This window comes from Rhea pennata, chromosome 1 (genome assembly GCF_028389875.1).
Source record: "Rhea pennata isolate bPtePen1 chromosome 1, bPtePen1.pri, whole genome shotgun sequence".
Lineage (NCBI taxonomy): Eukaryota > Metazoa > Chordata > Aves > Rheiformes > Rheidae > Rhea > Rhea pennata.
In genome coordinates, this window is record NC_084663.1 from 215,434,262 (window position 1) to 215,577,551 (window position 143,290).

Here is a 143,290-nt window from a genome sequence, read left to right on the forward strand (position 1 = left end):
GCCCCAAGCAAGGGCTTTAATCACTGGGTAGTTGTATGAAAAAAAGAAAGCTCTACTGCTTTCTCACACTCCCCAACACTTCTCCCTGCCTGGTTCAAACAGGTCCCAGTGATGTGCCTTCTGTGACCCCACTTTGAGGTACTGGTCTCCATCCCTGCTTGGCGTAACAGAGCCCATAAGGAAGGTTGTCCTCACCATGAGACGGAGCATTGCCATGCAGAGCATGGAAATGCAGCCGTGCCCTTTGTGAGCCTTCGTCCATGCCAAGGAAGACTGTAGGGCATCCAGCTCTCCCTCTCCTGCTGGAGGGACTGAGTTTGTGTGGTGGCCAGGGACACCTGCAGAACTGCTGCGTTAGGCTCTCTCAATTTAATGCAGTCAGCAAGAGCAGTTACTGAATTTGGTGCTCTCATCGTTCACAACCGCTGTTTGTCACTCTTCAGTAATGCGCCAAGCACCCTCGGGCTGGCTGTGAAGCCAGTCACACACACTGCCGGGGAAACTGCTGGCCTCTGGCAAGGGGACGCTGGGGAAGGGCTTTGGATTCTCTCTCTCAGCCTTTCCTTTGGACAGCATACTCTGGGAAAGACGCTGATCATCTGAAGGGCGCCTTGGGGAGAGCAAAAAGCTTGGTTGGGGGAAGACTGATGGAGCTGGATTTGTTTAACTTAGCAAGGGTAAGCTCTCTGCCACATCTCCCAGCCATGGTCCCTCACAGCTGAGCAGTACTTTGGGTGCACAACCCCTGTCCTAGCTACAGATGTGCTCAGGTTCCTTTGGTTCATCAAGGATGAGGCTTTGGGGAAGGAAACTGCCCTCCAGCTCTGTTGACGTTGAGCATCATCACATTTCTGCTCCAGTCACTCCTGGAGAAGTCCCAGCTGTGTCCAGTTGGGTACTACACTTTCAGAGATGTGAAGAAGCCAGAGAGAGGCCTGAGAAGACAGCAGTGGATGGACTTAATAGAGGTTAAGAAAACAAGAGCTAGAGGAACAGGCTGAGGTTGTTGAGTTCGTTTATTCTAGTAAAAGAAAAGGTCAAAGGGGAATGGATAAGTAAAGAAAGTTGCTGTTGAGACAGTCAGGTTTCACCTGTTTCCCCTGAGGAAGGACAGGAGGAACTGCATTTATTTTTCAAGACAGAAGATTTGAGCTGGTTGCTCTGAAGAGCTTCCTGGGGCTCTGGCCATCAGGCAGAGGAGACTAGGTGAAAGGAACAGGCCTGCTCTGAGACAGCTGGTCCACTGGCATGGCATAGTGTGGAGCAGCCTGGGAGGTGTCCTGTAGAGTGGTTTGTCTCTGCTAACCAGCTTGCTGCTTTTGCTGGCACTGCTGCCACCCATGCAGCTTCCCCACACCTTTCACAGCCACACTTGCACCAACAGAGCCTCCTTGAAGTTGGAGAAATAGCTTTCACTCCTGTTCTAGCTCTGCCTCTTGCCCCTGTGCAGTTCTCATGGACCCAAAGGCACTGTTTTATCTTCAGGTGTGGAGTGCTAGCTCCTACAAAATGCTGCCCAGAAACACCTGATGCCTTCAGCTCCTGGCCCTGGATGTCTCTGCTGTATCTGCCTTGCTATAGCTTATCTCCTTTACCCTTCCTGGACCATGAAGGCCCGAGAGTTAAGAAAGTCAATAAGTGATGGCACAGCTGGACTGACTTTGCTATCCTCCTCTAGGCAATTTATGACTCTTATCTAAGATATATCCTTAGATGGCTTGCAAAATCTATTCTAAACTAACTCCAGGGAAATAACTCCCTCCTGGGGAAAACCTGGCATAGAGTAACAGCACAGGGCATGTTTCCCTGACGTTAGGTCTTCCTTTGCCTTGTTTGCTTGCCCCGCTCCTGTCTGCATGCCCCTTGCTTTGAGTTTAGCACTCCTCCTCTTACCTCGGTGCTAACAACCTTTCCACATTTGCTGCTTTTTATCTGCCTGCCCCTCGACAGCGGGAGCGACCCTTTCTAAACAGCCTTTTCTTTATCTTTCCCTGCAAGTCTGTCCCTCTCAATAGATTTCTTAAAGAGCACAGCGGAGAGGAAGGGGAATAAAGCGTTCTGATTTTTGTTTATAGGTGCTCCAGCCCAAATTAATGGAAATCGCTGCAGCCAAAGCGTAACAACAGGCCTATAAATTACCACAGAGCTGGGGCCTGTTTTTTCACATGCTTTACCCACCAGGAGATCTCTTCTGATGGAGAGGTAATGAGGAAAGGAGGAATTCAAGTTGTACCAGTTTGTGCATTGCCCGAGAAAAATCTCTCTGTGATGCGATAGGAGTTTTCCAAGTGGAAATTAGATGCATGGTCCTTAGCCCAGCAGTGAGCACACGCAGTGCTGGGCACGAGGGGGCCAGGCCATTCTGCAGGTGACTTTTGCATCCGTCACCAACCCAGCCAGCTTGGCCATCGTTTCAGCTAAGCAGTCGAGAAATGGTGCAGTCTCTCTGTCTTCTGAAATAGCATCGCAGATTCTGGGGAGGTAATTGAACTCCCTGTTTATTTTTGCATGATGCTGTTTGTGAACAAACTTACATGATAAATTGCTGTGTAAGGGCTTTTTTTTTTCCCTTTTTTCCCTCCTCTTTCTGTAAACAGCACCACTGGCTCCTTTTCAGCAGGCGTTTGGTAATCACGAGGATTAAAGAGCAGCTGCTGCAATCTGGGGACTTTCAGAAAGGCTTTGCACTCTTGAGACTGAGGGTCCCAGCAAGTCCTGTGCTATGTAGCCCACTATACAAGAGCACAGTTGCTCTCTGGATCCATCACCAGCATCCCAGCATGACAGACCCAGGCAGCACAGCAGATGGCCAATGAAGCCGTCTTTGTCTCATCAAAGAGACAGAAGCAATTTTGCATAGATGGCCCAAAATGTAGAAGCCGGGGCTGTGGTCCTGTCTGTTGGCTGCTGCCCAGCTTGGGCTGCTGTGACGCTCTCTCTGCTGGTCTGGGCCACGTTTGAAGTCAGCTGGCCTAATGACACGAAGGGGCAGTCTTTCTGATTTTTACCCCCTCTAACCCAATCCAAGGGTATTCCTGGCAAAGCACTTTGCAGCTCCCAGGTTTTCATGACATTCAGAACAAATTAGGTTGTTATTAGTTTGTTGTGGTTTGGAAAGTACCCTGGAGTGGCTTGAGGTTGTGCTGAAAAATGCAAGAAATCATTTGTAAGCCAAGGACTTGTATGTAGCCAGGAAAGACCCTTCTTCACTGATGGATGCAGATAAGGTGCAAACTAGCTGCTCACAAATTCCTGGGCTGCTGAGAACTGGAGGGGCTGGTGTGACCATCATGGCCAATCTCTTCCTTAGTCCTATCCAAAGACCCTCTTTCCAATTCCACACCTGCTAACATGTCTGCTTTGGAAGTTAGAGTTTACCCTGCCAAGGGCAAAAATGGAGAACAGTGGAAACCCCCCAGATTTGGTTTTCCAATGCTCATCGTTAACATGTGCTACTTGTTCTACCTGAATGAGTCTATCTTCATCTCTCAACCGTGCAGTCTCAAGCCTGTTTCTTCTAACATATTCTTCTTTGCCAGAAATCACTTTGCTGTGTAGGTACCTGTGAACTATACTGAGGACACTATTAACCACCTCTTCAATGAAGAAAAGATGCTGCTCTTTCTTTCTTTCTTTTTTTTTTTTTAATTGCTCTAAGGCATATTAATTGGGACTTTTAAAATGGTTGGACAAACAGTCTGGCAAAGTATCAAGGCCAACCAGTCAACCAAGCCTCCACCACTGTACTGAGGTGCACAGTGGATACCCTGCCCCTTAATATGTAACTAATGGGCAGGGTGCTAGGAGTTAATGTTTTTTCCCTGCTATATATTTCTGCTTTCTTCTGTATATTTGGACTTCTCCATTCTGAAGCCAAAAATGACAAGTTACCCAACGGGTCTGTGGTAGTGCAGTAGTGGCCCAAGCCCAGCGGTACAATTTGCCCTCGGGTGGACAGGAACCCCCAGATGGAGAGAATGCAGGAAATAGGAGTAGCTGCACTGAAATGAAACCAGGCTCGACCTTCAGCCCATAATTACAGCCACATCTGACAAAAGCTCCTTGGAGAAGCACAGCACAGCTGTCTGACGCTGTGGTCAAACGGATTAGCCACAAGCTCTGCCCAGTCTGCAAAGGGCTGGGTTCAACCTCGTTGGTGCTGTAGCCCTGGGAAAAGTTCTGACTTTCTCAAACTGGAAAACAGAAAGGAAGCTTAATGCTCACATGCCTCACTAAACTCCTTTGACAAGTACAGATAATCTGAAAGTGAGAATAATTATTATTACTGCAAAAGGGTGCCATGCTGCCAAAGCACAGTAACTCTGCAGCTATTAGATTTTTCTCCCTGCCTGGATCTGCAGTTCTTTTTGATGTCCACCTTCTCTAATTCTCCTCCCCAGTTCCTTCACTCTTGCCTCTCACCAGCCAGCTTCTGCTCGCCCAAGCAACTTCCTTTTCTTCCCAGCAGCTGAGTGAGATATGCAAGCTGTCCACACAACAGTGTCCAGCATGGAACAAAATTCCTGTCAATGTCATCTGGAGCTAGGTGAAGCCTTCAAGAGTAGAGAGACCGTCTAACACCATGAGAGCAGAAGGAACTAAAAAAAATTGCCATTTGAGCCTGAGGACAGTCTATCATTCTTGGAGACATACGGGTACAGTACAAAATCATTTATTAAAAAGCATTTAATAAAAAAAACAGCTGTATGGTTAATGCTGGCATCACTGAGAGTGTCAGCAGGAACAAATGCTTAGAGGAATATAAATCCAGGAGACTGCAGAGTCCAAAGATTAATGTGTGTGGACTGATCCATGCAAACGTGCAGCTGCGCTGTTCAGATGGAGGCAGGTAATAGAAGAACATACAGGAAGACTCTCAAGGCAGTACAGAAGTAGCACAGCCCACCTAGAAGCAGTCCTATCTTTGGGGCTCCAAGCATCCATCTTTCACAGTTCAAGTGAGGGGTGATTCACATGGCTCTCCCTCCTAGGACACGGACTGCAATTCACTTTTTCTTTTCACACTTTGGATTCTGGATTCTTTATGGAATTTTCTGCCAGTTTTTCCTTTTCTGGGTTTGTCTTTGTCTCTCCTATGTTCCTGGCTTCCCTCTCCTGCCGTCTGAGAATGATATACACAGTCACGAAGCACAGGAAAGCTCCCACTTCAAAGAAAAACTGGAGTCCAAGATACCTGTGGGGTGGAAGCACAAGAAAGCAGGGCAGCAAGGGGCGGTGCAGCATTCCAGGGTGCACAGAGCACCAACTGCCAAAGTCCCTGGGCGCCCATCAAACCCTAAGTGTGAGGATGGGCTCTGTGGGCACAGTGGGTCTCATCCAACAGAATCACATAGAATCACAGAATAGATGAGGTTGGAAGGGCTCTCTGGAGATCATCTAGGCCAACCCCCCTGCTCAAGCAGGGTCACCTAGAGCATGTCAGACAGGGTTGCATCCAGGCGGGCCTTGAAGATCTCCAGAGAAGGAGACTCCACCACCTCTCTGGGCAACCTGGTCCAGTGCTCCGTCACTCTCACAGTGAAGAAATTCCCACTCACGTTCAGGTGGAACTTCCTGTGCTTCAATTTCTGCCCATTGCCTCTTGTCCTGTCACAGAGGCAGAGAGGACTGAAGCATCTGCTCTACAAGGAACGGCTGCGAGAGCTGGGCCTGTTTAGCCTGGAGAAGAGAAGACTGAGGGGGGATCTCACCAATGTCTACAAGTACCTGAAGGGAGAGCGTCAAGAGGATGGGGCCGGACTCTTTGCAGTGGTGCCAAGCAACAGGACGCAAAGCAATGGACACAAATTGAAACACAGGAAGTTTCACCTGAATATGAGGAAAAACTTCTTTCCTGTGAGGGTGACAGCACACTACAACAGGTTGCCCAGAGAGGCTGTGGAGTCTTCATCTTTGGAGATATTCAAAACCTGCCTGGAAGCAATCCTGTCTAACATGCTGTAGGTGACCTGCTTGAGCAGGGTGGGGTTGGACTAGAAGATCTCCAGAGGTCCCTTTCAACCTCAACCATTTTGTGGTTCTGTGATTCTGTCTCGGGGTTCAGGGTGAATAGCACATGGGAGATGGCAGGATGCCTCATTCCTCCAGCACCTCCCTCTGTCCCCATGCCTCACTTCCACTGCTGAGGCAGCCAGCCCTATTGCTCCCAGCATGGAGGCATGAGCCCAAATGGGCAGGTGAGGGGGGCTCACAGAGGTCTCACCTGTGCCTGAAGAGATCATTGTCGTAGTATCTGCAGGCAGCATTCTTGTCACACTTCTTCTCCCAGAGGATGCAGGTTGTGTCGATGGCACTGCCGTACAGGACTGGGCCGGGCATCCATGCTGAAAGCACAGGGGCAGAGGGGCTGTGTTATGGAGCATCTCTGTGGGGACAGACCCAATCTGGAATATTTTTCAGGATGCGCTAGGCAGACAGAGAGTGGCCAAAGTTGTCTTTGATGTGGCTATTGAGCAGATGCTAACCCAGGCAGTGCATGGAAAAGCCTATCCAGCACATGAAGTACTGGCTACAAGTTTGCAGCCCGTTGAGGTCCTGCTGGCAGCATAGGGTTCAGGGGCAACAGATGAGCCCTCATCATGTCCCTGTTGCTGCAGAGCTGCAGCAATGGTCTCAGGGTTCACGTGCACTTTGGAGGATGCACTGGTTGGAGACATGAGAAGGTCCTCATTTCTCACTACTCTTTGATAAGGGACCATTGCTCAGCCCAGGAACAATGCTCTTTTCCTTCCTGAACCATAAAGTATGCTCCTTCCTACAACTGCAGTGGCACATTCAAGTGACATCCAGGTTAAAGTGAATTTCCATCACAAGAAAAATAACTGGTGGTATCATGGGGCCTGATTTGTAACCACTCTGATATGCCAGAGGTAAACAAGGGAATATTCACACCCAGCCCACAGCTGTCCTCCAGAAAGGCCCAGCAGGTGTTGGTGGTGTCTATGATTTTGTCTACACTGTTAAATAAAGTTAGCTCAGAGTCACACTGCTCAAGGTCAGACTAGAGTGGATTTGGCTGAAGAGAAAGTTGGAGGCTACTAGGGAGATAAGAGCAGGCAGTGAGGAGCATCCCGGTTCCTGACCCACTTCCAGGCCCTCTCTTACTTAGCAATGTAGACACATGTCTCCAGAGATGCCTTCTCCCTCCCCAAATCACGCTGCCCACCCCGGGCCCTGCAATGCACCATCTTTGCTTGAGCACAGGCTGTGAATAGACAATGTTCTTCTGCAGCCCTGGGGATCCAGCCCATGTGAATCCCCAACAGCTGCCGTGATCTTCAGGACAGTATTTTGGCATGTTTTAATTTACCTAAAACTCTCAGCAGCATGAACTGTATCCCAACTGCAAACGACTTGTCTTCGGGCTGGACGCTCCTGAAAAACAAAATCAAAAGAGGGCTCAGTGTGTCTCTCTTGCCCTTAAGCAAGGATGGAGGTTTTCCTCCCCGGTACCACACGAGCCCTTGGGGCACCTCACCCACAGAGTCATCCCTCTGCTCAAACACAAAGAACCTGAGACCGTTCCCATTTACGTCAGCAAAAGGGATGTTTCATCCATTAGGGTCAGAAGCTTGCCACAGTCTTTTTTTGGCCTTAAAATCTGACCAAACTCTGTAGGAGACCGGGAGGAGCTCAGCTAAGTTTTTTTTCCCCTGTTTTTTAATTTAAAGAATCCGTATGAGTAAACCACAAGCAGATACCAATATAGCTCCCAGTGCCACAAAGTACAAGCAATACAAAGAATGTTTGTAAATGAGAAAGAAAAGTGATTTACCCATTCACGAAGTAGCTTTCTTTGAGATGTACTGTCCCAGTGTCCGATTTGCTGACCCTCCAGTTTACTGAAGTATTTTAGACTAGCTCCTCTCAAGGTCACACAAATAACCCAAATATACCTATATTCCCATATGGAGATCACAGTGGTACCAAAACGATGATCAATTTGAGATCCTTTCCTACCTCAAAATCGAGACATGCAACAGGACTGGGCAGCAGAGTACCCCCAGGCTCAGCACACCTCAGAGAGCTCAGCTTTCGTTGCCTCTCTGACAGTCTGTCATATGTATAGTTCACTCATAACATGGCATAAACAATCATTTAATAATGCCCAGAAGTCAAGGTAAAAATAGGTCACTGTTTTTACACCACTGCATCAGTTCTGAGTGCTTTGACCAAGGAAGTGTGCTTGGGAATATCACTTATGGACTAGCAGACTTCTTCTCTGCGGGTCTCCCCCCAGGGTGCCTTGCAGGAAGGCAGACGGGTGTCTCAGCCCTGAGAAATGGGTTCGGAGATTATCACAGCTCCAGGTTGGTCACTTAGATGAGCTTCACAATTTGGCCAAGTCCTTAGCAGCTTTTCTGCTTTCTGGCCCTCAGATGCTTAATCCTGTTTAATGCCTTCTTCAGAGGATGGTTAGGGAAAAATATTGGTATATCTCATTGACATGCCAGACTTGGCCGCTATTTCCAAGGAAAATGGAGTATGGCCTAAGGGATACCGTTATCAGCAATGGATGCTGCCCCAGAGGGGCTGCCACAAACTTATTTATTGCCTCAAATCCCTGGCAGGTAGAATCACAGAATTGCATGAAATTTCCCTTGCTCTACCTTGCCCTATCTCAGGCTCCAGTCAGACCAGTTTGGAGCTATGCTGGGCTCACTCCTGTCTGGCTGGTATTAGGGGACCCAGACTGGACCCAGTGCCCAGAGGTGGCTTCACCAAAGCCAAGCAGCAGGGAGAAATCACTGCCCTTGACAGTGGCCAGGAGGGTTTCCTGGGTGATTGTGTGGAGATGTTGGCATCCTGACAAGGTGGCAGAGGTGTCACATCTGTAGACATCGCTCCAGACTGTGGGAAACCAGAGCCCTAATTGCATCTATGCACTGGAAAGTGAGGCTTTGTTCAAGTGAGACCTCTCAGAAGGAAGGCAGGCAATTAAACTTCCTAACTCAACATGGAGCTGCACTAAAAAGCGCCAAAGTATTGCCATGCTATATTAATGCTAAGTTAATAGCATATCTCATTACTGAAGTATCAGCTGTGGGTGGGGAGAAGGAACAGAGCAGCTGCTGGGTTTGAAAGAAGCTTTTTGTGTTAAGTGTGGGAATGAGTGTGCTGGGGGGTAAAGCCTGGGGTTCCTGCAAGTCCCACAACCACATTGGCAGGTGGAGGTGTAGTGGGTGGTGGGCACAGGGGGACAACCACCCTCTGCTCTTTCATTGAACCTGCTGGTGAACATCACACTTCCTACAAGAGCAGTGCTGGTGGCCACATGGTGCTGGCAGCTCCATGACAAAGCATCCAGCAGCTTGAAATCTCTACTTGCTGCTTAACTCTGCAGGGAGTTTAGCAGCAACAGCAAAAGAGATCTTGGAGGAGCCATTGAGGTTTTTAGCTCAGCAGAAGCTCTGTTAATGCAGCGGCTGCAAGAGTGAGTCCTGCTCTGACATGCTCCAAAGGCAGGTGGACGCAGCATGCTCACCTGCCTTCCCAGCCTGGGGGATCTGCTGTAATGCAAGACAGGGACAACAAGACGCAGTGAGGGGGAAAGAGAGACGGAGACAGCTCCACATGAGGCCTAGCCTAGAAGATGGACATGTACAGCTGGATGACATCTGCCTCAGCTGGGGAAAACCCTTCCTCCCCCATTTCAGTGGCACTTTTCTTTTCTAAACTCAGCTTCTCGATGCCATTTCTGGAGTGCACTGTACTTAAAGGAGAGGCTGTATCTGGATAGGATCCTCTCCCCTCTGCTCACCTCAGGATGAGCATGAAGGATGGTGTGTGGGACGTGCTTGCAAGGATCCCTGCCAGGCAGGACAACACCACGAAGGGAAGGAGCAGGTGGGAGCAGCTGGTGCCACAGGTCCCAGGTTTGGCAGAGCCTGTGATCCCATTTTTGGAGATGCAGCTGCAGTTGGTGTAGTTCTGCAAAGAGAAGAAAAAAAACCAGAGGCTGCTCATCTGATCAAGGCACTGGTGATACTAAATATAGCTGCCAGCTGTAAGGAGCGGAGTATTTAGGATTTGTCTGTAAACAATTAGCAGTAATTAGCATGCGATATTTCAGAGAGGAGGAAAAAAAAAAGAAATACATGCAATAAATCTGACTGGGGATAGCAGTCTGAATGGATGAGGACCTATTCTTCCCCATCCCTACTTCAAGCCTCCAACATCCTGTCGTTTATGAAAACAGGTCCTAGTCCCACCACTATCTAATCCCACCTGATCCCACTGGCATCACTCTGGTGGAACATGTACGAGCACAGCTGGTGGGGAAGGGGAACTGGGCCACCATGGTACTTTGGCTGAGCTCTCCGGGCTTTCACCTGGAAGTGCTCCCAACCCAGATGCCTTGTTCATGTGAGCCCCAGCAATGCTCTCCTATGCCTCTGTAGAGATTCTTATGTGCTTGTATTTTCTGCCCTTTGTTTCATGCCTATTGTGCGTTAAAGATGCTTATGCACAGTGCTATTTTAATGTCATCATTTACTAGCTAAATGCTTTGGCATCTCACATAAATCTGAATTCTTGGCATGTCTCCATCTACTCTGGAAAAATCTTTCTCATGGTTGACAAAACATTCAAACCTGATGTGAGCTTGCTGGCCCACATTATACAATTTAGCTGAAATCTCTGGGGGAGCAGGCCAGGGTCTGTTACTCATCTCCAGCTTCCGATTCCTCCAGGGTGGACTGCTGTGAAACCCTTTACCCAGGTTGGCAACCAAGGCTGGGAGAGGACATGGCAGCGTGTCCATGGCCGGGCAGAGCCTTGTGCCTTGGAACACTTTGCAACAGGTCCTCTGGGAGCACGGCTCACTTGGTGGACAGGGCTGAATGTCCCTGGCAGGACGGGGTGGGAAGTGGCCTGCTTCTTCCCAGCAGGCCTGGCTCAGGCCGCGACATCCATCTCCTGCTTTCACAGAGCCCAGACTCAACGGGATATTAAATCAGAAAATACTTCCTGGGGAGAAAATGCAAAACCTCACCTTTGAGAGAAAGTCATAAATAACTGGCACTGTGTTGGCAAAGGAAAGATGCCCTGAGCAAGGGATATAGATTTTTCTTTTGCTCACAATTCTCTCTCTCTCTCTCTCTTTTTTTTTCAAGAAATCTCATTCTCTGGGACAGAACTTTAAATAAAGAGATATTTTTAGAGATCCTGGAGCAGAATAGATTTACAATGAGGTGATAATTGATAGAAGAGACATCCCAGAAGCAGGATCAGCCAAGGGTCTTCCAAGTGCTTGTTCCTACATCGTCACCTGGGAGAAGCGGCTATGAACGGGATGTGTAAGGAACCACTCTCTGATGAGAGCACAGGGGAGATCTGGAATGAAAGGGGACATGTTGCCTCCTTCCAGCTCTAGGAAAGAGGATTTAATATTTTAAATTAAGAATAGGATTTATCTTCCCCAGCCATCTGAAACGAACTAAAGCAAACTCGTTGTCTGGGGTCCTTCTGCAGTCATTGAGAGAGAAGTGGGTCTCCAGGGAGTGATCCATCCTCTCTACAGATAAATGGCTATGATAATTGAGATGAATTTGGGCCAAAGTGGTTAACAAAAATGCAATTAGATAAATCAAAGCTCACTTGATCTGTGTAATCCCCACCAATGCCCTCTTACAGAGATGCAGAGTCATGACATTTAGGTGACTTGTGCAAAGGCAGAGGCCAAACTGGGAAAAAGGACCTGAGATGAACACGATGGAGTCATGAGACCATGCTCAGCCCCTTTCACTCAAAACTCCAGAGGATTTCAGAGCTAGGAGCAACCCCCAGTTGCAAAACCCTCTGGGGATCCAGCCCGCCGCAATGCCAGCAGTGGTCCAACCGCATCCGACAGCCTGTCTGGGCGGCCGTGCCACGATGCTGACGTGGCACCGGGCTGCTCCCCATGCTGGGCAAACCACCCGGGTTCGAAATGGCACAGCCAGAAGAGGCAAATAACCGAGCACAGCCCAGAAACGAGGGCTGTGGTTTCCGGGCAGGATCAGGCTGCCAACTGGAGCACAGCCAGCCCTATATTTTTCAGCTGTCAGGCATCCCTGACAGCAATGCTTGGTAATTGTCCTCTTAAAAGAGAAAGTGGCTCATGTGTATTTGCTTTATTTTCTTTTTCCTTCTTTCTCCACAGCTGAGACTTTCCAGCAACCCAAATTTTGGGGTGCACACTACCTGTGAGCACGGATCGTGGATTACTGGCACGGCTGCCTGCTGGGGGACATGCAGCATTTCCAGGGCATGTCCCTGCTCCTGTCCATCGCCCTTGTGATGAGGGCAGAGCTCTCCCAAAAGAGGAGATGGCATGGGGATTCCCGCAGTCCGAGGGGGAACCCCGATGGCTGCAGTGCTTCCACGGGTCATGCTGGGCCCAGACAGATAGGAAAGCACTGAAAACTTGTCATCGTAAGCTCTTTCTCTTGGGGAAAGTTTGCAGAGTCCTGCTATTGGGCCTCTGGAAATGAGATTTGGGGATGTTAGGCAAAGCAAGGAGCAAATCATGTCCTTTCAGCATACAAGAGCTTTCTAATGACAGTGTAAAAACTGAGACGGAACTAAACAAGTTTCCTCTGAAAAGTGCTGCAGCAAAGCTGAGTACAGAATTGCAGATTTCGCGGTGCTCTGGGAAGGTTCCTAGAAATGCAGGCATTTGGGACACAGAAAGCAGCAGGCAAAGAGTGCCACAACTCCCTGCACTGGCAAAGAGCTCCTGAAAGCAGAGACAAAAGTGTAATAGAGCAGTGAAAACAGGAGCTGGAGGAATAGCGCAAAATGCAGTGATCTCATTTTTCCTCTCCTGCCACAGGTTAGCAGAGAATATGAGGCTAATAACAGAGTTTTACTGCTAGGGTGGGACTGGAATGAAGTTCAGCGCGATCTAGAGAACTCCCATGTTGAACGGTGGCGATGCAGCACGCTGCTAACCAGCAGCAGGGCAGACACCCCCTGTAACACACGCTTCCTCTAGCTACATGATAGCCAGGACATAAACCTTAATCTTCAGAAAGAAGCACCCACGGCACACCCAGAGCAAGGGGAAGCGAAGCTGCTCTGTGGACAGCTCCTGGCAGAGGAGCAGAGCGCAGCATCTATAGCCGAATCGCTGCCTGCAGCGATCCCCCGTCCCAGGGAGATGCAATGCCACGTGCTCCATCTGCGGCATGCTACCGTTGGCCTTGGCTTTTCTAACAACGCAGTGAGATAGGGTGGCAGTCCTCACACAACTGAAATTTGGTCAAAGTACATCAGTAGTTGAAAGGAAGATTTGGCAAATTATCCAGCTGCTAAAGGAAGACCTGTTGCTGGCTTTGCTGAGTAGTATTTGCACAGCACCATAAAGGGAGACCGTATTTTATAGTAGCATGTAGCTACAACCATCAGACAACAAATACACGAGTGGGTTGTATTCAGGAACGGAGGATGCCAAAGGGCTGGAGTTGTCTTAGACAAAGAAGCAGCAGTTAAAAGGCTCTGTTGCACATAAGGCAGGCACAAGCCTTCAGACAAGCGCGCTTGGGAATAAGCTCTGGCAGAAAACAGAATTGTTATTAAAATTAAGTGTTGTTAATTAACAAAATGCTGCTAACAAGAACTGTGCTGAGCCAGCCCCATGCTGCAATTATATCCTGTGCCAAGCACAGGGCGGAAAACTACTTACCCTAAATGAACTGGTAACATTTTTCAGTTAGGTGTTTGACTTGGCAAAGATTTCCTTGTTATTTATTTGTATTGCCTGGAGTCCCAGTAGTCAACTGGCACTAGGAAAACTCAACTCTGCTCATGTTACAGTGGATAGGCAGGGAGTACCAGAGGAAAAGGACAGCTAAATAACCCTGGCCAGGTCTCTGCAAATCAGAGGGAAAGCCAAGATCAGAGCTCATGTCTCTAGCCCTCACATCAGGACACTCTCTGCTAAATTCCATACAGACCCTTGGCTTGATCATTTGTACTTATGGAAAAGATGCAAACCACAACCAGACCATGGCATTTTATCCTGCACATCTGAAAGCCTATGGGTGGAATACCATGGAAGGTGGGATAGAAACCATGCTAACTGCCAGTGCCTTATGAAAGGGGGCAATAGTTCTTCTGGGCTTGGCTTGCTCAGAGCATACAGAATTGCCACCTGAGTTCCCAAAAATGAGACCTACCTCCTCTCCTTTCATTCCTATGCGTTATCTATAGATGCTTGATGTATACAGTGGCAGGCAGCATAACTAAAGCAAGTCACATGATGGAAACATCCATTCGTCCTTCTGTAGCTATCAGTTGTGTGTTTTCAGCTGGTGTTCCCACCTCCTTAGGAGCAGGAGAATACGGGCTCACTGTAGTTTTGCATTTTGCTGTGTAACGCTTGATACTGCGATAGCTCATGTCAGTCTAGGTGTGGTTAATGCTGGTGCTTTGCAGAGGAACGTTCATTGGCAGCATGGGGCAGAAGAATGGAGCCAGCTAGGTTATTTGAAAAATTCATTCTAGGCTTTGAGCAGGATTTTGGGTCAAGTCCAAGAAAATACTATTTGATGAGCACTGTGGGTGGTACTTGCTGCAAAGCATAGGGGTTTCACAGAATTTCACAGAACCTGCTATATTAGGAGCCTGGTTTCCATAGGTCCCTATTCAGGGAATACAGTTAGAAGTTCATAGCAGGAGTCTGGTGTAGGTGGGCATCCCCTGAGTACCATAGAAGTCCACAGAGGCTGGTCTCCTAGTCTGGGTGGATCTCACTCGCTGCTGTAATTAGCCTTTCCTTCCATTACTACATGTAACTCCAACACAGGAAACAGAGCTAAGAAAGGAGACTTTGTAGGTCCTAGTTTAAGGGTGAAGGGAATGCAGAAGGTCCTTGAGTCACCCATGCAAAAAGTCAGCTCAAGCTGCTGGGTAGCAAGGGAAATATTACAGCTAAAGTGTCCTATGCAAAGTCTGACCTGGGGTGAAGTAGCAGATGGGGAAGGATGCACCAATGTCCTGAAGGGTTTCTGCCTGCTGCCTTGGACAAGGACTTACACTGGAAAGGGCTGTGTTATACTGGTGAGTGCTAAGAGACACCTTCTGCAAGGGGTATTCCTGGGACATTCTCAGTCTTCCCCTGCTTATCCCACAGTCCAGCACAGGGTCACTCAGAGCAAGATGCCTGTCCAACACTAACAAATGTCAGAGAACCCAATTGCCAGGCTTAAGCAATGCCTTGGTCATCCCTTATTAGCCATCCCAAGCCAGAACACTAGAGGGGTGGAAATGACTCACCAGGACCGAGTTTTTAACTGCATCAATGTTCACAGTGTCACAGCCAGCGTAACATGGTGAGATGTATTCAATAGAATCAGAGCCACAGATGGGGTTATAGGCTTTCTCGGGGCAGTTACAGTGAAGGTTACACTCCAAAGCATGGTGTCCAAATTCAGAGCTGTGACAGAAAGAAATATATGATTATAGGAGTGCATGTTATATGAGCATCACTAATATATATGTCAGGAGATATGTATATAGACATTAGTAGAGTAGTAGAGAAACACTGTATTGCCTAACACTGAACCTTCCACATATGTAACTTCTAAAGGACCCACAGAAATTGTTATAAATCCTCACGACCTTTTTTTGCCTAGGAAAAGCAGCCTGACTACAAGTGGTCAAGGGAGTCACCCAGTTGCTTCATGTTGTGCATTCAGCTCCCAGTGTGGGGTCATCAGAGTAGTGCAACACCGTGCTCTTGAAGGTGGTGACCTTCCCTCTTAAGGCTTGATCCAACCTCACTGAAACCTCAGGAAGCTGACTGAGGGGATTTACAGAAATTTGGATCAAGCCCTGAGAGAAGCCAAGGTCCTGTGTGCCCTCCAGCTGTGCAGGGAACTAGCCACTGCTTTGCAGGTATTCTCCCAGGGCTGCATTCTTGCCAAATTATTAGCCCATGCATAATATTCTGCACTTTCCAAGATGAAATTTTAATCGTGTGTTTGTGGCAGAAAATGCATTCGCTTCGGGTTTCATGGCCAATGAAGTTAGAATGCAGCAGATTCACTGTTTACTTACAAAATACTAATTTCTAGCCTTGTTCTATCACCATTAACTGTTTCTCATAAGAGAATAACTCAATTTCTGGGTATTCTGTTTAACTTTTAAACTCCTATCTCAACTCTGAATAGTGCAACTGGAGGTAGCAATGCCCACACCCATGAAAATGAGACACCGATACACTGCTGGTCACCCAACTTAGCTTAAGTTCTTGGTACCTCTCACTGTAGGTGATGCCAGCAACCTTCTGTGTTGGGCAGCCGAGGAAGAGCAGGGGAAAAGCCAGGACCACGCAGAGTAACATGCCAAGGATGCATAAGGCACTGCACTGTCTCAGGGACATCTGGAACCTCTTCATAATGGCACCACCCACCACGATCCCGACCATCGCCCCGGGGATGTTCACAGCACCTGGGAGAAGGCACCAAGAGCAAGAGAGATGAAGTCCAGCTGCGATCTCTCCAATGCCTTCCTTGAGGGGCCGTGCCTCCGAACAGACTCGGAGTCAGCTTACTAACCAAAACACAGCTCCCATTAACAGCATCCAGGGCATCACTAGCTCTCAAAGCACCTTGCAAATGAATTATCAACATGACATTTGGAAGATGCAGCAAGTCAAGAGTGCGGAGATGAAGTGCCTTGTTTCACCTAGCAGCCCAGGGCTAAGATTTACAGCTTGAACCTAGATCTTGATTTTTATCATCTGAACCTTGAGTAAGAAAGAGGAAATAACCATTGGCCCATTCATAGTGAAGGCCCAGAGGATCTGTTGTCGTAGTATTCAGCATCAGTGATCTGGAAGGGATCAGAGTTGTTTTAGTAAAACTTATGGCATAATACCAAGATCAGAAACAGTAGTTTTGCAAGGATGGACAGATCCTGCTGCAGACAGGCTCCCTTCTGTGTAGAAAAATGGAAGATCTAGGGACCAAATCATCCAAACATAAGGTCCCAGTGAAAAGTTAGCGTATTCAAGCAAATGCAATCTTTCAGTGTATACAGGAGAAAACATCAAGTAAACCTGGAGAAGATAGATACTTTATTTCTGATAACTCTATTCACATAGTGAAACTGTTGATGGAATAATGTGCCCATTTCTGGTATCATCATTAAAAAAAAAAAAAAAAAAAAAAAAAAAGGATTCCCATGAAAAACTTGTAGTTTTGAAAAACTCACTTTACAGTGGGATACCAAAAAGCACAACCTATTTTATTCAATGAAAGATTATCAGGGAGGTTGCTTTTAGCCCACAGATACCTATGCAAGGAAAGGATTTCCAACCAAAGAAAACTTTTTAATCTAACAGTAAAAGGCAGAGCAAGATTCAATAGCTAGGAGTGAAAGCTAGATAAATTCACACAGGAAATATAGTGCACATCTTTACCACCAAAGGTAAATCAAGCATGAGGACAACTCAGTAGGGCCATACCAGTATAAAATACCATTTCTTCACTACTTCTGACTACATTTAGCCTGCTATGGAGCTTTACCAGTCTGTTCTTTTCTTCCAATCTGTTCACTGTTTTCTGATATATTTGTTAAAGATTTTAGATGCTTGCTCTAGGAATGCATACTACTTGTTTAAAAACATTGAAAATACTTCTGCACCTGTTGTCTAGACCTCTGAACTCTTCAACTAGTTTGACTTAGTGTAAGAGTACGGATTTGTTGTTTATTTTTTTATTATCGTGATAAACTTGCACAGTGAGATCCCAGCCCAGGACAGGACATTATGGATACTACAGCAAAACATATCTAATCTCACAAGAATATACACTGCTTAAAACTTCATCCTTTCCTTTGTTACAATACCAACAGCAAGCAAGTAGCCCAACTGTTATGAGCAATTAGTTTAACTCTAGCAAGATTTTTGAAGAGTTTATAAAAGATTAGTACAATGAATCTCCAGATGATGGAAGGAGACTGGCAGCTCCAGAGGAAAAGGTGTTACTTAGTAGTCTCTAGATTCTAAGAAGATTCTAAGATTCTTAGAACTCCAGGTCTAAGAAGGGCTCAAAAGCTGGCAAGTCCGTGAGCAGGACAGCAACACTTACCGATGATCATGTTGGCAAAGGATGCAGTAAGGGAGAATTGTCTTTCCAGGAACTTCCCCATGAATGTTGCTAAACCAGCAACCATGGCAGAGAGGTTGACCTGAGCCAAGACCACCAGCAGGAACACGGGATGTCGGAGGTTCCTCAACAAGACCAGGGGAAAACCTGAAAGGAAAAGGAAAAATCACAGGAGTGAAAAACAAAACATTACTCCATGGAAAATGGAAAAGCTTCAAATTTCCATAGAATTTTTGTGTAGAATGAGCTATTTTGTATCGCTTCAAGGTAAGTTCTTAACAACATTTGCTACTTATTGGACATAGACCAGAAAATCTGGGCAGAACCTAAAAAAACGAACAGGAATTCCTTAAATAAAAAGCAGGTTTCATCGAAACTGACCCCAGCCACCCGGAGTGAGGTGTCTTGTTTAAGCTGCTTGGGCTTCCCATCAGTAAGTGGAGAAAGGGGTGGGGGGAAGAAGTTGGCAGCTCATCCCATCAGCTCTAGGAACTGGTCAGGGGTCGGTGAATTAATGGCGGAAGTTAGTTGTTGAAAAAGACGAAGCAACACAAAAGGTTTTCAGTGAGAAGTGTATCCAGCCCTAAAGTGAGCATGAACAGAGAATAATTCGTCTCTGGACACATCCCATTCCTCCTGAGCTCTTCTCCGTACCTCTTAATTCTTTCAACTTGCTGCTAAGGTAGGTCACATTTATTTTCTGCTGAAGCACATTAGATCTGGGAGCGGCTCTGAACATGTGTGCGCAGACAGTGTATAAAAGGTCTGAGTCACACATAAAACTCAGAAGCGCGTCAGTGAACTCTGAGTGAAGCCTCGTAAGCCAAGCAAATTGATACAGTACATGCACATACAGTGCATTGCAGCCGGCACCTGAGTGGTGGGTTCAAGAAATACTCAGCATCTTCTGCTAATGCAGAGGACAACTTTACTGCCTTCTGCTGAGATACCTCCTCTGCAAAAAGTTTGCTCTGAAAATGCTCCATACCCACCAGGACCCTGGAGGAGACTCACATCCTCAGACGGCCACGTGAGAGAAATCTGTGGGTCAACCTCAGCGCTGCAGCTCTGTGAGGGTTCATTCTCCTACGCTTGTGCTCTCACCATGAGACCGTACCCCAGAGCATATGGATTTAGGGCTGCCAGGGACTTGCTAAGCCTTAGGAGAAAGGTAAGTGGCCACAAGAGATTTTTTTTTGGCCTCAGCTGAACCTCTGTAAATACTATCCATCATCTCCTGCCTTCGACAGGCAAACTGTACCAGAATGGCTGAGAGCAGCATGGAAAACAGCACCTTTATCCCCCACTGCTCACTGGCAAAACCTGAGGGCTTGCACTATGTTTGTATGCTAGTGTTGCACATGCAGACTCACCCGACAGGGACTAGGCATTTCCCTCGGTAGGACAGAGCAGAGACTGGCACCACATCTCAGATGTGGTCTTGTGTGGTATGTGTGTATTACTTTAACCAGCACTGACTGAGTGCAAAAGCTGCTACAAATACACACCACCCGAGTAAAATCAGCTTCTCATTTCCTCACCCTAAAGCTTTCTTCAAGCATTCTGCTAAAACATGAAGTGTAGCTCAGAAGCAATTAAAGGTTAATTTCCTTGTTTGCTGCATTTGCAATTCCAGTATCCTTTTCATTTCAATAACATAAATGCATTTTTTGATTACAAGTGAAAAACACTGAAAAATTCCCCAATGGCTGAACCCTCACTGCTTGATAAAAGACATCTTCAATCTGCTCAGCAAAGACAGCTCCCACTGCCCCCACTGCCTTGGGAATCGAGACGCCTGGCACTGACACCCACCAGCTGGAACGATGCTGTTCCCCAGCTCTGAGCAATTTCCTCTTCATGCAAAGCCTGAACCCGCTTTCTGCCTATGCCTTTGCTCCCCCGAAATGCTGTCTTCCTCTTTGCTCTTCATCCAGCTTTGCAGCCCACAAGGAAAGGACACAGCTAAGGGCAACTTCCAGACAAACAGCTGATGAGTTTCCCAGATGAGAACACGGCAAACCAATATGCTGGAGCAGAGATAAGGAATTAACAGGAAGGATTAATGCAAGGGCCTGCTGTAAATTAATGGTGCTAATTCTCAGTAACCCACAAACAATTGGGACAATCTTTGTATCTGTGCCAGCATATATACATTGATGGAATGCATGTGGGACAACCATCAGGTGCTTGCCTGGAAGTCGCCTGAGCTTGGCATTTGATTTAGTTACCCCCAAGAGCAAAGGTGCCCCTGTGGCTCCAAAGAGTCTTGAACACTCTCATTAGGTTCCCTGCCCGCCCTTCTCTTAGGGTTATGCAAACAGCTAAGTACATGGACACTGGGAAGCATCAAACTTAGAGCACTAGAAATGGTCCACAAATGCAAGACATGGAGTTCAAGTAACCCAAAATGCGAACACGATGGAGAGCTGGGAGTACAGCAGTTAACGAATAAGAGAATGAGGTGTCACGACAACTCTGCGGTAGAAAATGGCCCACCTGCCACAGTGACATGATCTAGATGAGACCAAGGTCGGCTCCAGAGAGGGGAGGTGATTTTGCTCTCAAGTATCAACAGAGCTGTTGCTTTTTGAAGGATATTTCTGCCTAGTTTTTATCTTAGATATATGAGAAATATGAAACCTCAGCATGCTTGCTGAAAGATCTCCTGAGAATTAATCCAGGGTTTTACACAAGGCACAGTAAATCTTTTACAGAGAGAGATTTCTTTTCCCTCGATATTTTTGGTCTTTTCAATCAAACTACTCCCTGACTCCCACCCCAAATCAGAACTCTAAAGCTGTGGTAGCAAGTGGGTCTAGCCTTCACAGTGGGAGGTAGCAAGACTGCTGTCCTTTGCAATCACCATCTCATTAGAAATTCAGTCCTTCTTATAGTACCAGCCCGACTTCCCCCTCTGAACTAAAAGCAAGTGGGGAAAAAATCTTAAAACTTTAAAATAATAATAAAAACATCCTTGAGACCATCTCTAAGCACCATAGAGAAACAAACGAGTCACAAACCCAATATACTAATTGCTTTGAAGATCACTTTTAATGGATTAGTTCCTAGGATGTGCAGCAGAAGCTAACAGTCCTCCCAGGTGTTTTCAGCAGACACCTGGAAATTAGCAATGGAAATGACTTAGAGCTAGCTAAATCCTCTTTCTTGATTACTGTGAGCAGCTCTAGTGACTGCAGAAGGAGCCTGTGTGAATATGAGGAGCAGGGTGCAACCCAATGTCATCCAGCGCATCTGTGCAAGAGCCAAGATCATTCCCCACAGTGCTCTGACTTTCCCAGTTTTGAATAACTCCAGTGACTGGAGTCTGCTCACTTCTCGGGTGATTGACCTCATTGTTTGCAAAGGTCCCCAAAGATTTTCTTGAGTATTTATCCTGTGCACAGCTCCATCCTGTTATTGCTGGTTGTTAAGAACGGAAAAACTTCCTGTCCTTGAGGCATACTTCCCACAGCCTTGTAAACTGCTCTGGATGCTCATCACACCTTGTCCCAGAAAGATTCAAAGCTCGGTGGCTTTCAGAAACATTGAGAACACGAAGCAGCTCAGGGGATGGACTCTAAACCATCCTCGTTTTGTTCCCAGTAAAGTCAACAGCAAAAATTCCTTGAAGCCTTATTTTGCTCTCAGTTATCTACATGTGCACTGAAGCAACAGAGTAAGTTACACAATGCATTTCCTCCTCCATAACCATATTTCATGTTGCATCATTTAAGCTGAAATATCATTTAAGCTGAAATATGTGACTAAATAGTGTTTCTGAGCATCTCTTTCTCCTCCAGGTCAACTTAGTAATTTTAAGGCTCGCTTCAGCCAAGCCCTTAAGAAAATGAACTTATAATAGTATTCTTCACTGTTATTCTGCTCGGGGAGATGCCTCAAATACTTTGCTGAATCACAGCCTAAACAGCATCTTTCTCACCATCTGGAATTTCCCCTGTGCTTCAGCCAGGTCCAGAGAGGTGATTGCATTTCCACCACACATCAACACCGGAAGGAAAGCTGTCCTGCTCTCTCCAGCTTGACCGACAAAAGGATGCTTTTAGACAAGAAAAGCTGCCTTCCTCCCAGGTGGATTGTTTCTCATTCTTGTTCAGGTTTATGGCCATCTTACAGCCCTGCCACCCTAGATGGCCCACATGAAAGTATTAGGCCGGTTTTCAAAATGTAGAAGTGAGTCAACTCGGAGCACATTGCTTAGGCAAATGCAACACTAGTGCTAGTATCATCTAACTGAAAGTGGGTGAAGATGTCCAGATGAGCCATAAACAGACACAATCCTAATCTCCAGGGCCCCTTTACAACCTACATACTTGCAGTGTTCAAACTCCAAGAAGAGAAAGAGCATGTTACTAGAGATGCAGGAGGAACAGGATTAAAATATCACAGGGAAATCTCAGATGTATGTCAGAAAAATGTTGTGCAGTCTCTGCTTGCATCCTAATGTCTTTCTTCAACCCCATCTCACAACCCACAGCCATGGCACAGCCAGCTGCATTTATGGTCCAGAGTTCTCCATCCCAGGGGTGACACCAACATACTGGGTAGCCCTGGGTATAGGGCTGTCCGTGAAGGCTTCCCTCCAAATGCAGATGGACCAGCAAGCAGATGAGATCCAAACCACTTCTCCTTCTGGCCAATAGCCATCTCCAGCCCTGGGCTCAGCCACTTGCCCACAAAACTAATGTGTTTTTCACAAGACAGAGAAGAGCAAGAGGTATAACACCAAACTAATTAAACTGATTGCTTCTTCTCTTGTAAGAGATTATGGGAAACTGCTTTGTATGATTTCTGCTGGCGGGCTAGCACTGCCAGTCTCCTAAACACTCCTGCCTGTTTGCGGAAAGGGTTCTCCTCACACTGCGTGGAGGTGCTGCTGGCAGTCAGCAACACCAAGGAGACAAGTTTCAAAGGCTTCACAGCACCACCTGCTCAATCCCAGCCTGTGCAGGTGAGCAAAGCTGCACCCATTTCCTTCAGAAGTAGTAAGATGTGGTGCAAAACACTGAATATGAATATGGCACAGGAATCAGATTGTTCTCCAGCATTTCTCCAGTACATTTTGTTCTATCTCTCTCTCCTCTTTCTTTTTTAAAGCAACAAAAAGTATAAAATTTCAAGGTGATTCAGGTTGGAAACTCTCCAAATGCTGTTTTCATAAACCATTGCATGGAGAAGAACAGCAAAAACAAAGAGGTAAGAATACTGAGTGAGAAAAGCAGGGGAATCACAAACTGGTGGGTAAAATTCTCTTTCAAGTGACCCCTAGGCGAGCTAGGACTAAAGCCTTTTGACTTCACCCACATTATCCCAGTTTGCACCATAACACATGAGCTATCATCCACGTTCTGACCCCAGGGAGGGTTTTGTCAGGAACAGGTGACAGCATAAGTGTATTTGCCAAGCATTTCAGGGAGTCCCTGCCCTGAGCAGGGGCTCTGGCATTGCTCCTACCACTCGTCGATATTTGAAAGCCCCAGCAATTTCAGGGGGATCATTCTGTTGGTAAAAGTTACAGATGCTTAGTCATTTGCAGGGCTTTAGGGCATAAATTCTCAAAATCAGGGGGCTTATTAGCACAGCTCCAGCAGCCTTGACAGCAGCACCCTGATACAAACCTTGAGTCAAACTCACAGCTCTGCCAAAGGCAAGATATTTCCCTCTTGTCTTCACCCAGGAGCAGGTAGCTCATTTTTATTCATTTTTCCAAGACAAAGAACAAAGTGTTGGTGTGAAATCCTATCCAAGTGCTACAAATCCATTCCCATGTTATAGCTTCCCTCACCAATGTGCTGAGCACACAGCACAGCACGCAGGTTTTCTAAACCACAGCACAAGAAGGTCAACAGGGGAACAACCCCCGACTCATCCCTTTAATTTGGGATTAGGCTAGCAAGCAAGTGGTGCAACCAGCAGAATAAAAACCTGCCCACACTCATCTGACTGTGCCTGCCCTGCACTGACCTTAATAAAAAGAGAGAGTTTCCAATAAATTAAACAGATAAGATTCAGGAAATACGGAAGGAGCCAAAACGGGTTAACTTCAGAGGACCACTTTTCTTAAGTAATTACCAAAGCGCCAAGTATTTCCTTGAAAAATTCCTTAGTAGTGGCCTCTGCAGATTAAAGCCCAGCTGATTTCCTTCAGCATGAGAGCCTTCCTGAGGCCACTCATTCCTAAACAAGCCAGCTGAACCAGATTAAGTTCACCCTGCACAAATCAGCACCCTGCTGATTTGAATTGCTCAGACACTGGCTGCAAGGGGCACCAGCCATTTGCAGCGGGATGGGGGCAGCAGCCACGTTTGCTACCATCACCAGCTTTAAAAGAGGGGGATTTCAAAGGAAAATAAGGGCTGCCAGCACTGCTGGGGGTGTAATTTCTGCTATGATCTGAGAAAAAGTTGAGCAATAGCAACTGGCTGGCGTGTCCCAAGGTGCAAACCCCTCTGCTAGCTGGGGGGCTCTTCCCAGTCCCCTGGCTCTGCTTGGTGCTCGCCATCCTCCTTGCTGGTTGGCTTTGGGCTCCTGCAAGATTTCACCCTCACAGTAGCAAGTGTTTTCTTGCTGGAAAAGATCTTTCTTTTTGTTTCCTTTTATTGGGAAGAGATGGGCAGATCAAATTTAACCTGGCACCATGCCTAGGCAGCATCTCAAGGGCTTCTCTAGGAGCACAGGGAGGAACGTTGCTTTTCCTCACTCTTGTTGCAGCCTGAGCATTGCCAGGCAGCTGCGAGGTGTTCATGCAAGCAGAGAAATCACCCCCCCAACTCAAGGGTGGGAAATAGGGTGATGCATCGACTTACATTTGATGAACTCGGTTAGAGACATGTTTTGCATTTGTTCAGATCTTGACCGAAGCTGGCTGAACATGTCTTCGCTCTCCTTGCTGTGGCTCTTCTCCCTGCTTGCCACCTGGGGACAGACGAGAGAGGCTGTCACTCAACGGCCTGCCTGCCAGCGTTTCTCCTGAGCTGCCTTGCTTTTCCCACAGCTGCATCATCGAAAGAAAGAAAAATCTCCCTCCTGGCCTAGCCCGCTGCTAACGGGCAAGGACAGGCAGCAGCCGGTGTTTGCACGGAGCTGGAAACGCTTCCCAGGCTTGCCCATGCTGAAAGCACCGATCTCCGCCCCGGTGCCGTGTCTGGAGCTTGCCCCGATGTCTGTGCAGATGGGGAAGGAGCTGGCTCCCTCCTTTCCCCAAAGTTATGGCTCGCAATTCATAAAGACGAAGTCAAGCTGTTACCTAGGTGCAGCACGCTACATGCACAGCTTCTACTAATACGGAAATTCAGGAAACAGTATTTTCTGCATCAAAAAGGACAGGAGATGCTTTTCTTCCCTAGAGGGTCTGTTTGGTCCCTGTGAGCGGAGGGGGCAGGTAACCCCCTGGAAACCCCAGGAGCAACATGCTGAGACCTCAGGGCAGAATTCACCTCAAAGGAGGTTAAATGTGCCCCGGATTGGGGTGTAGGATGCATGTTTCCCCCGAGTCTTGGTGCATTGAGCAACAAGCTGCAATGCCTTTGCCCCTGTCACCAGGGATTCCTGCTCATGTTTGGCATTTTAGCCATGTCTCCCACACCCTGAATAACAGCAGTAGGGACGGGATAGGAGGTCCCATCCCTGGCTTTGCTGCATGGATGAGGCCAAGTCTTGCAGCTGCCCTTTCCTCCTCCTCCGTTCATGGGAACTCAGCTTTGCAGCCGGAGGTCACACAGCTCTGGCAGCCTCTGATTACTCCTCTAATTGAGTTGCAGTTGGTGCTAACGGCTCTGCACCTATGCTAATCAAGGAGTGTGCAGGACCCTGGTGTCACTCTTCCACCTCCAGCCAGATGCGCCCTGGGCATGATTTCAGCTCAAAAACCGAGAGGGGCTGATGGAAGAGGAGAGGCAGAGGATGGAGGGGGGAAGGCTCAGGCTGCCTGAGATCATCCCTGCTTCCATCAGGAGCTGGGATCCATGTGTCTCAGGCAAGCATCCAACCGCTCTGGTGTTTAGTTCTTGCATCAGCAAGAGGGAGGCCAAGTGAGAGGAGGGTTTCTTGGATGTTCATTGGATCTCCTGCCCTCCAGGCTTTTCAGGGAGTCACTAGATGGAGTGCCTGAATTAGATTAGATTTGCTACTATACATGTATAATAGCAGGAAGTGTCCAGATGGGAATGTGTTTCTTCATGGAAAACCGCAGCACGTGCTTAGCTAGTCAACCAGAGCCAGCAGACAGGTTTCTGACACGTTTACCCTCAGCTCAGCAACGGCACTGACGAGACTTCTGACACAAAGTTAATGTGAGTCAGACATATGAATGCATTCAATACAAATTAGATGTGCTTAATTCACAGAAAGAACTGGACAGCTTGTTGGCTAAAATCATCTCTTTTCCTTTAAAAACAAGACTCATTGAATAGTAGAGAGGTCAAACTGTCCTGCACTGCGGATGCCACATTCCCTTTTTAAAGAGCCTCGACAAAACAAAAGTGAAATTTGTGAAACTTCCTTCACAGTTTTGATTGGTAGAATTTAGAGATTAATACATTTTTCAAATGCAAAAATAAAATCCAACTTCCTCTCACTTTTCAATTAGGGCTACAGGGTCTCTGTCTCTTGCAGAAGCAGAACCAGCTTCTTGCAGAAACAGGCCCGAAAGCTGCACTATTTTCCAAAAATACATTCAAGCTGTTACCGCCTGTGGTTTTCTGAGACAGTTACTGTTGTTTTTATTTACGAGAGATAACAGTGTGCTGGGCATCGTCTGCACATCGAGGAAAGAACCCAAATCCCCGATCTTCAAAAATCCCCAATCCTGGATTTCTTTACGTGAGCTGCAATCCATTACTCCGAGTGGGCGATTTGGCAAGCCGGAGGTTGTTGCTGCAATGCTCCGGGCCGGCCTTTTGACGCTTCCCCGCCGTCTCCCACTGCATCTTGCCAAACCAACCCGAACAGGCAATTAATAATGGGGGAAACTTCTTGCAAAACTCCCTGCTCTTGGATTTTTCAGAATTAGTCCTTGCAACAGAGCGAGGCTGAGAACCTGGAGAGGACCAGGACTTGCTTTTGCAGGAAAAGCGAATGAAGGTGGCTTGCCAGCAAGTCTCACTTACACCTGCGCAGCGTTGCACCTGGGAGAAGGGCAGCCACAGGCTGCGGCAGGCTGGGTTTATTCAGATAAACCACACACACACAGAGAAAAGGATGAATAATCCTGCTAGTGGCAGAGAGGTTTTCCTTGCTTGATTTGGGGCTTCTGCAGCGTTTCCCTCTGGCTGAGCAGAACCTGGCCCTCTGGGCTTAGTGAAAAATAAGGTCAGGGATACTATTTTCATATTAAACAAACAAAATGTAAAACCTCACAGCTCCAAACCCCCAACAAGTCAGAATTAATTTCTTTTCCGGCAAGGTCATGCTCCCTGCAAACACCTCATTATGCTTCCTCCAGCAAACGTGGGTCCCACCAGGGACTCTGTTTCCTACCAAGTTAAAATAACCAGTTTTCAGGCACCTTGTCCACATGAAAGGCAATGATTATATTTAGCCATGGTTTGTGTCTGTCTGTAAAGCTCCCTGGGGAAAATCTGAACAGAGAGACTAACCCGTTCCAGTAACGCAGGCACTTACACGCTGTTGCCACCAACACACCCACATACTTGGTCACCAGGTGCTCCTCAAATATTGCTCTCTCTAGATCACCTTTGCCAGTGCTGTAAGAGCTGTACTGAAGAAGCCACAGAGCACCACAGGCTCGTGGAGGGCTGATGTCTCCACGTGGGAGGTGGGAAGCCAAGGAGCTGCTCCGGTTAGGAGAGCCCGAGGGAAAGGTTTCCTAACAGAGACTTAGATTTCCCATCCTGGCTCTTTAACCTTTCTCCATTCACTGATAACCTATATATGAGCAGAGTTCTATGAGACTTTTTTGGTCAGTTATTTTCATTTCAGCTTTTCACGTCCATTGGAAGCATCCCAGGTCACTGCTGAATACATGCAAGAGGATTTGTATCCGATGGACAGTCTGCCTTGAGACAGAAAATGGAGAAGTTTTTTCCACTTCCTTTCTCTAATGCAATTGCATAAAGACTCTGCCTGCCCTGAAGATCAGCCATATCCCTGCCCCAGCATACTCCCACCACGCTGGACTCAAAAAGTTCACTGGGACCTCTGGGAGCCAAGGGGCCACCTCCATGCACAGTTGTTAGCTACTCAGATTCTGAAAATACTCTCTGCAGGATCCCGCTGATGGCAGTGGGTGCTGGGTGGTGTCAGGGCAGAGCAGGAGGTTCTCACCGCTTTGCAAGTTTGGGCACGCTTGTGCAATCCTGTGACATGCCTGGGAGCAGCCTGCTCTGCTCTAACAGCACCAGCGTCCACAGAGCGTTGCAAGGGCAAGGCAGGAACACTGCTGCAGCGTTTCATGTGCCAGAGTTTCTCTTTGCTACTAACCTGCTGCTTCAAGAGGTGAAGGACAGGCATTGCCTAGATCTTGTCAAGTGATATCATCCCTAGCAGGAACAGGGCTGCTCAAACATTTGAGCTAGCAAGGGCATGAATAAACATTTTTCAAGGTTACTCCATATCTGCAGCCACTCTCCTGTTTCCATGAGCCAGGCGCTTTCGGGGGTGGAATGGGTCAATCTGCTCTGCAGACCTTTCTCTTAAGTTTTCTAGGACCCTGCCCCATGGCTCGAGGTGTTGCCTAGATGGTCAGGTTTTGCCCTGGCAGCTCAGATTAGGATGACTTCCTAACCCTCTGCTCTGCTGCATTGGTCTCCTCCGAGCTGAAGGCTGCAGGTCCAGCTTGGTGTCCCTCTTCTGACCCTGGGCATCTGCTCAGACTGCCCAGGCCAATTTAAAGGAAAATCTGGAGAGACTGGTAATGGCAGACACATCTGCCATGGGGCCGGAGCAGAAATCCCAGCAATTCACTCCTGCTTGGCCACCACAGAGACACCACACTGCAGTGCTGACTGATCACTCCTGCCCTGGGTTGGGTTGCATTTCACATTCTTCCAGCCCCCACTGTGAAATACCCGCAGAAATCCACGTTTCCCCCCTTAGCCGATAGCAAAGGATTTCAGGTACTGGCTTTTTCCATCCTGTCTCAGAGGAGATGAATCTGCCCCCTCTGTCTCCCCCATTAGTAACACTGAGGAATGAGCTCTTAGCTCCATCCATCTCCCGCAGGATGACGTGAGCTGTAAGTATTGAACATGAGGAACAGAGTCTGCCGCGAGGGCACCTATCTGAGCACAATGAAGCTGTCTGCAGAGCTGGGTGGTTTATAAACAAAAATGTACTGGATATGCCAAGCTAGATGGGGCTTGTTCTCTGGGGTATATTGCGTGGTCTTCAGCTGTAACGCTAGGCTGCTTTGCTGTGACACAGTGAAGTATCTTTTAAGAATAAGACATTAATTATATTCTTAGTTCCTTTCAATCCTGTTTTTGCACTTCTCTAAATCCAAGTACATGTCACATATGAAGCTTTGAGATGAAAACGGATCCTACACAAAAGGGGCGTCCCCCTGTTCATCTCCTCTGGTTTGCACTCACAGGCCTCCCAGAAGCTTTCTGCTCAAGCAAAGAGATACTAGGTGGGAGTGGGTGGAAAAATAGTCGGACTTTCAGCAGCATCCTCACCTTATGGTACTTTAAAGTCACAGTGGAACCACATTCTTATAATCTCAGTGTGTGCTTCAAACACAAAGCCTTAACACAACTTAACAGTGTGAAGGCCACAGCCATATGGTTAGTGCTTAATAGCAAACTTTAGTTTCATATCTGAATTTCAGCAGTTGGAAATGAGAGGAGAATGGCAAGTATGTCCCAGTCTCTCCACCCATAAGCATATGATGCAGCCACAGAATAAGTAAATGGGGTATGAGGAAATACCAAGGATGATGTTCCCAGGAGAGCTGGGGAAGTGCTGACCCCGCTGCAGAGCCTGTAGAGACCAGGCCCAGACTGGAGCATTGCGCGGCAGTGAATCACGTCAGGAAAACTGGATTCTGACCAGGACAGGTGAAGTGCAGGGCTTTGGGGATGGAGGACATCTCTGACAGTGGAGGACACATCGAGCTGCCTTGCTAGTCTCCCTAGCCCAGCAAAATGAAGGCTGGGAGGAGATTCAGTTACTTTTTATAACCATGCCAACATGGCAATGAGCGGGAAGAGGTTTAATTAGGATTGAGGACAGCATGAGAACAATAAACCAAAGGCATAAAATATAAATTGGAGGATCAGGCAAAGCTTTGTAAGGGGGTAAGTTTGGAGGCAAACACTAACGAGAGAGTGATAATCTGAAGAGGATTGCCTAACAGGGAGCCTGGAAAGGACCAGGACTTGTAGGCCTGCTTCCCATAAAAACCATCTGAGTTTTCTCATGAAGTGTCTGTTTACTTACCTTTCTCAAAGCTAAGAGGAAGTGTCATTCACCTCCCTTTTATAGCTTTGGGAAGATGGTTTCTACAGGACTTTGAAGAGTCACAAAATGAAACCTGAACCAGGAGATGATCAGGTGTGCAAGACAGGTCTTGAACATGAGACACAATGAACAAGGATAATTTTCCTGCTTTCACTTAAGGCACGAACTGAACTTTGGCTATTCAGCAACTGGGAAATGCTCAAACGCTGTAGTTCCCCACAATCCAGGACATAACCTTGTGCCAGATAAGACAAATGATCTGGGCTCCTGGGAGGCAGCATCAAACTGGCATTATTAGAAGAACCTGGTCCTGATTTTAAAGTTTGTCAAATAAAAGTCTTTTCCCTTCATTCCCCACCTGACATCATGACAATTTTATAGCTTTGTTGCGACTGTCCCTTGAATAGGATTTTTCTGAGCACTTCAGGGCTAGAAAGTTACTGACAAATTAGAGCAGCTGCGAAGCAATGAAAATGTTCAGGGTCTGATGTGACTGATTTACGAAAAAGGATTGAAAGAGCAAACTCCCATTATCATTAACACTGTTAACATTAAGTGCACCAGTCATCCCAGAAACTTCAAAGGAAGAAGCTATAAAATAAAGGTAAAGTTGAAATGTGGTTGTAGAGTAACCTAGATCTGTCTTGGCTGGTTGGAGGAGGCAAATAAATCTCCAAAAAGACAGAGCGATGCATTACTATACAAAGTCTGTTGGATAACACTAAGGATGCTTCTTGGTCTGGAGAAACCACCAAGGGCTGAAATGAGTTATACAGACCGAGCCAGGAGAAAGGAAGCAAAATATGAAGGAAGGATGAAAATCAGAGAAAAGAAACAGTGCTTCTGGCAGTAGGAAGAACTAAGCCATGAGCTGACCTCTGCTACTTTGATGGCATTTGGTAGACCCTGCAATGGAGAAACACATCTACTGCTTTGTGTGGACACATTATTCCCAGGTAGTCTCATGACTTGCTGACACATATGTAGTCCCAGAGGTTTGCAAACAGCAAATGGCATGAGGACTGACTGTCCTGGGATGCCTGAAATTCCTTTTTGGCCTCCGAGAAATGAAGGCTAAGAAATGAGGCCTTCAGCCGGTGCTGCAGAAACATCTGGGCTTTTTCCGTGGCTACAGAATGCCTGTGGTTTTCCCATGCATTATCATGGCTGGAGCACCTCAGTGTAGTGGTTATGGGTCAAGATATTGTGCCAGGGCTTTATAATCAGGGAGAAAAGCCCAATTCCTGCCTCAGAGTGCTTGTAGCTTGCAGTTGCTCTGCTGCTAGCTTTCACTGTGATTGTTTTATTCCCATTTTGGAGAGACAGATGGCCCAAAACTGAAGGCAGCAGGCGAAATGCCAACCATCTTTAACACAACAGCTGTATTTACACAGGGTTGACCCAAAGGTTAACACAAAGTCTGATCTTCCTGACTGCTTCCATAAAGCCCTATGCTGGCCCTAGGCCTCCTAAGTTATATGGTAAACAACAGGTAATCCCATCACTGCTCTTGTCCTCACTGTTGCCAGTGCAGCATGTCTGGGACAGAGCTTTGTGCTGCAGAACTCTGATACGGAGCTGCTGCAGGGATCTGCACTTCTTTGCTGCAGTGCCACTTCACCCCCTTTTTTCCCCTGCTACATCCCAAATTAGAGGCAAGCATAGGAAAAAACAGCACGTTTCCTCCATGCAGTGGAAAGAAACTTGGAAGTAATCCTAATGCCACAAAAGTCCTGCGTGAGCCTTTGCGAGGCGGCTGGGTCCAACGCTAACAAGGAAGGGCAGCCGCTAGCACTGTGGCAGCGGAAGGCGAGCTTGAGGTCAGCCCTTCACAAGTGCAGACTCACCCCGAATTGCTTCAGAAGAAAAAGCAAACAAAGTGAAAGCTCTGCTCTGGCTCAGGGTCAGCTGGCCTCCAAAGACCTTGTCCAGACGGTTCCCCTCTGCCTCCAGCATCAGGATTGGCATGTTCCAGAGCGAGAGGTCAGGACCAGCTTCTGCCAGCATAGGATATGGCACTGAACTTTGTGCCTGGATATCCACATTTCCTTCCCGCGTGGCATTTCTTTCAACTCTAAATATCCTTTCTGCAGGGTTTGGCAATAAACCCTTGGCTAATGCTCCTTTGGAGGGGAACCGTTTCTCCAGCAAGCTCAACGGCCAGTGCAGTGATTTAGTGGCCTTAGAAACAAGGCTGCATCCAGTTCAGTGGAGAGGAAAAGCAACTGCCCTTCGTGACAGAAAAGTGATCAGGTTTATATCCTTAGCTCAACACTAATTTGCTGCAAGAGCGAGCAAGCAAAAATGACTTTTTTTCCATAACACCTACAGAAAATGACCTGCTCTAATGCAGATTTCCTACAGAGCTTTGAGTACCCCCACAGAAGCCAGTGGTTTTACCCAGAACAGATTCTGGTAGAGTTCCTAAAAAGGCTTTCCCCCCCCCCCCCCTCCTTTTTTTTTAGCAGGGTCTTTCCCTGCTGCTGGTGGTGCTGATATCCCAGTGAGATGGGCACCACCAGCAGCAGGGCTCAGATGGCCCTGGCATCTCCAGTCCTGCAAGGGGTAGGCAGAATTTTGCCATCCATTTAATTATTTTTTAATTATTATTTGTTTACCATAACAGTTTCCCAAGAGCTTTTTGGAGCAGATACTACAGTGGGGAGAAATCAAAGTAAAATCTGGGCTGCAAAGAAATAAATGAGTGCTCAGCTGTCTGAGAGCATTCCTTACAAATATCAGCCAGTAGAGGAGAAAGAACTCCTCCTGTTGTTTCTTCAAATCAATGTCCAACTCTTCCTTTACATGCCACATAACTCTCAGACTGATCTGAGTGAGGAACTTGCAGAAGTACAATTGTTTCAGTTAGAGGCATATTATTTTCTCTCAAAAGCCGTTAACAAAATTGATATTCGCAGCAGTCCTAATAAAGAACCTTTATCCTAAGATGTAGCGTGTTACCCTTACACACTGAGCAGATTCTGCTAATATAGATCATTCAGCCATGAACCAAGCTTTACAAGTATAAATCAGGCCCATTGTGTTCACTATCCCCCTCATCGTGTAAAGTGCTGAGGAGTTTCTGCTCCACTACCTTGCAGAACTGCAGCACTTTGGGGACTCTAGCAGTGAATGTAGTACATCATTATAACTCCCCAGAAGCTTACAATAGGTAACATTTTTCAGAGCAGGTGTACCCTAAATCACAGTAAGATTAGCTCATCCTTTAGGGAAGTCAGGTACTGGCAGAAGAAGTGAAGAACTATTCTCCACCAGACTGCACATGTACTTGTTCAGACAAGAAAGTTTTGATGCTGTCCCAAGGTAAACTATATGTGAAAGGCAATTACACAGGCTGGAATATGGCCAAGACATCCAGATGAATGCAAATTCACCTACTAAGCGCGTCCCAGGAGCTTTGATAACTAAGAGCATTCAGAGCCATAGTATCATGCCTTCTCTGAAAGAACAATTCGTTTTAAATTATTCCGCATGACACGCTGCTTGCCAGAGACCAGGACGTGCAGCCAGCAAAGTGCTTGGGAAGCTTGCAGACTGTTTTGGATGTTGGCACAAACTCTAATGCATTTATGAGGGCTTTGGAGAAGTCAAAACCCTGGTAGTAAACAAAAGCAAAGCTTCCCCCAGCCCGTGGACTCCAACAAGGGACGGACACTAGCTTCCTCCAAGCAAACAACAGTCAGATGTCAGTTTGGCTTGCAGCAACAGCTTTTAGCTGCTAAAGACTTTTCTTTGCCAGACAGCTCTGATCACTTTACAGAGCCGGGAGAAGTATTTTGATGCCCCTTTGACAGATGGGGAATCTTTCAGGGAGATGATTGCCTCCAAATTGCACCCTAAGGGATATCAGGCATGGTTGGGGGATAAGGGTTTGGAGGTTCTCCAAAGTCCTCTTGGCCAGCAAACAGGTCGTAGATAAGTCACTGAGAGGAGGTGATGATGAAAGCTGGACACTGGTAGTACCTAACCCCCAAGCTCCACAGAAAGTGAACAGTTAAAGGGGGCTATTGGTGGGAACGAGAAAGACCCACCAGTCTGAGCATTTCAAACACTGCCAAGATAAAACTCTCATCACCTATTTCTAATGGAAAGGCTCCTCAAGTGTTATTCACATTTCCTAAGAACCCAAATAAATTTTCTTGTCAGGCACATGTGGCCTTTCTGAGAGGAAAGCAAGTGCCATCTGCATAGCAACTCCCACCAAGTCCCAAACAAGACCAGGCAGAAGAAGTAAGACTACAGCTGCTGGAGTGAAAGCAAGAGATCACTTCTCTAGATGAAACAGGAGGATGGCTACAAGAAGGCACGGCTTCAACCCACATGGGGTTTGCCCAGTTCTGTATACTGCTAGGAAGAGGGCCTTAAGTCATGTAGGCAGGGTTATCAACACACACACAAAGCTGCTTTGGAGTGCCACCAAGGAATTACAATACCCACTAAACTAAACTGTTTGTACTACTCTGGATTTCACTAGCAAAACTGGGCTCTGTTTAGCATAGAGGATCTGAGAAGGAAGATCATAGAATCGTAAAATCATAGAATCAGTAAAGTTGGAAGGGACCCCTGGAGATCATCTAGGCCAACCTCCCTGCTCAAGCAGGGTCACCTACAGCATGTTAGACTGGGTTGCATCCAGGCGGGCCTTGAAGATCTCCAGACAAGGAGACCCCACAACTTCCCCAGGCAACCAGGTCCAGTGCTCTGTCACTCTCACAGTGAAGAAATTTCCCCTCACATTCAGGCGGAACAAGATCTTCTGGTGCTGGAGATGAGATTGAACCACAGAACACTTCGGGAGGTATATATAAACTGCACAATCTGAGACCACTGCCACGGTCATGTTTCCCACGGATGCAATAGAAAAGGTTGGTCGTGAGGAAGGAACAGCCTATTTGTGTGCAATGCAAAAAAAGCACTTGTGTTTTATGCTTTAATTTCATGCTCACAGGGCTCTGTAAAGCCCCATGAAGTGCAAGAGCTTGAACTGAGTTCAGCAACTGCAAGGAACTGTTGCAGTCATGGTTTAAACTACAGGAGCAATCTGCAGCACATCTTGCTTTCTCCCATCCTACCTCTTTTGGCATTTCCCGTGGGAAGAAGAAATAAGGCACTGCAGACACGGCCACAAGACTGGCTGCAACCAAATAACCAAGCCACCAGGCACCAACCCATCGTGGGTCTTTGTTCGTGAGCTGGATTTCCTCTGCAACACAAAGAGGTAAAACAGCATTTAAGCAAAGGTGATCAGAGGGAGCCGATTGCGCCTTTGCTGCCCTCCCATGTGCCAAGCAAGGGGACAGTGCTGGGTGGCACCAGTAAGCTGGAGACTTTGGTGTTCCCAACCAGGGGACCATCAAGTTGGAGGTGGTCTGAGCAGCATTTGCACTTGGTTCATCCCATGGTGCTCAATCTCATTTCATTTTTCATTAATGGGACAGGGACATCCTAGCACTGCAAAGGCAAAGGAAGGTGCTCCCATCACCACATGTTCACAGAAGGGGTATCCACATCATGAAAAAGCTCAGAAAATGCTCACCAAGGGTCAAGATGTCTGTCAATACACATGGAAAAATCCTTTCTGAAGATCAAAATGTAGGTAAGAATTAACTCTAGTCCCTAACATTAGGCACCCCAGAGCCCTGGTTTGATTTTTAGAGTCTGGTTATCCGCATAGAAACCCATTGGCCATGTCAGGATTTGGAGCTCTGCCCACCACCCTCATCCATCATTAGCTAGTGCTGACTTTGCAGCTCCACCAACACAAGATAGTTTTTAAAAAAGGATTATATTCCTTTCACTGACTTTAATTTTTATCTCTTTTTCCTGATCACCTTCCTTCTGTCAGCCCAATATCCTTTCCCATCACGGAGCACCCTGCCAAAGATAGCATGTTCTTTGGGGAAGGTACTTGGCATAAATAAAACATGATATGCAGAAGCCAGAATGCAAATTCACAACCGAAAGAAGAAATGTTTCTACAGAGCATGAGATTCCTGAGGTTCGGTAGCATCCATGAGCAAGCTGAGGGAACGAGTCCTTCCGGAAACCTCTTTCTTAACCATGAGGCTTAACACAAGTGAGCTGTAGTGAAGGGGAGGGAGTGCAGTTAAAACTGCTCTCCGTTCACTGTAGTGCAGTACGGCAGGTAGTGCAGCACCTACTCTCCCGTCTCTGGAAGTAACAAATGACGACGGATTGGAGGAATTTGATAATTGCTCTGCATGATGCATTTAGTAAATTGGAATTTAAAACCCTTCCTGAATAAACAGTGGGAATCTTCTTTCCAGGAAAACAGGAGGTTAAATTGGATTTACCAGTAGGCAGCCACAGCTCACTAGTTTTCCCCAGTAATCAGTTAGTGTGAAGATAGCTTTAAAACAGGATATTCTCCAGTTTTGGCTACCCAAACTCATTTCTTATTTGCCTTTAGTCTGCTGGAGAGGCCTTAGAAGATTTAAGCATCAGGGTGTGCAGACATACTGCAGATCCTAATCCCATTTTTTACCTCCTTCAGAGGCAGACAAGCTAAGCACCATGCAATTGGGGGACCCTCTGGGGCTGGCAGCAGAAGTGGTGGTGTTTGTTCTGAGAAGACATTGACAAACCACGGCCAGCGCTCATCTCCGAGAGTGTGGGGCTTGGACGGGAAGTGTGTGTATGTATGTGCAACCAGAAAGATATCCAGAGTGTTTTTAGCAAAGACAATAAATAGAGGCTTTGGGGTAACGTGTTGTTTCACTGCAGAGAACGAAGACCAGAGTAATAAACCAGCCATCTGGGACTGCCCATGGGAGGACCTGCTGCAGTGCTTAGAAGACAAGATCTGCTCACAGCATTTTCATAGAGGTTTTGCTCAATGTCTTTGGCCAATGTTTCTTTCACCATGCAAAGGGGCCATCTGGCTCCTTGGCCCACAGCTGCGGTATTTCCCTGAGGTGAGCCTGCAGCACTAGAAAGCATTTGTGAGTTGGTATATAACAGTAAGCATTTTAATTCTGAACTGATATTTCAAGCAGAAAAAATTCCATCTGATTTTAAGATCAGAGGAACTGGGCCTGAGAAAAATGATCATGGTCAAATAGAGCTATCAACCCTTCCCTTCAGAAAGGGCTCATTGAATTATATCCTTGGGAATTCCTAGGAAAAGGATCTGGTTAAAGCAGTCAAGATATGTATGAATGTGAACAAGGTAAGGTCCCATGGCTTTATTATGCGCACCATAATAAATTGCACACAATTTCTTCACATAGAAATTGTATGCAAACTTGCAAACTTGAATAAGCTTAGAAATATACAACTCCTGTTCACCTTTACTAATTGCTCGACTTTGTCAAATCTTGGCCTGCTCTTCCAGCTTGGGAAAATCCTCAGGTTTAGTTTTTGCCTCCTTTTCTAACACTTAGTGAGAGGTTTCCCACAGCCAGTGGTGCCTGTTTGGCCATGCTCCTAGAGAAGAAGACAGCCTCCTTCTTCCAGCCATTCCTGCTGCATCCTCCTTCCCTTTGCACAAGAAAGGCTTCCTGCCTTATGGTGCTGCTGTCTGGGATGTGAGGGCACCAAACACAGGTCACACCAGCCCAAACAAAGGGTTGCAGGCTGCAAGTTTCAAAGACACTGCAACTCAGGAGTGCTTCAATGTGTAAATAAGACCTTCAGCAAAGTGGAGCCTCTGGGGAAATGGATTTGGCAGAGGCACATGGTGGACTGCCACTGATCAGTGCTGGGGACACATAGCGTGTAGGGGCAAGGCCACCAGACTCTGCCCAGGCTACAGCAACTTTGGGAGTTCCTGCATGTGTGTGTTGTCTCCAACAACTTCTGTTTAAGTTTAACATGGCAAAGGGGGTGACAAGTTAATGACAACACCACCAGTGTAACCAAAAGCTGTTCTGTTCTGCTCCTGGGGCTTCAAGCAGGCTCCCTCACCTCTGTGCCAGTGCTCTGCTTTGGGGCAGAGATTCTTAGCCTCTGCATCATGGGACAGTCATGCATGCAAGCCCTCTGACCCCTCCTGATCTTGTTCATTCCAGCACATAGTCTATGCCATCAGGTCACTGCTCCCCTCCTTTCTGCATTGTGCACACAAATCCACCACACCACCACACATCCACCTGCCCATGAAATGCCTGTGGTGCACAACGGCCTGTATCACTCCCAAACGGCACTGCACCCAGGGCATCGCAAGAACCCCACTAGCTAAACAACCCCAAATGCCAGGATGGAGCTTGAGCAAAGGGCAGGACACAGGTCCCAGGCTCCTTGTAAGGAAGCAGACTTTGTTAAAGGATTTATGAGAGATCGTAACTTAGGGCATTTTTTCCTTTGCCTAGACCAGATGTGCTTAGTACAGGAGCAGTTAATCGCCAGTGGGCTTCAACTGTCTGTACTCAAGACACTTCACTAAGGCTCACTCACCTGTGTGGAGGATTAATGCTGCTATAAACTTGGAGGCTGCCTGCTAAGAGGAAGCAGTGGGAAGATTAAGATCTGTTCCTCTGTTGTAAATACCGTAAACATATAAAGTGATAAAGGCCAGATGAAAAAATGCCTAGTGAAGTCAATGAGCAGGAATGAGCCAGAAGCCCCAAGAAGGGGCCAAAGGTATTGCCTTTATAGCATCAAACACCCAATAGTCATCCAGTTCCAATATTCATGCTGTCTGGTCACCACCCAAAGGAGCTTGTCCGATCTTCTTTTCCTTGAATGGGGATGTGCTGAGCTGCATAACGTGTGTCTACCACTGATAATAACCTGGAAACCCTTTTTACTTTCCAGGCCAGGATTCGAGAACAGCCAAAAAAAGAGATGGCCCCCCGAGAAGCTCTTTCCCCTTTCCAGGTGGGGGAAGTCCCATTGGTGTCCGGGAGAGGGTGCTGGGAGAGTTGTGACAGCTCAGCTGGGCTGGGCAGCCCTTCTTGGGGCTTGTCCTTCCCTGCCTCTTGGCTCAGGGTCCCCCAGGTGTGCATCCCTGCTCAGCTTCTCCATGGTGCCCCTGCCCAGCAGGTCTCTGGCAAGCTGACAAGCAGGGCCATATCTGTCACTAGCAGTTTTCATCATCCCTCCCACATCAGTTACACGTTTGGCCTCTGCCAACACGCTGCTGCAGCTGTAGGGGCAGAGATCATCCATCTGCTCAGGGACTTCTACAAGTGCTTGGACAGCACAACTCAGCTACAGACATTTGGAAAGCTATTAAGGGAAATCCCCTTCATGTTCTTCTCTTGCCTTGTCCTACATTTCTCTTCTACCTGTTTTTACCTTCCTCTCATCCTACCCCTCCTCTGCTTCTTCACCTCTCTTGGAGTCCTGTTATCTATTCTTTGTTCCTTCTCTCTTACTTCTCATTCATCTCTCTCTTTCATCTCTGAGTTTTGCTTGTCCTCCCCATCCCCCTCTTCCCCTGAGATGGCTGGCAGTGAAATGCTCTGCCTAGTGTTTCTGGTATATGGCAGAAAAGTTTTAGAGGAATGAACATTAAGTCTGCTCCAAAAGACACAGTCCTTGTAAACACGATGCAGATGAGCATCCCTTCGAGACCTGGCAGCAGCCCAGGTGTGAGAGACCCAAGTCTGAAGGAGGAAAAAGTGATGATGGAAATATGGGATTCTAGAAACCACTAGGCTAGGTTTAACCCTGTGGACTTGTCTATGTGACATTAAATCAGATGGGAGGCTGTGGGCTCTGTAAATGGGAATTCCTACACCCATGGGTGCACACACGCTCCTGTCCCTCTCCCAAGCTCACCCCAGCACTTCCATCCCCACATGCCCACAGCCAACAATGGCAATGTTGGAGCATGGAGGATGGGTCCCTGAGGATGCACCAACTCACCTCCGCTGACTTTGTCAATGTCGACGTAAAAACGCAGCATGGCAGAACCCAGCATGAAGGCCACACCAGGCCCAATGACAGTCAGAGAGAACAAGATCCCTGTGGAGGAAAGAGAGCAAAGTAGGGCTCAGCCATAAGCAGAGGGACCCCGGGGAACAAGAGATGCATCAAGGCAGGATGAGCCAGAATGGGCTGGACCAGGATCTGTCCACACTGCATCCTGCCACCAACTCTAGCTTTCTCCCTTACAGTTTGCTCCTCTAAAACGGCCACTCTTTTCCCTGCTTTTGTTATTGCTCTCTCATTTCTTTCCTCTCAAAGGTTGACCACCCATGCTTTCCAGGCTCTCTTCAAAGGAAACCTTTTGCAGAACTCAGATCTTGCTTTGGACTCATACAAAAGCTGGAATAGCCCTGTGACCAAGATGTGCCCCTTAGTATAAGAAAATCAGCAAATGCAAAGTTAGTCAAGGAATTGCTGACATAATCTAGACTGACATTTGTACTGTGCTTTCTGATTTAATCAGTTCTTTATATAACACAGTTTACTGCCACTCATTTACCTTTTATCAGCAAACACTGCTATATGAATTACTGATAAAAAGATCAAACACATGTAAGATCAAACTCCTATCTTACAGGCGATTTTTTAAAATGTGTTCCATGAGGTTGGAGCACCCACTGGAGAAAAGTCAATGCAGACAAAATAAAAGTACTTGCAGTTTCTTGACAGCTGATGTGATCCTCACTCCCTAGTGTACTCAACAGACTGTCACAGGTAACAGCTACAAAGAGTGAGAAGGACTTGCAAGGCCCATGTTCTCCATCCCACCACCCTGTGACATCCTTCAAGCCAAGCTGTTCTCCAGCACCTCCTCCACTGAAGGATACTTGCCTGCCTCCCAGGCAATTGCCTCTGGTGTTTAAGCTCCCTATAATTCTTTCCCACAGCTAAACAAAATCTTTTTTTTTTTGCAGCTTAAGTCCATAGCTGCCTCCTGTGAACATGAAGATGAGATTATTCTGTTTCTGCCTGTTGAAGCTTTTTTTGTAGGAGGAGATGGTTATCATGTCCCTCTCAGGCTTTTCACTGTCAGGCTGAAAATAACAGTATTTCCAGCCTCTCTCCTAAATCATGCTTTCCAGATCTCCTCGTTTCTTTATGGTCTGTCTCCAGTTTGTCCAAGCTTGAAGCAGACACACTGTTTTCCCAAATAGTTCATGACAGAGCAGAAAGGTTAAGGCAAGCTCCTCTGCTCTCATTCATGCAGACTAGTATGACGTCTGCCTTTTTTGTAGACAGCTAATTCTGGAGTCTCCTCTTTTCCATAACAGGGCTCATTCCCCATCTTACCTAAATAGAGGGGAGAGTTCCTTTCACTGGCAAAGTCATCAATATAGGAGATCCCAAAGGGCTGGATGGGGACACCGCCGATGCCTCGCAGCGCCTGGGCCACAAACATGACAAGGAGGACCTCGTGGTTCTCCTTCACAGTGTGGGGGGTGCAGCTGGCATCACTGAAGTTCCCGTTGGCTCCCTGGCCATCAGGCTGGCAGAGGTCGGTAGCGTTGCTGAAAATGCCTGTGGAGACAGGGGGAGCAGGTTCAAGGGGGGCAGCCAAAGGGCAAAGCTTGGTATCAAGAAAGAACGAGCTACCTAACGTCTGCTCTTCCTGGAGATAACAGCAAGCCCTTAGGTATGCATGCAACAGATGTCATGCCAAGATCACTTCCATGACCTTTGATGGATCTTGCAATGAATCCGAGTGAGTAAAAATTGCAGATTTCATAAACAGTGACTCAGGAAATGAAAACTTATTTTACTCAAAAATGGATTTCACAGATGCCTAAGTGAAAATGCTGATCAGGGATCATGTAGCAGCATCCTGATCACCCCTTAAAATACCAGGGGCTGGTTATAACCAGGTTTTCATGATTATGTCTCAAGTCATGCAACTCCAAGTACTGGACACATGGCCACCTGCAACAGCTGCTCTGAAACACCTGGTTAATTGGTTTCCAAATTGTCATTAGCACCTGACCCCAGTCTGCATCTACGAATTATTCACCTATTAAATATTTATTTGGTGGTTGGAGCTGAGCAAATCAGGTGCACTCTCTCTGTTGAGGTGGAGAAAAGCCTTTTACTGGAGGCTTCTAATGGATTTGTTGGAGGTTCATGGCAGGAGTGGGAAGGTAAGAAAGATTTTCTCTCTTTCCTTCTTATATCTTCACCTTCTTTCAGGAAAAGATCCTGTGCCTAAAACTCCTCCCTGGCTTGGTTCTCCATGAGTGATTTTGACCTGCAAGTTTGTCACAAAAGGTTGATTTTCTGGTGGGGTCTAAAACCTCAAAGCATCCCCTCAAAGATAGCACAGTAAAACAAAGAAACACAGGTGAAATACCCCAAAAGCAGGAGGGTTTAGTTGTGACACCACTGCTCTCCCACTGCAGATAACTGCATTTCAGCTCCCTCTGCTATCTTCCCGGGTCAAGTCAGGGCTCCCTCCTGCATCCTTTCTGTTATTTTCCTGCAAAGGGCTTTGTGTGACAGGGTTCACCAGGCCTTCCCTTATCTAAGTTATAAAACTGAGAACGAGAGTAGTTCACGTGAGTGCAGACAAGCTGGCTCCCCTCGTGGAAAATCAGATCCTGATGGCTGGGAAGAGACCTTCATATTGTCTGCAGTTTATCTGCTGCATACACATGTGGAAGACAAGGGTAATCAGGAGCACAGCCTACATTTTACCAGTCTTAATGTCCTTTTCTCTGGTTCAAGCCCATAAGCTATTTTTACTTCTGCACAGCCAGCTGTTGCTTCTCAGAGCTGAGACAATTTCACTGTCAGAAAGTTAAAATTCAGTATTCAATTCCTTGAGGTCAAACCTGCAGCTTGCAGCTCCTAAGGCCATGAGAAAAAGTTTTTTTTTTTTTCCTTTATCTTTCCTAAAAGGCATAAAATATGCACGCAGAGTACCTACTGGCAATAGACTGGTCATATTCATAGGGTCCTGTTATGAAGTGAGGGAGAGACATCAGAAATCCAGCCAAGGAGACAAGAATTGCACCACAACCAATGAAACGAGGCCTGTGCACTCGGCTCCCGAAGAAACTTATGAGGACGATCAGCAGCGTGTTTCCAACCTGCAGCAGGACACAGACCAAGAGGCCTCGTAAATGCCAGGCAAGGGAACGACAGGAGCATTGGAAAAGCTTTTGCCTGGTAGACTAAGAGAAGAAAGGAGATGTCACCTCATTGAAGGAAGTAAGTAACCCTGATGTCTGGCTGGACAGGCCATATCGTCTCTCGATGGTTGAGATGGTGCTCTTCAGATAGCCGGAGATCAAGAGCTGGGAGAGTTGCAGGAGCCCATGGCAAAAAACAAAGAACTGCCAACACAAAAAAGATAGTCCAGCATTGTAACTGCAAGCTGCAACATAACAACGAACTCTTTTCCATTAAAAACAAATACTTTTCATATACAAAGGTTGGGGTTTTGAATGTAAATAGTCACCTTTGAAAAATTACCCTACTCCTGTTGTTGATTGTGTTCTGAAATTAGGTCAAGGCCAATAAACATTTCTCTGCCAAAAATGTCAACAGGGTTATTATTTGCAAGGAGAGTAGTTTCTTCAGTAGAAAATAGCTTTGGACAAATCATTTCACTTGGGCTGATCATAGTTTGTGTTGGCCTTGACCCTGAGATCCAGCAGCAGAGGAAGATGGTTGCACAACCTTCCTGCTCCAGCTGAGCCCAAGCTGGGCAGTTATCCCCAATGCTGGCATGAGCTCTTCTATGATGGGAAGAAGTCTTACCACCAAATTCAGCACAAGCAGTATCTTTAGAGCAGGACAGAGAAGATAATTCAGTTCTTCTGCTTCCTTTTTTTTTCCCCCCTGGTTCAAAGCTCTGGATGAAAAGGATGTTTCTCCTTTTGGAAAATGTGATGATTCTTCTCCAATTCCTGAAAGAAACCTTGTCAAAGATGTTTAGCTCCCAGAAAATCCTCTGACTTCATCTCCTCCAGAGTTTGGGACCTAGTAGTGCACAGCAACCTGAAAGAACGCCTAGTTCAAGCTGCCCAGCAAACTGCCCCAGGACAGCCTCTGGGTGGATGGAGAGCACTTCCCCTTCATCTAGAGCTCTGTAAAATGCTCAGCAAATGAAGACAGATGACAACTAAGACCCTTCCCTGTTGTCACATGGCTTCACATAGATATCTTTCCCCTGACCGCAAATGAGTTAAAATGAACTAAACAACCCAAACCATCACATGCCCTACTGAGATAGACCACTCCATCTCATTGCAAGAGAGACTGAATATCCCTGTGTTCCTGCAGAGATGCTGCTCTCAGCCTTGGGCACTGCAGAAAGCCACAGGGCGCTGCTTCTGGGAGATGTTTTCCAAGCCACTGGCCAGAGCTGGGTATTGCTGTGGCTCTCTGCACTTCACAGCCGGCTCCCATCAGGCAACAACCTCATGCCAAGGAGCCACTCACCCCAGGCTTGGTTTTAGCTATGTCTCATTCTGTTCCTGAGATGAAGTGGGGCCGCTGCCAGATTGGAGTGCTCTGTAAGCAGAGGGAATATTTACACTGTGAGAAAGGAAAAAGGGTATTTTTGAGCCCAGCTGACTCCTGAGAACTGGAATACCAGGGTACGGGTACCACTGCCTGCAGTGACTTGTGTCTTCGAGAGGCAAAGCAGAGATGTGAGCCAGGCCTTCCAGGCTCATGCCACTATTGAGGTGTCCATCTTGTTTGGACGTAGAAATATCCCCCAGCCAAGGGAAAGCTTTTCCTGAGGTAGCTTCACCTAAACTTCTACATTCCTGCAAGACATGCCAGGCACTGTTTTCTGCATACACGAATTCAGATGAAAACATTGAAACCAGCTTAATTTTTTTTCCTGGCGCCTATAGCATACAGCCAAATAGAAATCCAAATCCAGCATTTTCATGGCATGTTCGTTTGCATCAGCAACTGCCTGCTCAACAGCCCCTCAGCTCTCCCTCACACCCTCTTCAATGCAGGAGGCCAAAATAGCTTGGGAGGCTGGAATGGCAAAGATGGGCAAACTGAAGCACAGAACAGGGAAACGACCCTGCAAAGGATTCACGGTTGCTTGGTGACAGACCTGGGTAAGGACTCCAGTTCTTCCTACTCCAGGGGCTGTATGCAGGCCCCCAGACCACAGCACAGCTGGTTGTTTACCAGAAAAAAGAAAGACCAGACTCCTTGACTTGAGCCCTGCTGGAGAGACGTACGTCCCTGTTTGTCTTGACTGCACGACATGGTGCCACGTTCTGTCCTGCACCAGCGACAACTTGTTTACATTCCTGTATTTGATCAGGCCATCTGGCACTTTGACTTGTATGGTCTGGAAAGACATTCTTCACTCTTGCAGTGGGACATCAGTGTTTATACCTAGATGACCCTTGCAACAGAGGAAGAGATTTCCCCGAGAACCGGCCGCTGCAGTGCTTATGACTCAGCTGTGTTTGAGAACTACATAGCTTAAATGTCTAAAGCATCTCTGGGCAAGAAGTCATTTTCCCTCATGGCAGAGTGCTACAGAAGAGAGGCTGCATCTTGGTAACTGATGTGAATCTGGTTCTCAGAAGAATTAGTGGCACACGGCAGGGCTTCAGATACGGGTAAATCAGGGCGATGATGCGTCTGGCTCCCAGCATGCTGCCTTCCTCTCCTTATTGCATTAGTCCTTCTGCGGCAGGAGATCACAAAGCTTCAGAGAGCAACGTCCGCTAGGAATGAGACAGCATCACTAAAACCAAATTACTTCTGGCTCTCTCCCTCCCTAGGCCATCCCTTTGCACCTTCTCAGAGCACAGAAAGCAAATCTTGCCTGCTTTGCTAGCCTAATGACAGGCTTGGAAGGGAGTAGAGGCAGCAGAAAAGCTGGTTCATGTCTCCTACATCCAAATTTGTGGCTGCAAGACTAGTTTTGGTTTAGTCTGAAAGGCTAAGTCTATGCTTGTGCACGCAATGTGCCCAAGGCTGCTCTCTGGTACCAAAGCTGGTGGGAACAGCATAGCATGGATCCACACTACCAAACTCTCTGAGCCTCCAAAAAAAGCCTCAAAGAAAAGCCTCACCTTTTCTGCAAGGGAAAAGCAATACTCCAGGTTCTGGGGGACACTGAGAGGTAAATCCTGGGTCTGTGCAAGGGTCTGAACATGTCCCAGCTGCAGGGCTGCAGGACAACCTTAGGGGATGGCACTAGGTTGAGGAAACCTGAGACCATCTAAAAAGTCCCAGCATCCCACTGCGAGGACCCTGGGATGGTAGGATGCGGGCTTAGCCAGGGTGGAAAGCAGCCACCTCTTCTCCCTTTACAGATGAGCTTTGCCGATTCTCGGAGAACAGAGAGCCGAGTGAGGCACAGAGCTGCAGGGTGGTTAAAGAAAGCACAGCAAGAGCCTTCAGGCATGCAACATGTCCCACAAAGGGAGTGGGCTCATTTGAAGAGATACAAAAGCATCAAACCCAAGCGAAAAACAACAGGATGAAATGAACGGAAGGAAAACCCCACTGACTGCCTGGCAGAAATTCCTAAGATCAAGCTATAAACAGCAGAAGAGCTTCCTTGGCTTTTAATTAAGTCTTTCAATGCATTTTCCTGCACACATGCCCTTTTAGAAAAGACTTTTAACTGAACACATCCTAGTTGCCAACACCTAGCATTTCTGCACTATTTTTGTGCGTAGAAAAAGAGATTTACAAAAATCTGGATTCATGGATAGCAACTGCGCCAGTCCCAGCACAAACGTTTTTAGACACAAGTCAGAAACAAGCAGGAAACCAGCTAGGAAGTCAGGATGACAATGATTGAGAGGGAAGAAACAAACAGGAATGTAAAGATTATTGACTGTGTTTTCTCCAACTTTTGCAGCAATTTTAAGTCAACTAGTTCTAGAAAAATGTCACAGAAAGCCTCAACGTTTTGCAGGATCTGCCACCCATTTAGTGCTCCCCTTTTCTCCACAATGGCAATTTACTCTTCTGAGGTGGCAAAACTGAAGGCCCAAGTTCCCCTCTTGCTCCTCGGAGAGTGATTGCAAGCCTCCACTTTAACTGTGGAGCATCTTTAGGTTGAAGCACATTTTATTCAGTGAGAACTACTCAGGTGCCCAAGGCAGCTGCTATAATATGGTATCATGCACTGACCCATTGCCAGGAGCAGGCTGATAATTGCCAATGTTTGATTCCCATTTTGCCATATTGCAGCTGTCGTAGCTCTTGGCAGGCTGCTAGGACTACATGCATTGGATGCGAGGCTCCATCAGGGCTGAATGTAGCACTGGTAGACCTGGGTGCTACCTGTGCCTTTGTCAGTTCTGTCTGGGAGATCTATATCATCTTTCCTTGCCAGAAAAGGAACTTTCTCCAAGGAACTTTTTTTCCAAGTTACTTTTTCCAATGAACTCTTTGAGGCTGGGATCCCTCCGCAATTGGACTTGGGACTGGTGGGACTGCCAGGCTGAGTCAGACGGACTAAACAGGCAGCAGGAATATGATTTCTCTAGATTCATCACTTCAGGAGATCAGGAAGCTCCATCATTTTGATTCATCTGCAATTCAACTGAGAGAAAATGGTCCTGATACTTAAAAGCCATCCTTGGAACTGGCCCTGTCAACCTAAGAAATCACAGCTCCTCTTACAATTAGCATCTCCGCCAGCCACGGCAGTCATCAAGTGCACAAGATGATGATCTGGAGGTGACTTGGCTTGGCAGAAGCCAGCCTTTATCCAGACTCTGGGCCCAGAGGGCAGGACACATCTCTGGAAAGAGAGGAGCAGTCCCAGAGCTCAGGGATCCCAGAAACATCCCTAAACCCAGCCGTATGTCACATTTTTCCCATTATGGACTAAGCCATGTTCACATTCTCTCCCTTCTAATCTGCTGGCATTAAAACAACACTGAGAATCCAAACCAGCATTCGTGTAGGCTGAGGAGGAAGGAAGGGAGTGGTTTACGGTGATATTTCTTCTATAAACATCTCTGAAGTGTTGTTACAAGGAAAGCTTGCTCAAGTAATGCACTGAACACCATACTGGACCTGGAGAGGGCCAAGGGACAGAGGAGACAGACGGATGCTCTGTGCTGACATCCTCCTGCAGAGGACAAGCCCCTCTGCTGCCCACACTGTGCTGGGTTACAGAGCAAACTTCCCTTCTCCAGAGCTGGACCACCGCTTGGCTGGAGACGTGAGACCAAGAGAAGAGACAAAAGGGCCCTGACCTAACACACGAGGGAGGTACATTGCTGGAAGCAATGGAGCCATCACTCTGCTCCGCTAGATGCACACGCACTTTGCATTAAGACGTATTTGGCTAAAAAGCATGAAGAGCACTGGAGCGGGGCTTGACCCCGGATGACTCTTCTGCAGGAAATGCCTTGCACAAGGCAGGGCACATAGCCCAAAGGCGAGTGCACCTCTGCCAGCTCAGGGAGAGGCAGCACAAGGTGGGGTCCACTGGTGAAACGTGGCTGTAGCTGTCCTACCAAGGCTTCTGGCAAATGTCTGCAGCTGAGGGACTGAAAGTCACCCCAGACCGCACTCGACAGACTGCACTCCACAGTGCCCCAGAAGGAAAGAACATGTCTCTGCCAGGTCTCTGGTGATGTCCCCTCTGGTGATGTCCCCTCACTCAAAGGTGGCATCGTGACTATGCATTTACAACCAGTAAATAGTAGCCAGCAGTGGGGTGAAAGTGCCTTCTGCAACAAGAAACAAAACTCCTGAATAGGCTTCTATGCAATAAGGCTTTTTAAAATGAGTACTACTTTCACACATTTTTTCCTGATTTTTGAAGGTTTCTCTCCACTAAGCCTTGCATTATGTCAGCATTATGTCAGCTACTCCCACTCTACACAGAGACACGCTTAAGAGGAAAGAGAAATTTAGTCAACTCTAAGCAGGCATTAAATTGCAAAACCGGAGATAAAAGACCAATATCTTATCTTTCTTTGGTCTACAAAGCTTTTTACAAAGCTTCATTGTGTTTTTAGGGCTGTTCATGCAGTTTGGCAATGAATCCTCCATTTAAAGCCTCTGAAAGACACAGGCCGACTCCCACCCTAGGGTGTCGCAGGGAAGTCCCTGTCCCGCTCCTGCCATGTGTTTGGGTGATATTTGCTGCTATATTAAGTGCCAAATTTGTGCCTCAGCATGTGATAAGATCCCATGCACTGGGCTGTTCTTATAGACAGGAGGGAAAGGGCCGCAGAGGAATCGGTATGTTCCAATTTAATCAAAAGCAACTGCATGTAACTGGGCCCAAGGCTCCACCACTGCGCAGAACAACTTGTAATAAAGGCATAGGTAGAAACGTCTAGTTTCTTTTTCAGTGAAGGCGTAGAGCAGAAAACATTCTCAGGTCAGAAAATACAAGGTCAGATGCGTCACTGAAGGACAAGGAGTCCTGCAACACAACTAGGTCCCTGATGTAAGGCTGTCCAGTGCACAGCAGGTTTCCACCAATACAGGGAACAAGGCACATGAGCTGGTGGTGGCTGAGATGGACTTGTTGCCACAGAGGGCGAATGACCTCAACCAGCTCCTCAATAACATTAGAAAGTGGCCACAGGGCTACGTACACACTGTCACTTGAGGAGAGGTGTGGGACCTACAAGTGTGTCCGCAAATGAGCCTAGAGGCCACCCTCTGGACTGTGAAGGTCCCCCTGCACCTGGACATATCCTCAAAGCTTAGGAAGTCAACATGCAGCCATGGGGATGGGCCAGAGTCTGGCATGGATGGGAAATGTGGGTGTGGGACCACATCATGCCTTGGGTTCCTCAAAAAAATCACTCACCTTCCTATATGCGCCTCTATGAGGACGGGCTTCACAGCCCTCACTGAGGACACATTGGGGATTGACCTAGTGTGACGGGGAGAGGAGATCTGGTGATGATGCCTGGAAACATGCACTCCTCCAGCCACAACATACTGCACAGGGTAAAACAGCTGAGCAGTGACCACGTTGTTAATCACAGTATTAAAATGTTTAAGTGGCCTTTCAGGTCTAGTCTTTCTTGGGCAAAAACTCTTTATATTGATTAGAGTGGAACATGCCATAGAAAATGTTTTTGTTGTCGATCAAATCATGTCACCTCTCAGCCTACTTCCTTCTCATCTGCAGGTGAACTACTGCTGTTACACAGACAGTCCTTCAAAAAGTTTCTCCCTCTGTAGCAATCTCAATTGGAGCATCTCTCACAACCTACTTCTCTGCATCCTTGTGCTACCCTGTGGTGGTGGGAGGGAGCTCTTCAGCAGAACCGCTCTTACCTAACTCATGTACCCAGCATTAGGTGCAAAATGCTCCTCAAACCTAAGACAATATGTTGGACTTCAATGGAAGCAGCATCAGATCTTATTTTATCTGTTCTGACATACTGCAAGAATTAGTGTCAGATATCATTATAGGCTTAGGACCCGTCAGACTGCAGAACATTCCCCAGAAGGACTGTTTAGAGTCATATCTCTGAGTTGCACTTTGACATGTGGCAATTACTCTTCAAGCCTCTCTACACAAATATCTAAATTGCAATGCTATAATTATCAGTCCTTCAGCCACTTCAAACACACAAGCTACACTGAGTAATTATTTTTGTGTTTCTACAAGAGCTATTCAAGTCCTGCTCTTTTTATGTTTTCTGAGAACATCATCTATTTATTTAGAAAACAGATAGGATGACCTAACTTCTTGAAAGCAAAAAAAAAAAGAAAAAGCAATCCGGGGGAAACATCCTGTGCTGAATTTAATTGTGTGTTTGGTGATATGCATGGCCAGGTCTGCTCTACTTGGACACAGATTAGCAGGCAGCTATACAAGCCTCAGAGGTGAAAACAAGGCCTACAGCAGACAGCTAACTGTGAGATGTAAAACTGGAGAAGGGGATTTGCTCTCCTTGTCCATGTGCTGTGGTTAGGGTAGTGCCCAGCAATCCTTGAAGGATCCTCACCAGCTACTGGCTTCTCTGCAGACCTGCCCAGGTTTGGCCTACACTATTGCTAGCCAAGATTTTGCTATACTTCTGGCTTCAAAGCTATCTTCTCCCAGCAAAATAAAATATCTGCTCATAGATCCAAGCTGATTTTGCACCTGAGTGACTTTTATCTTTGAAGTTACAAACCACTTCAGAGTATTATCGCAAGGAAAAGTCAATAGGATTTTGTTTTTAAAGACGTTCCTGCTGGCATGCAAAAAAAAAAAAAAAAAAGAAAGAAAGAAAAAAGAAAAAAAAGAGCTGAAATGACTGAGAAGAGGACAGGAGGAGAAACCCCAGGACCACCTACCACAGAACAAGTTATGCTCCCAGCTCTCCCTATGCCTCCATCCTGTGCAGATCTGTGTAACCCTCGACTTCAGTTCCTCCCCTCTGCCGCAAGGGATTCATAGAATTAAATTCATCAGCATTTGTAAAACAAAACAAAACCAAAACCCTTCCCAGAAAGATGATAGAGAAATCTTAAATCTTATTATTAGAGGGAATATTCACTTTCTCAGTCCAATTAGTCACCCTAGTTGTATTTTGCTCTAGAGCCTAGTGAGATTCTGCAATGCGTCCAACTGCACTGATGTAGCATTAAGGGTAAATTAATGTGAATGCTGGTATTATTCATAATGTGCAATTATTCAGCCAAATATATATGAATCAGATGCTGCAGTACAGAGGGAGTCACCCCCAGGAGCAGAGGAGCTAGGTGCACCCGTGGCTCTGCCAAAATTTCCTCATACCTTCACCCTGCAGGGACCTCGGAGACTGCACCCAGTCCAGCAGGACATTGCATTTCCCTAAGACTTTGAAGAAACAAGGTTTAAATGAGTTGTCCTGGTTTACATTAAAATTCAATTAGGAGATAAAAGGGAGAATGGAAATCTGGACTCCCGGCTTACCAAATTGCTATAGATTCTTCTAACCAAGTGAAAACATCTTTTCATGTGCACACTTGTAATGACATGCTAAGAAAAGCTCATATTAAATCACACGCTTTCACAGCATGCTTGCTGGGCAACTTAATGCAGCAAATCATTGATGTTTTTCACTACAGAAAGCTTTTGAGCTGTGGTAATAGCATGATGCTGAGGATTTTACAGTGACATGTCAAACTTACTGCATGTGTACAAACAAAATCCCCAAATCTGTGGCCACGTAGTATCAGGGAAAGCATTTTCCATCTTGTTCTCAGTTTATTCATCCAGCAGACAGATTTTCAGCTGTTTCCACATTATATTACCTGGAGCCTTGCTTCTCATAGATCTCTGCTATTCCAAGCACCTACTTCACTGCAGTATATTCCCAGAGCAAAAAAGTCCATTCCTGTCAACTTCCTTTGTTCAAACAAGAGCAGCTTGAAAGCTGATATTCACAAACCAAATTATATGCTCCATTGAACATAGGAATTGTCATCTGATAAGACCAACAGTTAGTATAGTCTAGCTTCCTGTCTCCTTGTGATGCATGAGAAAAGAGCACAGAACTTCCAAAATGTCCTGTTTATAGAAAACAAGGTGGAAATACGAGTTTGATTCTGATGCAAGGTGAGCATTAGCTTATTCCTAAATCACCATGGTCAATGTGATTATTACTACCACTTGACAAATGCTTTTCTTATTTAAATGTTTACCTATTTTCAGCATTTTGAATGTTGCTACACTGCGTTTTCCAATAGTATGTTGTAGCAGACCACCAGTTCCACAGGTGGTTTTGTCATACCATCATTAATGCCAAGGATTCTCTTTTTAAAATGCCACTAGCTCTATACAGAGAGAAAAGGATTCACCACCAGCTCCCCAGGAGCCAAGGATCACGGAAACAACCTGGAAACAACCGAGAGTACAAAGAACTTTGCAAATGCCCCTCTGGCACTGACACAACCACGTGCAAGAGCCAAGAAGCTGCGAACATCTGCCGGCAAGCTCAGGATCAATGTTAATTGCACATAGGCAGTTCCGACCCCACTGCCATGAGATGAGCACTGAGTACTTTTGAAATAGTGGTAGAGAAGAAGAGGAACTCAGTGCAGCAAATTTTGATTTGAACTTAGACACTATCTCTCCAAGATTCAGAGATCAGATCCTAAACAAGTGAGCTGGAGGAGATTTAGGGTTCTGCTTTTGCTCAAGGAATTGTTCCAGGACCATCTCTGGATGGATCCCCCCTAAAAAACAGACATGTCCTGGGGAGCAGGGTCTGGCCGTGCTTCACCATGGTGGTGAGCATGCAAACCCTCAGGCTAGAGCTTGCCTACCTCTTGCCTCCTGTCTCTTTGCAGCTTTGCAGCCTAATGGCCCACCTTTGAGGAGGCGGGGGAGAGAGGGACCTTGTTCCAGGCTTCCCCATGGCTTGGGTGCCCCAGGACATAGGGAACTTGGCTGCATTCCTATGCTGGTGAGTAGAGCCGGTCCTCTGCCTTCCTCCCCTTTCCTGGGGGATGCTTTAACCATCTCACTGCTGTGTAAAAGTGATTGCCACATCCTGTGGTCCCAAGCTCATCTAACTTTGGGGACTTCTCCAAAGGGCTTAATGAAGTCCACACATCTGTCAGCCTAAACCAGATCCCAACAGAGCTCTTGGATGAAGACGTAGAAGCACTGTCTCCCTGCACGCCCAGAAATAATGTCTAGCAGTGAGCGGAAGGGCGGGTGGACTGAGTCATCATTTAGTACATATGTCTTCAGCGTGTAAATCCGCACAATAGCAGGATTCAAGCCAACTAGATCCCATTTCTTGCCTTTCTGTCAATACCTAAATAGGCGCTCATAGGCACAGCTTTGCAGGTGGCTGTGTGCCTACCACCACCCTGAGTGAGCACCAGTTCCCACTTTCCTCAATTTCTGCTCCTTCTGCTACATGCATGCATTTACCTGGCCATGCCAGTGAAGTGGTGGACAGAGCATGCAGGAAACAGACTACAAAAAAGTAATTTCCATAAGGGTTAAGTGTAATAAGTGTTTACATATATATATATATATATATAATATAAATATATCTGTTTCTCTTGGAGATTTGGCTTGAGTGCTGCGAGATGCACTGATGGAAGCTGAATACTGCAGAACTTGAAAGTTAAATCATTTTACAACATTGTTGTTCCACTGCTTGATTTTAGATTAAATAGTCACTTATCCAATTGCACTTCTGTGATAGGGAGCACCCTCTAGCACTTCTCAAATACATTTGCTAGACAGAAATCAAGTCAACGCTTTCTGCAGAAAGCTAAACTCTTCTTTTCTAAGCTAGTAATCCAAGGGGGATTATAGAAAGCAGGAGGCATTTACCTTGATACTGAGAAATGGGTTCTTGCAGAACGTTTTCCGGGATTGATCCAGGTAGCTGCTCTTTGTGGTGGTCGTTGTCATTCTGTCAGGTCTGTTTTATCCGCCTGCCAAAATAAAATCATTCAGCGCAATGCTAAGTGTTCCATCTGAATTCGCTTTGCTCAGCACAGTAAAACCCAGTCATGCTTTGCAAACACCCACACAGCAGGCACACAGTCATCATAACCAATTATTTATGCTTCTCATTTATTTTAGCACTTCACTTCTGCAAAACAACATGCAAAACACTAGTGACCTAATCACTAGGCCATGGGAGAAGTTAAGATGTTAAGAATTATCGATCATTTTACTTCACAATCGTTTTAGCCCACAAACAGCTTGAGTAATGAGTGTAGGGACAGAATCCTGGTATCCTCAAATTCCAGCCCCACTGAAGGGCCAATACTGTTTAACATCTTCATCAACGACCTGGATGATGGGACAGAGTGCACCACCAGCAAGTTCACAGGTGACACAAAATGGGGCAGAGGACTGTGCTGCCATTCAGAGGGACCTGGACAGGCTGGAGAGTTGGGCAGAGAGGAACCTCCTGAGGTTCAACAAGGGCAAGTGCAGAGTCCTGCACCTAGGGAGGAATAACCTCATCCACGAGGACAGGCTAGGGGCTGACCTGCTGGAAAGCAGCTCTGCAGAGAAGGACCTGGGAGTGCTGGGGGATGACAAGTTGACGATGAGCCAGCAATGTGCCCTTATGGCCAAGAAGGCCAATGGTCTCCTGGGATGCATTAGGCAGAGTGTTGCCAGCAGGTGGAGGGAGGTGATCCTGCCCCTCTACTCAGCCCTGGGGAGGCCTCATCTCGAGTACTGCGTCCAGTTCTGGGCTCCCCAGTCCAAGAGAGACATGGAGCTACTGGAGAGAGTCCAGTAGGGCTATGAGGATGATCAAAGGACTGGAGCATCTCTCCTACACGGAGAGGCTAAGAGACCTGGGGCTGTTAAGCCTGGAGAAGAGAAGGCTCAGGGAAGATGAGATGGTGTAAAGAGGACAGAGACAAACTCTTCTCAGTGGTGCCCAGTGACAGGAGGAGGGACAAAGAGCAAAAATTGAAATACAAGAAACTTCATTTTGAAGTAAAAAGGAACTTTTCTACTATGAGGGTGGTTGAACAGTGGAATAGGTTACTCAGAGACGTTGTGGCATCTCCATCTTTGGAGATATTCAGACTTGACATGATCCTGGGCCACCTGCTCCAGGTGACCCTGCTTTAGCAGGGGGGTTGGACTAGGCAATCTGCAGAGATCCCTGCCAGCCTCTGCAATTCTGTGATTCTCAGATAATCATTTCAATACCTGCAGGAGGAAGGAGGGCAATTTTTACTGTCCCAAGTGATGGGACTCTCCAATTGCTCTGATTGCTTCCTTCATATCTTTGAACCACGCAGAACCTCTCGGCTTATTTTTGTCTAGTATCAGCCCCATGCCTGGAAAGACCATCCAGTTAGTACTGAGCTCCCCGGACTCCCTGAACCCTCACCAAAAGGGAGCATCCTATGGTCTTTATAGAGTGCCTGGGGCAGAGTCTCATCACGACCATGCTGGCAGAAATCTCCTTGGGCTTTATTCTCCTTCCCATGGTAGGGCAGCTCTACAGACTCCAGAGCAGCTCCTCAGATTTACCTAGATACAGCCAAGACTAGGATTCAGACTCCTTATTATATATTGCATTATATCACACTGATGTCTCAGCTTTCTAGATATGTTTGCAATATGCATTACACACTGACACTGTATTTAAAGGTCAGTGCTATAAAATGACAGAAATATCCACAGCATTGATGAGATGGAAAAAGAGGTTAAGAGAAAAACCCAGCTGAGCTCTTAAACCGTGCCAGAGCAGTCCTTGGGCCAAGGGATCTGCCCAGACATGAAGAGCTCAGCAATGTTAGTCCTGCTTCACAAGTTGTGACCAAGTGCAGGTTTGCTGCCAAGTGTCCTCATGGGATTTAACTGATTTCAGCTCCCTGACAAACCGGGCTGAAGTCTATACCAGAGCAAGCCGCGCAGAAGGGGATGCATCAGGTGTCTTCCCATGGATCAGGCAGCTTTGGAGATGCTGACTTGCCAGAGTGCCTTCCCAAGAGCTGCTGCTAGATGAGGATGGATCTGGGGACTCTCCCATGGGCATGGACGCAGTAGGCAAGGGCAGGTTCTGCCTGTAGAAGAGGGTTCAGCAAGCCCTTCTCCATCCCTCCAAATGGATGGTCTTGGATGGTTTAAACTCCCCCTTTGCTGTCTGTTACTCTTACCTAGAGTGTTTTTACATTTCACCTGGAAGCAATCTCCCACGTTAAGTTTCTTGATCCACAACCAACGCCTAAGTTTAACTGCATGAAGAAACATTAACCTGTGGGAACCCAGCACCTCCCTCCCAGTACCGCTGACCTCCTTCCCTTCTCATACTCCGTGCTCCATCCTCCGTTCACACTAGTTGCCTCTGTGAATCAAACAACTTGTAGGAGGCCAATTGCCTTTTTCTCGTTTTAGTGTCCAGACTTCCTACCCAGGAAGCAGCATTGTTTGGCAGCACGTTAAACTCGTCAGGCTTTAGTTCGCTGTTCAGGGCACTCCAATAGATGTTTCCATCTGGATGAGTGCAGCATCTATGAGCTCTACAGCAAACGGGGTGAAAAGCTGTACATTATTGTTTACTTTGTATAATTCTATTTTTCCCACAACGAGCAGCAAAGGAGGAAGTACTGTAACCTGGAACAAATTAACAAATTACCGGGCGATGTCAATTCTAGCAATAAAGACTGTCTTAACTGTGGTGTTTATACAGCCCTTGAAAGCTCAGCACAGGAGAGGCAAGCACAAGAGCGGGGCCTGCATACCACCGAGCTACAAGCTCCACAGCATCCTTTGCAAAAAGCAATTGCTGCTCTCAGTCCCATTTCAAGAGATGAGATAGTGCTACAAAGAAATACAAGATGGGATCAATAAAGTAAATTCAATCGTAAATTAAAGTATCCATGAAAAGCTTCCCAGAACCTCTGGAGAGTTAAGCAGTGCAGCAGCCAAAGTACCTGCCTGTTCCAGACCACAGTGTCCAATATTGCTTGTCTCTGGGAGCAGCGCTGTGATGAATTATTTACAGCTGCTGAGTTTGCTGGCAGAGCTGAGGCCTCTCGAAGGCTCAGAGGTGACACAGAGAAAATAAACAGCAGTGCCAAGGTAGTAAGGGAGGAACCCCAAAGGAGCCCCAGCCCGGATTTCCAGGAATGGGCTTGTCGGTGGAGGCTCCATGTCCTTCTTTCCCCAGTTACCTGTTTTAACATATCTGCTAGCCCTCATCACCAAAGAAGAGGCAGTAAATTGCACCTGCAAACAGTGAATACTGTAGTCTGCAAGGGCATTTTACTCACCCTGCCCACCTCTTCCAGGCCCAGGGTTTACATACATGCATCTTCCAACCCTTCAGCGAGCTGGGGAAGCTGCCACGCCTGGAATATATTTAACTTTTTTCTTCAACATTTCTATATGGTCCTCTTGGTGGTTGTATTTTCACCAAATGGTATTAAAAACAAACAAACAAACAAACAAAAAGCACGGGTGGAAATTTTCCCACCAATCCCTGCCCAAATGGTGGGTAAAAGCCCCTTGCTGTGCACCACCGACATCCTGAATCTCTCGTGCCACTGCCACCGGAGCTCAGTTCCTCTTTCTCCAGGGGATCCCTTGAGTTCAAGGAGAACCTGCGTTAGCTGTTAGCTGCCAACAGCCAAGGATGCACAGCCGATTCTGCCCTCATCCCACCATGCGTGCTCTGATCTCCTGTTTGGCTGGGTTTCCTGCTTGCATTTCAGTATCACCTTAACGTGCGCACTGCCTATCAGACACAGCGCCATAGAGACACCTGAGAGGAAACATTCAGTAGAGATCTGAAAAGCTGCGGAATTAAAAACAAGAGTAAACTTTGGACTTAGAAACTATTTACTTACAATATCTCCTTAAGAATAAAATGAAACCGAAAAGTACTTTGATTTAGCACAAAGGATAACGACTCATTCAGAGAACAAGGCAGGTAAGACTTAACCAGCAAACCAGAATTGCACAAAAGAGCATGTGAAGCTCAGATTGGTGACAGTTTCCTTCCCCCAGGTTGAGCCAGCTTTGCTCAGCCCAACTACGGCAGCTCTCTGCTCTCCCGTAACATACTATAACACCCTGAGGGTGGCAAGATCCACGTTCCTCTGAAGGAATGGACATCTCCAGGTGGAAAGGAAGATCCTTTCCAATTAATCAGCAAACAACCAGGGACAGGTAAGGACATGCATTGCGACGGTGGGGGCCGATTTAGTGCAACGAGTGCCATTCCCAGGCCCTGCCGTTGCAGGAGAGGAAAGGGTGCTGCAGAGCGACTTGTTTACTGTTCTCCTTAACTTCTGCAAGCTGAAGTCAGCTGTGGCTATAAAAGAACTTTGTTATGAACAATAACGCAAGAGCCGAGCTGCTACCACATCAGCCTGCCCTCCCTAATTGCTTACGCAGCCTCGCCGCAGCTGAACGCTCCCAATTCACCGAGGAGCAATTCACTCCGTACCAAACTTCTTCCTCCAATTTAAAACTGCATTGCAAGGGGCAGAGCCACGAATCCGGCTTCCTACATTGGACCAAGGTTATGCTGCAGACAGCAGGGGTGTTAAGCCAAACGGAGAAGCGTTTTATTTGGTTTCCAGGGTGCTGCAAAGGGAGCAGTGAAGGCTTCAGCGCCTCTCGCAGCTACAGTAGCTGCGTAAGCTCTTCCCAAGCAGAACATTTTGCAAGGCTTTTTTATGAGCAATGATATCATGTTTACAGGATTGCAGCAGGGAAAACAACCCTGGGTCTGTTAGAAGAGGCTCTTGTGGTTACCGTGTAAATGCAGTTAAGTTGCATGTTTGTGCCTGTGCCAAATTTCAAAGTTTGCATTTTAAGTGTGATCGCTTTGGGATCATGGCTGCAAACGGCTGGGCTCATAGGAGCGCATCAGCATTGCTTCCAAACACCAGTCTCATGTGGCCGTCCCACCTATTTCAATTAGTTAAACGGGAGCAATTAGGCTGTGTTTGCACAACACGCCATGTTTATACAATCAGCTTAATGAAAGTCACTGATTGCTGTTTGCAAGCCTTGGAGGCAGCTGGGAATCTTGCCTTGAGACCCATTAAAGGGCTGGGCTGTGGTCACGCATAAGGATGGCTGTGGGTGATTAAGTGCCTGAAGAACTTCTTTACATCACTTTCACACATGTGGAAAGATGAGTGGGATCTGGTCTCAGATCCTCCTCCTCTAGCTAGCCCTCAGTGAGCCATTTCCACATGTTAGTCCTCAGCTAAGCTCCTGGTGCCATCAGTGGGCTGCAGCGCTGGGGTAGATGATACAAGAGAGGTAGCAGCCTGCAGGACTCCTGTCCTTGTTCCTGGCAAGACACTGATCAGGACAACATGCAGCTTAAGTCCCGCTTTCTGAACTGCTGATCTCTTGCTGACCAAAAGGATGACCTTGTTTGGTGTGGAGATAGGAAGGGGCCTCTGAGAAACCCAGCAGTGCAGTGGTGAGTGTTTGGGTGATGGCAAAGGTGCTGCGTTTCTCCCCAAATAGCTTCCCTCTGTCTGCCCCAATGGAAATGTCCCTTTGCAGATGGACTCTCCTTCTCCTGAAAAGAAGCTCATGGTTTTCATCACAGACAGCAATGAGGGACAAAACAGTGCTCGTATGGATCTAGTCCACTGGCAGCTTTGGGCTTCACCAGCCTGCAGGGTAGCCGAGCATTGCAGTTCTGCCTCAAGAAATCCCTCCATGCAGTTTCATCCAAGCAGGCTTCAGTACTTGTCTTCACTTCCCCTCCTTGACCCCAAGGAGTGAATCTGCACTGCTATGTGGCTGTTGCCACTGGCCCTGAGTACCCGCATTTCTGTGGCCTCTTGAGATGTTCTTCTGCGTGCAATTGCTTTCCTGGGTGACGTAGCACTGGAACAGATTGCCCAGAGAGGTTGATGGCTCCATCCCTGGAGCCGCATGGTCCTGGGCAACCTGCTGTAGGACAGTGCTTGAGCAGGGGTGTTGGATTAGATGGCTCCTGCCATCCTCAACTCTTCCATGATTCTGTGTGTACAGCTGTATATCAGCTCGTATGCAACCATATGTACGAGTATATTCCTTTACATCCATCAGCAGACGGGAGAGGCGTTGTCTCAGCCCTGCAGATAGCCTAGTGTATTCCTTACCCCAAATGCTGGTTTCCTGGAGCTTTCGGTGGTGTACTCACCTCTTTTTCTCAAATCTAAGTAGCACCAAACTTGCTCACGAGGCAGCTGCAATCACTGCAAGACTGGTGTCGGACAGGATCCTGGGTGACTGGCTGAGGTGACAGGGTCTGTGATCACACACGGTGCCAGTGACCCTGGCACAATGCTCTTTAGAGCCTGCACTGCACCCTGATGAAGCAGAAAATTGCTTCCTTATATGCCTGCAAGTAACCTCTCAAGTAAAATTGCTTCTCCCATTGAGCTCACAGGGACTTTCCACTCTCAACAGCTGTGTTTAGGAGTCTATCTAGGCACAACGACGGCCAAATTTCACTGTGCGTAACCCCTAGGAGCTGATGTGCAGGGGCATATGCAGCAGGACCCAACTATGAGACACCAAGCATGGGACAAATGCCCAAGGGATTTGTTTCCTAGTAGTATGTCCTTCAGGGGCAGTGATGGATGGCTGTTCAGAGAGCAAGGATTTCAGATGCTGTGGATTCATCAGCTGACATTATTCCAGCAGCTACGGATAAGGGATTTTTCTCTGGAGTCCTGTTTGCTCCACACTTTTGGCTGTGACCCTGGGAACCTGAGTCACAGCATCCTTTCCTCCAGCTGTGAAGGCAAGACACTGTGGGCCCAAGGAGGCATGAGCTTGGACAAGCCAGGAGGCCAGTCCCATGCAGGCTGACACGTTCAGGCTATGATAATATATTACCACTGGTTACAGCCTTGCTTGGCTGATGTCTTATCAGCTTATTCAGCACTCCTGCAAGCCAGAGGCATATAAGACCTAGAGAGGGGCCAAACAAGGGACTATGCTCTAGGGTGCAACTCCTGTTTGTCCAGAGCTTGGCCAATTAATCTCAAGTCTTTTTACCAGCGATTAAGACGCACCACTTGCCCCCGAGCAGCCCTCACTTTGGCACTGGGGTGGCTGAGGGCCAGCAGAAGCACCCTGAGCTCTCCTGCATGCGGCGGGTTGCTCCGAGACCTGTGCAATGATCTTGGCTCTGGCAGCAGAGGACCGGACTTGGCGACACTAGAGTCCCTTCCTGTTTCCGAGGACATAAATCTATAGTAACACGTTTATTAATAGCGGCACAGTGCTTGTTAGCTCAACAAGGAAAAGCACGCACTGGGCTCAGCAGAGCTTGAGTAAATAACAGAGAATGTAACACAGCAAATTAAATCCCGGCAGGGGAGACAAAATGCCAACAAATATCCCATTATCTGTCGTCCTTCTGCTGAATTTCTAGATAATTTATATTCACTGTTGTAAAATTGGGATAGTGTCAGCGTTCCTATGTGCAAGTGTGCCTGTGTTAAATAGGAAGGTGATCTGGAAATTATGAGTGAAAAAATGCTTTATAATACCGCAGAAAGGGAAAGATGTCATGCACGCATCATTTCCTCCTTGGGAAAAGATTGAGAGATAAAATGGATGTGTGGATCTGCACAAAAGCTATTTCTATCTCACGCCAACAGACAAAAAGAAAGTGAAAATGGGATCAGACTAACACGGTGATTCTCTGTAATGGGAAATGTGATGGAGATGACACGTTGCAGAAATCCTGCAAGAAGCAAAATATGAGGAAAACTGTTACAGAGAAGAAAAAGTTTAGAAAAAAGAAAGAGAAAAGCTGTGATTTCAGTCTGTGAAACACAACTGTGGGCAGTGAGGTGAGGCACCCAAGCTTCATCTTGGGTCTCGACCAGGTGACTTCCATAGGCCCCTGCCACTCCAAACCATTTTCCAGTCTGGGAATGCTGAAGCTCTCCTTCCCATTTCTGTGGGGACAAGTCAGGACAGAGCCAGAGCTGTGTGTCCTGTGGAGCAGAGATGAACTCCAGCCTGTGGAGACCTTCTGCCCAAGTGCTTCATCCTGCAGTAGAAGTCCTGCAAAAAGTGCCGGAGCCCTGCCAGCTGTCCCCCTTCATGTCACCCCAAAAGCCCCAGGGGTTCACCCAACCCTACATTGGCAATGTAGACATCTGCCTCTGCCATGGCCAATTGCACCCTCAAGGCAGATTTGCTGATGCAAAGGCAGCAACGCATCCAGCCTGGGGCATTGCAAAGTCCGGTGGTCTGACGTGAGATGAGATTGGCCACAATCCCAACAGTTTGGGAAGAAAACACAGGAGTGAGAGGGTCTCTCTGCTGCAGGGAAAAAAAAGGGGGATTGCTTTTGGTGTTGGTGGTTATTTCCAAGCAGAGCATGCAGACACTCTTGAACTTCTGCATGCCCTGGCGTGGTGTCACTCGTGCAACCTCAACCGCCACCCAGGGCTCCGGGAGTTAAACACAGCGACAACTCAGAGATTAAAAAAAAAAAATCGTTCAAAGCACAGAAAGAAGGAAACAGAGAGGCTACAGGAAAAGGAGACGGGAGATCTTTCAGACGCACGCGTTACATAAGCAACGTGGTTGGCAATTGCATAACAGCAGGACTCATTCGCACAGCTTCATTTTTGGAAGACGCGAAGGGCGCGGGAGCCGCCCCAGCAAGTCGGGTCGGCTCGGACGAGCCAGGGACATGGGTTTCCACCTCCTCCCCCCCCCTACAGAAGCAGCATGTCCTCAAACCCAGCCACAACTCCTGCCCTTGTTTTCCCTTACTGTTTCCAGCTGTAGGAGCTACGGATTTGTTTGTGCTGGCAGTTTTACTGTAGGCAAATGCAATCCAGTCCAAGGGCATCTAAGACATTTGCCATACAAAACTCACCCGGATATGTGAGCTTTACTTGTTCTCAGTAAGATTTTATGAATAAATGGTTAGGCCTCCCCTCTGGATAGTGCCAGACACCTACTCATACCCTGCAGTTTATAACTGGGAGCAAACCAGTTGGGTACATATCACAGAAAGGTGAGCGTGTGCTTGGCCGAGAAATACTCCCTGCTCCAAGCAGCTCAAAAGCCAAGAGTAGGATGAACAAAAGTACAAAATGAAGTATATAAACCCTTCCCTCAGGGCAGACTTTCCTTTCCATAGGCTACAGGCACAGCGCTGGAGTCGGAGAGAGACGTCTGCCAACACGTGTCTGGAGGAAGGTAACCCCAAGGTAGTATTTTACACACCCTAAATAATATTCTGAATGTTTCCCCCCCAACCCTGTGTACTTTACTGATGCTAAAACAAGAGTAAAACATGAGACGAAGACTGAAGATTTCTAAAAAGCGTTAAGACTTTGCAGTGGCATTTGCAAGGAACAGCTGGAGGAAATGTATGAAAGCAGGAAAAAAAGAAAAAGCAAAATCCCAGGAGCCAGGAGAGCCCCAGCGCGTGGCGGGTGCCGACATCCACGCGGAAACCGCCTTCCCGAAGGAGAAGCTCCTGCTATAGGGACAGCAGGAGACGCTGCTGCGGGAACGGCGCAGGTGGAGCGGGAGGCCTCGCGCCTTGCGCGCGCGGCCGCCGGAAAGCCCGGGTGGGCACGGCTTTCTCCCTGGAGCAACCCGGAGGTGGCTTCTAACTTCTAAAAAGCCCCAGGAGTGCACATCTGCAGATGGCCTAGGAGAGCGGCCCGATTCCCCGCGCTGCGGCTGGCCGGCACCTACCCGGGCGAGAAGCACCTAGGCACAAACTCGTTTGCTTTCCACCCATCTACTTATCCAGCATGTTCAAGGGTGGGATTTTTTTTCCCCCCTCCGGATCCTTGCAGATTTGTTATCTGCAAATCAGCAAAAAAAGCGTCAGCAGCTTTTTTTTTTTGGAAGATCACAGTAAATTTGTGCTGATCCTCATGGCGCGACCTCCCCAGGAGCGGGGAGCGATCCCGGCCACCGCGTCCCGCAGGAGCGATGAGTGCCGCGGTGGCCGGGGCGCCGAGAGCAAACCGTAGGAGAGGAAGTTCAGAATTTTCCCTAGGCCAGCAAAAAAAGCGGGGCTGAAAGGTTATAAATAGGCAGCCGAGGAGCCACTGCATTTTGTGCATGTCAAAGCTGGTGCGCAGGAAGTTTCCTGCAGCCGGGAGATTTCTGCAGGCACCTGATAAAAAAGCCCTTTGGGGCAGATCGATGCAGCCTGCATCGCCTCTGAGAAATCGAGCGCTGATGGTAGCGTGGATAGAGGACGGTCGTGGCCTGCTGGGGCTGCACCAGCTCCGTTTGCAGAGCTGGGGTGTCTGAGGCGCGCACAGACAGCCCTGATCGTCTCCCTTTTTTGTCCGATTTGTCCCCGTTCTTTGCTTTACTCCAGCGTCCTCGATGAGCATTTTCCTTTTTGCTCCGCACCTGGGGCGTTAAGAGCAGTAGCCACCGGCGAGGCGCCCGCCCAGGTGAGCGGCGCAAAGTCCCTTGGCCGTGGCTCATCCTTCCCCGAAAGCCCGGAGGTGCATCTCTGCGGCGCAGGTGGGTTTTACCTGCCCAGACCTACGCACTTGGCTGGAGCACGGTAACGGCATTGCAAACCGGCACGCACCACGACGGGCACCCAGCGAGGTGGCCCTGGCGGGGGACGTGCCTGTAGGATACCGGCAAGCGGCCAGAGCACCACGGTGCATCGTGCACGTGCCTTGCAGGGACCCTGGGGTGTAACGTGCCTCGTAAGGTAAGAAAAACCTCAATAACTGGAGCAGTAACAGGTTTCTTGGCCTCTGCTCTGGAGTGCAGGCATGAATCTCTCATGCTCCCCCAGAGGCAGCGCCTCCGAAACGGAGGTGGAGAGGAAGACGGGACACGCTGGAGTTTGCAAGACCCAGGAGTTACCAAAGAGAAGTTGGCTTCACCCTGGGATCAATTCAGCCAAGGCCAAACTCGGCGGGAGCAGGCAGAGAGGAGCAGGCACGGACAAACTGCACCCGCCCGAGCGACGGACGCCGGCCGAGCCCGCGCGCAGACGCCTGCTGCGAGCAGCAGCGCCGAAAGGCAGCACCTGCGTCTGCACCGAAACGCGCTCGTGGCGCCCGATTTGCAAAAAACCCCGGGCTGCCTCTGCACCGAAACCTGCAGAGCTGCAGCAGCGCAGGGTGTCCCTGCACCGCACCCGAGCAAACGCTTTCGCTCCGACTTCAACCCTTCCGCGCGCCCGGTCGCCGCGCGCCCGCACAGGTGAAGGTTCACGGCCGCCTGGCACCCCTCCCCGAGGGCCGAGCCAGGAACCAGCGGAGCGGGGGGGAAAGCCGCTTTCCCGTACGGGCGGGAGTGAATCTGTAAGACAAGCAGCCTCTGGGCTGCGAGGCTGCGGAATGAAAAAAAAAATAATAATAAGTGGAGCTGCTTTATTGGAAAAAAGAGAATCAAATAAATAACCAGGAGCAGCGGGGGAGCAGCAGAATACATGTGCAGAGAGTCCTCCAGAACGGGCAGTACGGAACATTTGCACCACTTTTTTTTTTTTTTTTTTCGGTTTGTTCTTGAACTACTAGAAATATCCAGCTCCCAAAACTGGATCGGTCCAAGGAGCCTTTGCAAAACAAGCGCGGGGAAAGCGGCACGAGAAACCCTAGCGATGCAACCTGCCCCGGCGCTCGGGGCGCAGACCCGAGCGGGCTCCGTGCCGACGGCTCGGCAGCGTTTTCCCGAGCGGGACCGACGCCGGGATACTCACGGTTTCAGGTCTCGCCCTCTCACGGTCCTGCCGCTCGGATAGCAAAAGTTTTCCTGCTGCCTGCGAGTGCTCTGGCCATTTGGTACTTTTACTTCCCAGCCCGGAGGTGGGGATGGGTGTGCGGAGGTGGGGCTTAGCCTATAATTTCGGAAGCCGGAGTGTGTTTATAATGGCAAGTTTTGCAATGGCTTTCAACAGGACTTTTTTTTTTCCCCTTGGTCTTGCAAGCTGCAATTAAAAAAAAAGTTACAAGGCTGCTGACACTGCTGGCTCACCCAGAGCTTTGCAAACTGCTTACACAGTCCAAGCACAAACCGGCCTTTGCTTTGCTCCATCCCCTGGCTCGGTTCCCCTCTCCCCCCGCCCCCCCCACAAGGGTCCTGTCCCTTGTGGGCTTCTCTGTCACGTTCATTTTCTCATTCCTGTTTATCTGCTTTCGAAGCTGGTTTGGGAGGCTGGAAAAAAGTCATCTGTGGGGATTTGGAGACTGACTTGCCTGCAGGGGTGCTGGAGCCGAGCACACCAAGCGGGTTAATTCGGGCTTCCTCAGGTGCGTGGGTTTCCGATGGCAGCTCCGACGCCAGCACGTGTGATTTTTGTGTTGTACCTCGGAGCCTCGAGGGTGGGAAAACCGCATGCTGGAGAGCAGAGACTGAGGATTCGTGCTAGAAAATGAAAAGGGAAGAGCAAGGGCAGGGTGCAGGAGCCGCGCGAAGCAGAAAGGAAACCCCTCCGACCGTAGCAGACTCCTCAGAAGTCAGCAGTGGTGCAAGCTCAGCTGTTGGCACTGATGGCAGCCCGGAGCAGGGATCTCCTGTCCGGTGAGCAAGGAAAAGCCCAGCGGACGGAGGTTTTGCAACTTTGGGCTATTCCAGCCTGGGGGGGAAAGGGGGCGAAGCGCCAGCCAAGGCAGCTGGGAATGGGACCAACCTATGTGATGTCCCTGGTCACCCACCTGACTCCGTAAAACCCTCCTGCTCTTCCTCTGCATCATTTTAGGGGAAGGTTATCTGCTGCCCATGCACAAGCTCTCCAAACAATAATTAAAACACTTTATTAGCTTTAGCAAGGGAGAGGCGTTTTGCTAAGCAGGCGACAGCTGAATCAGTGTGTTAGAAAATATTCCTTGTCCAGGTGACCCTGAACTGTCCTCCCAAGCAGGGCTGCATCAGACAGATATTGCGCTGCAGAGAAAATAAACTTTATCTGCTCTTGTAGGCTCCGTGGTATCTCAGGAAGGAATTACCAGATCTAAAATGTGTTATTAATATTTTACAGTTACAACACTGCTTGCTTTCTTTCTGGAAAAGCTTTCCAGAGAGGCTGTCGACACCCAAAGGGGACCTGCAAAGCGGGGTGCCGCCCCCCTCGCCTGCAGAGCGGCTGGGACGGGTGGGCAGCCGCGGGCTCTGCGCAGCCTCCCGCCTTCCCGTCGCCTCCGGCGTTGCACGAAGGGAGAGCCCCATCTATCGACTCCTTGTCCGCGGCGGGCCCCGCGGGCTGTGCAGCCGTGCAGGCGCTTCCTCACCTTGGGAAGAAGATACTGAAGGTCCCCACCAGCAGCCCCCAGCGCCACGCTGCGTGCCACGCACCTCGGCGCTGCCTGCTTTAATACTTCGCTGCCTTCCGACACCTTTGCCTCTCGGGGCCAGCAGGGCAAGGCCGTCTTTAGGGCCGAGTGCTGCCTGGTGATGCCACCCGTTACCTGCCAGCAGGAGCCCTGTCACTGGAGAAAAGGGGAGAAAAGCAGCTTTGCTTCCCGGGGCCACGGCAGGGCGCACGCAGCTGCACACCTGCAGCACGAGCTCGAGTTTTGCTGCAGACGAGCCGCGTCTCCAGCCTGCGAGCAGCTCTGAGGGATGTTCAGACTTGTTCTGCTTTGCAGAGCAAAGAGAGCAAAGAGGATGGGGAAGGGGATGCAGGTGAAAAGCCCCTGCATCATCCTGAGACCAAGCACTTTCCTCCGGTGAGCGGAGCCCTGCGACCTCCCTGCTTGGCGCTGGCTCCTGCCCACTGCTGCCACGCTCTGACCAAGAGTCTTTCTGCAGCTATTTTAGTGTTTGCCTTCCTAGGTCACACACAGCCTTTGACCTTCAAATATTTAGGTATGTTTGCTTTACGGACCATGACTGCACCCCATTCAAAAAAGAGCCAGATAGTGCCTATGAAAAATCCAGCACTGAGAAAGCCAATAAAAACTGAATTGGCTCCATGAGACTGCTTTCATAGGAAGAAATTATATCAAGCTCATCACAGTAAATTCAGTGCTATTAAATTCTTCTGAGGGAGCAATGAAAGGATTATTTCTTGGAGCAATTAAAATCAGTTTGCACTAAACGATGGCAGTATTTATTCTCTGTTCTGGAAATCTTGGTGGAAAACAAATTAACCACGAGCCACCAACGTGTCCCTGTGGCCAAGAAGGCCAATGGTCTCCTGGGGTGCATTAGGAAAATGTTGCGAGCACGTGGAGGGAGGTGAGCCTGCCCCTCTACTCAGCCCTGCTGAGGCCTCATCTCGAGTCCTGTGTCCAGTTCTGGGCTCCCCAGTCCAAGAGAGACATGGAGCTACTGGAGAGAGTCCAGCACAGGGCTACAAAGATGATGAGAGGGCTGGAGCACCTGCCCTGTGAGGAACGGCTGCGAGAGCTGGGCCTGTTCAGCCTGGGGAAGAGCAGACTGAGGGGGGATCTGATCAGTGTGTACAAGTACCTGAAGGGAGGGTGTCAAGGGGATGGGGACAAACTCTTTTCAGTTGTCCCATGTGACAGGACAAGAGGCAATGGGCACAAATGGAAGCACAGGAAGTTCTGCCTGCACGTGAGAGGGAATTTCTTCCCTGTGAGAGTGACGGAGCACTGGACCAGGTTGCCCAGAGAGGTGGTGGAGTCTCCTTCTCTGGAGATCTTCAAGGCCCACCTGGATGCAACCCTGTCTAACTTGCTGTAGGTGACCCTGCTGAGCGGGGAGGTTGGACTATATGATCTCCAGGGTTCCCTTTCAACCTCAACCGTTCTGTGATTCTGTGTGTGTCTGAGAGTATAGGAGGAGCCCATGCTGCAAACGGGGCTCATTTCTACTTGTGGAGATGAGTCCGATCCTTTCCTGCACATGGGACTAGGGAAAATACCTGCATTGGGGTTGTTATTTTGCTCTTAGGCTCTGCTGACATCTTACCAAATTTATTAGATTAGCCCAAATCTAGGACACGAATGTTTCAAATGTTGCAAAACCTGTTTGCAGATGTGGCATCTAAATTTTGTGGCTCAAGTCCATCGGTGGCAGTTAACGTGTTTGCCTCTGTACACTTTAGGACTGCGGTCTCAATCACTGCCCTGCCTTTCACTGCATGTAGGGGGGTGTTGTTGATATCTCTCAGCATCTGTAGCACAGATGTCATTTCAGACTGAGTTCATAAAAGGAAAACTTAAGACTCAAGGCAAAAGCACAGCCTAAACTCGTGGTTCCCTTTCCTGTCCCTTGACCATGGGGCTTTCCTTCCTGTCCTGAAGAAAGAGGAATCTCGCAGGCTGTGCAAATATAATGAGAAGGGCTCTCATTATGTGGCTTATGAACCTTATCATGAAATGCTTTTATAGCAACAGAAGGAAATTTTGAGGCATTTATTCAACTGAAATTTGAATTCTTATGAATGGTCAGTGCTATGGAGACATACGGGAGGTTGAATTGTGACAGAGCAATTTCAACATCTGTAGCAACAGCTGGGAAGGAGCCAAGAGAAAATCCTACCTTGGGTAAAAGGAAGCACCAGAAGGGGAAAAAGTGCAACTTTCCCCCATTCTGTTCTTGAGAAACTGCCACTACGTTCCCTTGGGCATAAACTTAATTTGTGTCTATTTTGAGATGGTATTTGACTGCTCTGTGTGAGATGCCTTCGGTCTCGGAAAATCTTTCATAGTATGAGAACGTTTTTATGAATAACACAGAAGCAGTAATGTTTTCTGAAGGATGTGCTTTTACTTGAACATCATCCAGCAGGGGATTAATGCTGCAATCTGAGACTGTCTGGGCTCAGATCGTGTATGCTGCTGCATAATTGCACAAGATGCACTTCTCAAAGGGTTTCTAGTCTATTAGACTGTTTGCTCCATGGGGACTTTGTGTCAGAGAGACTGGGATTTATAGACTGAGGCTGTAATGCTGAGGATGCTTGTAATTCAGTTTAAAAAGCAGGCTGCAGAAGGCAGAAGAAGACTTCAGCTGGGTCCAGATTTTCACCCCTCACTACCTTGCGGTGCTGCAAGTTAGTTAGGAGACTGAAGGCAACGTACAACGGCAAGACTCTAAAACATGACTATGCAGATAGCAAGAATGCAGTGAGGGAAACAGCTGTTTTTCCACTTTATTGCCTTTTTTACAAAAGCAAATCACACAAGTCTGGGCATCTTGGAGAACACGATCTTTCCCGAACGGAGGATGTGCAGCTGGGTGAGCCCTTCTGCACGCCATCCTTTCAACACAGCTTTAAAACGCCAGCCGTCCCTGGCAATGCCCACAGATCTGTTCTCGTTGCCCGTACGGGCTCTGCTCTTTCCACAGAGCCTGCAAACAGGTACTAATTAATGGCAGGCCTGACGGCAGATGATTTGTTGAGGCTTAATCTATGGGAAATAGCTGCCTGATGGTGCCCAGTGCGGACCCCGGCAGCGTGATCCAAGCTCTAATGGGGAGCTGCAACATCTTGCAATTTTGCACCGTTCCCAAAGGCCTTTTCCATCCTTGCAGGCTTCGAGTTGGTCTTAATTGCTTCTAATGACCTGAATGCCAATAGCAGGGCTATGAGGAGGGGAAGAGTTGCTCCTAAGAAGGATCTTACTGGAAAGTAATTAGTCACTTAGCTAGACTGCGCAGTGGAGTTCAAAGCAGGCACTGCTGGATGCTTAATAATTGAGAGACTTCCTGCTTCTTGGAAGCATTTATAATTTGCAGTTGTTACTGAAGTGAAACTTTACATGAAATTATACACAGAAATCCTTAGAAAAAAGCATTTTTTAATCAGCCCTCAAGCCTCTCTGACAGTTTCTCCCAGCCCTTCTCCGTTTTCAGTATGAATAAAAGGCACCGATGGCAAAACGTCTTCTGCAGAGCTGGATGGTGAGCTATCGTGGTCCTCATTCTGGCCTGCAAGCCATGTGGCTGCTGAGGAATAGGATAGAAAAACTAAAATTTAAATATAGTATACTTTCTCTATGCTAATACAGACTAAATAAAATAATAAAATAAAACGTAATAAAATAATATGTAAGCAAATGTTAGTATAGCTCTGATAAACCACTGTATTTTTCCCTTGTTCAGCAGTAGCTTCGTTTTTCTCTCAGGGGGAATTTTCTGAAGATGTTTACCATCAGCTATCAGTTGAAATATAATCCTACCAAGCCTAGACCCTGTCAAAACTAAAGGGATGAGAAAGCATTTTAGCTAGTTTCTGTAATAGAAAAATCATGAGGAAAGAAATCCAGATGCTGTGGCACAGTAAGGAGAGAGATCTTTGTTTGTGCCAAAGCAATTTAAAAAACAATTTTGATATTACGAAAGAAAAGTCCATCTGAGGGAGTTTCTGTTAAAGATCTGTGGGGCAGAGAAATAACTCCCTTCGAGAAAAGCAGCCCTTGAAATAAATGAGATACGAACACCCTCCGGCACAGAAAAAAAACTTAGGGATTTTGTTCCCTGCAATGCCACCAGCTGGATATCTCAGAAATTGGAGAGCGTCGCTGCAGCTGCAGGGGTGCGGGAAGGACAGACTTTCCCAGCCTTCCTAAAACCCACGCGAGGCCCTGAGTCAACTGGAAGCGGCTGAGACTCGTGCCGTGGTGCCGGGCTGCAGGAGAGGCAGGGATGAGACCTTTCGGAGCTGCAACTTGAGCACCTCCTGGAATAACCTTGAATGCTCCTAATCCATGAGTGGCTTCACCGGAGCAAAAGGGTTCTGTGCCCCCCTCCCTCACCAGCACTGTCCTCGCATTTTCATGCATTTATTATTTACTTAGTGGCAGAGACTGACCTCAGGTCTGAGCACTGGATTTTTCAGCAGTATGTGAAGGAAGCCAGAGGAGGAGAGTCCATCCTACCCTTCCACCTGCCAAGCTTGCTGAGTGGTACCAAAGCCAAATGCTGCAGGGAAAGACTTATTTTTTCCAGGTCTCCATCAGAACAACCCAGTAATAACGAAAACCATCATGCAGTTGCTCTGGCTTAGCACAGATGTAGGCAGGGAGGAGGAGGCTGGTGGGGTTGCAAGAGGGTTGCACGCTGGACAGACCTCCACAAATGCCTTGTGAACGAGTTGCCCAGGCAGCAAGCTGGGAAGCAGCACAGGCCGCATAAGGATCTAACCCCACACAGGCATAGCATTGGTACTCATAGGGGCAGGGAAGAGGAAGGAAGAGGGTGACAGGTCTGTGCATCAAGCATCCTAGATGCCTGTACATTAATGCAAGAAGTGTGGGGAGCAAATCGAAAGAGCTTCAAGTCTAATCTCAGTTCCATTGCTTGTTACAGAGACTTAATGAAATGATTTCCATAGCTGGAATATTAAAATAAAATGGAAAACTTTTTCAGAAGGGCAGAACAGAGAAGCAGAGGTCTACTATGCTTGATCCATTGCAGAGGTACAGATTTGTTCTGAGGTTCAGCCCACAGCAGGCGTTTAGACCTATGAAAGTCTGCATGAAATGGGAGAAGAAAATGAATGCTGTTGTGTAGGTCTGCTATAGGGCCATGAAGATCAGGTGGATGAAGCTTTTGTAGGCAGCTAACAAGGTCATCAAAGCTGGAGTTTGCAGAAATGCAGGATTTTATCTGACCGGGGAAGTATTAAGAAAGTGCTGCCTGTGTCAGGACATGGCGGTGCGGATTAATCTGACCACAGTAGATGTCAACAGTGTACACTGCTGCTGCTGAACTAGTTGCCCTAGGCTTGAGCTAGCCAGGGGAGGAATAGGAGAAAAAATAGGTGCTTCCAGGTCATGACTGACCTCATCCTAAAGTGAATGCATAGCCCAGGGCAGGAGAACTGTGCCCTGAACGTAGCTGTCTCTCTCTGCTAGAGATGGAAGCTGTTACCAGCCTTGAAGCAGATGTTGGCACTGTAAATGGACAGAAAGGGGCATAAGAGAGTAATGTGACTCCCAGTGATCTCAAGAAGGAAGCACAGGAGACTGCTAGGGACACTGCTGAAGAGTAGCACGAGCAAGCGAGGAGAGATGCAGCCCCAGGGATGGTCACTGGAGCAAGTCTGTGAAAATGAGGAGGGCCCAGGGAAGAGCTGTCTGCCACTCCATGGTAGTATTGCCAGTATATGAAGGCTGAGATATTTAATGACTTTTTCACATCAACATTCATTAAAAGGTTGACTGCAACTGCAAGCAAAATAAGCATTGGCAATGAAGAGGAAAGCAAAACTTAGTATTTTAAAACTGGCTGGGCCTTATTTTAGAGGGCATAGGGACAGGGTCATTTTCAGTACTGGCTTTGGAAAGTCATGGGGAAAAGTGAGATATTGGAAATCTGGATGAGTAACAGAAAAATAGCAAAAGCAGCTCAGAAAACAGCCAGGAGCCATGCTAAGCCGCCGTCAGTGCCGGCTGGCAGTTTGCCTTGCCGTGGCTGTGCTGTCTGCGTGCGGAGATAAGCCGAATTCACAGCCAGCTATTGCTGACTACCATGTGGGCAGCGCCAATGTGACATTCAGCAAACTCAGATGTCTTCTCCTTCAGAGCTTCTGCCTGGCCAGCAGGATACAGAATAGCCTCAGAGTTTTAAGACTTTACTTTTTGGAAGCGATCTTCAGTTCTTACACCAAAGCCAAGCCACAGCACAGAGCTATTAACTTGAACATGTCACTCTAGCATTTTACATCTTCTAGGGCAGCCCAAAAAATGACTAATTAAGCTAAAGTGACAAGCTTGTGGACTGACATGCTCTGTCACTGATCACCCTTTTGCACAGACCTAGCCTCCCACTAACAGGCCACGTGGCCACCTCTTGGGGTGAGTTTAGCCGTGGCTGCATCAGGAAAATATCTTCCAGGCACAATGGTGCCTTCTCATTAAGACAGAATAATTGGATTTTCTAAATGGGAAAGAAAAATGTCCATGTCTGTGTAATCATGCCTGTTGTGAAGTACTCAGAAATGTTGCAGGAGCAATTAAGAACAGAAGGACATCCATAATGCGTTAGTCCAGCCAGCCAGCAGCCCACCTTGCCCCACGGGATGTCTCCAACTGTTGTCCCAAAAATGAAAGCCTGGGAAAAAAAGGTGCACATGCTTACTCTTTCAGCTTCCATCTGATTGCAATTTGATGATTCCTGAGTGAGAATGGTCTTTAGGTATTTAGTACTTAAGTGTTTAGGTATTTCTCTTGCGTGGATAGGCCAAGTCTTTGCTTGAACTCATGTTAGCTTTTAGCATTCACAGTATCCCACAGGCCAGAGCCTCAAGCCTGAATTCTGAAGCACTCAACTCGTGATTGCGTTGGATGTCCCCAGAGCTAGGTCAAGATGCCCAAGTCTCACTGCAGTAATTCAGGCATCAAACATGGGATTGGCAGGGCCCAGCCAGCCCACATCTCACAGAAGGGCTGGGCTTCACCCACCCAAGTGGAGATTTCTGCATCCGAGTAGCTCTTCTGGGCTTGGTGGAAAAATATGAGCAGCCTGAGGATGTGATGTCATGACCTGAACCAGTGCTGGCAATAGCCCCAGCCTCCAGCCAGGGAGGCTGGAGTAGAGGCCACTGAGGCTCTTCCAGCCTTGTTGTGGACCATGGGCATAGGGCAGACACCACAAATCCAGGTGGACCATGCTGCACCAGCACCCAGCACTTTCTGGGAAGGAGCCTGGCATGGCTCGCTCAGGTAGGGCATCCACCATGCAGTAACAAGTTGGGAGACATGAACCCTACCGCTGTGACTTGCAATTTCACAGCAAAATGTCAGTTATCTGCACTTAATGAGGGATCCACAAACCAGCTTGTCTCTCCTCAAAGCCCCCACAAGCTCTGAGCTTGGCATCAACCACAGCAGATGGCCAGAGAGCTGTTAATGGGGTGCTACTCACCACTCCAATAATTGCACCGGGACGGTACAGCTTCGACAGGAAAGAGAAGGAATGGCCCTAACCCAGAGCGCTCAACTCTGAGCTGGACAGAGGTGGGATTTGGAGTATGGTCCCTTCTCCAGCACTGCTCATTGGCCTTGCTCCATGCACTACCACTGCAACCCCCTTGTTGAGGTGCCGCAATTCCCACTCCTTGGAGAGTGATTCTGGTCATTGGAGATGGATGGATGCCGGGCAGCTCGCTCATCCCCAAGCGCCAGGGCCAGGCTTCAGTGAAGGCACTGCACGTTGCATCACCCAGGACCCATCCCTGGGCTGGGCGGAGCTGTGATGACCGTATTCCCAAAATCCTTTCCTGTCACACCGTGCTGATCACACAGTGCTCTAGGGAGTACAGGGCTTAAGTGGGGTCACAGCCCACAGGTAACACTTCCACACCTACGGGTGAAAATCTGAATGTAGTACACAGACAGCAGGCTTGATACGGGTTGAATTACACAGCTAAGGTAAGACAAGGTAAGAGGCAAGACAAGAAGCACCCTTACTCAAATGCGACTTACTTGGGCTCTGCACCCCACAGAAATAAGTAGCTGGGGGCTATTTGCCTGCCTAAAAGCTGGTGGAAGTTGTGCAGAGCTCTGGCTAGGCAGTCAGCTCTGGCTCACCAGCGCAGCTTGGAAGAGGGGACAGACAGATGGACCATTTCAGGTCCAGTGAGTGCTGGGGAGCCCGAAGGCTGAGGGAGCTGTGTGCAGGCTGTGCAATGAGGGCTCAGCCGGGGGGTGGCACTGTGAGAGCAGAGAAGAAGGAAACTCCTTCAAACAGTGAGCCTGAAGTTTGCAGACTCGGCATCAGAGAGGATTGAGCCCATCACACCAGCAATCTCGGTTCTCTGGAGAACCACTTGGCTTGGGATGAAGTTCATTTTTTGGGAGTATCCCTGGACAAAGCAGGAAATGTAAAATACTGAGCTTAACTGAAAATTAACTCTCTATTGCTGCTACACGACAGATATTTTGTGTGAGCGAGCAATTTATCCAACTGCCTGTTGGGTGGTGGGTCTCCATGAGTCTCACTCCTTGCAGCATCCGTGCCCCCCATTTCACAAGCTGCTATCAGCTGCATGGATCTGCAGACAGCAAAGCCACGCGATGCTTGCATCTGCTCTGGTTTTTGAGGTTGCAGAGATGTTTACAGATAGCTAAAGGCTGTTCTTCATCCAGACTGACTGTGCTGTGCCCTCCAGCACAGCAACCAGAGAGCATAGCACCAGGGAAAATACAGCTCAGAGCATCTTGCATATCATCCTCCCTTTTTAATGGCATGATCTCATTTCTTGTGCAGAAGTTATTGAGTAGTTTCTGCTGATTTAAGTTCTTTTAAACCCTTGTCTTGTCTTACAATGCAGCATGGCCTGGTTGATATTGCTGGTGGAAGACTCCAGGAGCCTCAGTTCCACCCTTGCTGTGGGATAGACCTGCTGGCTGCTCCCAGGGAAATCCCATCTTTTTGTGGACCCCAATTTCTCCATTGCAAAGTCAGGACAGTGGCTGAGACCATGCTGCCACAGGTGAAGCATGTGGCTAGTGGTGTTTAGAGGAGGTGGATATCAGGATGCTTGGAGCAGCATGGCCGTACCTGAGGGTGAGAGCAAAGCATGGGGGTTTCTCTTGCAGTTGCAAGATTTGTCACTGACAAACCTTTGTCATGAGCTGCAGACATTGTTCCTGAGAGTTGATGACTCTCATGCTACTCTCTCATGGGTAAAGTTTTCTACTTTTTGGTGGCACAATTTCAAAAAAAAGCTTTCCCAAACCTTTGGATGGATAAACAACTAAACATTAAAACATCCCCGATGTGGGACTGGGTTGCCAACACATGGTCATCAGACCATTCAAGCACTGGAATAGCTTGCCCAGAGAGGTCCTGGAGTCTCCTTCCTTGGAGATATTCAAAAGCCATCTAGACAGGATCCTGGGCAACATGCTCTAGGTGACCTGGCTGAACAGGGGGTTTGGACTAGATGATCTCCAGAGGTTCCTTCTAACTTTGACTGTGACTCTGTGATCTGAGCCTCTGAGCCACCCACAGAGGCCTGGCAGAAGTGGGGAGACCCATGCCATTTCGTGTGGGCAGCTGGAGGCCCATAGGTGCCCTGGGCATCTCCAGCAGCACCAGACCACCACTGCTGAGTAGCTGCATCTCATTATGAGAGCTCAGTACTGCCACGCAGGAGCCAACAGCAAACACTTCAGTTGCAAAAGTTTCTCCAAAGCCTTCTTCAGAGCCTCCAATGAATCAAATTTCCCCAGGGACCAGGTGGCTTCCACCCTCCTCTTGACCAAGCTCTGCACCCCAGCTCCACCTAGACTTGGGTAGCCCACTTGAAGGCGAAGATGTTACAGGGTAAGAGCTGCACGAAACTGGCTGTGGTTTGGGCAGTCAGTGAGTCTCACCCACTTTTACCTGGATAGCTTATGGCCAACACAAGGCTTAGAAGAAACACAAGTGCACTGGGAGGAGGAAGGCTGCATCCCTCTCGTGCCGGTACTCCTATCCCCCTCGACCCTAATTTCAGGAAATGTGCACAGTTTATGCAGAGTTCAAGCGTTCAAGGGAAATGCATTGGTATGGCATCCAAGTACTGCTTAGATACTGCAGTTTATTAGCTGCGTCACTCACCGTGTTCACAACGTAGCCGTTTATTAATCTTCTCTTGTTTAACTAGTTTATAAGGAATCGATCGCGCAGGCTTGGCGGAAATTGGATAACTGAGCAGTGACACCCAGCGTTTTATGTGCACAAAGAGAAATGAGCCATTTTTCTACCCAGGAATTCAGAAATTCTAAATTAATGCCGTGGTGAGTCATCTTTCTCGCTGGTGCAAGCTAGATTCATTATTCTAAAGACATTGTTTTGTTCCCAGCTTAAATCCCTCGCATCTTGACGAGAGGAAGTGCTGCGTTACGCATCTCCGGAGCTTGCTGCCAGGCGAGGCCGAAGGGGCAAGCCAGACCAGCAGGTCAAAGGGGAATCTGCAAATCTCTGGACAACAGGTCCATCAACAGGCCTGATTAGGTCTGCTGCAGGGATTAATTTATTTTTATATAGACAATCTCTCGGTTATTTTTATTTTCCTTAGGAAAACAAGTAATAATGAAATAAAGAGAGGCAGAAAAGGCTATTTCAGCTAGAAATTTAAGAAAATTCAACAGAAATAAACTATTTGCTGGGTTGTTTTCTCTTTAAGTGTAGCATATTTGTGAAAATGAAAGCAGTATTTTCCAGCCAGTCAGATCCAGAAGAACTAATGTACCCCTTTTCATTTGTTATTCTACTGTCCTGGGACATCCACAGGCTGCAGCAGTGTCCATGACTTCCTTTACTTATACGAGAGCAAAATGAGGCACCAAGATAACTCCCCACATCTCAGAAGTGGGTTTCTTTGCCCCATCTGAAGCAGACAGTGAGCCAGAAGGAAAGGCTTTCCGAGCACGTGGTCACTTCACTTATGCACAAATGTGTCACACATAATGTCATCCATCAAACATTATCTGTAGAGGTTGTTTTGCATGTGAAATTCAGCCATGTGCAAAAACACGCATAATAGTTTATGGCAAAGCCTGTGACTGTGTGACAAAGGAGTACCCAGAGCTCCTTGGGAGCTTGGAGAAGATTAAATGGAAGACGAGGATCTCTAAAACAGGCTGCTGTATCAAAGGTAGCATCACTCCAACCAGGATTCAAACTTAATGCCAAACTTAACCTCAGCAGTGGCTGGAGCAGTCCCTGTACCCAGTGCTGCAGGGCAGCGGCAGCGTGTCAGGCACACAAGTTTTCCCACCAAAAGCTTTGGCTCTCTGAGGCTTCTGCATACTCCAGCATGCAAACTCTGATTATGTTGTCCCTGGATATTAATTATTAAGAAAAACATTTTCATAATGTTTTTCAAAGACCTGCAACCACCGAGAGACCAATTTGTGCTGTCTTCATTGTCATTGCCACCCAAGTGTAAAAATTAGTGTTCCAAAACAAACATGCTTGGAAAGAAAACTTTTACAGAGTGTTTACGGGGAGTATTTTTAATGTGAAAACCCAGGAGCTCTGCTATCGCATATATCACATCCATTCAAACATAATCATTAATTCAAGTGGGAAACTGCTCCAGATGTAATTTAGAAAACACACGTAAATCAGCAGAGTTATGACCTGTCTTGTTTGCACTGAGCTTGATAATGGTTTATCACTGCCGTTGTGTGTCTTGCGCTGTGTGTTCCTTCCTCCTGCCATGCAGGGCCAGATCCTGCCTGGATCTTCAGATCTTCGCAGAATCACAGAATAGTTGAGGCTGGAAGGGATCTCTACACATCATCTGGTCCAGCCCCTGCTCAGTCAGGGTCACTGAGAGCATATTGTCTAGGACCCGGTCCAGATAGCTTTCCAGTGCACCAAAAGTGCTCCGAGAATTGTCCACCAAAAAGTGCTCTGAGAAGTGACAACAAAATCAAAATAACCAGGGATGAGCATGCAGTGAGGACAGGACAGGAATCAAATGCAAAGCAAGGCATGATAGCAGTGTTGAGAACAGTAGCTGGAAAGGAATTGGGTGGAGGGGGTTTCTGGATAGCAGGAGAGAAACCTTAGGAAGCACCAGTGAGACTCAGGCCGTGGTGCACATGCCAGCGCAGAAACAACTCATGAGCTGGAGGAGCAGTCTGGCAGTGGGACAAGGTAGCCTGGACATGTCTGAGGGCAAAGGCAAGGAAGGAGAAGAGAACTTGTAAAGCAATATCTTATCAGTAGTAGGTAGTGAACTGAACAGACCTAGCATGGGGGTTGGTTGTTCTGCCAGACCACAGGAATAATCCTGGCCAGGCAGTGCAGGAGTTCTTGAATAAAATCACATGGCCTTTGAGAGGCATCATGGTCTCCTTTGGCAAGGTTTGGTCATCTCCCATCTGTGAAATGTGGCCCAGTTGCTCTGCTGCCCTGGCAAGGATTGTGTCTAGTCCCACCGCTGGCCAGCTGTGCTCAGGGACCGTGTAGGGCAGCTTCTGCTCTCCGTTGTAGCTCTACGGAGTAGATTTGTCCCTCATCCGAAAAGCAGGGTTCATCTTTTGGCATTTTCATGGCCTTTCCTCCTCCTTGTGATTCTGGTATTCACACTTGAGTGAGTTCCCTTGGTTTCATGTCCAGACAACACATGGAAATTGGCATTTTTTTATTGTGTAGTTTCTCCAGCCTATGTCAGATATCTACTTCAGAAAGAGATGAATTTCCCCAAAAGAGCTTCTCACCTGCCTTGACCTAGAGTGAAAATGGGGGCAACAAACTCTGCTGAGGGCAACCTCTCCATGCACCCACTGTGACCACACCACTTGGGACAACCACAGACCCCATGGTGGCACTGACAGCACCAGGATCCTTCCAGGATCCTGCAGAGCAGTATCCTTGGGAGGAGACTTCTCAGATGCCAGCAGGCGTCCATGTGCTCATGGTCATGCCACTTGTGAGTCTAGCAGGCTGTTGTGAACCATTTCACACCTTGAGGCCATCTGTCCTGTTCCCAGAGAAGCCAGTGATGACACTTACAGCATTTTAAGCCACAGCAGCTCTGAGTCCACCATGTGTAGTGTTTCCCAGAATTGCAGAGTTTAAGAAAATTTTCCCACCTAGAGTGATAAGGAGAGATAGCCAGGCCCACTCTCATGCAGATCATCTTCTGTGATTGCCTGCTGGTCACATACCAGAAGATCCAAGTACCATGCTCGACCTGAGAAATCCTGGACAAAGGAGGAGCAGCTAGAAGAGAAGGTTGGATCTGAATTTGGGCTATATCCATGTTCAGGAGAACTGTGCTGGCCCCTACCAGAAGGCTGCTCCTTTGCTGTAAACTGCTGGCCTTGCACTAGATCTTCAGCTCATGCTGTGGGTCATGTGAGTGGGGTAGTTGGGAATCTCCTGTTTCCGTGTCCTCCAGAGTGTGACCTCAGGCATTTAAAAGGAAATGCCCATGATAAGGCCAATATTGAACCACGGGAACCACCTCCAGGGCTGGGAAGAAAAGAGTGGCTTTCCTCCACCAAACCTTCTCCAAGTCCCAGGTACAACAGCGCAGTTTCATCACATTACAAACTTCGCATGGCAGAAACTCTTGCTTTGTTTCTCTCGATTATGCAAATGCAGTGCATGATTTACATCTGTTACGAACTGTGGTGTACGACAGGGGGATTCAAAACTGTTGAGGTTATCTATCATGAAAATAAATGTGTGTGGATCTCCTAGCTCAAGGCAAGAAAACACTGAGATCATCTCTAGGGACAGGGTTGGGGAGCGGGGCAGTTTGTTCAAAAGAGGTTCAATAACGTTATTTGCCAGATGATTTATTGCAGGAGTTCTGCACTTACTTACCACTAAGGATAACACTAGGGAAGGAGAAGACCTTGTTATCACTTTAAAGTGCAAGTGAGTTATTGTTTATGTTATTTGTCTAATATGCTAATATTTTTCAGCCTAATTAAGTGTTTCATTTTGATTTACTTTTTTCTTGTGGAGTCAAGGATGGAAAAAAAATCAGTGTAATATATGTCAACAGGCTCCAAGAATGAGAATTTGATCTACTATGTCTAAAAACAACTTCAAATCAATGCTAATTTTAAGAACATTACATGTTGGAAATTTTAATTCAATACCATACATTATGTTGTTTTTATAGTACAGCATTGTTTATACAAATTACATCTTTAAAGCCTTCCAGTTTTGAAAAAAAAAATAACAAGAAAGAGAAATGTAGAATGAAATGTAGATGAAAAGGAGAGAGTATACAAAATGTCTGTGGTATGGAAATCTCAGCGGGGCTCAAAATCTATTTATTTTTAGTATTAAACGGAGATCTTCTATATGCAGATGACTTTCTGGATGAAAGGTGAATTTATCTGAAAATCACCAGAGATTTAATGATGTTAGGAAATTGCATGAGACCAACAATTACTCTCAACTACTTGAGGCCAAGCACAAAACATTTCCAAGAGAGTTGTTTCCCTTCTCTTAAATAAGAGATAAGGAAACCAAGAAAAGGCAATAAATCTAATTAAGTTTCATTTCTCTTTTTTTTTTCTCGGTGTAAGCCTAACAAAAACAAGGGGGTTTTTTCTGAACATAAATTTAGGTTTGATTTTTCTGATGTTGGAAAAAATGGGGAGATTCCAAAGGAATTTATGCCAAAGGAATTTTGTGTGTGGTGTCGCAGTCTGGAGCCTAGAATAGAAGAGCCTGGAAGTTCCCAAAATGCCGCTTTATTTTGCCGTGGTGAGCGTGCATATTCTGTAGATTTGGGCAGAATACATTAAATCATTATGTGCAACAGAGGAAATATTTCTTTTGAGAGGAAAGAGAGTCTTTGTAACACAGAAATCTTAAGAACCTATAATGGAGGTATGTAAAATAAATGGAAAACTCTGGCACACTTTTTTTCACCTTTCCTGCTGCAGAAGAATGAGTGCAAAGCCACCACAGTTGAGGAAAACATTTGTAATTTATAAAAGAAAATAGTTATTTCTACAAAAGAAAGAGGATAAACTGCTTAATTATAGAAGACAACGGGAAAGAAACTGAAATGATCGCAAGTTGTATGAACCATGTAATTGTAGAGATACATTATACGGAATGAAGCCACGGATGGGCTGTAAGCCGTCGCATATCATGTCACGTATCGTGGCCCAGTCCATCTGAGATGAAATCACTGGCTGCTCCTTTTTCTGTATTTTTTATTACGGAGTCTTTGAACTTCCTGACTTTGTGAAAGATTTCTTACTGACTATCATTAAAGACATTATGGCTGTATTAGCCAAAATATTTATTACAGAAATTCTTTTGCTTTTATGTATTAGGAAACAAACCATAGGACAAATATATATACATACATACATACATACATACATACATATATATATATATATATACACATTTTGCATCTGAATTTCAGCTATCCCAGCAGAAATCAATCACATGCTGCAACAGCTATGAGAAACACAGTGAGCTGCGAGAAGCCAACCGGAGGTAACACGAAAAACCGCTGATGAGAATGACATTCGGTAGCAAAGCTTGTAAAAGCTGGCAAAAGGGAGATAAATGAGTACACAGACCCCAGGTCTGAGCTAACCCCCTGGACCCCCTTGGGGAGAGGAACGGAGGTGGCCGGCAGGCAGCTGCTCGGGTGCAGAAGGGATCCGAGGAGCTGCACCCTGAAAACGCCCCTTTTCCCCGTTGCCCGGAGGGGGAATCCAGGGGAGCGGTGAAGCCAGAGGGCTCTGCTTGGAGAGCACCCGAAGTTAGGGGAGGCGAATCCTGCCTGACCCATCAGAGCCGAGGCGCTCGTCCGACCTCCGAAGCAAGCCAACGGCACGCGCGCCTTGTTCGCGGGATCGGAGCGCCTCTCCTCCCGCGGAGCACCGAGGCTTGTCCTCACAACCGCTGCCATTCCTGCAAAAAAAATCAGGCGAGTTTTATGTGACTCCAGAGAGCGTCGGTGATATCTCACCTAACACCTGCCTCCTTTTGTAAGAACCAAAGCTGGAAAACATGCCGCCCAGAGCCTTCAGACATAAGCCACGTTATCAGCAGAGAATTCAAAGCACCTTAACGGGCGCGGGTTAGAGACTTCACACGCGTGTGCCCCAGCGCGGTGGACTTCAGTGTGTTGCAGCACTCCCAGCTCTGTGCGATTCCCTGTTTCCTTTGCACAACCTCCGTAAGCTCCTTAGAGAAGCCTCCTGCGTTCCCGACCCCACAGGCTTCCTGTGTACGGGCCAGCGCTGTCTCCTCACTCCATGTTTTTTCCCCTGCAGGTGTTTCCACCAGCCATGGACAGCTGCAGCAGCAACGCTTCCACTAAACACTTTTTCCTGGTTGGATTTCCAGGTCTTCAGGATTTCCAGACAGCCCTTTTTGTTGTGTTCTTGTTACTCTATCTGCTGATCCTGGTTGGTAATGTCATTATCATCACTGTAGTTGTGGTTGACCGTAAGCTCCACAAACCCATGTACTTTTTCCTGATTAACCTCTCTGTGCTAGATGTACTTTTTACAACCACCACCATTCCCAAAATGCTAGCCATGTTCCTGGCCAATGCTAAAACCATCTCATTTCGCGGCTGTTTTCTGCAGATGTACAGTTTTCACGGGCTAACAGTAACCGAGGCGCTGCTTCTCGTTGTCATGGCTTACGATCGCTACGAAGCAATCTGCAACCCCCTGCATTACCCAGCCAAGATGACAAGGAGAGTCAACGTCCAGCTGGCCGCGAGCGCTTGGGTGACGGCGCTGCTAATACCCGTACCCGTCACGGTGCAAACCTCTCGGTTGTCTTACGGTGAAACAACCAGAGTTTATCACTGCTTTTGTGACCACCTGGCAGTGGTGCAAGCGGCATGCTCCAATTTCAACGCCGACTTCCAGACCTTCTTGGGGTTCTCCATCGCTATGACTGTATCGATCGTTCCTCTCTTGCTCGTCACCCTCTCATACACCTGCATCATTACCTCCGTACAGAAGATCAATTCCAAAGAAGGACGTGCTAAAGCTTTTTCAACTTGTACTTCCCACTTGAGTGTGGTTGGCACCTACTACTCCTCCATTGCCGTGGCATATGTTTCCTACAGAGCAGACATTCCTGTTGATGTCCATGTAATGAGCAATGTTGTCTTCTCTATTCTAACTCCCTTGTTAAATCCGATCATTTACACTTTGCGAAATAAGGAAGTGAAATCTGCAATTAAAAAGCTTATTCTTCTGAGAATTTCTCCTCTTCCTAAAAAAATTAACTTATTTGGGTAAAAATTACAGCACTACAGAAGACTGATGAAAAATTACTCCTGTGGTTAATTAAAACACTATTGCCTTTGGAGTCTGTTTTGGGTCCTGTGAACTGTGGTATACCCTATATTAATGTAATTTTATTTCTATGATGTTTTAGCATACTTGCATTAAAATATTTATAATTTTCTACTTTGGTTTATGTTCTTCTGTGACTAAATCCCTGATACACTAAATAAAGTGTGAATGCACTGTACAAAAATAAACAAGAATGATAACACATTTCATTATACTTTCCCCTCCACGTTGCAACACAGAGGATTTATTATTTTACTCCCTCCATTTAAAACATCAGACATGGTGACAGTTATTTTCCTGTGAAATAAGAGGTCAAACTGAATTGTTATTTCTGGGTGAGAAAACTCTCTACAACATTACTTTATAGGACTTCAGAATTGAGGAAAAAGTAAAAGAGAAAATTTAATATGCACAGCTTGATGAAATGGTATCTTTATGCAATATACCACTACCAATTTCCTCTTTTATCATATAGTCTGATGCACAGATTCCTGTATAATGAGGGCTAACGGGAAGCAATAGTCAATAAAACAATGAACTTAAGGAGTTAGAGATTCTATCAAGCATTAAAAAGTGTGAATGTTTATCTGGAGCTTGCTTAATTCACAGCAGGCAGATAATCCACTATAAATGAGCATCTCTGACCATTTCCAACAGCTCTGTTTTTTTAACATACTGAACAGACATCTCTCCTACGATGTCTGTCTTTAATGGACCTTTCCAAAGTGCATTAAAGGTGCTTGGGTTAGCTGTAACTGAGATTTGGGGGAAGGCTGGGCTATCTCTCTTCTTGCATGAGCTCATTCTTCTGTTAACACTTTCCATAAATCACTCCGTCTTCCACTCCCCATCTGCCCCTGACATGAAGCCAGATGCAGATGGCGAAGGAGGAAGGTCCAAGGCAAAGCTTGGGCAAGCTCCTGTGCAGGATGGAGCTGCAGAAGAGACGTGTTTAACTCAAGAAGACAGATTTAACCTGGAGCATGACCATTGCTTTGAGAATCTGAGCAAGTCTAGAAGGTTCTCTATTTCCAATATAAAAGAAAGCTTCTTGGGCTGCATCTGAGCTGGGTGGGCTGCCACCTGGAGAGGAGGAGACCCTGCCAAGTTGGTAGAGGCGACATGCCTGCTGTACTCAGTGAGCACAGAGCTTAGCCCCCAGCGCTGCTGTTCTGCGCTATCTGTCACCAAAAATGTACACAAAAACTGGAGATTAAGTCAAAAATCTCTACTCCTTCTCAGAGAATTAAGAAAGGGTTAATCAAAAAATTGAGCGCTTTTGGAGGAAGAAGAGAGGTTATTTTTAAAGTGTTCAAAATTGAGACCCTAAGGTGCAGAGCAGTTTGTCTATTATGAGCATGTGAGTGGGAGCATGAATAAGAGCTGCTGAAGGCATTGGCATGTCAGCTCCTGGATTCCCGACCTCCTCCTTCTATGGGGCAGGTGGCAGCCATGCTCAGGTACAGCACCTCCCTCCAAACAAGAAGGTGTTGTAGGATTCAGGCAGGGAACAGCAGACTCCCAGGTGTTCATTAACACGTGGTGCACACATACACACACCACATCTTCAGTAATAAAATGAATCCTGGAAACAAACAGCAGTAGCTCCTCCTCTCCAAAGGGAGTTTCCTTCCAACGTCCTTTCCTTCAGCACGACGTTATTTGCACAGATCCTGCTGACATAGAAAGATTTTGAGATGAAATACAGAAATTCTGCAGAGTGAAACAGCAGGGTGCCCTGCAAACTGAGAGTTGATCACCAGTTCCTAAGACAAGAGGGTTGCATAGATTTTAAGGAAAAGACAGGAAAGGCTTTGTCTCCACCAGAGATCATCAAGACCTACTTAAGAACTTAAGTTCAGGTGCTTCAAGAGCTTCCATAGGACAAAGTAGTAGCTAATAAGTTTTAGGGACTTCCAGGATTAGACTGTGTTAGAGAATGAGCTCTATGGAGCTCTGAAAATCAATTTTCCCTTGGTCTCAGATTATGTAAGACGTGGCCTTTCTGGGTCTCCCTTAATTTCCCAGAGAAATGCATTGTGTACGCCTGGTGTGGTGGTAAGGTGGAGGCAAGAGTGGGTCAGGTTCCAGGCTCTGCTGTGGGCTGAGGATGGGTGACTACTGTTGAGCTGGGGGGAGAGTCTTGCTCTTCCAGGCCCAGTGGACAAGTGCAGAGCACAAGGGCTTGGGCTGCGTGGCTGGGAAAGAAGGGAGACAGGAGACAGCGGCTCAGACTGGGAGACTGGGTGGATGGCATGGTCCAGCAGTGCCAATGTGAGAAGGTGCTGGCCAAAGTGGGTGCAGAGGTTGTGCCCTGGGTAGTAGAGCTGGGACCAAGTTGAGGCTGGGGGAGGCTGAAGAGAGGAGGAAGAGGACAGCAAGGCTGAAGGTGGTGGATGAGAAGATGCTGCTTGTCAACATGAAGCCAAACAGGGGGTTGAGGGTGGTGCTGGTGGGACACCTGGCCCTGTAGCAGGGAGGGTAAAGAAAAGGCAAGAGATTGAAGTGAGTCTCAGGAACGGAAAAGATCCTGGAGTTGGTCATGGAAGGGAAAGGACCCTGGAGTGAGTCCTGGGAAGGGATTTCTGGGATTGTCTCTTCTGAGCTCCACAACACAAACCATCAAATTCATCCAAATGTATTTCTGCCTCCTCTCCATCACTTGTACTAGAAATAGAACAGCCTTTTAGGCTGACATCTCCTATTAATTAAAAGCATACAGTGGTAAAGAGCCCTTCATAACCCCCAGTAACATGTTCTTATTTTTTATTATTCTCACTGGTAAAAACCTAAGTCTCATTTCCACTTTGATTTTATACATATCCAATTTCTAGTCATAAGATCTTGTTCTATTTTTTGTCCGAAACCAGATCTCTGTTCTTCATGTAAATCCTCATACAAGATGATCAAACTCTTCCTTAGTCGTCTTTAATAAGCTGAATGAAAGGGGTGCCCAGAGACTTTCACTATACTACATCTTTTCCAAACTTTTAACCACTCCCACGGCTGTTCTCTAAACCTCTTTATGTTCTAACATTCTTCTTGAAGGACAATCATAAAAACTTGAAATAATAATCCTATATTGGTTGTACCATCATCAAATATAAAGATATCGTTGCCTAATGCGTTAAATATTCCCTTCCTAATATGTGTAGAAGGATGTTTTTAGTCTGCTCATCATTTGTCAGTGACAGTGTTTCCTAGAAAAGAGCCCTCAACAGATGAATTTTAGTTACTGTTAAAACTGATGTATTTGTTTGCACAGCTTTTTCCAGGTGCCACAGGGAAGCAGTAGCACCCAGACCTGCAAGGAGCCAGGCACAACAGCAGTGCTTAACCCAGAGGGTATCCCCCAGCCCATTAGGGCTTGGATACCTTTTTCTCCTGAGAGGTACAGCTTGGAAATCCCTTCCGAAGGCTTGTCCTTACAACCTCCCAGTCAGAAGGGACGCAGAGTCATGGATAATAACTCAAAGCAGTCGTTCACCCTCATAGGACCTGGCTGACCCAGACCCAGCTCCCTCCTCTGTCTACCAAAAGCCCATTCCACATCTCCCGTTGCTTTGCAGCACCCCAGCCACTGCATTATGTGCTGCTTTGGCCCAGGGAACTAGAAAGTCATTCAAAATTCATTGCAATTGAGAGGAAGAGTGAGCATGACCTCATTAGTACGCCTACGAGAAAATGGGGAGGGCAGCACTTTGCTTCGAGGACTATCTTGGAGAAGGGACCAGTGTTCAGGTTTTCCCCATCACCAGGGGATAGGAGGTCACCAGCTGCCACAATAATGCGGTGGGAGTCACGGGAAATGGCACAGAGCCATGAATCACAGCAGGAAACAAGCATCGCTCTGGCACACACACCTTCATCTCAGGACATTATATTAAGATAAAGCTGGCATTTGGACTTCCATCCTCTCTTGCACGTTACGTCACTCCTGGGACTCATCCTCACAAGGTTTGTCACTGAGCAGATGGGGCTTTCTGGGACCTCCTGAGGCAGGAGCTGAGCCTGCCAGGAGAGAAAAGCCCTGGTTCTGCACCTAGTCATGTCGTCGTGAGCATGACTGTGTGTAAAGCAAAGTGTGAAACACACTCAGAGGATTTTAGGTAGTTTTTAAAGGAAATTTTTACCTTCTACAACGTGAGCAGCTCATTTGCTTTGCATAGCTGTAAACGTGTTCTGAGTAAAACCTGATGCTGATGGCTGCTGAAGAGGGAAGCAATGAATTCGGTTGGCTCTGGCTGTTCCTTGCAGTCACCTTAACATCTGTGTTCAAGAAGTGATCGGAAGGGAAAGATCATAGCAGGCAGTCGGGATAGAGGGGCTTGCAAGCAGCATTGAGAATAGCATTACAGAAAACAACTACAAAACTAGGATGGCAAAGCCTTCTGCACTTCCCTCATCCATTGCCTTTGACAGCACAGTTATTCTCGCTAACACTGAGAAACCATTTCCAGTTAATATTATTTATTATCTGCAGCAATAGCATTGTAACAGTATCTAAAGGAATCATGCCGCTTCCTTTTACAAGACATTGCATTTGCATAATACATGATTCTGCTCCGAATCTTCATCTAAGTTTAAGATGAAATAAAAAATAAATAAGAATCATGTCTAGCGTAAGAAACCCTGCAGACTCTGAGCATCAGTTTTCCAGACACAGCTTAGCATTGCTGAGCATGAGCCTGTTTCTGAACATGAACCCCCAAAACCTTCCCAGCTCAAACACTCAGTTTGTATTTCAGGCTGAACACAGCACTGTGAAACGCTTTGGAGAACCTGCTTCTACTTTTCATCCAGATGGCAAAGTTTCTAACCTAACACCCCTCGTCGCCCTTAAATTACCCCCGCGCTCTCCACCTGTCGTTGGGAGACGACAGTCGCCCTTCTCCAGTCCTCCACATCCCAGTGATTCAGACCACTCTTTCTCAAGAGAAGTCTTGCAGGAATACCATGACTTTGATTTTTTTCACGTCCGTATGGGGGAAAAACAGGAAATGGAAGGGAAGTGGGGTCAAATCAAGCAAAAGATCTCAACATCAGTATTTTCACTACATAAAAGTATACGCACCCCAAGTCACTTATGAGCACCATTTTTATTTCTCGGTCTCCCCCTCGTCACGAGGACCCTCTCCCCTTTGACTTGCTGCTGCTTCTTCGTGCCCAAGATGTCCTTCCCAAGTCAGTCATGAGCCTGTGCATTATGAAGGTTACGTACACATGGATGCAACGCAAAGGCTAGATTATTTGAAACGCCATTATAATAATAACTTAAAAGGAGGAAAATTTGTGTGATCTGATTTTAAGATCAAAATTCTTCTACATAAAATTCTTGTAAAACTTTAGACATTCCTTTCCCATGGTACCTACCAAGATGTCATTTTGTTTAGACTCAGTGTTCAGCACAAGTTCTTCAAAATGAATTTGTTTTCATTTTTCTTTTTTTTTTTTTTTTTCTAAAAATGGCCTGAAGTGAAAACTTGCTCACCCACCACAGAGCTCTATGGAGGAAGCACCAAAGGATACGCACACGCACCTTCTCTTGCCCCATGAAGGAGCAGGACTTAGAGGGGACACTCAACACCAGCAAGGAAGCCCTGGGTGCTGCAAGCAACACCACATCTCCCCCAGCTTTTCTTTTTTTTCCCTCCCTTCGCATCCATCAGGGTCAAGGTCCCAGCAGAGAAGTCTTTGAATGTGGAGCTCTGAACTCATCGTTTCCTTCGTGGCTTACCATCATTTTTCTTACAGCAGTGTAGCACTCGGTGACATTGATCTGTGGTCTTTCCCTTTGTTTTTTGTCTAGCTTTTTCTACTTTTGTTTGCCTGCATTTCTTCACTTCCAGAAAGCTACATGACATTGGCCGTGCTTTCGTCATGCTGAGAGAGTCTGAAAATAATTGAGGGAAAAGAGGCTTTTTCTTGCACACAAAAGAAGAAAAACCTTATGGCACAAACTCCAGGGAGTCCAGGGAGCAGCTGGGAAGCCACTTCGAAGTCACACCTTATTGCAGCTTTCCTATTTAATGGCTTTCTTCAGCATTTCTTCTGAGGAAATCTGCACAGCTGCAAACCACCTCAGGAGCAGGGTGTCCTTCAGATCGTGCTGGAGGTCATTAAACCCCATCTCCCTTCCCGTGTGACAGCTTGCTTTGTGATCTGCTACATCAGAGCAGTGAGGTTTGATGTGCCCAAATCCATGGGCGTTTGCTATTAGAAAGGACAGGGGACTGGGAGAGCCCCACAAGAACTCTGTTTGGCTTCACACATCTTTATATTAGTCTTCAAGGCAAGAAAAATTAGTAGCATCTACTGGCATGGATTGGGAGCCAATTGGTGTGGCTGCTGTCTTGCTCCACTTCAGTGTCCATGCCAGGGAATTACTGCTCTATATAATTACTTGAATCACAATTCACTGAGGTTTTCTAGTTTTGAGAGTTCAGGATGTACTTTCTGTCACTTTGTGTGTCTTTCAGTCCTCAGATTTACTGTGCATAACAGTAATTTTATCTGGTTACCTCCACAAAGATTTTGGTCTTCCCAATGTCTGTGTACTTAGTGGATTTATAGAAGTAGGGTTTCCTGGTCAAACTTGAATCTGGTAAGCATCCATGGTAATCTGAAGGTATTTAAAATATCTTGGTGATGTTCTTCATCTACCTGATAGATGTCTTTCTGCTGATTTGACTTTGTAATCTGCTTTTTGATTAAAATGCAAATTATTCTCTTTGGTTATAGGCTAGAGACATTTTCTTTGGTGAAACATATGTTTTTTATTCATAACATCATCTATGGCTTTAGGATTAGCTGTCTGACTTACATGAAAGTTATACTAGCTAACACTTAGTAACTCCATTGCTAAGAAAGGAGAACGAAGATGAACTTGAAGCAACCTCTAGGAAAGACCACTCAAGTCCTTCGTATGCAAATCATTGGCTTTGCTGACTGTGGATCATCTGAATAAGCTGGAAACTACTGTTTTGCTGCGTCTCACGGTGCAGAGGACAGCAAGGCAACCTCCACCAGGGCACCAGGACACGGCCAGGCTTGTCCCCTCTGCATTCATGAAAGATGCTGGAGGAGCAACGTGTGAACGAGACCCTCCTTCCTCCACTCCACAGCTGGAAAAAGGGAGGTGCCATACCTGAGCAGAAATTTTTCTGAATTATTGGCCAGTTTATAACTTACAAGATTTTAAGAAATACTCAAAGATAACTAACCCTTACACAAGTTTTCATTCTGTGGAGAAGTTGGGGGCTTCTACCTGCACCTGGGAATTTCAGCATGAGCTCAGTGCCCTGGGACAGAGCCTAATTTATAATCTAATCATGTCTATAAAGCTGCATAATTATGACTGTGGATATACCCAATTCATCACCCTTTTTCTGGTGGGTGAGAGCTAACTTCTACTCTGCTTTTATAAAGACTCTCTGGCTACCAAACCACTGTGATCTAGCCCTGGAAAGAGTCACTGCTGATACAGCTTCTCACTGTAGTCATTTTTTTTAATTTTTCCCTTGACATCTCTGTTTAGCTTAATTTAAGTGTACCTAATTTTGGCTGTTATGTTTTATAAATTAGCTATCCCTTCTATTTTGGAGGCCTACAGAAGTCCATTAGCATCACTACATCCCTCCAGCAGTCTCTGTGCATAGTTCCTCCTTCTTTATATTTGAATGAGTATTCATTTACCCTTGCAACAAAATCCGAAAAAGGAACAAAGCCACCATGGATTTAAAAAAATGAAAGGTTTCCATAAGCTAATAATTGATGAATAGAGACTGTTCACAAGGGCAGAGAAGACAGACAGCGGTTGGCCTTGGGTCCCATGTAGTTTGTCATACTTTTACAGGATATAGAAATGAGTAAGCAGAGAAGTGACATCTTCCTATGACCCAATTTATTAAGGATAGCAAAAATGAATTGTGAAGAGCAGCAGAAGGCTCCCATGATACTGAATTACTGTGTAATACAGATGCATCTGAATGTCAGCATAGATGAATGAAGAGTAATGCACATGAGAAAAGACAACCCAATCACATGCAATAATGAGTTCCAAATTAGATATTATCAGTCTGGAAAGGGCATGAAGACAACTATGGTAGTTCTAAAACATCAATTCAGTGCTATCAGCTGCCCCTCAAATCTTACAGAACGCTGACAATTGCCAGGAAATAAATAGAAAATGAAAGGAAAAGCATCGTTATCCTGCTCTGTCAATCCATAGTCACTAACAGGACACTGATAAACCCTTGGGCTGAGCCCATGTAGTCATTTGTCCTTTCTTACTTGTCCCAGGACTTTGTATCCTTTCCTCCGCAACTTGGCTGGATGCCTTAGTGTGTTGGTCTCTCTGATTTTCGCACCGAAAATCTCATGCCATGTTTGCACCCTCTTAATTTTACCTCGTTTCTCAAGTCACCTTTGCTGGGGATCACTGAAGGCCTTACAAAGGACTGGTCTCCCCCTGAGTTTTTGTCTTCCCACTCCACTTCCTCTGCTTCCTCCATGGTTTCAATAGCATTTCTTTAAGGACCTGTCTACCCTCCTGAGCCCCTTTTCTTCCGACTGTTTTGCAGGGGCTCTTACATACTCATGCTGTGAGTTTATTGACAAATCCATTAGCTTTCTGTGACTGTCCTCCTTCCCCATCTCAGAGCTATCGATTCCACCATTTCATGGTCGCTCCTGCCACTTCCTCTTCCATCACTGCAGTCCCAACAGCCCCTCACTGTTGGGTAGAAATCACACCTGGAAGACACTCCCTGAAGGCTCCTTTCTCCCCCTTCCTTGTCTAAAAATTGCTGTCATCACCATTCAGTTTAAGAGATGGTCCTGCGCAGGGAACTTTCCTTTGCCATTGTCCTTGACATTTGCTGATGGAGAGGTGGCCCTCAGACAGCAGGTCATGATGCTTCCAACCGTTTTAGCTGAGAAATGATGCTGTGCTTGCAGGACTGATGGCTGCTTTTGGAGGACAACAAGTCATCCTGGTCATCATCTCTGCCTGCCTCTCGCCTTGGTGGCTTACCTATTTCACCATGGCCATGATGGTGTAAGTGAGGATCACTTACAGCAGCGAGGTCTATGTGTAATGACCTTGTGCCTGTTTGGCAGTTATCTAGGGTATGTCTAGGCTCCATCCATGGTCACCAGATAGAACTGGTACCTCGGTGGGAGCATCAGCTCTCCTGTGGCACCTTCATCTTTAAACAACCCCCCAAAGTGAGGTTTATTTGAATAAAATTACTTTTATTCAAGGTATTCATAGGTTCCATTTTCTGTTTTGTGAGTCTGGAAATGTCTTAGTGGTGTCTTCTGACTTCCTGCAGCTTCTGACCCGCCCATGTCCATCCGGCCTGGCAATATTCATAACAGAGTATGAAAAAACATGTTCAGAATGGGTATTTCCCAAAAGCACATCCTCTGTTTGCAGGATCCATAAGCATCCGTAAGATGCCATCAGCATGTAAATTCACTATCCCACACTGGCGATGCCTTCACCAACCCATCTCTCCAGCGAGGTCCACAAACTTGTCTAAGACTGCCAAAAATTTCCCTCTCTTCTGACAATGGTTTCTGCAGATCAACGTCATTCCACAAATACAGTGCCAGCTTGGGGTGATGGAGAAGCTGGCACCAAAAGATTTGCCTTGTTTGCTCATGTGCCAGTGCTGCTGCAGGGCCTGGTGCTCCTTGGATGAAGGCAAGGTGTTCTCAGGTGAATTCAGACCTGGTTCCCTACTACCAGCAAATCTTTCTGAGATCATCATAGTGTTTGCAAACATTTCTGTATAGTTCAGTATTCGGCATATAGGCGCAGCTGCTTCCATTGGTTGCGTGATATATGCATATTTATATGCCTCTTTTTCTAGACGCATTTAAACCAGACATGTTCCGGCACAGAAACTCTGAACGAGGACTGCCATCATGCAAAATGCATGCTTAGAGCCCAGCCAAAACCCACGCAGTGGATGAGGAGTAAGCAGAAGCAGCCTGAATAACTCTGAACGTTCAGATATCTTAGTAGTAACTCCAAGTCTGCTTCTCAAAAGCAGCATTATGCTGGGAGAGAAATGTTGGCTTATTACACGACTGTCCGGGTGGGGTGAGATCAGCTTTGGCAGCTGTTGTCTGCACAGACTCTGGCATGTGATTTTTGAAGCGTGTTGTTTAGCACTGACTGTCCTCTCACCTCTTACAGAAGAGATGATAAAAAAGGGGGAAGTTTGCTAAAATCCATCCTTTCTTCCTTTTTGCCTCTCCCACAACTATGAGACAGAATCCTAGTGTACCTCAGCTGATGGAAGAAGTAATTAATCTGTTTTTTTTCAGAGATATAAAAGTTGTTTAAAATGTCGGCAGGGTTTCTGCTGGGTTTTGTCCCTTTTTTCCCCTCTTTGGTAAGCGTAGCCACTGTTTCTTCTCTAGAGTGCCTGCCCCAGCACAGACCTCCGCCGTGCCTCGGACCACACGTGCAATATTGTGCTCATTTATAACGCTTCAGCTCTCTCTTCGAAGCTGAGAGCGCGGGATGGGATTTAACACCTCCTCGTGCAAAATTCAATGCTTCTTTCTGTCTCTTCATCCTTCTCTTTAGCTTATCTAGATCTCCTAAATGCCTTTTTGGGCAGGCACCATTTTGTCCTCAAGCTGGTGTAGCTATGTGAAAGATTTACACAAAATCATTATGATGTCTTCTTTTTTTAAAAAAAAATCCATTCCAAACAATTCACAAAAATATATTTGACTTCTAGACAGCTACTCAGCATTGAGCGGGGGCTGTTGGGGCCTGACCATGAAGAGGGGCCACGTTTTGGTGGACGAGGAGGCCGGGTTGTTCCTCTGCCTGCATCAAGCGCCGAATTTCATCTGCCGTCGCATGCTCCAGGCACCGGTGGCAGCAGATCCCCTTGCTGCTCTTGGAGCCAATTTTTGGTTCTTTCCTGCAAAAATGTTGCACTTTTAGGAAAGCAGGACATCTTGGTAGGGTTTATTTTTGCAGGCAGCCCCCCAGGTGGGGTGGGTGGGGCCAGGGAGGGCGGGACCAAGTGAGGTGGGCGGGGCTGGTGGCAGGTGTGGGGGTGTGGCTAGGTGCATGGGCTGGGCCAAGTGAGGGTGCTGGGAGTGAGGGCTGGGTGGCACCAGGAGCTGGGCTGTGGCTGGAGACAGAGCAGCGGCCCCAGGAGGTAGGTGGAGGTGGGATGGGACAGGGTGGGTAGCAGATGGAGGTGGGATCAGGGTGGTGGGTGGTGGCAGAACTGACTTAGGCGGCAGTTGGAGGAGGGAGGGGATGGGATGGAATGGGGTGGGTGGCGGGTAGAGAAGGGGTGGGATGCAATGGGACAGGATAGGATGGGACGGGATGGGATGGGATGGGTGACAGGTGGAGGAGGGATGGGATGAGGTGGGTGGCAGGCAGGGCTGTGACTGGGCTGGTAGGAGGTGGCAGAACACGCCCAGGTGGCAGTTGGAGGAGGGATGGAGTGGGATAGGATGAGACAGGGTGGTGTAGGATAGGATGGGATGAATGGCAGGTGGAGAAGAGGTGGGATGGGACAGGATGGGACAGGTGGCAGGAGGAGGAGGTGCCAGGATGGTGGGAGGTGGCAGACGAGCCCAGGCGGCAGTTGGAGCCTGGAGGGGCAGGAACGGAGGAGACCCTGTGGCGGTTGGGGTGGAGGAAGGGGCTGGAGGCAGCTCGGGGCTGGGGGAGGTGGGGCTGGGGGTGGCAACGGAAGGGCAGAGCACATGGCCATGGGAGATGGGGAGCGGGGCTGAGGGGCGCTGGAGGTCTAAAGAGGGGCCAGAGGATGGCAGCAGGGTGGCTGCATCCTGGGGCGCCCCTGGCATGGGGCACGGGTTGGGACAGGGCTGAAGGTGAGGGACGAGGCCAGGACCGGGCGCAGGCAGCGAAGGGGCTGGGGCAGCTGGAGGTGGACCGGGGCAGCTGCCGAGGGTGGCGTGGAGCTGGGGGCAGCGGGTGCAGGGTCAGGGCGGCTGGGCTGAGGGCTGTGTCCTGGCAGGGCTGGCCAGGGCGGTGAGCAGCGCGGACATGGGGCCAGGGCTCTGCCTGCCCCGCCGGGGCACAAGGATCGTGGCACTGATCCTGCTCCTCTGCCCAGGTGAGGGGCAGCGATTGGGAGCCCGGGCTGGTGGCGGGGGGGGGGGGCACAGGATGAGGAACGTGGAATGGAAGGTAGGGACATGGGCTTGGAGATGTGGGTGGAGGGATGTGGGTGGAAGGATGCAGGCTTGGGGATATGGGTCAGGGACGTGGGCTGAGGGACATGGGGTGGGGGTGTGAGCTGGGGTATGTAAACTGGGAGATGTGGGCTGGAGCACTTGGGCTGGAGACATGGCCTGAGGGACATGGGCTGGGGGACATCGGTAGGTGATGCAAGCAGGGGGAGATGGGATGAGAGATGTAAGACGGGGGACATGGGCTGGGGATACTGGTGGGGACTCAGGCTGGAGATACGGGTTTAGGGACATGGGCTGGGGGACATAGGCTGGGGACATTGATGAGGGACATGGGCTGGGAGACACAGGCTGGAGCCTTGGGGCTGGGGAACATGGGTTTAGGGCCAGGGGCCAGGGCACACTGGGGGGGAATGCAGGATGGGGGACACAGACTGGGGGCAAGCACAGGGGAACAAGGTCAGAGGGACGTGGGCTGGGAATGTGAGCTAAGGACACAGGCTGGGGATGCAGACGAGGGGACATGAGCCTGGGGACATTGGTGGGGGGGATGCAGGCTGAGGGGCATGAGCTGGGACATGGGCTGGGAGGACTTTGGGGGGGGGTGCAGGCTGGGGACACCAGCTGGGAAATGTGAGCTTGGGGACGTTGCTGGGGGACACTGGCAGAGGCATGGGTAGGAAAACATGGGCTGGGGACACGGGCAGGGACGTGGGCTCCGGCCCAGCTGGTGGTGGGGGACAGGCTGGGGGGTGTCTGGGCCGGGCACGTGGCTCATGGGACAGCCTCCTCCTTCCTTGGCCAGCTCGTTGGCTCTCACAAAACGCGGTTAATTAAATCTCGACGTTCTATTTCCTGTGATCCCGTATCAGGTTTGATTCTGGGTTTTTGCTTGAGATCAAAGCGAGCTCATCATCATCTTGTAATTACAGAAATCGTCTCATCTTCTCCCTTTGAAAAACGCTCGCTGGAATTTCTTGCACCCGAAGCTTCATTAGAAATCAGTATTAACAGTGAAAAGAGCTCTTCAACCAGCTCTCTTATACCTCAAATTTAAGATAGATGGACTTGCAAAATTAAATATGCCAAATTAAAAAAAAAAAAAAAAAAAAAAAAAAAAAAAAAAGCTTTCTATTTAAAATCCTCCTTCTGCATTGCAGGAACGGGAAATACTTCATTATCTGGTGTGAAAAACACTGCTTTTCCCCTAAAATATGGAACAAAATCATTTCCTGATGGCTCAGCTGATGGGAGACTACCGCAGCTCAGTCATACTCCAATATCTGTATCAACATCAGCAGTTTATTTCTTCCAGGTTTTTTCGAAACGTCAAGAATCCTCTACTCCGAAGTAACGGTGCCGAGGAAGCTGGAGCCAAGGGACGGGGCACTTGCAAAGGTCATTTGCTTTTCAGAAAATTGCTGCTGGTCCCAGCCAGGGCCTGGCTGGGGAGGTGGAAGCGTTTGTCACTTCAGGCTTACTGCTTTTGACTTGCCAAACATTTTTAAAAGAGCTTTTTAATTCTTTTTTTCCCCTTTTAATGCTATCTCAACAATGCTAAATGCTACAAAGGGGATTCTTAGAAAGAAACAGGCTCTGGAGAAGAAGCCTTTGGCAAAGGGTAAAACGGGAACCGTGCTCTGAGCAATCAATGCGGCGTTGCATGAGATAAAAGGGATTGGGGCAGAGTTTTGGAGCCTTTCTCTGCTGACAGAGGGCTTTTAATATTTTTTTGGAAAAAATTTCTGCCCTGGTAGTCCAGATATCGAGCCCTCTTCAGCCTAGAGTTGGTTTTACTTAGGAACAGACTGAAATGGCAGAATTAAAGCGGCTTTTCTGAGGAAGGGGGCTGCGCTCTCCGACACTCCCGAAGTCACTTTCCTTGAGATGGGAGGCTGCAAAACCAGGGACGTGAGGCCAGACCGTGTCCACCCGTCCCTGGCAGTCGCCGTTAGCGGGGAACGAAGGAAGGGCACTGCACAGGCTCAGCAAGCAAGGGAACCTCTTGAGAAGATGCTCCCTTGGGGACACGCTTGAGGAGAGGTGCTAAATGGCCTTCATGAGGGAAGGCTGGAACAGCTGAGTTTAATCTTGGAAACATTAATATACTGTGTCTCAAACGGTTTAGGAGGACGTGTCGTATTTAATAACAGCAGAAGGGAACCACCATATCATCCATCTCGTGCAAGCAAAGTAAGTGTCTGCTGCTTCCCGAGCTTTTCTTCCTCTCCGACTCTCTGCTCCTGCAGCCACCCCATGGGCCCCTGTGTGAGGTCTCTGGTCCCACCTGCTGCTCAAAGCAGGGTCAGACCAGGTGCTTTATCCAGGCAGGTGCCTTTCACATCTTCTCCGGGGTGCACCACATTCCTGGTGTGCCGCAAGCACCCACGTGCGGCACTGAGGCTGTGGCCACCCCATGTGAGCCCTCTCCCAGCTCGGCAGCTCCTAGTGGGACCCAGCCAGCCCACGGGATCCCAGGGAAGACCTGGTGCCCTGAGGAAGCACCTGGGGCTGTCCATCATCTTTCCTGAGGACCTCGAAGCCCAGCTTTGGACCAGTCAGAACTTTTATCATAAAACTGGTATTCTAGGAACATTTGCTGTGTGGGTTGACAGGGCTTCTCTCCACCTCTAGGGCTTAAAATGCTGCCACATGCATGAGGAGCAGATCTGATGCACACGCCCAATGATCGTGGCCATTCCTATGTCTGCGCAAACAGCATTTTGAAAGTACATAAATGCATATTTCTTAAGCAATCCCCTTTTTGTCCATCTGTCACGGCCTCGCCATAGTCCAAAGCCAGGGATCTGGCTCCATCTGTCATTGCGTAGCTTCAGTCGCTCCTGCTGCCAGGATTTCTCCTACCCAGATTCTAGCACCAGTCTGGGACTTGTGGACAACAAGTGAATTACCAGGCGTCTCTTGCAGCCTGCAGGAGAAAAACGAAACAGCTGCGCTTAACGGGGAGAACTTGGTATGTCTAATTTTAAGGATTTTTCTGTTTTGACTTTCAGAAACTTGATAGCCAAGGATCTCCCTGTTTTTATGTACAGTCAAGAGGGAGACTTGATAACTGAATATCCGTACATCCAGGTAAGTCTAGATGTATGTCAAAGACACAACATTGAGTAGAGCTAAATTATCATCCTCCTTTTAGGGTCATCTGATTATACCTATGAATCTAAGCAAGAAATAGCTTTCTGTTTTTCAGGCAATTTTCTAAAAATTCACCATTTTTACATTTTAAAAAAAAGAAAGAAGGAAATTGCATAAAGATCTAGAAAACAAAACAATTTCAGATTGATCAGAACAACACTTGATTTCAAACTTCTAAAGTTTCTTAAATAAACATAATTTTGTGTCATCAAAAAAAAAGAAATACCAAATAGGTATTTCTATATAACTATATTTCTATATAACTAGAAGTACCAAAAAGGACTATTTCATCATTATCAAAATACTTTATTTTCTATTACTAAAGAAGGCAGTATTGATCCTCAAAGTATTTTTGCTCGTGCACATGAAATACCCTGCCCAAATGGATCAAGGATTTTGCTTGTGGTTTTTTCACATGCCCCTTCATTGATGCAGTATTTTTCTTTTTAATCTGCGCACGGGAGCTTTTTGCACGGCAGCGGGTGCTGGAGCAGCTGCCCAGCCCAGCAATGAGCTGGGGATGCAGGTGCTGCTAGCGGAGGAGTAACGGGTGTCTGCACCTTGCAGGAGGACTGCTACTACGAGGGGTTCGTGGAAGACACCCCAGGATCCCTCGTCTCCCTCAGCACATGCTTTGGCATCAGGTAACTAAAACACAAATTGTCAGGCACAGGTGAAAAAAAATACATTACAGCTCTTACAGTATTATAGATTTAAAATGCAGCCACTTCACAGAAAAGTAGATTTTAATAAAATTCTTGTCCCACAAACAAGCTTTGTATTCTTAGAGTGCAAGCAGGCAGAAGTTTTTACATGCCGAAGATTTGCTTTACAAAGCAGCCAACTAAATAAGCACCGCTCGGCTGCTTTCCTTTGAGGAACTTTCCTCTTTGCGAGAGCTCTGAGTCCCTGAATATATTTATTTCTGACACAGCAAGCTCCAAATGTGCAACAGAAAATGGTGCGTGTAGGGGCGTGACTGTCTCTTGTAAATCAGAGCTCCCAGGGCCACGGCATTAAACCAGCGGTCGCCCCTGAATATTGTGGCCATTTCTCTCATGGTCTTTCCTATAGAGTTCATTTACTTTATAGTAATAGTCAAGCAAAAAGAAATACCAGTATAGCCTTTCCCATGAAGATTAAGAGAACTTTAAGATGAACCATCCCCAGCTGAGCAGTATAACTGAACTGAATAATGTAAGTATCGTACTTACATTATCCCACTACAACATTATCGATCTAAAGCTGTTAATTCTTCTCCAAAAATATCCACCTTAGGGACCTCTCTAAAAGCTCATGGAAAGGATGGATTTTTGCAAAGTGCATCAAAGAACAAATAAACAATGTAAAATACTTCTCGCAATTGTGTGCTGTCCCTAGTGAATGCCCACTATAAACCCGCTCCTCTGGAAGCCAAGCTTTTACTGCTTCCTCACATACGCAGTGTATTTGCAGTCAGCATCTCCAGGAGACCATCCCAAGCTACTAAGTGTCTAGATCAAAATCTAGCCCTTGTGCTTCAGGCACGTTTCTCCATGCACAGTCTCACTATCCCTGAACTCATCAGCAACAACTGGGAAATGCCTGGTCTTTGACTCCTCCTTTGCTTTTTTCCTTACCTGTCTGCCCCTCATTCACTCAACATCATCCAAGAGAGATAGATGCTTTGGGTTATACTCCACACTCAGTCCTGGCCCTGTTTAAAATAGGGTTCAGTTGGTATAGGAAAAAAATATATAAATCCTGATTCTTCCACACTTCTCCCAACTCTGGAGCCGCTTCACGGCCAGGACACCTCAGCAAGATCAACTGCCTTTTCGGGCACCCACAGCTTGGACCTAGACTTGCAGGACCACCGGATAATTCAGGTTGGAAGCGACCTTGGGAAGTCTCTAGTCTTACCTCCAGCTCAAAGCTGGGCAGCTGTGGGGCTACACCAGGTTACCCACGACTTTATCCAGTCAGGTCTTGAAAACCTCCAAGGACAGAGATGCCTGGGTCTCTGGGCCCTATTGTGCTGCTTAACTGTCATCATGGGGAAAAAGTTATCCACCCTACCAAAAGACATGCAGTTCCTGCTGGAAGACCTTTCTTCTGAAGGCAAGAACTTACTCTCTTCATATACAGATGAAGTGACCCAGTGGTTACCCAAGCCACATGAAAACCTCTAGGGAACCTCCAACAAATTCTAGAAGTAACTCATTTTATCAGCTAGTAACGTTCCAGTCATGGCCGCATGGGATCTGAGTTCTTTGTGTCATGGTGGCAAGATGCTTTTAAAAATACACTAGAGAGCTGCGCTCCATATCTGTTTGTTCAGTCCACCACAAGATAGATAGCATCTTTCTAGGCTCAGGAAGCACTGTAGGTTCTTGGTTTGAGCACTAAGGAGCTTTACAAAAGTATTGGTCTTGCTGTATATGTGAGATACTAACATATAAAGGTTTTTCTTTGTCTCAAGGACTAGATAATAAAGGAATGACAACCTTGATCAAAGCCACCTTAGAATTTTTAGCTTCTTAAACCTGATTCTTACTCAATGCCTAAGGAACATGAGGAGCCATTAGACTCCTTAGCTGTCATGGCATTTCCTCTGCAGGAAGAGATTTCACCATGAACATAGAGTTTCACCGTTCAGCATCATTCAAAACCATCCTGGGATAATGGCAGTCTGCATCTTTACTAATCTTGTGCCAGACTCCATACCAAATGCATTCAGAGCTGGCGTTAGCCCACTTTCGGGGTGTTCAGATGATGCAGACACCAGTGCTGATCCCAAATTGTGCCTGTAGGTCCTCCTGCCGGTGAGCAACATTTGCTGAGAGATTCACAACAATATTTTGACAGCAGTTTCCAAGACTGGGATTACACAGAGATCAGTATCGTTGCCTCGGACATCAAACAGAAATGCCCACAGTTCTGCTCCAGAATACGACCCTCCACAGTAATTCTCAGCTGCATTCCCAATTCTTTGTGGATTTTTTCCAATTCTGCTCCTGCTCAGGTAGTACAAAAGAGCAGGCAGACCAAAGTACCAGCCTGATCCAGGCAGTTTGGGTTTCAGCACCCAAACTCAGTTCCATGATCAAAAGCCCTTCTGCCATTAAAGGATCTTCTGTCAACACTGGTGGAGACAGCTTCGCACTTACATCTTAGCTCTCCTCACAGCCTGGATATTCTCAGGGTGAGAAAAAGGTCATTTTCTCCAATTTGAGATCTTTTTGATAAATGCCACCAACCATGTACTAAGAAAACTGACGTTGCAAAGTCCTCTAGGTTTCTAGCTCAGTGTTTGGTGAGGCCATACTTTCCTATTTTGACATATTAGACAGTAATACCAGACATTTCAGAACTAAATAATTTGAACTCTAGCAGAATTAAGACCTATTTAGCCTCTCTGATGAGATCAAGGCATAGGACTAAGATCTGGGTAGACCCACCTGCACCTTCATCTTGAAACAAGCCCCTCAAAGGTCTTTGAATTGCTTAAGTGAGATTTTTGAGGATGCAGACTAAAATGAGGCAACTTTCTAAGTAGGGGAAGCTCAGAACCTCATAAAATCAAATAAAATTTAAATCTATGGAAGCCAGTCTTCATCTGCCTACCTTTAACAGAGGTCTTTCCTCCAGGCATGCTTGGTCCAGCAATCTCTAAGGACTTCTTGGGCTGCTGCAGGCTTCGTCCTAGGGAAAATCGTGCTTTCCATTCAGACATCTGCTCCCTGCTTCCAGAGGTCTACCTGTCTAGCCATAACCTTAACAGAACATAATATACATTAACTGTCCATCACAGCTCCTACTTTGTCCCTTCATTCCCAGATTGAGGTATTGTCTCTTCTTTTTTAACCCTACTACTACAGGGCTTTTTAAGGAATTAATTATTCCTTCTCTCAGTCCCTCATGGGATCTCACATGCAGATTGCTCTCGGTAAAGATTGCCTTTTGTGCCAGTGTGACACGTTCCTATAGTTATTAATGGACAAAACCTATTTAGTCACAGTGTCTTCCTGGAGATAAACAGATCTTACTTATCTTTCAAGATAAGTAGCCCATTCAGAGTTTTTACCGCCTTCTCAGTTTTGTTTAATACATGAAATTCATCTGTAGCTTCTTTACTTTTTCCCAAAGTCGCATGATTGCTCTTTCATGCCATCTTATGTATCCTAAACATTGGACATGGTGTTTTTTTCCATAGGAAATCTTTTCAATGAGTTCCTTTTCAGTTCCCACTGGATCCCTGACTGTAGAAGTAGCATTATGAGAGAGCTAAAAGGAATATTTCCTTATCTTCCTCTCTAAAATATAAAATAACAGGCTTGTCCAAAGCCTCAGAAGTGTCTCCCGCATTTCCACCCGCTGGTGATATCCATGTGGCTGCTCCAGCATCTCCAGCAGCACTTGCTCCAGCACTTGCTACTGCTGCCATGCCCCAGCCCACCGATGCCAGTGGGAGGGTGGACTTTTAATCTCTCTTTCTTTAAGGATTTTGAGCCTCTTCTCCTTGTCATTGGTTTGCTGGGCAGTGCCTGGAATCACCCATGATATGCAAACACATGTTGGGTGAAGAGGATGAGTTGCTTGCTCACCGCTGTCTTTCTAGGGAGCTTTTGCTTGCTTGAGTGCTCTCAGTGCACCATCCTATCCCTCCTCTCAGGTCCCCATCGCACTGGGAATCCCAGGCTGGAGAGGATGGGGCATTCCTCACCCTTTTATCGCCACACAAGGTGTGCACAGGGAGGGAAGGGCCTTGGACGTACTCCTATGTGTGTGTAGGGCAGCAAATTCTCTGGTTAACAACGTTCGCAAATGGGGGACCAAAGCACGATACCACAATGTAGCTGAAAAATACAGACAGGTAAGTAACTTGTCCTTCTTACCATCACGCTGTCCGCTGTCATATTTGATAGAAGAAAAGTTTGATGAAACTGCTGGTGGTGCCTCATTTGTTTAGACTCTCTTTTAAGGGTTCATACACCTTGTTTCTTTCTATATTTATAAAATAATTTAGAAAGCCATTTAGTTTCATCAAATCGTTTAATTGTTTTTCTGTTTGAAAATTCACAGTGGAGTTTTGGAAATTGGAGACCTGAGGTATGAAATCGAACCCGTTGAAAACTCCTCTACATTTCAACATCTTATTTATCGGAAGGCACTGGAAAGTGACCCACCTCATCTGTGCCAAGTGCCAGAAAAGAATGAAGACCAACTGCCTGAAGAGGAAGACCTTTCAAATGGGAGTCGTAAAATATTTTTTATTGAAGTAAGAATTCCTGCTAGAGCAGTATTGCATATTAGTGCATATTATGAGAACGATCCAACTGTTTTGGAAATTCCTGTCATATTCAGAGGAATGTTATAGGGTTTCAAGCTATGATGTATTGGCAGGTCTGAAAGCTAACAGGATTTCTGTCTCATCCTGTGTGATTATCAGGAGCAAAGCACTGTCTCATCCTAAGGAAACCATACTTTGAGCTATGCCTAAGCTTAATAGTGAGAACAAAAGACACATTTCTGTTACTCTGGATGTTTCCTTCCAAACTTAGAGTAGTTCAGCACTTCAAAACTCATCTGTCACCAGCTTACATCAGTCCTGGAAGAGACCTAGGAGCTGAAAGGCAATGCACCTCTTCCGCTTACTCACTGTTCACATTGCTTTAGTGGTGCGAAGAGCTTTCTGGGCTGAGAGGTGTGATTGCAGGTGCAATGACTGCAGAGTAAATAAAAGCCACATTCAAATGGCTTATTAATGATTAACTGGTAAACTAGGCATGAATCACCTGAGGAACCTTAATCCTCTGAGGACTTGTGAAAGTGTTAAATAATACTTCATCAGGGACTGGTTGGGTGAAGTTCATCCTGCCTTGAGTTTGATTCTCCCTTGAGATCCCTTCCTGCACAGTTAATCTCAGAAAACATGGAAAAAATATCCAATTTTAAAAAGTCCTGGCTGAAATGAAAGTGGTAGTAGCAATCAAGATTTTTTTTTTAATTAGCAATAAAGAGTGGAGTTGACACCTCTGCCAGTTTATATGGAAACAGGAGATAGAGGCAGTTAAAGATTTCAGTTAAAATTTTAAATGATTAATTATTTTTAGACAGTAAGGATGTGTTACTAGTTTTTCTGTGATCAGAAGCTACACAAGGAGCAATCTAAATCGATTATTGACATTCCCCTTACAGACGGAAAATCTATTGACAATCTATTATTTTACTGCATGACTCCAGAATGGAAAATGCAGGCTTCATCCTGGGATCAGGGGTCTGAATCTAGGACTCTTCTCTCTAGAGTTTCTTCTTCCAGGGCTGCATAGTCAAAGAGATGAAGGGGAAGGACGAAGCTTGGTATGTGGGCTACGCTCCTGGGAAGTGGGTGCTATTGACCTCTCAGACTGACAACAGTCTTGATCTCCGTCCTGCAGGATCATAGGGTGATTCAGGTTGGAAGGGATTTTGGGAGGACTCAGGTCCAATCTCCTGCTCCAAGCAGGGTCAGCTATGAAGTCAAACCACGTTGTGCAGGGCTTTTCCAGACTGATCTTGAAAAGGTCCAAGGATACAGACAGCACAGCCTCTCTGGGAAACCTTTTCTAACGCTTGAATTTTCTCTGTTAGTGCATCAGTAACTGTGAAAATGTGCAATAAGCATCACCATCTCACCACGAGGAGGCTGCTCCAGCAGAAGAGGTCTATAGACAATATCTGCTGCTTTGATTGTGTCTGTTACGATAAATAAAAGAGGGCCAAGGGGTTGACTCCAGGGCTTAGCTCACATCCAGCCTGCTCTGGTTGATCCCTTCCGCAACAGACTTGTCCTGGAGAGATCTAGTTGAAACAGTGCAAAATGGAGACAAGGAGCAAGTGAGCAGGGAGTAGAGGAGAAGCTGAGTACCCCAAACTATTCCCTGGCCATCTTATTTAGCAGTACAGCTGGTGAGTGCTCTAGTTACTGGGCTAACACACTAGAGATGCGATTACTGGCTGCTTCTCATGAACGTGTCACTGCCTGGCACCTCTCTGCTGAGCTGTAAACTGTCCCATGAATACCTGTATCTTTGCAAATTACCAAAATTCCCTTCATTGCCAATGGAGACAAATAGGTGCTTTGAGGATGTGAGAAACCTTTTCTGGAGAAACCTCCGAAATGTTTGAATAGTTCTGTTTGCACTGTGAAAGTGCCTCTGCCCTTCTCTTCACTCCAAAGGGGCCCTAAGGTGCAGCTCCCCGTACCCACACATGGGTGCCCTGTTCTCAGCAGTGTTTCTGCCAATGTCCCGTGAGCACCGAGGAAGGGAAGCTACCTCACCTGCCTTACTGATGCTGCTCTGGCTCCTGCTCCTTCTTTTTTTGCCTTTCTTTTCCCTCACGGAACAGCAGAATAATTTTGAGTTTCATCCCGCCTTTCATCGCACGTCTCTGATGGAGCTGTCTGCAAATCTACCAGCACTCTCTCTTAGCCTCAGGCTCCTGGGATAGAGGTGATGTTGAACAGTTCCCAGCCCACACCTGACCCTCATGGGACTTCAGTTAACGCATCTTTACCTCCAGGGGCAACAAGTGCTCTAGCTCACTTCCCAATGTTGTTAGTATACACCTTATTGCAAGCAAACCTGAACTACACTGCCATGGTTTGCTTAAATTGGGTGGAAAAAAGCTTTAATGATGTCAAATGCATGCATCTCTTGCTTGTCCTCTATTCAGAAACCATATTTCCATATTATTGAAGGCAATTAATTTGTTCTGGCATCATTTGTTTGATATTGGCTATTACTGATGTTGCTTTCACAAGTGCGTTGGTTATAAAAAGTTTATCTGCTTTGATTTATGAATGCTTTTGAGAGCTTGGGAGGACTTTTGTCATTGCTGTTTCTGCTTTCAAAAGTGCTGAGATAAAGCATTATTTTCGTAACTGGAAGCATGGATTATTTATAGCAGCAGTCTGTCCTATGTCAGCATGTTGTAACTGCAGTCAGTGAAAGAAACAGTGATATTCAAAGATGCTGCCTTCTGATAATAGTATGAAACAGTTAGAGGAAAGAATTACTTATCAGCTCCCGTGGTGAAAATATAGTTTTATAAATTACTATAATTTCATTGAATTTACTGAGAAGCTGCCAGAGAAAGAGAATAATTTATAATATTAATAAAGTAGTATTTGTTCAACTGAGAAGAGAGATGAGTCCCCTTGTTTAAAATGACTCTTAAGCAATATCATTTTTTTAGCAATGCATACTTCTGCAACAGCCAAATGATAGAAAGTCATATTTCTGTTCTGAGATGGGACATTGCAGCTACGGAGCAACCTTGTGCTGCAAAGAGCAGCATGATCCTCCAGATTACACGTTAACGCGTTAGGTGCTACCAGCCATTAATTCGCTGGATGTACAAAATGCACCAGCCAACAATCTTCACCCATTTCTTCACAGTTCAAGACTGAGAGTGTTGCACCTAGGATAGATTTTTTTTGAACTATGGAGCTGCCCATCCGCAAATGAATGTGCAAAGGACACCAACAAAATAGATACTAAATGCTTATCTCCAAAGGTTACTGGAATCCAGGTTCAGTAAATGGCGCCTTTCTGGTTAAGTGGTTGGATCTACCAATGTGCATATTCCCATTAGCTGTATTACTGAGATGTCCTGGGTAAAATTAAACAACGCTAAGAATTTTTGTAGAGGCTTTCACGTGGCTTGAACAATTTCAGGACAGTTCAGGACAACTCTGACTCAGCAATTATCTGTTTCTCTCTCTGACTGCTGCTTCTTGAAGCAGGACAGAACATGTTGTTGACCCCACTCTACTCTCCCTCCCGATCTAATGATCAAAAAAAAATTCTTAGCAGTAGAAGTGGTGCAAAAATTTTGCAATTCACAGTGAGCTGGTATAACGTGAGTGATGCCAGTTATTACCCTTGATACCAACAGCTGACTTGTTACTGTATCCCACCTCTGAATATTTCAGGTTTCTCCCTGATCAGCCTTGGCACCGTTAATCCTTTTCATTCTCCAACATATAACTCCACTCTGTTCTTGTACTTTGTCATATGGGTATCAGGGAAATTCTGAATTTGCTTGAATAATACCACGTGGTTTTTGATCCGCATTTTGGCATACACTTAAAAATTCCTGAACTTACCATAATAACTGTGGTGTGATTTGTTCACTTCCAGGAAGTTTCCAATCTTCACGAGTTGCAGGTGTCCACCAGATATTTAGAATTAGCTCTTGTAACAAACAAAGAGTTGGTAAGTGTCAGCAAGTTGTAACCACGGTACTTGGTTGTGACTATATGGCTATAATGGAATTAGTCTCTCATATTTAACCCTACTTGTGTGAATGTATTACACCAATGCCTGTTTTTAGAGAATAAGGGGGCTCATTTGTCACTGATTCTCAAAGACTAAGGAAATAAAAGCACTTCTTTGGGCAGCATGCTTCTTCACTGTGAAGAGCAACTGCTTGTACTCAGCCCCCGTGTGCATAGATGAGCAAGATACTTCCAGGAGCTCGATCACGGCACAAAGCTTTCCTCCCCAAACCACTGCGGTCGGTCCACTGACCCGCAGCAGTGCAGAAACCCCACGGCACGGACATGCCTGATGTGGCTAAAAGGGATTTAGGCTGGGAAATAGCTGATACAGAAACAGAAGAGATGAGCAATCAGCGCTCACCATAAAACTGGATTTCTGAGTTCTGAGATTTTAATGTCTCTCTTCTCCCCTTTCAGTTTAAAGTTAATCACTACAACGAAACTCTGATGTTACATCTACTCATCTCCATAAACAACATCCTGAACACGGTGAGTTTAATGAGCCAACGGCTGTGATTGCTGTTTTGCTCGATTTGTTGTCTGTCAAATGTGGTGCTCTGTCTGGGGAAGAGATGAATAATCTGTGTTTGACTAGAGCTATTCTGCAAGAAAACGATGCGTTCTTGAACGGTACAAAACCCGCTCCAACCGCTGGAAAATTGTTTCAAGTGCGAGTGAAGCTACTTTTAAAATATTCTGAAATTATCCCTTTAAAATGCTTGATTGGGAATACACATTATTGTTACTAAATGCTTTCTGGTAGCTTGTTGGCTTTTCCCTTCATCCTCTCCTTGCTCTGAGACCTCAGCAGCAGCAGTTTTCCTCTTCTGCTTTTTCTGCGCAGATATTCTGACTAAATGCTGCTGCATCAGCCAGGAACTCAGCCACGAGGCAGCTAAAATGAGTTACACAGAAAGCCCTAATAAAGAAATACAAGGCACTAAAATAAAGAATACGACCAGATGGTCCATCTCGAGCCAGGGCAAACTGTGGGAACTGTGGGAGAGGGCTTGGGGCCGGCAGCTTTCCGGTGGCGAGGGGTGTTTTTTGTCGCGAGCGCCCACGTCACGCGGCGACCTGCTTCCAGGTGTACCGGCCCATGAAGCTGCAGATCGTGATTAGCGCGGTGGAGATGTGGAAGAACATGGACCACGTGACGATCGCCCGCGACCTGGCCCAGACGCTGCAATTTTTTACCATGTGGTGCCAGAGGGACCTCGTAGGCCGCATTAACTACGACCACATAGAGCTACTTCTGTAAGGCGCCTTCGACTTAAACTCTCAGCTCATGTACTGGTTGCGGAGAGAAAAGTAGGGAGACGTAATATTTCCATCCCTCTATTTTTCTGATTTTTACTAATTCTTTTTTTTAAAAAAAATTTACCTCGTTTTTTTAACCTTTTTTTTAACCTAATTCTTTTTGTCCATACATTAATTAGTACGCATTTCTCATGCAAATTGATACAAGGGAGATTTTAAGTAGGTAGGCTATTAGTCTATAGTCTATTACAAGAAGGATTTTAGTAGGGATTTTAGCTCACCATCTTTTATAAGAGGAATTTTAAGTAGGTAGTCTATTAGTCTATTTTTCCAGTCTTCCTTCTCTTTAAATCAAAATAACCAAATTCTTTGAAGCCACTCACTTTTCAGACATGCTAGCTACTCATTTATTAGATATCCTAATTCAGTGTTACATGATTTACAACTCACTATTTAAACTAAACCTTTTTCCTAAGGTGATGGAGTTAGATCTCAAACAACAATGACATTTAATCACCTATTTAATTTGCTTGCTTTTTAAGACCTAGCAATTTGATGCTGTTCTGCCATTCCCATATCTTTCCTTTTGGGGAAAAGAAATCTTCCGCATGCTAAACTACATACCTCAAGTTTACTGAATATTTTTGTTTCAAATTCAACATATCATATTGTCAAATCTTTTAAAAATAATTTTGAATAATTGCATTTTATCAGAATAACCTATTTCTAAGTTTGCTTGCACCTAAAATCACTGGGAAGGTATAATAAGCACTAAGTTTCCTTACCTGTTGTTCATTAACTTTTAGAAAGTTCTCTAAAACTAGTGTGTTTTAAATGTCTCTTTCATCAAGCAAAGACCAACCAATGTGATTGCTTCTCTAGATTTACTTATCCAAAAAGACCACTTTTCCCTCTTAAGTAGTCATATGAGAGGTTATAGGTGTTCTCCATAGCAGGAATCTTTCCAGGACGATTGCAGCACATTGATGGACTGAATTTCCATCAATTCTAATTTCTCCTTCCTGATGAGGGTCAGAGTGCCGGGCTCCTTCCTCGCCATCGGCTGCCGCACAGTGAGCAGTGGGGAATGCCGGTACATGCTGGACAGACATTGCTTTGCTGAGATGCGATCCCTTAAGCTGTGCTCCCTCCCGGTTCAAGCAGCCATGGGAGGAGCCTGGTGCATGCGCTGCGTTTCGGGAGATGCTGTGCTAAAGCACTCAGGCTGTGCTAAAACAACAACAGCAAACCTCTCATCTTCTTAAAGGGAGACCAAAAAAATGAAATAATTTCAGAGCTGACCCCCCTCCTCCACTCAGAAGAGCGCACTAGGTGTCTCCCATCTCGCTGCAGCCCAGCACAGCACCTTTTCTCCACCTGCCTCCCCTTTCCTGCGGCCAGCAGCCCTCACCCACAGGTGCTACATGGCTCCTGCCCGTTGCTGGGGCTCCTGGAGCAGCTATGCAGGGCCAGCCTGTCACCGCATCACCCAGCGGAAGGGGTTCAGACCACACTGAGCACGACTACAGGATGGGGTGGCAGACAGCCACTACTCATCAAATTCATATGGCAACGAGTTTATAAACCACGGCTTCCTCCTAATATCCCCGGCAGCATTCTGCACAGCTAGTACTTGCACACTTGATGCACAAGATACCAGCTGGCTGCACCACTGGGAGCTTGGGGGGCTCCCACAGGAGAAACAGATGATGTTGGGCACATCAGGACTAGGGGTTCTCAGTGCTCCCAGTTAATGTCTACACCAGCGGCAGCTTCACTGCTCCTCTTGGGCAGCTCCTGCCCGAGCCTGCAGGGCCAAGTCACAGGGGAGCTGGGCTAACTCCTATAGGGATAAGTCTTCATAGGTGGGGGTTGGGATTTAATATCTGAGAGGCAGGGAGTACTGTGAATGTTTCCTGTTCAACTTCTTCATCAGTGAGCTGGATGAGGGGACAGAGTGCCTCCTCAGCAAGTTTGCCGATGATCCCAAGCTGGGAGGATTTTGTGGCTGACACACCTGAGGGCTGTGCTGCCATTCAGAGAGACCTGGACAGGCTGGAGAGCTGGGCGGAGAGGAACCTCCTGAGGTTCAACAAGGGCAAGTGCAGGGTCCTGCACCTAGGGAGAAATAACCCTGTGGACCAGTACAAGCTGGGGGCTGACCTGCTAGAGAGCAGCTCTGCAGAGAAGGACCTGGGAGTGCTGGTGGATGACAAGTTGACCGTGAGGCAGCAATGTGCCCTTGTGGCCAAGAGGCCAATGGTCTCCTGTGGTGCATTGGGAAGAGTGTTGCGAGCAGGTGGAGGGAGGTGATCCTGCCCCTCTCCTCAGCCCTGGGGAGGCCTCATCTCGAGTACTACATCCACTTCTGGGCTCCCCAGTCCAAGAGAGACATGGAGCTACTGGAGAGAGTCCAGCGTAGGGCTACAAAGATGATGAGAGGGCTGGAGCACCTGCCCTGTGAGGAACGGCTGCGAGAGCTGGGCCTGTTCAGCCTGGGGAAGAGAAGCCTGAGGGGGGATCTGGTCAATGTGTACAAGTACCTGAAGGGAGGGTGTGAAGGGGACGGGGACAAACTCTTTTCAGTTGCCCCATGTGACAGGACAAGAGGCGATGGGCAGAAATTGAAGCACAGGAAGTTCCACCTGAACATGAGTGGGAATTTCTTCCCTGTGAGAGTGACGGAGCACTGGACCAGGTTGCCCAGAGAGGTTGTGGAGTCTCCTTCTCTGGTGATCTTCAAGGCCTGCCTGGATGCAACCCTGTCTACCATGCTGTAGGTGACCCTGCTGAGCGGGGAGGTTGGACTATATGATCTCCAGAGTCCCTGCCAACCTCAACCGTTCTGTGAATACTGCATTTGGGTGGGATCTGCACATTGTGCTGTGGATGTAACTCCCAGCCAGGCAGCCCAGACCTGCTGTCAGTATTCTCTGCGTGTGCCTTCATATATGAAATCTGTGTAGGAAAGCATAATTCTTTCCCAGTTGAGTAAGCAGCCCTCTGTTCTGAGTGAACAAAAACCAGATTCTTAAAGTAATTTAGCAAAATTTACACAGCAACATTTACAGATGCATACATATAACATATGGATCTGCTTTTAGCCTTTGCATGAAAGGGAAATCTTGATTAGAGGCATCAGTGATTAGGCCCAAGAGGTCAGTTTGGAGCTGAAGGGAGTCCATATTGAAGGATTTTACTTTAAGAAAGGTGTTCCTCATTACCTGAAACTATTTTTTCCAACACTAATTTAGGTAATGCATCCTATTATTGAGACAATGTTGGTTTTGTATTTCTTTAACACTCAAAACTTTTCCACTACAGTGGGCAGCACTACAAAGAGCTGGGATTTGCCTGGAAAGGGACTATGTGCCAGCTGAACTCAATGGGTGTTGTCTCGGTAAGGAGAGACTTTGACCACTTCTACTGCCTCAACATGAAGAGATAATCTCACCATTAAGTTTAAAAGATTTTGGCCATAATGTTGCCCCAATGACTTGATATTCCCATAGCATATTTATATAACTTGCTATCATAGCAAGGCAAGAGGTTGGCCACTTTAGATGCTACCACATTACCTTGATCTTGGGAGGCTGAGTTCTTAGCTGACACACATTTTCAGGTTTCAGTTTCCTAGGTAAGTAAACTAACTCCCTGACTACTTTGCAAAGACAGATGGCACTAGCTATACTTTTGAATAAAAGTGCCTCTGATTGACCGATCGCTCTCCCTTGAAGTGCTGAGAATGATCTGACTATATCAAATCTTCATAGTAAAGCTTGGGAGTTAATTCCATACCTCCTGGGGGCAGACTTTTACTGATTAATAGTCACAGCATGTAAATTGGGTGTCTAAAGGAGGTTATGTTGATTTTGGTTTTGTCTTTTCTTAAAGATGATGAGATAGAAAAAGAATAATTCTCTAATGCTTCCCCGCAACTATTCTCTTTAAGGGTTCCCTAATTGGTGGTTTGCAAGTGCAAGTTTCTAGTTAGTGCAAATTTCACAATTACTGAGCAAAACACTAAAAGCTGGATCTGAAGTTGTCTGCATCAATATACACCTTCTCCAGAAAACATGTACCTGTTTTTTTTCTTCCCACATGCAGTTCCCTGGCCATAATACTATCAGTAATGTGATTACACTCGCTCATGAGATGGGCCACAGTTTAGGTTTCAACCATGATGACAGCAAACAATTTCACGACAAACCCTGTTACTGCAACTGCACTCATAAAGGATGCATCATGCGAACATCACCAGGGTAAGTGCAGCTTGCTTTTCACTACATCACTTTGGATGAGATTCAGCTCACTGCTGTCAGTCATCTATTTCTGAGCCAGCTGCTCTACACTCCCCGTGTGTCTGTACGTGGTTTTATCCTGATTTTGAAAACTTGGGCCCTTTTCTTTATAAGAGACTTTATAAGAGACTAATTAAACCTCCATGAAAATGTAATTTACTTGAGAACTGGAAGTCTCCTACCAAACTTGTGTTTGCTCTCAATTGAAGTAGCCATTTTGCTGGGGTCATCAGCAGTCCTTATGACTTGTGATGGTTGCTCCTATCTCCTCCACCTGGAAGCCAACTCCTTGGTGGCTTCAAGGTGATGGAAAACCCAGCACACCACAGCTGGGGTGAACACTTCAGTAAGTCAGAGAATTGCATTTCATGGCTCTCTAACCCTTCAGCCTTTACTGTTATCCATTCGAATAGCAACATTATTGCCTTAACATACTGATTAAATGAATCTGTTTCCAGACCTCTGACTTTAGACAGCATTTCTTCCAGAATTCCTATATGCAGATTACTTGACATGTTCAGTAAATAGTGTGACTCTTGCTTCCACTTGGATTGCAGTAATTTCCATATCCATTGGAATATCCAGTATTTTCCTATGTATATTCCTGGCAATTCTATTTCTGACTCATCCATCCTTGACATCTGTTACTGCTTCTGACCTATCCCATTATGTCAATTCTTGCTCCTAATCAATCTTGTCTAAGCATACGTCACCATTCACCATCACAAATTTACTCACCAATATAGTGTTGCAAGAGAAAATAGGAGTGAGGAAAGGCTTAGTCCCCCTAAAACTTCACATTCCTGTTTGCTAGCTGATCTACCTGTTGTCCTTTGAGCCCACCAATCATATGTATATGGTATGGTTATATATAATTAGTATTTTTATTTTCCTACAGCTCGTGCTTTGCATTCAGTAACTGCACTATGGGAGAATATTATGATCAAATAACAAGAAACAATCTACCTTGTCTTCTCAACATACCATCTTTGAAACCATTTCTTTCTGATCACTGTGGCAATGGTGTCTTGGAAAAAGAGGAAGAATGTGACTGTGGCAACGATGAGGTTAGTAATTACCTATTTCACTGCAATCTACATTGTACAGTCATGTTATTAAAATTCTGGTGTTTTCTCAACTTTAAGCTCATTGAGTCATGGGAAGGAGTCATCACTGAAGTGTCACCCATTCAGATGAGCTCAGTGGTTTTCACTTCTGTTGACTCCTCTGAAGTGGGAGTTTACCCCAAAATGATGCCATTTATTTCCAAAATACACATTATTTGTGCAAACATATGCAGAGCATATCTGGAAATAAATTCAGGTTTTTCTGCATAACTATGGAGAGACCTTTTGTAGCAGACTCTATGTAGACCAAATGGTGAGTCCATGCTGCAGAGGTACTCTGTTTGCAAGTATCCGATAAGGAGTCAGTTAGGCGTGGAAGAGCAGCTCTATTACTAGCACAGAAGCAAGATTTCTCCATATCTTGTCCAAATTGGAAGGTGATTTTCTTCTGGTTGTGCTAACGCCCATAAGAATAAAGGGTTTGAAGAAAATAAAAGTATTTGAGAAGCGCTGTGGCCAAAGCAGGAGATTCCATAGAAAGACAAGCTGCTCTACCTACAAATTATTTCCACTTGCCATATTTCCACCTTCTTATCTAGTTATTCTATTTCTTTTCTTTCTTCTATTATATTTACCCTGAAGTCAGTGGAAGGATTTTGTAGGAGTGCTTTAAAGAGCATTCTTGAATGTTTTTATCTTCACAGCTGTAATTCTAGGAACCATGCAGCTATGACACTCAAGAAAGTTTGAGTTTCCCAGTAGGATTTCTTGTTTGCATTTTGTTACTGTGCAAAGCCGAAAACTGTAACTTTTTCAAAATTTAGCCTTTATACTGATGTTTCCCACATGAGAGATTTGCACATATATTATATTCATGCTTAACTTGAACATCCTTCACTTTGCTGGTAAAAAGGGTCGACTGTTTTTAAAAATTATTTTAGGAAAAAGTACACAGCCTTCAGCCCCCCAATTCTCTCTGATAGCTTGTCCCCTGACTTCTACTCTTCATTGGCTAGTCCAGCTTAACAGCTTAAAGTTTGTTAGTGGCTTGTGCAAATACACACACACACACACACACACACACACACAGAAATAGTGAGCATATTCATACAGAAAATAGCTAGGAACAAGAATTTAGTAAGAAGATAGGACAGACTGCAATGGTCAAGCACACTGCTCCACCACCCAAGTGCACTGACCAGGAGCTTGCTTACACACAACCAGGCCCCTTTATCTCCTCCTCCTATTTTCCCTTGCTTGTCCCTCCCCAGTCCACTCTATCTCTCCTTTTTCCTGCCCTTGGTCTTTCTCCTAACCATCCCATAGAAAGCTTTGTACTTCCCCTAAATCCCCTTAAAACAACCCACAATAAGTTTTAAATAGTCCTACATTCTCTCTCAAAGTTTGGTCTTTCCAGGAAACTCGTGATCTTTTTTTTTCCCCTTCTTATTAGTTACCAAGTTCTGGTTGAACCTCCTCAAGGTTACACTTGAGCAGTTCCTGCATTGGCCCATCCATCAGTGTCCTGAGAGCTCGGGTCTTTGCTAATGTATTTGTTAGCTTTTGTGCATCTGTGTGACGATGAATTTATTACTGTTCCTGTCTCGTCTGACTTCTGTACTGAAAAGCCATTAACCAGCTATCCTTACAAAGCAGATATCCTTACGTTCCAGATATCCTTAAAATTATAGTAATTAATCTGTTCATGTGACAATGTTCAGAGTCCATCAGCTCTAATACTTGAGTGATTTGGGATTAAGGATGTCGAAAAATGGTGGATTACTGTTGAAAGAATTGGAGAGTTGAAGGGGAAAGAAGGAAATTAGGAAAGAAGGCAAAAATGATAGAAGGGGAGATCAACCTTTTCTGTTGTGCTCAAAATGATTTCTAAGTACTTTGGAGATACTAATTAATCTACTTTAGGAGCACCACTGTGAAGCTGGTAGGCTGGCTGATTAGCAGAGAATATGAGATGGAAGCATTAGTATTGAGAGAAAAAGATGAATTGTTTTAAGGGTGTCTACTGTCTTTGAATACCTAACCATGAACACCCAAAGCCTGATTGTTTCACTGATGTTGTGCACTTGATGCACAAAATATCCTGGACAAGGGAGATATTGGGGTCAGAAGCTGAGCACTTGTGAAGCAAACAACTAATGAATTGGCATTTCTACAGTTCTCAAGTGAAGTGACTTGGCACTATCATATGCAAAATCCATGCTGAAGCTTTAAATTAAGTCTATTCTAAAGCACAGACACCAGCCCATAGGGGCCCTGTGTAAGGCTTACTGCACACATGCCATCAGTATTTCCCTTTGATGCAGAACTTCCAGAAAAAAACAGACTTATGGTGGAATTTGAAGAGTGACAGAAAACGGCAGATTTCTTATTTTTGTTAATCTCCTTTAATTCTGTGTTTCTTAATCTAAATAAAACGATCTTCAGGGACAGCTACCCCAATAAGAAATGCTAATACTGAGATGGTGTGGCATTATTTACTTGCAGGCATGCCTCCGAGAAGGTTGCTGCCTCTCCTCCACCTGCCTACTCGCACATGGGGCCGCTTGCTACAGAGGAGAATGTTGTCACAAATGTCAGGTAAGTGCAAAACTGCTGTGTACTATAGGGTAAACCAAGGACCTAATTGCTTTCCAAAGCTATTAGTTAGGTGCTATAATGCTTCTTGTCCCCTTGTTCACTGGCCCTTTAGGCCTTCCACCAGTCATTACACTTTGTTTTTCTTCGTCATAGACTTTTGGTGGCATTCCCTAAAATTTTCCCATGTAGGTACCTTGGGCTAGTCTTTCTGAAAACAATTCCATTCAAAACCTGTTTGTGGGGTTTTTTTGTTTGTTTGTTTGTTTTTACAGTTTCAGCCAGCAGGAAAAGTATGTAGAGACATTAGAAACGCATGTGATCTTCCAGAGTACTGTAATGGGACTTCAGACATCTGCCCCATAGATGTATTTAAGCAAGACGGAACCCCGTGCAGTGACAACGACCGCTGCTATGAAGGGGATTGCCACAACCTCGAGATACAATGCAAAGCTTTATTTGGCAAAGGCAAGCTATGTTATTCTTAGAATTGTCATACCATCTGCAATTAGCTCTCTCCTTAAGATAATAATTAGTCATGTATCGCCTCTCATCACCTCTTCCTTTGCTTTGAAGAAGTCTGTTTTTTCCACAGTCTCTGAAGATGCGTTGTTTACACTTTGTAAGGAGGTCAATCTTAGCTATCTGGACCAGTTGCTTAAGAAAAAAAATTACTTGCATGATACTACAAAATACTTCTAAAACACCCAATGATTTTATAACAGTAGTTCTATAACAATATATATGTATAGATACATATTATAATATAATATAGATGCATGAACAACAGGGTAACAAAAAAGTGGTTTTCTCTGCAGTTGTTGCAGTGCTGTTCAGGAACACCCTGTTCCCAGCGTGCCCATGCCTCGCACATGGACACCGGTCAGTACTGCCAACTGGGGCTGCTCTGTGCTCTGCATACCCCTCTATGCCCATCCTCAGAGGCATAAAAGGCAATAGCAGATTTAGCCACCCTCATCCCTTTGCCACTACAGTGTCCCCGAAATAAATGTGTGCTGGAGACAATCTCTAGGCCATTGAGGTCTGTCTCATGCCTTTGAAAGCAACACCACCACATAATCTGTTCATCTGAATTTCTCCCTGCTCATACTTCAAGCATGGAAGTGATTTTTCTCAATGGCTTGCCCACGTCTTCTTTGAAGTTATTTCAGTTCTGTACAAAATACCAAATTTCCCCAGCATAGGTGTTCGTACACTGTGGAGTGGAAGATTGGAATTACACTGATTGTAGTAAAGCCCATCAGGATTTGAGTCTTAGGTCTCCTTAAGACCATGTGAAAGTCAAGTAAAAGTAAAGTAAACCATCTTCAAGTCAAGTAAAGGTAAAGTAAAACCACTTTCCTCTGTGTTCCATCACATTTATGAAAAGTTTTGAGTCCCTGAGAACCCATAATCCTTGCAGATTAAGGTGGTAGCATTTGTCATGAAGGTCCTTGCTGGTAAAGGCAGGAGTATTGATAAGGCAGAATATTTTTATCATCATTGTGACACAGAGCACTTAAGGTTAACTGTCACAAGAACAGTCACTTGGTGCTGATGTAGCCAAGACATTGACCTCAGCCATCTCTGCAGGATGACTATGAAATCTGGCTGTTGATTTTACTCCGAAAACATTATTCTGGATACTTGAAAATTTGTAAGAAGGCCTGATGGAGTCATGTATTGACCACAGACTCTTCATCTTTTTCCTTAGAACTCTGTTACTCTTACACAGCACTCAGTAAGAACAAAGACGTTCTGAAAAATCTAGTAATTCCTTGGGATAGAAATGGTTCTGCCTTACTGAAATCCACACCTGTGAGCTATTTTTACTGTCTGACAATAATCAGTGCTGTTAAAACTGAATATAATGGTGGTGATTCTGGTTTCAGGCTAAATTTAAGAGATGCTGACTTGTGTTATACAGCAGGTTAGAATTATAGAAAAAGGGTAAGTCTGGAAAGGATTTCAGGTCTTCAATCTAATTTTCTGCTCCAGGTTGTTTGGATAATTAGCACAGTCCATTCTGACCTGATAAATAGTTGAGCTCCTGGTGGCAAAGCTGTTCATTTAGTCACTTCGTTCTAACACTGATTATTCTGGTCTGAAGAAGAACAGGGAAAAAAGTGTACACAATACATGGCAGGCGAAATGTAAGCAGAAAATTAAGAGGACTGGAAAGGAATTTAAAGAGTCAAGGATAGGATGCTCAAACTAAAGAGACACTAGAGAGGACCCTGGGAACTGCAGAGCAGGGAGTTCAATTTCCAGCCACAGCAGGAAGGCAGAGTCTATGACCAAGAGCAAGGTCAGACAGCTCACCACTATACCACTATCTGAAATCACCAGCTCAATGTGAGTGGTAGCCAAAAACAAACAAACAAACAAAAAAATCAAAAAAACATTGCTGTACTGTTGAGAATATGACACAGGGCATCAGTTTGTTGCTATATAAACCATGCTGAACATACAACTTGTTTGCTGGGTATTATTCTGCTGTTTACATTCCAGGAAAGATGTGGTAGAGTTAGAAAAAGTCTAGAGACAGCCAATTAGAATGGGGAAGGGGAGGGGAGAACTGCCTTACAAAGAGAGATGCTGAGAGAGAAACTAAAAATGCTGGCACTTTGGTTTGGAAAAGGCTGAGGGAGATGTGATTGTGTTTACAAAACCCTGAAGGCAGTGGATGAGGCAAATGAAAAATGGAGAGCCACCAACCACCATAATGCTACAACCTGGGAACACTCCCCAAAATTAGTAGGAGATTAGTTTAAAACAGAAAAAAAAAATGTAGCAAAAAATGACTCTCTGGAACTTGCTGCTGCATGAGGTTGTGAAGACAGACATGACCAGAAGGTCAAAGAAGAACTTGACAAACTCATGGACAGCAGGTCCGTAAACACATGCTGAAGGGACTGTGCAGGGACTGGTATCTCTAATACTTTGCATGTTCTCCTTAAATAACATATCCTACTGTACCATCAGAGAGCATTGGTTTGACCCAGTAGGACATTTCTTAGAGTGTATCCTTTCTCTTGTGCTTCTTTGTTGTTTAAAAGATGTTCAAAGCCCAGATTAGAAACTTTGAGGGTGACAATGGAAGGGGGATTGAAGATTTTTTGTAAACAACTTGGAAAAACCTCCCTGCCTTTTTCTTCTTCAGCACATGGAGATCAGAAATTTTCTTTCAAATTGAAATGGAAGGAATGACATGAGACTTGGAAATTTTCTCTGTCACGTTTCTACAGTTCATTAGGACTTGATGACAGAAAGATCATTCAAAAATCAGCAAAAAGGATCAGGTTGGGTGCTCTTAGTCCTTTTCTTCCCATGAACACCTCGCTTTGCTCTCTCGTTCTGCAGCTGCCCACCGTGCTCCGCTGAGCTGCTTCAGGGAAGTGAATGTTCGAGGCGACCGATGTGGCAACTGTGGCTGGAATGGGACATATTACACTAAATGTTTAGAAGAGTAAGTGGTGGTTGCTGTTACTAAGAGTATGAAAGTACGTAGTATCCAGAAGCCAGGCAGGACTGGGGCACCATTCTTGCAGGTGCTGTGAAAGGCAAAAAAACCAGAACACTGCTTCTAAGAGCTTTTCAGCCTGAAATACTTTTGTTGGGACTAATCCCAATAGAGAAGCAAAAGGAAAAAATAGGATCAGTAAAAGAAGCACAGCTTTTTGCACAACTTGGAGGCTCTGCTAGGCTTTTCTGTTTAGTTTTCATAGAGGAAGAGTGATGCACAAACACTACAGAGAGCCTACCTGTGTACCACTCAAAGTATGGAAGGAAAGCAGAGGGCAATAGGAGGAATTTGAGGTAGCCTTTTTCAGGATAGTTTCTTTTTACAGTTGACTTCAACTCAGAACGTTAAGTGAAGATAGTTCTCTTTTTACAAAAAAAATACAGAATTTTCTTCTATGCCTGTCCAAAAGAGCCTTAAAACTTCCTATCTGCAAGAGAAAAGAAGAAAACTACGATGTTTATCTTCTCTTTCAACATTAATAGAAGATCAGAGCATGATTCTTCCCAGTTTCTTCTCCCTCAATAAGGGGTTACCTCATCATTTGGCCAGGGCTGGGTTTTCCCATTCCATTAGACAACTGTTTCTCTTTTTTTTTCCTTCAGAATTAATTTCTTTTGTGTTGCTGCCAGGGGCTTATTTGCCAGTCAGTATGTTTTGACAGACACCTCCAGAGCCCTTTTGTAGAGAGCACAGTCCCTCAGTCTTTGCTCTCACCATTCTCCAAACCCTCCTCTACAGTCCCATCCTGTGACCAGAACGTGTTCAGAATCACGCACATTTGAGTGTGGATATGGATAATCATCAAAGTAAAGAGGGAGGTTTACCAAGACCTTGGAGATTTCCTGTCTCTGTGCACATTAAGAGTCACCCAAAATACGCAATTACTTGCACCTAACCTTTTTTTCATGATTGCAGTTCACCAAGGCAGTGCTGTTATTAGAGTAGATACCAGGATGCAATTCAGAAGTCAAGTTTATTCCCTGCATCCCTACTAAGCAGTACACAGGTGGCACTTCATTTGCACCATCTCTGGCCATAGAGATGAGTTTCTGAATGAATTGTAGCCAATCCTTCCTTGCAAAAATATCAGTATTCCTCATACAACATAAGGAATGAGCAAAACACATGAAAAGTGAGGGTCAGATATACAGATGGAAATGTCTCTGCAACTTCTGGGACAGACACACTAAGGAGTTGTGTCTATACAGTCCCAGACACTGAGGACAACTGGCATAAAACAGTCTGCATCAATGCTAGTCAAGCATCTCAACCTCTGAAAAGGGTTGGCTGCCTGCAAATTGCCTAAAAGGACTGACCCTGGACAGCTCTAACCGCAGAATTGTTCTGAGAGTGCAGGCTAGAATTGGTCAAATTTGTACCAGGGTGCTCAGATAGGCTTGTTTTTCTATCCCAGGAACGTCCTGTGTGGAAGAGTGCAGTGTGTTAATATTAAAAGAATACCGGTCAGGAAAGACGGCGAGACCGTGGTTCAGACTACCGTGAACAATCACTTATGTTGGGGACTGGAATTTCATCTGGCTTCGGACACGTTTGATGTTGGATCAGTGAAAGACGGCACATCGTGTGGTAGAAACAAGGTACCCTTAGAAAGCTAAAAGGATATGAGAGTAGTACAAGACAGAGATTAAATGGAGGGATTTTGTTCCTAAAAAATTCTTGATCTCAGATATAAGACTCAAAGTGCCTCCTCTTAAAGCCGCCGTTAGCTGCCGAAAACAGCAGCACATTGTCTTCTTCTTTTTCTTGAACTGAGTGGCTACGGCAACAGTTGCTATTTTTTCTGTTAGAAGGGAGGAGTGGTAGATTTTCTTCCTCTTTTAAAGCTCCTAACCAAAGTCAAAGTTTATTTGTTATGCATATGAATTTTAAATGTTTTTTCCAAGAATAGGATTCACTTCCCTTTGATCTATGCAGTAGACCAAATTCTGTTCAAGGAGGTGACGTATTAAAGTATCTGTTTCCTGCTATTATATGGGAGCAAAAAAATAATTCTAAGAAAAATAGAGGTGCTGAGTTACACCAAAAGGGATTTGAAGGAGCTCTTGAGTTTTGATTTCATTAGAGTTCTCCTTCCAGGAGAGGTAGGTCTCACACCACCAGTGCGAACGTTCATTCCCAAAATAACTCACTTGGAAAGCAAGAAGTTGAAAATATATTTCCTCCTTTCTCCTCTTGTCCAGAGGAGATACTTTTGTGTCTCCTAGAGCTATGAAGATACTACAATTATTCCAAGTTGAGCAAACAAAAAACTTTCTGTAGTCCCAAGGTCTTGTTCATTATCCATGGACTGGAAAGGACAAGACAGGAGTTCCTGAGCCCCAAATTGCCAGGAATCGGGAGAGCACGCTGGGGAAATAGTGTTGGAAATACAGAAAATAAGAATGATTGTGCGCGGTCAGTCTAAGAGCCTGTGCAGCCCAGAACCCTCCTCCAGCTTTCAGCAGATACCTACGGAAGCTTCAGAACAGAGCAGTCACATGGGATACTGCAATCCAATATTGGTACAACCTTAATTATTTTCAGCACCAACTATTCAGCTCCTGAGCTAGAAGTCATTTCTGCTCATTGTGTAACCCTCAGTGAGTTTGTCCAATCTCTCAATTTTTTCCAGGTACCACTTAAATTTATTTCTTAACCCACTAGGCAGTTTCTCGCTATTTTTATATTATTCACCATAAGTATTCTTTCCTAATTGCTGTCATTTTATCATTTTACTCATATAAATGCCTGATTTTGCAGATATGTTTAAATAGGACATGTGTCAGCACAACATATCTCAACTATGATTGTACAGAGAAAAAATGCAGTGGCAGAGGGGTAAGTAGAAAATACTTAAATATCCTTTGAAAAGTAGAATATATAAAGTGTAAATTTGCATGTAGGATCTCAAACGCAATGTTAGAAGCTCAGAATGGTGCATGGTTCAGCAGCACAGTTTACTTTGTTGTTTGCCAGTGACTGCCCTCCCAAATTCTACTCCGACTGTCCCCAGCACTCTTAACAGCAGTGTTTGTTGGATACTCTTTTCCATTTTTCCCCTTGTTCCTCAAATAAAGTGAAAACCAACTTCCACATCATAGCTCTGCATCCTTCATTGCATCTGTTTGTGCTACTGAATTTAAATTAGCTGGAGTTGGAGAAAAAAACTAAAAAAAAATGCGTAACTTCACTTCCTTTGCAAATACTAAAGAAATGGCAGATTTCATACCACAGTGGCCGTGTTTATTCTTATGTAATATAAACATTTCAGATATTCATACTGACATAATTATTTCACATATGGAGTTTTTTTAATTTCACTTTCAGGTCATCTATTCTTTATATATAGATATTAATGTAGATGAGCAGAAAGAGTGTCTGGGTGCTAGCAGAGATGCTAAGGGAGAACACTGGGGAAGATCTACTATCACCTCTCCTGTATTTGTAATATACCTAAGAACTAGTAAGAAAAATTACTGTTTCCACCTGTGCTTCTGTTTTTTTGGCTTTATTTATGAAACTGATTGCTGGCAGACTGTCAGCCTGTAATTGGCAGGGTCAGAGGACTGCTTTTCTCCTTCTCTGTCACCAGCTGTAGGTGGTTGAGTCTATCAGAAGTTAATGTGCCTGGTAACATATTTCTCAATGCAGTTGGAATAAATATGTCTTTTTACTGACTCCAGAGAAAGGTTATGACCTTTCAAAAAATTCAAAAAATACATGCATATTTTGGGGGAAGCATTTCTCCAAGTAAAACACACATTCTTGAAATTAATAATTATTGTCCTGCATGACTTGAGAGGTAGAGCAAACAAGTGAAGAAAACTAGCCTCAACCTTGTCTCATGCCATAAAATAACAGAGACCTGGACTAATAATAAATAACAGTCAAACAGCTGAGCAGCGTGTATAAAGGGTTAGAGAGGTTCACTCCCGCACTCCTCCCCAGTGCATGCCACTGAAGTAGCTTGGCCTCAGACCCACAAACCTAGAAGAAGCTCTGTAACCCCAGGGCACTTCTTCCATCTGCTTCTGGGCTTCCCCTCTCCAGTGCCCACACTGCCTCCCAGCTCCTCAGCCTCGCAGGCACAGCAGCTGCTCCTGCTGCCTCTAGGTGCTGCGAGGGAAGCTCAATTCCTCCTCCAGCAGTACTAGGTAGTAGAGCTGTGTCCAGGTCCCTCTGCACAAGGGTATCTGGCCTCAGATGCTGGGGCAGATGGTCCCAATGGCATGTTGGCTGTGGTGATTCTTCTCTTGAGCACTGCAGATTGCTGCTGCTTCCTGGGAGAGTCCTCTCCAGCAGAGATGTGGAGTTTCTCTTGGAGATCCAGCCCCAAGGTTGGGAGTCTACACATGGTCAGCCAAGTGGTATCAGATTAAACTGGTCCACAGTGAGGACTGCTGGCAAAGCCTTGTGAGCATAACAGGGATCCCTTCTCCTCTGCTATCCCTTCAGATGGTCTGTGTGTGAGGCCACAGCCCATTGGTCTGTTAGGGACAGAGAGTGAGAACTGGGGAACACAGGAACTGAGTAATCTGGCCTGGATATGACAAATGGATGTATAACCAAGGGAGTCAGGATCTCTATCTTGTAGGAAAAGCCATGATTTTTGAATCACATAAAGGTGACAAAACAATTTTGGACAAACTTGTGAAATTACGTTGTCATGAGAGACATTCATATTATTCACAAGAGCAGGGTAGACTTGCAATTAATAAAGACTGCTAAAATTGCTTTCCAATTTTGAGATGAAAATGGTTTGAGAGATGCAAAAAGTACTCCTATCAAAGCTGGAAAAAAACATATAACCATCTTTAATCTTCTATATGCTGTCGTCTCTTCCCTGCTCTGTTCATAACATGTCTTTCAACTGGGCCATCACTTCAAGGACAAGATGAGGCGATGGATCAAGAACTCCCAATGACCCTCAGTTGATTTAGTAGACATCTAATGATGCCATAAAGCCCATGACAGCCTGTGACCCGAGGCACCAGTTTATCACCTTTACACAAAAGAAGTCAGATGTTGCCATAGTGGCAGCTAAAACACATGAAAAAAAAAAATCTTAGGCTATGGATTTCTTACAGCCTGTCTCTGCTGCCCCTGCCAATGACTCGTGTTGGCAGCTTTCTTGCTGGAGAAACACAGAGCCAGTGTATGACTTCTCTTTTCTTATGCCATAAAATATTCCTGTTTTCTTTTAGGTGTGTAACAATAAGAGAAATTGTCACTGTGATTTTGGGTGGGCCCCTCCTGACTGCAAACTGGAAGGATTTGGAGGCAGTACTGACAGTGGGCCACCTCCTTCTCTTGACCGTAAGTGCTGTAGAGTGGGACTGTTCTGCACATCTCACTGCTCTTCTTAGCTTTATGTTTTCTTGGTCAAGTTTAGTGATTCTCCATTTATCCTTTCATATCATACGACTTTGTTCACTCATATGACATCATTCAGGCTTCTCTTTCTCCCTTTCCACTTACTCACATCAGATATTTTTTCTCCAACCTTGTCGTCTTTTCACCATTTGAGTTGTGCTTGTCTTGCCTGAATCGCGTGAGACTGTTCTTAGGACACCCATGTGGACTGCAGGTGCACTCCATAAAGCACAGGGACCCAACAGCAAACACAGTTCATTAAGATAGTTTATGAGCAGTGTCTTTTGAGCTCATCAAAACCCTCTTAAGTGAATCTTCCTCCCCTTCAACAGAGATCTCCAGCAGAGCTCCAATCCTGAATGGGACAGAACATAAATAAATATAATCCTGGTGCCTTTATGAGAGGTACACTTCTGCCTTCCTAAATCACACAGACATGGTGGGATAGCTCCCATGACTGGAATGCTGCCATGGATGGCTATGTGCTTTTTAGGAGAGACAGGCCAGGAAGGTGAGGTGGTGGAGTTGCTCTTTATGTGAGAGAGCAACTGGAATGCATCGAGCTCTGCCTAGGCGGGGAGGAGGAGGAGGCAGTTGAGAGCTTATGGGTAAAGATCAAAGGGCAGGCTGACATGGGGTACTGTTGTGGGTGTCTACTACAGGCCAGCTGACCAGGGAGAGAAAGTCAATGAGGCCTTCTATAGACAGCTGGAGGTAGCCTCACCATCACAGGCCCTGGTTCTCATGGGGGACTTCAGCCACCCTGATATCTGCTGGAGGGACTACACAGCAAGGCACAAGCAGTCCAGGAGGCTCCTGCAATGCACTGATGACAACTTCTTGTCACAAATGGTGGAGGAGCCTATGAGGAAGGGTGTCCTGCTGGACCTTGTCCTTACCAACAGAGAGGGACTGGTTAGAGATGTGAAGGGTGGGGGCAGCCTTGGCTGCAGTGACCACGAGATGGTGGAGTTCAGGATCCGGCAGGAAAGAAGTAAGGCAACAAGCAGGATTGCAACCCTGGACTTCAGGAGAGCGGACTTTGGGCTCTTCAGAGACCTAATTGGTGGAGTCTCATGGGTTAAGGCCCTAGAAGGAAGGGGGGGTCCAAGAGAGCTGGCTAATATTCAAACATCACTTCCTCCAAGCTCAAGAGCGGTGCATCCCTATGAGTAAGAAGTGCAGCAAAGGGGGCAGGAGACCTGCCTGGGTGAGCAAGGAGCTCCTGGCCAAATTCAGTCAGAAGAAGAAAGTACACAGACTGTTAAAGAGGGGGCAGGCTACTTGGGAGAATTATAGGACTGCAGTCAAAGTATGTAGAGATGCGGCGCAGAAGGCTAAGGCCCTGTTGGAATTGAGTCTTGCAAGGGATGTTAAGGACAACAGGAAGGGCTTCTTCAAACACATCAGCAGCAGGAAGAGAACTAGGGAAAATGTGGGCCCGCTACTGAATGGGGTGGGGGCCCTGGTGACAAGGGATGCAGAGAAGGCAGAATTACTGAATGCCTTCTGTGCTTCAGTCTTCACTGCTGAGGGCAGCCCCCAGGAATCCTGCAGCCTGGATGTGAGGGAGAAAGTCTGGAGAAGGGAAGACTTTCCTTTGGTTGAGGAGGAAAGGATTAGAGACCTTCTGGGCAGGCTAGACATCCGCAAATCCATGGGCCCGGATGGGATGCACCCACGGTTACTGAGGTAGCTGGCGGATGTTGTTGCCAGGCCGCTCTCCATCATCTTGGAAAGGTCCTGGAGAACTGGAGAGGTGCCTGAGGACTGGAAGAAAGCCAGTGTCACTCCAGTCTTCAAGAAGGGCAAGAAGGAGGACCCAGGCAACTATAGGTCAGTCAGCCTCACCTCGATCCCTGGAAAGGTGATGGAACAGCTCATCCTGGATGTCATCTCCAGATGTTTCTGGAGGAAAAGGTGGTGATCAGGAGTAGCCAGCATGGATTCACCAAGGGGAAATCCTGCTTAACCAACCTGATAGCCTTCTCTGATGGAATGACTGGCTGGGTAGGTGAGGGCAGAGCAGTGGTCATTGTCTACCTGTAATTCAGCAAGTCTTTTGATACTGTCTCCCATAACATCCTCCTAGGCAAGCTCAGGAAGTGTGGGTTAGACGAGTGGACAGTGAGGTGGTTTGAGAACTGGCTGAAAGGCAGAGCTCAGAGGGTCGTCGTCAGTGGTGTGGAGTCCAGTTGGAGGCCTGTGGCTAGTGGCGTTCCCCAGGGCTCAGGACTGGGTCCCATCCTGTTCAACTTCTTCATCAACGACCTGGATGAGGGGACAGAGTGCCTCCTCAGCAAGTTTGCTGATGATCCCAAGCTGGTAGGAGTGGCTGACACACCCGAGGGCTGTGCTGCCATTCAGAGAGACCTGGACAGGCTGGAGAGCTGGGCAGAGAGGAACCTCCTGAGGTTCAACAAGGGCAAGTGCAGGGTCCTGCACCTAGGGAGAAATAACCCTGTGGACCAGTACAAGCTGGGGGCTGACCTGCTAGAGAGCAGCTCTGCAGAGAAGGACCTGGGAGTGCTGGTGGATGACAAGTTGACCATGAGCCAGCAATGTGCCCTTGTGGCCAGGAAGGCCAATGGTCTCCTGGGGTGCATTGGGAAGAGTGTTGCGAGCAGGTGGAAGGAGGTGAGCCTGCCCCTCTACTCAGCCCTGGGGAGGCCTCATCTCGAGTACTGCGTCCAGTTCTGGGCTCCCCAGGACAAGAGAGACATAGAGCTACTGGAGAGAGTCCAGCACAGGGCTACAAAGATGATGAGAGGGCTGGAGCACCTGCCCTGTGAGGAACGGCTGCGAGAGCTGGGCCTGTTCAGCCTGGGGAAGAGCAGACTGAGGGGGGATCTGATCAATGTGTACAAGTACCTGCAGGGAGGGTGTGAAGGGAACGGGGACAAACTCTTTTCAGTTGTCCCGTGTGACAGGACAAGAGGCAATGGGCAGAAATTGAAGCACAGGAAGTTCTGCTTGAAGGTGAGTGGGAATTTCTTCCCTGTGAGAGTGACAGAGCACTGGACCAGGTTGCCCAGAGAGGTTGTGGAGTCTCCTTCTCTGGAGATCTTCAAGGCCCGCCTGGATGCAACCCTGTCTAACATGCTGCTGTACGTGTCCCTGCTGAGCGGGGAGGTTGGACTACATGATCTCCAGGGTTCCCTTCCAACCTTACTGATTCTATGAAATACTACGCATTCTAGCTTACTGAATAGCAAATTACCATTCAGTCACTCACTAGCAGTGCTTCACAAACCCACAAGCACCCAGCAGGTTTCAAGCTCTTCTCTGTCCCTCTTTGCTTATTTTTGTTACTGAGGAAGAACTACATCTGTGCTTTTTATTTGACCAATAAAGTGGGAGCTGCTCAGGCAGTCAAGGACCTACAGTCACTCTAAAAATCTAATTCTTTTGAGCAGGTAAAAATTTATGTGCAGAATTAACTTCTCCTTAAATCTCAATCCATATTCTAATAATATCAATCCATGATATTTCATCTGTTTGTGGGGAAGTGAAGCTACCCAAAAGGCAAATTCAAGAGGAAAGGCCAATGCTAAGTTTTAAGCTTTTACTCTGTTCTCTTTAGTGGTAGCTTAGGCAAGCTGGGAGGAGTAACCTCATTCACACTGTCCCTATGAACAACCTCCCATACAGCCAGGTTTGTTTTCCAGCTGCCAGGGACGTCCTCAGGATCCTCAGGATTCCTATACCATGGAATGGATGTGCCATGCCACCAAATCTTCTCATACACAGCTTGTGGTACACAGTCTTGAACCTAAACTCCTGCTTCTCATAGCTAACATGTTAGGGTGCAGCCTGGCACTCCTGTCACTGCTCAGGCACATTGCCAACTTACTGATTTCTGTGCACAGCTGACTGCTTCCTGCTTCTGCGGTCTGTCTGTGCGGTGGCACAGCTCCCTTCTCCATGCCCTCCCTCAGTTCCTGCTCACCGTGTGATGCATTTCTCTGTGGTTACCAATTTCTATCATATATTTAACAAGCACGGAGTCACAAAATGATAGAATAGTTGGGGTTGGAAGGGACCTCTGAAGATCATCTGGTCCAACCCCCCTGCTCAAGCAGGGTCAGCTTGAGCAGGTTGTCCAGTGCAGTAGGGTTTTGTGTCCAGTAGGGTTTTGAGTATCTCCAAGAATGGAGACTCTACAGCCTCTCTCTTGTAATGGGTTAATTATTTTATCTATAAAATAACTATACACTCAAGGCTCAGTTCATGTTACTTATATTTCAGCACTATGATTGGATACTTCTTCATTTGTGCTTCTTTATCAGGCAACGCTGTGGGCAGCCCTCCTTCTCTTTCGTCCTCAAACTCCTTATGATGCGGTCCCAAAGACTCCCTATTTTCTGGCCTGCATAGTGCTACTATAGCCTCTACTTTGTATATAGGGGCCTGCCTCGAGACTTTTACTGCTTCTCAGGAAGACGAACGCTCTGGCAGTTCGCGACTGGGCAGTGGTGGAGGCAGCCTCAAGACCTGGCAGACAGGGAGGGGGTATGCAAGTGCCCAGCAGCTCATTCGGGGTTGCAAGTGTGTATATTCATGAACACGTGTGCACATACAACAAATTGCCATTTCTACTAGCAATGCTTTTGTGTCAGAAATGTCAGGTGTGCACAGAGTGTAATGTTCTCTCTCTCTTTCATTCAAGTGCAGGGAGTTGCAAGGAATATGGGAAAAACTATCGGAGCACTTCTTTTATTCCTTTTGATTTCGGGCATTTTGTTGTACAAGAGGGCTGAGATTGCTCAGCTGTTTCAAAGGTAGGTAAAATTCCATTAATCTTTACATTATTTGGCAGAACTGAGGCATTTCTAACAATTTCTAATCAAGGTTCCAAGCATTTCAAAGTAATGCAACCAAATGTGCTCTATCTATGAGCAGAGCTTTGTCACAGCTGTGTATAATGCAGAAATGGTGGGCAGGGCTCCTAGTTACTTTTAATGTATTGTGACATCTTTAAAAGTTTCCCATAGAAATTTTGAAATGAAATTTGTTGTCTAATTCAGAATAATTTTTCAGAAAGTGCTGCTTTTTCAAAATGGCTTTTTCTTTTCTAGAGGGTTTATTTTCATTTCTTTTTACTTTTTTGTTCACCTCTTTTTATTTACTGAAAAATGCAAACAAAAGTTGGGGAAAAAAAGAAAGATTGTAAAATAGCATGTGGAGGATAAACACTCACTTATCCTCTTGCTTGTCTGCACATTTGTACCAGGTCCAATGGGTTTGTAAGCTCAGCTAAAATAGTATGTGAATAGGATTCCAGCCAGGATGAAACCAGAAAATGAAAGATGACATTCCTCTAGATGATCTCTGCACATCCACACACTTGAGATTTACTGGGTTCATTTATTCTGCCAAGAAATAGGATAAATCATGTGGAGGTTTGTTCTGCTCTGTGCAGCAAGACTGTCTAGCACCCAGTTACCTTATTTATAGCCAGTTTAGTTATCTCTACCCTATGTTATAGTCCCCAGAGCAGCTATAATAAAATATTTTCCCCTTAACACAGTGATCTTTCATCTCTCTGGTATGTGTTAATCTTAGGTACGGAAACAGGACTTAACTTATAGTTCTATTTTCTTACTATTTTAAATATCCATGTCAGAGAGTATGATTTCAAAAAAAAACACCCAATATTTCTCATGAGGTACTTATCCATAAACTACAGTATTTTATTCTGCATGAAATCACTATTCAAAGTTCATGTTCACTGAATACCTCTACTTTGTATTATAGATGCCGATTTAGAAGATACAGAAAACAAAGTAAAACTCCTCCTCCTCCAAAGGAAGTAAGTAGTGTTCTCCCATTGTCAATTTAGAAAAAGGCATTCTTGAAGGATTTGGGGAAAATATAACTTCTCAGTATATTCCTAACATCTTTTTCCCTTCCCAGTAAATCTTGCTCTCCCAGTTCTTTCAGTGCAAGCTGAAAACAGCTAGTGAAAACATATCCAAAGAGTACACACACTTAGCAGTATACCTGCAGAAAATTGTTCTGTTTTAGGTCAAAAGAGTGTTCAGTGTAAAAATACTGTGTTCACATAAATAGTAATGTATTTAGGCTTCTTGATTCAAGCTGTATTCAGACTGGCGTCATGATGACACAGCTGAAGAACGCACAAACAAAAAACTAGTGTTTCTCAGAAAACAAGAATTCTGTCTAGACTAGGATAAATATGAGATCTCTCCAAAGTGAGGAAGACAGGGAGGCAGACACTGCAGTGCCAGAGCTGAGAACTGACAAGCAGAGAGCCAGGTTCAAGTCTGCCATGCAGCTTTTCTGTGGTGCCTGCTACTGATCTTGTTCAGCAAGGCTGTCCTGTGCTCAACGAATTTTACTAATACAAATTAGGTCAAAGCTGATGCAGTTTGATCGGATCAACTTTTTCAAAGAAAAGCTTCCTTGGAAAAAAATCCTGCCTATTATAGTTAGAAGTGCAGAAGAAAACAGTAAGATGTGGACAACAGAAAATAGAGCAGAAAAGAAGCTATGATCTCAACCGGAGCTGTAGGTACAGGGGTCAACAGTCCAGAAGGTGTGGAACCACAGGGCCCAGAGAGGAGCGCTGCAGGCAGAAACTCACGGATTTCAGGGAAAAACTGGCTGACTTGGGTTATTTGATTTGAAGAGATGACTGAGAGGATATCTGATAGTAACCCTTAAATGCATCCAAGGTAACCACAATTCAGACATTGCTTTTCACATTTATTGCGGACAGAATAAAAAATGATGAGACTGAACTACAGGAGATTTGGGCTAGGAAAAAGAAAAAAAATGTATTTCTTTTTAAATAGCATTGAAGAGGTCTATGCCATACGTCTGTTTCACATCTCAGAAAAGTAAACTTAACCAGACAGACAGGAATAACTACTTGTCTAATTGAAGTATGGCAGTCCTTGTCACAAGATGCTGATGATATGAAGTATTCAACATAAAGCAAAGAAGACTGGTCACTGGAACAGATAACAAAGATTAACTGACGTTTTATCTGAATATTAGCATAACTCACAAAAGCATAAAAACGTAACTTACAAAAAACAGCCATCTTTGCTGTTAATATATCATGTTGGACTCTAAACAGGTCACAGGACTCCAGAAGTGATGGGTTTGATGTAAAGCACATAAATGAATTCTGCTGAGGACAGGCAATACAAGAATTTTACTACAATTTTGCAAATGTTACAAATGAGAAAAGCTGTTAAAGACAGAAACATGTATGAATTAAGTATGCCAGGGAAGCCAAGACACCAGGGAAGGTTAGAAACCACAACCCAGGGAACAGGAGCAAAGAGGAAGGGTACTTTGGTTAAATTTACAAGTTAGGTCTCAAGCTCAGCTGCAAAAGGCAGCAAAATGTTGGACAGAAGCTTCTTGAACAGGCTAGGGAAAACACAGTAACCCGGACATGAAGAACTGATCCTTTCCCTTAACGGCTAGCCATTAGGGGATACGTCAACCACAGCTTCCATCCAGAGCCTTGTGTTTAAAGGTCCGGTTGGACTTAATGCTCCACAAACACGTCTAATCCCTCTGAACCTACTTCTATTGCCTCCCCGCGATCCTGGGGCTGTGAATTTCAGAGTCTCATTAGGCACTGTACAGAAAAGGACCTTCCCTCTGGAAGTGCATCCTTCCAAACAGCTCAACTGTTCTAGTGTGTATTCCTTCAAACTGTAAATATTGGACCCTGCACCATGAACACATCCTATATGTTAACAAATATGTTGTGATGAGCTTAATACTTTATCTTTTCAGATAAGTCAAGTAGAGACAGAGGAAAGTCCTTTTGAGGAGTAAGCCAGAGGAGTGCCTCTTTCCAAGACACAAGACCACAGAGGGTTGAAAACAGCCTACGGAGTGCTTTAAGAGCAGCCTCGTGCACCACCGGCTCTGCAGGAACTGCGCGAAACCATGCTTTCCAAATCTCTCATATTAGATTTGTTTCTGTTGTGCTGTGGATGACAATGTTATCTTCATTGAAATAAACAGTTTTTCATCTCTCTCTCGCTCTTTTTTTTTTTTTTTTTTTTTTGCTTACCACAAAAGCTATCTTTTTGCTATCTTCCTGTTTTTCAAGAGGCTGTATTTCTCCAACAGTTCCCATCTCTGCTTCCTGAGTGTTTTATGTCTGATCTAGTAGCAATCTGGATTGTTACTTTATGGGCTTTGCAAACTCTGCATGGCAGGCACAAGGAAGGATGTATCTTGACATTTTGATTTTTTTTAGGCTAAGTATTGCAATTTGTGAGTCTAGTGCAACCGACTGCATGCACACAACCCTGAAAATCCTCGTCTGTGGTCAAGGCATGCTTACCGCTATGTACGGATGCATACTGGAAAGGAAGCATGCACTGCCAGGGTGAGCGGCTAACAGATTTGGGACTCCAAAGTTTCCTCCTTTAGACTGGCTGATGGAGAAGATGGATAGTTCCCTCCTGCCTGCTTCTTGCAGATATACCCAGCACCAGCACTGAAGAATATGTGAAAGAAAGAGCAGCTGTATCATTTCTTTGACTTCTTAGATATAAAAGGACCAAACAAACCTCTATCCCCCACACACACAAAAAAAGAATATTGTTTCTGTTTGAAACACTCATCCGTGAACACAGTGAGCTGTACAGTAGCTTTGTATGGGTCTAGATTTCAGAGTCATGGCAGAGGACAAGGTTTGATGGGCTCTTTGGCCATAGAAATGTCCCCAAGATCTTCTGTGTTCAGAAGCTGAATGACAACAAAGAATGGAGAAAAAAATGTTGTAACTGCACTTTAACCACAAAGACTGTGTTTTCCACAAAAAAATCTGTCAGTATTCCAAAGATTCTTGGGAGCAGTTCCCTTTCCAACTTTCAGCTCATCTACTTCAAAAGAGCATAGACAATGCCTTTAGCTCAAAACAGCTAACTCCAAGACACGGTCTTGAAGAAGTGGTTACAGGCATAAGATAGAAACTGCTTTTGATTTTTCATGGTCACTATGGAGTGTACACCGGATCCAAACCTCTTCTGCATGCAACTGGACAACACCAGCAGTTTGGATTTGTAAGTTATTGCAAGCGAGGCAGAGGCTGCTGATCACAAGAAGGAAGGTTTGTACAGAAATCTCATTGCGCAGTAAAAACTTTTGCTGCAGAAAAAAAGAATAAATTTCATGTACGTAAGTGTTAACAATGGACTAGAACACAACGATTTTCATTTCCAGCCCACATGCTGCAGCACCACAGCAGCCACCATTTCATGAGCATTGGAGAACTACCATCCTGTAGCCTAATGACCATGTTGGGTCAGAAAGGCAGCTGCCATACAGTCTGCATTCCTGAGCAAAGCAGGTAAGAATTTATACACGTAAGTTTTTATTTTCAGCTTTTTTCTTTCCAAATTCTCTCATTCTTTTCATGGAAGGAGCTCCCACTCATAAAACCTTCTTTCATCCTCCCATATCTATTCACACCAGCTTCTCCGTGTGTCTGCCTTCCCATCTCTAAAATTGAGATAATCAGTGACTGCAATGGAAACGCAATAGTCCCAGAACGGTATTTTGCTTGCAGGGAGGTCCTGAAAACACCATTGTACAACCACCCTCTCCCTGATCCTCCTCGACATGTCATAGCGACTGGACTAGTCACTATCCACTATCTCGACCAGAATAAAATACTCTTTCACAATCTCAAACTTGGTCCCAAAGGCAGGCTGTTTGGTGGCAACTAGCCTGCAAGAGAGGCAAGTCTACCAAACTTTCCAGTAATTCATCTATCCAACTTTGAGGTTTACTAAAAACGTACAAGATGTGATCACTCATGGTGTGTTGCCCATAGGAACTTGAAACAACACTGAAAACGCGCACAATCTGAGAAACAGCTCATTCCAGCAGATACCTCATCACACAGCTCAAAGTACTGACCATCATCTCTACTGCACCCATGACAATAAGGTACTCAGGAACTTCTTCATCAGATAATGGATGTTCTTAAGATCCTGGCAGATACAGCACAGGAGAAGATTCTTCAAGTGTTGGGTAAACTGTACAACTCAGCATCCAAGAAATTAGTTTTTTCCTCTTATTTGAAGACAAATTTTGCTTATTGGAGCAAGTAAAACAATGGAAAACAAATCCTCATCTACATTCTCATCTACATTCATAGAATCATAGAATCATAGAATCAGTAAGGTTGGCAGGGACCTCTGGAGATCATCTAGGCCAACCCCCCTGCTCAGCAGGGTCACCTGCAGCATGTTAGACAGGGTTGCATCCAGGCAGGCCTTGAAGATCTCCAGACAAGGAGACTCCACAACCTCTCTGGGCAACCTGGTCCAGTGCTCAATCACTCTCACAGGGAAGAAATCCCCCCTCACGTGCAGGTGGAACTTCCTGTGCTTCAATTTCTGCCCATTGCCTCTTGTCCTGTCACACGGGACAACTGAAAAGAGTTTGTCCCCGTCCCCTTGACACCCTCCCTTCAGGTACTTGTACACATTGATCAGATCCCCCCTCAGTCTGCTCTTCCCCAGGCTGAACAGGCCCAGCTCTCGCAGCCGTTCCTCGCAGGGCAGGTGCTCCAGCCCTCTCATCATCTTTGTAGCCCTGTGCTGGACTCTCTCCAGTAGCTCCATGTCTCTCTTGTCCTGGGGAGCCCAGAACTGGGCACACTACTCGAGATGAGGCCTCCCCAGGGCTGAGGAGAGGGGCAGGATCACCTCCCTCCACCTGCTCGCAACACTCTTCCCAATGCACCCCAGGAGACCATTGGCCTCTTGGCCACAAGGGCACATTGCTGGCTCACGGTCAACTTGTCATCCACCAGCACTCCCAGGTCCTTCTCTGCAGAGCTGCTCTCTAGCAGGTCAGCCCCCAGCTTGTACTGGTGCACAGGGTTATTTTTCCCTAGGTGCAAGACTCTGCACTTGCCCTTGTTGAACCTCAGGAGGTTCCTCTCCACCCAGCTCTCCAGCCTGTACCAGATGTGTATGACATTCAGAGATGTCATACACATCTAGCCCCAGAAACTTTAGTTACAGGAGTTACAGCTCCTCAGATCATTTTGTCTTAAATATCATCTCTGTGAGGCACACCAGACTGTTTCAAAATTTCCTTATTTACCATTCTTCTCCACGCATCTGTAGGGATCTCTGTGGTAACAAATTACAACAGAATACAATGGACTCTCTTCTGTGTCTTGGAGAAATACAGATGCCTCTCATTTAGGGTGAATGGATTTTTTTTCTACATTGGGGGCTGGCATCTAACACAAAACTGAGTAGGTCTGTGCCTTCATCCATAAATTCAGAAATGATAACCTCAGCCTTCACTAATTTAATTCTTAAATTCTGAGCAATACCTTTTCAAAAGCTCACCCATCACTCAAAAAATCTCTTAAAATCCATCTAGTAAAATTTCTTTGATGAAACCAGACCTTAAAGCATGGTAAGCTATTGCTTTTTCTTCTGAACCTCTCCAAATGAACAAAGGCTGCTGCTCTGGGCAGTGTTAGCATCCAAGAGGAACACCTTGTTTTTCACCAATGAACAATTTGAACAAGCGAGATAGGAACATGTCTTCGTCCACACAGCCTTATTGGGCTGTAATACTGCAAAATTCATGTCTACTGTGGTAATCTGCCCTACACAGCAGATTTATACTGGAGTGGCCTTTCTTTCAAGCTGAGTAACATCTGGGGTACAGCAACAGCATTGTGGGTCTGCACATACACACACATACACTCCATACGGGGATGGATTTCAGTTTGTGCAGAAAAACTGCAGTGAAGTAAGTCCAAATAATGCTGTGCCTGTCTCTTTTCAAACTTCTGAGGGTGGCTCAGCTACAGAAATGGTAACTGGGAATATTATTTTTATCCTTGTGATTAACTGCTGTGTAACATTCAGACTGAAGACTGCTTGGATATCCAGGAGGCAAGTAAGATTTCATTCCATTTAAAGAGTTTGTCAGAGTTCTCATGCTCATTATTTCCATTCCTAGCTCCTTCAGTTTCTTTGCCCAACCTACACATCCAAAAGGTTGCCCAAAAACAGATAAAACACTAAGCATGTGAGCAGAGAGAAACAACTAAGGCTGTGCTCTACAGTCTCCTCCTCCTTGCCAGGCTCTCTGCATCCACAGATCCTGCTGCAAAAAACCTACCTCAAATGAATGTTTTTTGGTTGTTCTAAATATATATTGCAAAAACACAGCTTAGACTGCTCCCGTTACTCCAGCTCTGTGGCAATTTTTTCCAGATTTACCCTTTCCTCTTCAAAATATTGAGATTAAAATACTCATTTTTAGGAAGAGGTGGTGAAAAAGCCCTAAAGTATTGTTCTTGTCACGCAAATCTCAGTACTTGGAAAACACTCTGCATTGTCCAAAATATTGGTGGGCTTTTATTCTCTTCTCACACTTCTCAAATTTGCTTCCTCAGTCCACTGGAATATGAAAGCTAAGATAAAATAAAAGACTAGAATGTGGAAACAAAAGCATTTTCTCGTGCTCTGCTCTGTCTGATATCCACTATGTCCAGTCACTGCCCTTACTGTTCTGCTGTGTGCTCCCTTTCCTGAAATAGTGGTCATCACCAGGACATAATTTCCAGACATTTGTCATCACATCCTAAATGAGTCCACGGAGTTTAGCAGAGTTCAGGGAGCCAAACCACAGCTCGCTGCCAAATGGAGGCAGTCGCGCTCCCACCCCTTCCCGTGCCATTTCTCCTCTGTGTGCTCATGTCCTGCTGTAGGTTCACCTTGTGCTGCTTTGGGCACTTGTCCATCTTGTGTTATGCTTATATCCTGCTATTAATGCACATAGATAAGAAGAGAGTCAAAGGGAGAAGGTGACAAAGGCCTGACTCCGAGTCAGCTTGAAGCCCTGAACCCCTGAATGCTTCATCTTTCTGTACTCTGAAAAGCAGCTGGTACAGCCACAACTTCGCTTCCTAGCTAATCACAGCATGCCTGTTCCTGGTGAGAGTCTACCACCCCGCCCACGACTATGAGTACAAACCTTTGACTAGCTGTAGAAATTGCTTAACTTTCCTAGCCTCAGTCTCCCTTCCCTCTGCAGACATCCATAGTAGAGACCTTTCTCTGGTATCTGAGGATACACTACGAAGACTTTCAAATGAGTTTCAGCTGAGAACCCATCCTGCTAGGGATTAAAAGTCACACAACAGGCAGTGAAAATGCCAGAGATTGAGGTCACAACAGCAACACTCCTATACTGCTGCTGCCTTTTTCTGCCAGTTAACTCAAGATGAAAAAGCAATAAATGCATGCAGTTTGGCTTAACTTGATGTTATGCAGGAAGATTACTGTGCCGTTACATACTTCATTAATGGGTAATCACATAACACCTCAGATTTCAGAGACATTTTAAGAAGCACATTCTTTATATCAAAAAATCTGTGACGCATCCCAGTCTGTTTGATTCAGCTTTTTCACAAGATGCTTACTCAACATTGTTTGCTTTTTAATCACAGTACATAAAAAGAATGGGTACAACAAGGTTCTTCAGATGCTGCACTGCAGAAGCACTGAATACATTTCAGACTGCTGAGCTATTTTACAAAAAGGGATAATGAGAATGAAATACTTTTTCCCCTGTACATGAGAATTCTTGCCACCTCTTTTCTGAACAGCTGTAATAACTTATCTTGAGGTGACAGAGCAAAAGGTGTCAGGAACGTAGCTACTAGTGAGGAGAAACGCTTTGCATGTCTACCAGCTCGTGTTACTGCCTCCAGAGCAGAGCGCAGCCACCCGCCTCTCGGCTCTGCTACATGAAGGAAGGAGTTTGGCTTTCTGCCCTTGTTTTCTCAGCACTTCCTCCTCCATCCCCGGTTTTGCTTTTGCTTCTCACTCACTTCCTCTACACTGACAGCCCTTAAATGGCCCTGAGCGCAGAGATTAGATAGCACAGTGACTACTGTCCTCCACAGCATCCTACCATCTCTCCCAGCAGTTCAAAGTCCCCAGAAATGGCCCGACTAAACTGCCCAAAGCATCCTCATTCCTATCCGACAACTTCTGTTGTCAGTTCTCCCGACGCTGACAGCATGCAGAAAGATGAGGGAAAAATAAACAGAACTGAATATCATGTAATGCAGGGGACATGGTATGGATTAAAAAATTCACATTCAGGCGTAATTCTGCAAAAACAGTCATTTTTCCTCAGAAGTTGTAGGCTGCCACCTTGCAGCATTAGAGAAAATAGACACAGCTTGCCTCGCAGCACCATGTGTGCCAGCTAAACCCTCGCCGGAAGACAGAAAAAGCACAAAATTCTGTATACTCAACAATTTCAAATTACCCCTGCTGACCCCGGAGCGTCACTGTTACACAGAGCGGGCCCACAGCTGGAAGCAAGTTAGCAGCAGCAATCCTTCATCACCTGATCAAATGCAAACATGGAAAAAAACGATTAAGAGCATGCGTGGGTGCAGCCAAAGGTGCCAAGCTGACAGATAAGAGTGGTAATCTCCTCCGGCGAATGCCAGGCCTGGCCCCATAATCTTGCTTTATTTCAACAGCATTTTCCCAGCGCAGTGGGGGCTGACTGACATCTACATGAGGATACACGAGGCTTGTCAGCCAAACAGCGCTTAAAGAGTGACAGGGTGTTAAAAATAAACAAAAAGGGAACTGGCATGCAAGCGTGCTGTTACACTGGCAGGTGTAAAGGCAGAATTAATGCTGGCTTTGCAATTTTTTGAGACTTGGGAGGCGTCTGAATTTATGCGAACGACGGGGGCGCGGACAGCTCTGCCCTGCGTTATCAGCCGCGCTGTGCGCAGGCTCACGCACCACCCCGCCGAGCAGCGAGAGGCAGCGGCGGCTGCTCCCGAGGGAACAACGCGCCGCTCCGCGCCTCTTCCCTCAGCGAGGCGATTCCCGCCTGGCGGCAACCGGCCGCAACCGGTCGAAGCCGGCCCTGCCGCTGGGGGGGGGAGGAGGGGTGCG

The 143,290-nt window shown here is 46.3% G+C and overlaps 3 protein-coding genes across 3 annotated transcripts; 2 read left to right on the plus strand and 1 right to left on the minus strand.

The window, feature by feature from the left end:
* Nucleotides 1-4,656: 4,656 nt before the first annotated feature.
* SLCO2B1 (solute carrier organic anion transporter family member 2B1) lies at nt 4,657-66,756 on the minus strand. The gene is made up of 15 exons (XM_062567489.1): nt 66,560-66,756; nt 54,721-54,824; nt 43,661-43,798; nt 43,390-43,552; nt 41,763-41,990; nt 40,410-40,508; nt 35,651-35,781; nt 24,944-25,052; nt 18,099-18,263; nt 16,263-16,455; nt 15,280-15,439; nt 9,782-9,951; nt 7,331-7,395; nt 6,224-6,344; nt 4,657-5,194 (listed from the first exon to the last, which is right to left on the minus strand). Exons 2-15 carry the CDS (start codon nt 54,799-54,801, stop codon nt 5,020-5,022), a joined length of 1,998 nt encoding a protein of 665 aa, XP_062423473.1. The 5' UTR covers nt 54,802-54,824; nt 66,560-66,756; the 3' UTR covers nt 4,657-5,019.
* A 16,311-nt stretch (nt 66,757-83,067) lies between these two features.
* On the plus strand, nt 83,068-85,472 carry LOC134146180 (olfactory receptor 2AT4). Its single transcript, XM_062586463.1, has 2 exons — nt 83,068-83,073; nt 84,486-85,472. Exons 1-2 carry the CDS (start codon nt 83,068-83,070, stop codon nt 85,470-85,472), a joined length of 993 nt encoding a protein of 330 aa, XP_062442447.1.
* A 12,115-nt stretch (nt 85,473-97,587) lies between these two features.
* On the plus strand, nt 97,588-136,139 carry LOC134146248 (disintegrin and metalloproteinase domain-containing protein 9-like). Its single transcript, XM_062586584.1, has 21 exons — nt 97,588-97,657; nt 99,049-99,131; nt 99,862-99,926; nt 100,748-100,826; nt 101,457-101,533; nt 105,954-106,149; nt 110,057-110,131; nt 110,614-110,685; nt 111,284-111,453; nt 114,781-114,856; nt 115,564-115,718; nt 116,656-116,824; nt 119,330-119,422; nt 119,695-119,887; nt 122,783-122,888; nt 124,360-124,543; nt 125,706-125,783; nt 128,150-128,261; nt 132,997-133,099; nt 134,076-134,130; nt 136,098-136,139. The coding sequence occupies exons 1-21, from the start codon at nt 97,588-97,590 to the stop codon at nt 136,137-136,139; spliced, it is 2,253 nt and encodes a 750-aa protein (XP_062442568.1).
* Nucleotides 136,140-143,290: the final 7,151 nt, after the last annotated feature.

Excerpts from the sequence above, each read along its gene's own strand:
- SLCO2B1 (XM_062567489.1), bottom strand. The coding sequence starts at position 54,801 with ATGACAACGACCACCACAAAGAGCAGCTACCTGGATCAATCCCGGAAA. Across the intron at positions 18,264-24,943 it reads TCTAACCGAGTTCATCAAAT|GTTTTCCCCTGGTCTTGTTG; the intron begins GTAAGTCGATGC and ends TTTTCCTTTCAG. Across the intron at positions 5,195-6,223 it reads AATGATCTCTTCAGGCACAG|GTATCTTGGACTCCAGTTTT; the intron begins GTGAGACCTCTG and ends TCCACCCCACAG.
- LOC134146248 (XM_062586584.1), top strand. The coding sequence starts at position 97,588 with ATGGGGCCAGGGCTCTGCCTGCCCCGCCGGGGCACAAGGATCGTGGCA. Across the intron at positions 106,150-110,056 it reads GTAAAATATTTTTTATTGAA|GAAGTTTCCAATCTTCACGA; the intron begins GTAAGAATTCCT and ends GTTCACTTCCAG. Across the intron at positions 116,825-119,329 it reads GTGACTGTGGCAACGATGAG|GCATGCCTCCGAGAAGGTTG; the intron begins GTTAGTAATTAC and ends ATTTACTTGCAG.